Source organism: Stegostoma tigrinum, chromosome 19 (assembly GCF_030684315.1).
Source record: "Stegostoma tigrinum isolate sSteTig4 chromosome 19, sSteTig4.hap1, whole genome shotgun sequence".
NCBI lineage: Eukaryota > Metazoa > Chordata > Chondrichthyes > Orectolobiformes > Stegostomatidae > Stegostoma > Stegostoma tigrinum.
This window is the reverse complement of record NC_081372.1, coordinates 49,588,537-49,711,130: the sequence shown is the minus strand read 5'-3', so window position 1 is coordinate 49,711,130 and position 122,594 is coordinate 49,588,537. Positions and strand designations below refer to the sequence as shown.

Sequence of the window (122,594 nt, the reverse complement as noted above, 5' to 3'; positions counted from 1 at the left end):
CTCAGCAGCTAACAGACCATGTCAATCACTACATCCCTTCCCCTCTTTTGTCTGAGGAAATAGGCCTCCTTTTTTGTAGTTCCTCCTGGGGCACTTTAGCAGCCGGTCAGGTTCTGCCAACTCTAACTCTGACACAGGTGGCATGCAACATATGCAGGTCGTCTCTTGCGCCTGGAGTGTCTCAGCAGAAATTCATTCTCTGCTTCAAGTGGCAAAGGTGTTGCGGCAGCGACATCTGCCGTATACACTTCAGATTCCGAGATATCTTCAACACTTGATGGAAAAGGGAGAACTCATGGGTTCTGGAACAATTAAAAAGGCTACAGAGCTTGGCGTGTTTTGATCCAGCACCATTTCAGAGTTTACGGCTTTCTTATGGCCCTTGTGCTTGTTCAGGACCAGTGCACCTACCCAAACTTTGTATGTCAATGTACCTGACCTCATGTTAACACTGCCTCTTACCCATATAGGACCATTCCTGTGGTTCCTACACCAAACTTCATCCCCATGTTTGATGAATTAACTCTATGCATGTCCAGCCACTTTGAGGGGACTAAGAACTGTGAGCCCTGAAAGGAGCTGCATAGTTTATGTGTAACTGATTGCAGGCTCTACTCAGCCATTCACATGAATGTGGGAGAGCTACTGGCAATAATTTTTGTTCTTGTTGGCACTGCCCCACCAATGAAGCTAGCCAGCATCCAATTCTGGCTACCAGGCACAGCTTCTTACCAACATCTTCAGTTGGATGACCCTGGTGGAGTTCAGCCAGTATCTGTGGGCAGGTGGGAGTGCGTGGTGCTGGTGCTAATGTTTTCTTGAAACAATCACTCTTGCTCCCAAGAATACTAATATGGTATCCTATACTGTGACCTGGACTTTCTGGGTCCAAAAAGGTTTCAGCTCTGGTTGTGATGGCCCTTTGGTTCCTCCACATCACCACCAGCTGCTTCAGTTTTGCCAGGATCAGATCTTTCCACGTCCAAAGTCTGATATTGACAGCTGTGATTGGAAATGTGTGCGGAAAATTTAAAACCATTTTGGACTCTACGACAGGCAGTGTATCTGCTAGCAGAAGGTGGTTCAATGCATCTACATTTGCAATTTGGCCTCTTCGATGGTGTTCCAACTTGTAATTATACACACATAGTTTCGAGCCCATTGCTGGATTTGGTCTGAAGCTATGGGCAGCACTGCTTTGTCCTCTTTAAATAGACCTAGCAGGGGTTTGAGATCCATTATTAGTACAAATTTATGTCTGTAAAAGGTATTAATGGAACTTCTAGACTCCAAATATGACCACCAAACTTTCTTTTTCTGTCTGGGTGTATTTATGTTCTCCATTAGCCAAATTCCTGGATGCATATTCTGTTGGGCGTTCCTCCCCATTGGACCATTTATGAGCTGATACCACCCCAATGCTATGTGAGGAGACATCACATTGCAATACCAGATCTCGCTTGGGATCATTATGTGCCGACAACTTAGAGGATGTTGGCTTTTGAAGTAGAGAAGAGGAAGATTTAAAAAGAGACCGGAGTGACAATGTTTTCATACAAAGGGTGATTCGTATGTGGAATGAACTGGAGATAAAGTGGTAAATGCAGGTACAGTTACAAAATTGAAAAGGCATTTTGATAGGTACAAGAATAGGAAAAGTTTAGAGGGAAATGGGGCAAATGCAGATAAGTGGGACTAATTTAGTTTGGGCATCTTGGTAAGCATGGATGAGTTGGACTGAAGAGTCTGTTTCTGTGCTGTATGTCTCTTATGAATCTTTCTGAACCAATTCTGCACCATCAAGCCTTTTAGGACAATCCATGGTAACTGAACCAGCTGCTTCTCATAGGAGTCCAGAACCAAAGATGTGCACTTAAATCTATAAAGGTTCCCCAGTATAGGTTCAGTCTAGCTGAGGTCTTGCACAAACCTGAGGATTGGAGACTAGTGCAAATTTTGTTAAAGATTGGTTCTGAGATCACAGAAACTACCATGCCGGATCAACATCTATTAAAACCGGGTGATCAATTAGCCAAACTTTTTTTTTGATTTGGATGTTGCTAAGCAACTCTCTTGGATACCAACCTATGAGTTATCTTCCTCAATTTAAGTCTAACAGGATTCTTGTTGTCCTGAGTCCAAATACCAGCTGACTGGCACAGATCCTAAAAAAAGTTTAACCCTATGGCTTTCTTTTGGGGTTTTGCTGTGGGCTGACCCAGAGTGCCTCTGTTCTGGATATGTCCAGAGTAAAGCTATGCAATTGCATTCACTCAAGTGGCGATCCGCCAGCTCAATCAAACTTCCATCAGAATATTCTGCAACTCACATGCTCTGCTTGCTGCATTTTCCAATGATAAAGCCAATTGTAGTGCCTGTCTGAAATCCAGTTGAGCTTCAACTATTGGCACTTTTATACAGTTACATCATTAATCCCACATATCAAATGGTCTCTCAGTATCTCATTAAAGGGTTAAACCAAGTCAGATGCCTCTACCAGTTGTCTTAACATAGTCAAAAATCCTGATATGCAATCCCTTGGTTTTCAAATGCCAAATTGAAAAAGACCCAATAGCATCTCAGAGTCAGAGAAGGCTTGGGGTTATAATATGCCTTAACTAAATCTATTAGCTTTCGAAAGGGTTTAGTATGTGGTACCTCAGGGAAAGTTAGGAGCCTAATAACTGAAAAGGTTGTGGGTCTACAAGCTGTCAGGAGAATTACTCACTGCTTTTCATCTGCCCTAATGTCATTAGCCTGAAAAAACAAACAAATTTCTTTCAACAGAGTGGGCCCTGTCTTTGATGGCAGGATCGAACAAGGCAAGCTTCTCAAGTAACTGCATAGAACATAGAACAATACAGCACAATACAGGCCCTTCCGCCCACAATGTTGTGCTGAACTTTTACCCTAATCCTAAGGTCTACCTAACCTCCACCCCTACGTTATAGTATCATACACATGCCTATCTAATAGCCACTTAAATGCCCCTAATGAGGCCAACTCCACCACCATCTCCAGCAATGCATTTCAGGCCCCAACCACTCTCTTTATGGTGCCAGGAATGCTTACCCTCAACTCAAATCCAACTGTTGCAAGCACATTTCTTCAGAACTGTGCTTTTCTCTTGTCACCACTGGAAGAACTCCACAGAGACCGTTATCATATCACCAAGTTACCCTTTAATCACTTGTGGAGAGCTCTTGACACTGGTCTAGTTCCCTCATAACCAGCTCTGAGTGGCAATACATCTGACACTTCTATTCTTATCAGCCAGCCGGGGTCCCCAATTGGACCAGATTAATAACTATAATAAGAGAATCTGTATTCTATGAGGTCCATCTGGTTTACTTTGTCACAATCACTACAAAAACAATTAAAAATCAAAGTATTGATTTTTATTTTTGAGTGTACAGAATTGAAAAGTAATGAAGTTGTGCTAAATGTGTAAAGGGCTCTGACTGAGCACTGGAGAAAATGCAAAAAATTAGATTTACAAGGATGGCATCATTAACTCAGAGATTACAGTTATTAGAAAAGATTTGGAAATAACCTGACATGGGGATTGCAAAATTATTAATGTATTGAATGGCACAGACTTGGAGAGATTTCTATCTGTAGGAACATCCAATGTGTGGAACTATAAATACAAGATAGTTACTTTTAAATTCAATGGACAAATCAAGACAAAGCTCAACGCTCTTAAAGATTGGTCAGGATATGAAGCAGCTACAGTGGTTAATCTAATTATTTTAGATACTTTCAAAGGAAGACTAGATGAGTACATGAGACAACAGCAATAGACAAATAGGCTACGATGTTGAGACCAGATAGAAATGGGTGGAAGCACCTGTGAATTATCAACAACAATCACTCTAGTTTAGCAGTTTCTGTACTGCATAGTCTACTCAAAATAAAAATGTTTCTGATTTAACATGCTGTACACTGACCCTTCGTGTTGAATGGGGACCCCTCTAATTTAACTACGTCATTCCTCAATAACTTTCCAGAATGGAACGCAATGGGGACTAGTCAGAGTTTTGCGCAGGCGCGGTGGTGAGGGCGAAATCCGGCGCCGCGCAGAAGCACTGGCGGCCAGAGCCTGTCAGCTGCAATTTCAAGCGGGAGGCGGGCGGCGCGTGTGGGCTGTGCTCGTTGAGTCCGTTATTTTGGAGGCTGTCAAGGAACCACGCACTTACTGCCTGACAGCCAATGGCGGAATGTGGGTCTAAGGATCTGCGAGAAGATGCTCTCATCGACTTCTTGGCGAAGAAAGGCGGCCGAGTTAAAAACAAGGAGTTGGTGGAGAGGTTTAAAAAATTCATCAACGCGCCGGAGCCTCAGCTGAAAGGTGAGGGAGGGTCGTGTCCCGTAGCCCACCCTCCCCCTCTCACACTAGGTTGGCCCACGGTACCACTGTTGCCACGCTTTACAACGCCACTGGTCGACTGGGCTGTCAATCATTCGTGGAGCCCCCCCCCCTCCAAGGTTTTGGTCAACCCTGGCGAAGTGGCGAGGTTGGTGGGTGGAAACTAGTGAATTTTTGGGATGGGGAATTTTACCCTGGAAAGGCACATCAAGACAGAGGCTGGCTTGGCAGGGTTTTTTATAAACTTAGTTGGGTAATTGATCAAGAGATCTTAAGATTTATTTTAAGCTTATTGACCAAAGACACCCCTCACTGAGAAATGCATCTTGCATAAGTAACTCCAGTATAAGACATAACCCACAGTGGTACTCGGTGAGTGCCATCAACATTTTGGGATGGCTATTAGACAGTAAATGGTGAGAAACCAATCTGCTTGCCAAAAAGATTAAGATGGAGAAGTCACCAATTTAAGGCAATTGGCAAAAAAAGGATTTGGAACATGGTCAAAATTTGTTTTCTTATGTAACAGCCTGGATCTGGAATAGATTTCCTGATAAGGCTCTGGAAGGAGATTTAGTATCATATTCACTTCCTAATTAGGAATTGCGTAAGCACTGGCAGTGTAAATAAATACTGGGCTGTAGGGAACATGGTACCAAGAGCAAAGTTATTTGGAGAGAGCCAGTGTAGAGACAGTGTGGGCTGAAGGACCACCTGTACTGGAATCACAGAGTGATTACATATTTCAAATGGATAAATACACATCTGGATCATAAAGCTCAGAGGTCACTGTTTCAGCGATTAATCTGGAGATGACATGTTTGGCTGTGCTGGATAATTGGCCTTATTGCTTCCTGAGATCTAATCATCTACAGTTTTCTGGTGCTAATTGCTTACCATTTTAGATTAAAAATTATTGAGTCTGAGCCAAATTGGGTTCGGATGTGATACCATCTCAGCTAAATGGTCTTTATAGAAATTTTTAATCAACCTGTTCATACATGTTATGGCACACCTCTGGAGCAGATGGGACTTAGACCCATTATTTGGACCAAAGGTGAGGACACTACCACTTTACAGCAGGAGCACCAAAATGATCTTTCTGTACTCAAGTTAGAACTGCAAATGGTACATATTAGTTGTGGAATAGTCAAAAATAGCCTTCATTAATGTGGCTGTTTTTTTTTAAAAAACGCATAACTGTGTCTGTCTTTGTTATAGTTAGGTATTTAAATTATCACCTCTTTTCTGTGACATTAATTTGACTAGGTTTTGACGACAGTGTCTTTAACTCAATATTGTATAATTCAATGGCCTGATTTTCTATTTGAATTAAACTTTTTGTCTGAAGTGTTTGGCTTTGTTTGTATTGTGGATAGTTGTATTTAGAAAAGTAAATTCCAGTAGTGATCTGCCAGAAAAGTTTCGTGTACATCATATGATCTGTATTGCATATTGTCAGGTCAAGAATGTAAATTTTTAGAACAGCTTTCATTACATAGCTTATTTGCGGTTTGTATACTTGGCCTTGTGAATTTATAGGAAAAGTGTTGAGAGTTTGATACCTCTTGAACAATGTTGGAAGTTCTGGAGCATGTTGGTTTGAGAAGGAAATTGAAAGTCCTGAGGATCACCTGGGTTTCGGAAATGAAATAATGAGATTGTTGTGCATTGATACAAATACATGTAATACATTGCAACATTTTAAAAGTTGAATCAGAATGTTGAAGGTAGTGATGAGATGGAGAGATAAAAAAACATCATATTATTCTGACAGGTGAAAGTGTATTTATACTTGTGCATGGGTTTTGTTTTAGACTATGAAGTATGTTCTCGCCATACCTTGTGGTCTATCTGAAAATGTCTTCTCTTGTATTTGCTTAGACCTCTTTCTTGTAAAACCTCAATTTCCTATCACATCACTATTGAGTATCCAAAAGTGAAAAAGCAAATCAAAGTTGAATGAATTTAAAAACGTAGTGAATCTTAGGAACATGTCCATTCCATAGGTGAGAATTGAACGATTTGAAACAGATATTTTTCTCGGTATCTTTAATTTCCAATACCAAAAGTAAAACTATCTAAAGGTAACATTTCGATAAATGTGGTCACATTTATCCAATGAATCATTTTGTGCCTTTTAAAAACTTCATTTGAAATGTCAACTTTACAGCTATAGAAGAATGTATGCTTGGGGTTCAGTTAGAGTATTTTCTTGAGAGTAAGTGAAGATAGTTAACACGATATCGGTATGCAATATGATTGAATTTCCAATGTTCTTGTACATGATTTAAGTCTAGGGGATTTTGAACTACAGATTCCTCTGATTGACAAGGGGAATAGTCAGTTACAGTGACACATTTGACTTTATTTTGGCTTCAGATAAAATCCTTGTTTCCACAAAATATGCAAGGTTCAAGCTTCAAGGTTCAAAAATGAATTTTAAGGTATTTTCTTTGCTTATTGAAAACAGATGCTGAATTTCTAGAGTCTTACTCTGTATTAGAGATATAGCAAAGCATAACAGCTGATCCCAAATCACAGATGAATTCAATACATGGCATGAATAAACCATGCAAGATAGTGACGCCTACCCCAGGAAGTGCCAGAAAATTCCAACTGTAGAGCGATATCTAATCGGATGGGAGGGGAAGAGAGTTTGAGCATGAGGCCATTATTGGGCTAATGTTATGATTTGAAAGAAATTTTGTTCTTCAGGGTTGAGGTTTTGGCATTGTAAGGTACTCATCTCGTCTGTGATCAGAACCTTATCTGTCTTGGATTTTTGAGATTTTTTGGAAGCACAGTACAAAACTGATATCCTCTCACTGTGCTTTTTTTTCTGGGCCTATGCATCCATGTTGGCTGTAATTCCTAAGGCAATCACGAAATGGGAGCTAAAGCTGTAGAGGTGGTGTGGAATGCCTTTCCTCCCTTATGTGAGTTGTAGCCAAGATTCTAAAGGGTTGGAAAAACAGCAGATCAGTGATTTGCTTCAAATATATTTCTTCATTCGAAGAGGACACCTAATTTGTACAATTGTAGCCCAAATTTCCAGTTCAGGAAGTTTAGCTTCAGGAAGGTGGCATTGCACTTTAAGTCAAGTAAGTGGATTTAAGAATTACTGATGACAGGAAAAGGGCTTGATGGCGGTAAGGCTGCAGGCGTGTCAGGGCTGAAGCCTCAAAGGTAAGAATGCAGTGTGTATGCCAAAGAGTTAGTTGTCCGTTACTATGTCTGCATACACCGCCAAAAATTAATGCATGCACAGGCAGGTATCCCCTTTGCCAGGACCATAGTCACCCAAGTACAAACCACTTTTGTGCCCTTCAGATTGGGATTGCTATTCAGGCACCTCCTCATTCTGTAACTTCCTCTGATTCTCTCAGAGCCTGGCACTTTGTTTGGGGAGGTTGAGCCGATGCCTGGTTATGCCTCAGTACTCTCTGAACTTTGCCCATTGCACATTGTCTCTGGAGTCCTCATTTTTTTTCCAGATGCCAGGACCATCCCAATGTTCGTAACTAAGAGTTTAATACTGTTACTTGATCTCCAGCATTTATTCCTTTAAAAGCGCTGATTCTCTCAGCAACACTATAGGAAAGAGCAAAGTAAAGCTTAGTAACCTGAGGTAATATGTTGGTATCAGTCCACGTTGTCAGCATCAAGCGGCACATGTTCCACAAGTAAACAAAAAAATTAAATAATGAAAGTGAGTTGCACGATGCGTTCTTCCAATATAGAGCGAGAAAGTAGCAAGTAGTTAAAGCTGGTATTTAACTTATCAAAGGAGTCCACAAAGAGCTACCATTACTTGGCTTTATCATATAAAATAATCTTTTACGGAAAGCATTTGAGCAATAACCTTAATAAATAGGTAATGTAAAGCAAATTAACATCTCAACTTAAAGTTGTGGAGATGTACAGCACAGAAACAGACCCTTTGGTCTAATTCATCAATGCCGACCCAAGATATCCTAACCTAGAGATAATGGGAACTGCAGATGCTGGAGAATTCCAAGATAATAAAATGTGAGGCTGGATGAACACAGCAGGCCAAGCAGCATCTCAGGAGCACAAAAGCTGACGTTTCGGGCCTAGACCCTTCATCAGAGGGGTCTGATGAAGGGTCTAGGCCCGAAACGTCAGCTTTTGTGCTCCTGAGATGCTGCTTGGCCTGCTGTGTTCATCCAGCCTCACATTTTAATATCCTAATCTAGTCCCATTCGCCAGCATTTGGTCCATACCCCTCTTAAACCCTTGCTATTCATGTGCCCATCCAGATACCTATTAAATGTTGTAATTGTACTGGCCTCCACCATTCCTCTGGCAGCTCATTCCATACGTGCACCACCTTCTGCATGAAAAAGTTGCCCCTTTTAAATCTTTCCCCATTCAACTTAAACCTATGCCTTCTGGTTTTGCACTCCCCTACCCTGGGGAAAAGACCTTGGTTATTTACCCCATTCATGCCTCTCATGATTTTATAAATCTCCTATAAGGTGACACCTCAACTCTGAAGCTCCAGAGAAAATGGCCCCAGCCTTTTCAGCCTCTCCCTATAGCTCAAACTTGTCAACCCTGGTAACATCCTTGTTAATCTTTTCTGAACCGTTTCAAGTTTCACAACAGCTTTCTGTAACAGAGACCAGAATTGAATGAGGTATTCCAAAAGTGACCTTATCAATGTCCTGTACAGCTGCAACTTGACTTCCCTACTTCTATATTCAATGCACTGAGCAATAAAAGCAAGCATACTGAATGCCCCTTTGCTACTTTGTCTATCTGCCACTCTACTTTTGAGGAACTGTGAATCTGCACTGTTAGGTCTGTTTATTTGGCAATCCTCCCAGGACCTTATCATTAAGTTTATAATCTTGCTGTGATTGACTGTACCAAAAATGTTGCATGTCATGTTTATTTAGATTAAACTCCATCTGCCCCTTCTTGTCGCATCTGATCAAGGTTCCACAGTAGTCCGAGGTAACCTTTTTTGCTGTCCACAATTTTTGGATCATCTTTAAATTTACTAATCATCCTTCCTATGTTCATGTCCAAATCATTTATGTAAATGATGAAAAGCAGTAGACCGAGCACCGCTCCCTGCGGAACACCAGTGGTCATGCCTCCAGTCCGATTTTTATAAAGCCCCCTACCATTACCCTATGCCTCCTACCTTCAAGCAAAGTTTGTATCCAAATAGCTAGCGCTCCATCGATTCCATGTGATCTAACCTTGCTAACCAGTCTACAAGTGGAACTTTGTTGAATACCTTACTAAAGTCCATAGAGACAATATCCACTGATCTGCCTTCATCAATCCTCTTCTTCACTTCTTCAAAAAAAATTAAATCAGTCCTTACCTTTCCAAATAAATGTAAATCCTATCTCTCAGCTTGTCCACTGCTGATGTCAGGCTCACCAGACTCTTGCACCTTGGCTTTTCCTCACCACCTTTCTTAATTGATGGCACCATGTTAGCCACCCTCCAGTCTTCTGGCACCTCACCCATCATTATTGATGATACAGACATCTCAGCAAGGGGCTCTGCAGTCGTTTCCCACAAAGTTCTAGGTTTGGTCCGGGGGTTTATTCATCTGTATGCAGTTTAAGATGCCCAGCACCACCTCTTCTGTTAAATGGACCGTCTTTCTTTTTTCCAAGATACTTGCTATTTATTTGCCCAAGCTGTCTAGCTCCATTATCCTCTCCTCAATTAACACTGATGCAAAATACCCAAATAGTACCTCACCCATCTCCTGCGATTCCACACATAGGTGGCTGCTGGTCTTTAAGGGGCCCAATTCTCCTCCTAGTTATTCATTCATCCTTGATGTATTTGCAGAAAACCTTTTGATTCTCCTTAACCTTGTTACCAAAGCTATGTCATGTTCACTTTTTGTCCTCCTGATTTCACCCCACCTCAGTATCTTCCTTTTGTTCTTGTACTCCTTTAGGGATTCACTTGATCCCTGCTGTCTGATTATGTGTCCTTCTTTTTCTTGACCAGAACCTCAATTTCTCTGGTCACCCAGCATTCCCTACATCTTCCAGCTTTGCCCTTCACCCTAACAAGGATGTACTGTCTCTGGACTCTTGTTGTCTCATGTTTGAAGGCTTCCCATGTTCCAGCCTTCACTTCACCTGTGAATATCTGGCCCCGATCAACTTTTGAAAGTTCTTGCCTACGGCCATCGAAATTGGCCTTCCTATAGTTTGGAACTCTTTTACATCAGGTCTATTTGTCTTGTACCTCTGGATATCTATGTGTAACATCATGCAGAAATTGATTAGACTTCTTTAAGAATAGTTTCTTTAACTTCTAGAAGAAAGTAAAAGCATTAAATAAAATGTTCAATATTGAAATCTTCACAAATCGGTGGTGTTTTGTATAACTGTACAGTACGCTCCCTGTACAGCTGCACTGTGAATTACCTGTTACACCAAAAATGTTTTATGATAGTGCTTCTAAAAAAGACAGCAAGAACTCTTTATTGAAGGTGAAACTTCTATCCAGTTTGGATTGGGATGGGGGGTGTGGAGGAAGTTGGCTGGGCAGATGGTGTAGCTGAAATTGTTGATTGCTTCTCAAGCCATCTCATGTATGTGTTGAAACTGACATGAACAGTGCTGTCTGACTAGCTAATAATCTGGCATTAGTTAATGTTCGAAATCTATATTCCCAAAAGACAGTTTGTTTTATTTTGGAATACCTTTTGTTTGTGTTAATGCTTTCTGCCCCATTTGAATGCCTAAAGCAGCTCAAGACTAGGAACTGAGCCTGAGTTTTGTTCGGTACTACTACGCAAAAATAATCGCCCAGATATTCTCATGTCCAGAGAAGTTATTGGAGCAGCACAGCCTAAAGTTTTGTATTGGGACCACGCAGAATTCCCGATGCACCAGACCGTGGAAATTTGAAAGTTCCCCTTTGTCTGAAAAATCCACTTTAAAGTCAGACACTCTGGAGGGTTTTGGCTGAGTTAGATTTACAGATACCTTGGAAAAGTTGAAGGATTAAAAAAACTACTCTGACACTTGGGTAACTATTAAACTGCATCCTTCAATTCTGACCTTGCACTCCTCTTCCTCTCTGATCAGACCTGACAATTCTCAACTCAAGCTGACACCCACTCCAGGCTGGCTTAACCCACCTGGACTAGACAACCTCTCCCATCTGTCAAACCTGATACTCCTCATCTCTTGCTGAATCCTGGCCTGATATTCCTGTTCCCCCTGCAGTCCCTCTTCCAGAACCTCAACAGCCACTGACCCGTCTGACACCATCACTGCCAGTACCTTTATGCAACCCTGGTCCCAACCAACTCTTGCTTCACAGTGCCTATCTCTTGACCCACCCACCAGTTCACAATCACCTGTCTAGACTACTGGAATCCTACCGACTTGCTTTATCTCACATACCCTTTCTTAGGAACTGTTCAAACAGCAGTTGTACTGCTAGACATTTTAAATCTCAAAACACAACACCTGACTGCTGCGAAAGGGACAATTTTCTTCTCTGCTGGGTTTGTGGATTCCTGGACAGATTCATAATGGGGCCCTGTCCAAGAATCTTCGATGTAGAAATCATCTAAATAAAAGTGGTCATTTTAAATGTGATTTTTAAAAATTGAAAATCTGTTTTGTAACCATGGTTGGTGTATCTGGGTGTTGAAATGTGTGATTACTGTAGTTTACACAAACACTGGACAAAACTAAAACTCTTAATGTGGCTGATCAGTCGAGTTGCGTATTAATACACACCTGGGTCATCACATACTTCAAACATCTTCATTGTTTTGAGAACCTGATGTACATTCTCATGCTGTATGTTTTCAAATCCTTAATATTGAATCTTAGTCACATCAGGTGGCGTATGAAAATGTCCTATGATAGATTTGATGGTGTTGCTGCATGCAAAGCTTTTCAAAACATTTGTATTCAAGAAAACGTCTGTTCACTGAGGAGCTTGTTACAGACTTAGTTTTGCCCAGTGCTTTGTAAACTACATTTAAATGTGCTAATATTCCAATGCATTTTTTTGAGCAGTTGCCCATAATTTATTAACATTGAAACATCAGTTATATTAAAAGCTGATTGTATGCAACAGGGCTCCTCCTGACATCCTTAAGATTTATACTGCCAGTCTTTAATTCAGTTCAGTCCATGTAGTCCAAGAAATAGCCAAAGAGGCTGGTTGCTGCAAAGGCTATGGGCTCTGACAGCATATAGTAATGCTGAAGAATGAGCTATGCCCCTGCCTAACTGTTTCAATAGAAATACAATACTGGCATCTGAAAAAGTGCCCAAGTGTGTCTTGTGCATAAAAAGAAGGGCATGGCCAATTACGCATTGTCTGATTGTCAGGCTGATGGAAAATGTCATTGACAGTGGTATCAAGCTGTGATTGCTCAACAATAAATTTGCCCATTGACACTCTGTTAGGGTTTCACCAGGGCTATTCAGCTTGTGATCAAAAGACAAACTTGGTCCAAACACAGAAATAAGAGCTGAACTCCAGAGGGCAAGTGAGTGTAACTGCTTTGATTTCAAGGCAGTATTTTATCCATTACTGTTTCAAGAAGATCCAGCAAAACTGTAGTTGATAAGAATCAAAGGGAAAAGTCTGCTATTTGCAGTTGTGCGTATCCCGTAGGCAGATGGCTATGACTCTTAGATGTCAATCATCTTAATACCAGGACAATACTGCAGGAGCTCCTTAGGTTAGTGTCCCAGGCCAAATTTCAATAATGTTTTCTCCGTCATGGGGTCAGAAGTGGGGATGTTTTCTAATTGCATTCACCATGACTCGGATGCTGAAGCAACTGGTGTTCATATACAGCATAATCTAGTCAATATCCAGGTTTGGCTAATCAGTGACAGCAAGTAACATTGGCATTCTTTGGCACTTGTGTGATGCCAAACTCCAACAAGAGAGAATCTGACGATGACCCCCTGATGTTCAAAGGCATTCCCATTGCCAAATCCCCACTTGTCAACCTCCTGGGGTTGCCATTGACTTTGAAACTGAACTGAGCTGGATTTGTCATATAAACACTGACTTACAATAGAGGCTTGGAATTATGTAACAAGTAACCGCCACCTGTGTCCCTAATGCCTGTCCACCATCTACAAGACAGGTAGATGTCTGTATCTGTATGGAATACTCTGTGTGATGGAATACTCTTTCTCCCTTTGGATGAGTGCAGCTCCAGTGACATGTACAGCTTGACGTCACTCTGGACAAGGAAGCCCACCTGATGGTATCACATCCACAAACATTCAATCGTTTCAGCACAGGTGCAGTTACAGCTGAATGCACCATCTACAGTTTACACTGCTGTAACTCTCAAAAGAACTTTAGACTTCATCTTCCAAACCTCAGAATAGCTTGAGTGTAAACTCACCAGACAGCACCTGCCTGTGGTACTATAGCACTCCATTGCTCCCCAAGACTGTACGTCTGTTGCTCAGATTAGGAGATGCATTTTAGACATTTTAAATTTATTTTGCTATTTTAGAGGATTATTTGTGATCTCTGACCTAACTTTATCTAGCCAACATTACTTCATATTCCTTATACCTTTTCTGTTTTTTTTTGAAAGGAAAGCTATCAATCTTAGATTTATGGTTAAACATTGACCCTCTTGTGGAAGAAGGCTCCAGACTACTGCCTTTTTTGGAAAATATATTGTGTGACTTCTCTTCTGAATTGCCTGGCTCTAAATTTTTAAAGTGTTATGTTCCCTAGTCCTAGCTTCCCTATCCAGCAGAAGTAGCGCATATAGTTTCTGTCTACTAAAGGGAGCTGGAAGGAACGGTTCTGAAGGTTTGATTTCATTCAATCAAATCATCTGTTAGTTTTTGTGTAAACTCTGCTTGTACTTTAACCCTTGGAGTCTAGGCAATTATTTGAGTAAATCGATGACAAGGTCATCATATCCTTCCTGAGGTGTTGTGCCCAAAATTGCTCTTCTCGTTAATGTTCTGCATTCCATGGAATGTAACCCCAGTTTATGTAATCTGCCTTCATAGTTTAACACTCAGATTCAAATATTTATCCTTGCAAAATACTGCTGTAATTTCTCAAAGATCAACAAATCATTCTTATTGTATGGTGTCCAGAACTTCTCAAAGTACATCAGATTTGGTCTTCCCAGATTTTTTTTTGTTAAAATGTTGTTGCAGTTCTACCTTCAATTCCAAACATGAGTATAATGACCAGAAACTTTTTGGATTACTTACTGCACCTGTTCATTACGTTTTGATTGAGTTCTTGGACCCATGAAACTTCTTTTTTCAGCTTTTTCTGCTTTTAGCTTTTTATCATTTAGACAATAGTCCTGGTCCATCTTCGATAACAAGGTGTGGAGCTGGATGAACACAGCAGGCCAGGCAGCATCAGGGGAACAGGAAAGCCGATCTTTTGGTTTTGGATCCTTCAGAAATGGGGAAGGGGAGGGTGGCTCTGAAACTAATTGAGAGGGGGGAGATGGTGATAGAAGGTGGATAGTGGAGCAGATAGGTAGAGAAAAGATGGATAGGTCAAGGAGGTGGGGATGAAGCTAGTCGAGGTGAGTGTAGGTAGGGATGGGCAGGAAGGTGGGAGGGAAGATGGACAGGTCAAGGAGGCAGGGATGAGAGGGTGGACTGGTCTTGGGATGAGGTTGAGGGTGGGGAGATTTTGAAGCTAGTAAAGTCCACGTTGAGTCCATTGGGTTGCAGGGTTCCGAAGCACAATATGAAGTGCTGTTCCTCCAGTTTTCAGATGGCATAGTTGTGATACTGGAGGACCCCAGGATGGACATGTGGTCAAGGGAGTGGGAGGCAGAGTTGAAGTGGTTCCCGACTGGGAGGTGTTGCCATTTGTTGCGAACTGAGCGTAGGTGCTCCACAAAGTGGTCTCCGAGCCTCCACTTGGTCTTCCCAAGGCCACGTCGGGAACAGCGGACACAATAGACCACATCAGTGGATGTGCAGGTGAACATCTGTTTAATGTGGAAGGTTTTCTTGGGGCCTGGGATGGAGGTGAGGGGGGAGGTGTAGCACCTTCTGCGGATGCAGGGAAAGGTGCTGGGGGTGGTGGGGCTAGTGGGGAGTGTGGAGCAGACGAGGAAGTCTCAGAGCGGTCTCTCCGAAACGCAGGTAAAGGTGGGAAGGGAAATATTTCCATTCATAGTGGGGTCAGATTGCAGGTGGTGGAAGCGTATATGAGGTGCTGTTCCTCCAGTTTTCAGGTGGCATCATCGTGACACTGGAGGTTGCCCAGGATGGACCCTCATTGTCCATCTTGTTTTCAACCAAAGTAGATGTTTTTTAACATTTGCTTGCATTTAAAATGTTTCTGCCATGTATTGCACATCCATTTGTCTAAAATCACCAAGATATGTCTAGATTATTTCCACCTAAACTCCTGCCAATGCCACAAAGCTTTGGCATTGTCAGATTGAGCAAAGTTGTAATCTATTCAGTCATTTAAACCATTAATAAGTACAGTGATTAGTTGAGACCCCAATAGAAATCCCTGTGTGACATTACTAGGGTCATACTGACAATTAAGTACCGATTCATTATCTTTCTTTCTTGCCACTGAGCCCATTTCTTTACTTGGTCAATAGTTTGCACTCCATTTCATGATCTTTGCATGAATTCAGGTATCACTAGGAAGGATTTTAGCAAATGTCTTATGGAAATTCATATAATCAACATCAATAAAAATTCCACTCCCTCAGTCACCTCTTCCAAACAAAAAGCCCATCGGGTTTAACAAAGCCTTTGCTTACAAATCCATGTTGGTGCTCTCCAATCAGATGAAAATTTTCAAGGTTTCAGTCACTTTAGGCTGGTCTTAGTTTGCTTTGTTAATGTTTATAGGCAGCAGTAATGCATTGTTGGGTCTACAGTGCTGTGCAAGAACTTGTATATAATCTTTGATTAAGTGACGGTGAGATTTTTGAATGAATATGGAGAAGTTTTTTTTAAGATTAGACCTGAGAATAATTATTTATTGTTCGGTTTGTATGTAATAAGTAACAACAGAAATGTTGTCTTGTTCAGCTTATATTTATCCTTAGGAGGCCATTAACCCAGACCTGGGAGAAACTTAGATAACAACGTGTGAAGCTGGATGAACAAAGCAGGCCAAGCAGCATCTTAGGAGCACAAAAGCTGACGTTTCAGGCCTAGACCCTTCATTAGAGTGGGATGGGGAGAGGGTTCAGAAATAAATAGGGAGAGAGGGGGACGCGGACTGAAGATGGATAGAAGAGAAGATAGGTGGAGAGGAGAGTATAGATAGGGAGGGGATAGATCAGTCCAGGGAGGACGGACAGGTTAAGGAGGCGGGATGAGGTTAGTAGGTGGGAAATGGAGGTGTGGCTTGAGGTGAGAAGAGGGGATAGTTGAGCCCTAACCTGTTCTTCCTCTCACCTATCCCCGCCTCTCACCTCAAGCCGCACCTCTATTTCCCACCTACTAGCCTCATCCCGCCTCCTTAACCTGTCTGTCCTCCCTGGATTGATCTATCCCCTCCCTACCTCCCCGCCTACACGCTCCTCTCCACCAATCTTCTCTTCTATCCATCTTCAGTCCGCCTTCCCCTCTCTCCCTATTTATTTCAGAACCCTCTCCCTATCCTCCTCTCTGAAGGGTCTAGGCCCGAAACGTCAGCTTTTGTGCTCCTAAGATGCTGCTTGCCTTGCTGTGTTCATCCAGCTTCACACGTTGGTATCTCGGATTCTCCAGCATCTGCAGTTCCCATTATCTCTGGGAGAAACTTAGTCTGTTTTAAATATTAAATGACTGCGAGGGAAACTTTATCTGTGTTTCAGCCTTGCAGCTTTTAACCCAAATGCTAAATGGACTGAGTGTTTTGGGCTTTTCAAGTTATGTGGAGGGTTTTGACAGCAAATGTTACAATCCAGTAATTACAGGCAATGAAATATTAATTTTGCAAATAATGCAGGCCACATATATCTGCAATCTCTTCAGCATTTGGAACTGTCTTTGTGCCATCTAACTTAGTTTTAGAGACACAAGAAATACCTATTTTTGCATCAGAGCATCTGAAAAGTAAAGGAGGAAAATCCAGTATAGCATCTATCAAATCTGAAACTACATTTTTGAATGTTAAGTATTTCATGAGTTCTTCTGAACAGAGATCTTTTGAATGAAAGAAATAAACTTTCTGATGTATAAACTAATTTTTCCACTAGTTTGTGTTTAAATTTTGCGAAATAAACATGATCTGCAATTTTTGTTTAGGACTAAAGAGTGAAGTATTGAAATGTTCAATGATTCAAACTAAAGTAGGCATTCCTATTTGTAGCATTCCATCCAGAGATTCCATAGTACTTCGTATTTTGTGAGTTCAGTAGCCACTGCTGCAAACATAACTAAATAAATTATCAGTTGTCTATATTTTTCCAGTGACTGAGAGGGGAATATTGTCTAGAATACCAGTATAGCATTCTATCCCACCCAAATAATTTTCATTTTATTGTCTCAATGGAAATTCAGTACTTCAGTGCTAAAATGACAACCTGAACGATGTGCTGTGATCCTTTTTATTATCAAGACTCTGAGAATAGAGTGCTAGAATGAAACCCCACCATTCCATGAGTTGTCCCAGGTGTGGAATATCATCTCTCTCTAGCTTCCAATGTTTGCAGCTCATCTGCAGGGGATTTTGACTTATTTTACAGCAAGTTGGGTAGAAGTCCTGAGAGAAGAAATTTAGATGTGCAATTAGGCAAGGGTCCCAACTTTATTTGTATTGGTAGTCCATAACGAGTTAAATCTGCAATAATTTCTGGAAATTGTTTTGTCAGTTATTGCAAGGTGCACTGGTATTCTGAGATAATGAGAACTGCAGATGCTGGAGAATTCCAACCACTATTCCCAATTCCTTCGCCTCCGCCGCATCTGTTCCCAGGATGTGGAATTCCACTCCCGCACATCCCAGATGTCCGCGTTCTTCAAGGACCGCAACTCTTCACCACCCCCGCCCCAAAAGTGGTCGAGAAGCACCTTGACAGTGTCTCCCGCATTTCCCGCAACACATCCCTCACATCCCGCCCCCACAATAACCGCCCTAGGAGAATCCCCCTCATCCTCACATGCCACCCCACCAACCTCCGGATACAACACATCATCCTCCGACACTTCTGCCATCTTCAATCCCACCCCACCACCCAAGACATTTTTTTCCATCCCCACCCTTGTCTGCCTTCCGGAGAGACCACACTCTCCGGGACTCCCTTGTCCGCTCCACACTCGCCTCCAACCCCACCACACCCAGCACCTTCCCCTGCAACAGCAGGAAGTGTGACATTTGGCCCCACACCACCACCTTCACCCCCATCCCAGGCCCCAAGATGACTTTCTATGTTAAGCAGGTAGCGAGTTTTGAGAAGATTTGTAGTTCAGGTTGAGGTTCTGGATGTGAGTTTGCTCGCTGAGCTGGAAGGTTAGTTTTCAGACGTTTCATCACCATTCTAGGTAACATCATCAGTGAGCCTCCGACGAAGCGCTGGTGTTATGTCCCGCTTTCTATTTATCTGGTTAGGTTTCCTTGGGTTGGTGATGTCATTTCCTGTTTTGTTTCTCAGCGGATGGTAGATGGGCTCCAAATCAATGTGTTTGTTGGAGTTCTGGTTGGAATGCCATGCTTCTAGGAATTCTTGTGCATGTCTCTGTTTGGCTTGTCCTAGGATGGATGTGTTGTCCCAATCAAAGTGGTGTCCTTCCTCATCTTTGTGTAAGGATACGAGTGATGGTGGGTCATGTCGTTTTGTGGCTAGTTGATGTTCATGTATTCTGGTGGCTAGCTTTCTGCCTGTTTGTCCAATGTAGTCTTTGTCACAGTTCTTGCAAGGTATTTTGTAGACGACGTTTGTTTTGTTTGTTGTCTGTATAGGGTCTTTTAAGTTCATTAGTTGCTGTCTTAGTGTGTTGGTGGGTTTGTGGGCTACCCTGATGCCAAGAGGTCCGAGTAGTCTGGCAGTCATTTCGGAAATGTCTGCTGTAGGGGAGAGTGGTTATGGTTTCTGAGCCAGTTCTGTCTGTTTGGGTTTATTGCTGAGGAATCGGCGGACTATGTTCATAGGGTACCCGTTCTTTTTGAATACGCTGTATAGGTGTGAACACAGTCCGCCGATTCCTCAGCAATAAACCCAAACAAACAGACAAAACGGGCTCAGAAACCATAACCACTCTCCCCTACAGCAGACATTTCTGAAATGACTGCCAGACTACTCGGACACATTGGCATCAGGGTAGCCCACAAACCCACCAACACACTAAGACAGCAGCTAATGAACTTAAAAGACCCTATACAGACAACAAACAAAACAAACGTTGTCTACAAAATACCTTGCAAGAACTGTGACAAAGACTACATTGGACAAACAGGCAGAAAGCTAGCCACCAGAATACATGAACATCAACTAACCACAAAACGACATGACCCACCATCACTCGTATCTTTACACAAAGATGAGGAAGGACACCACTTTGGGACAACACATCCATCCTAGGACAAGCCAAACAGAGACATGCACAAGAATTCCTAGAAGCATGGCATTCCAACCAGAACTCCAACAAACACATTGATTTGGAGCCCATCTACCATCCGCTGAGAAACAAAACAGGAAATGACATCACCAACCCAAGGAAACCTAACCAGATAAATAGAAAGCGGGACATAACACCAGTGCTTCATCAGAGGCTCACTGATGATGTTACCTAGAATGGTGACGAAACATCTGAAAACTAACCTTCCAGCTCAGCGAGCAAACTCACATCCATATTAGGCAGATGTTCACCTGCACATCTGCCAATGTGGTATATTGTATCCACTGGACCCATTGTGACTACCTCTACATTGGGGGAAACCAAGCGGAGGCTTGGGGACTGCTTTGCAGAACACCTCCGCTTGGTTCGCAGTAAACAACTGCACCCCCCAGTTGCGAACCATTTTAACTCCCCCTCCCATTCCTTAGACAACATGTCCATCCTGGTCCTCCTGCGGTGCCACAATGATGCCACCCGAAGGTTGCAGGAACAGCAGCTCATATTCTGTTTGGGAACCCTGCAGCCCAATGGTATCAATGTGGACTTCACAAGCTTCAAAATCTCCCCTTCCCCCACTGCATCCCAAAACCAGCCCAGCTCGTCCCCGCCTCCTGATCGGTTCTTCCTCTCACCTATCCCCTCCTCCCACCTCAGGCCGCACCTCCATTTCCCTACTAACCTCATCACGCCTCCTTGACCTGTCCGTCTTCCCTGGACTGACCTATCTCTCCCCCCCCCCCCACCGTGCTCTCCTCTCCACCGATCATCTCTTCTATCTATCTTCGGTCCGCCTCCCCCTCTCCTCTCTCCTTATTTGTGTCAGAACCTGCTTTCTCCCCCCCGCCCCCCCCCTCCTATTTGTGTCTGAACCCTCTTTCTCCGCCCCCCCCCCCCCACCCCACCTGCCGAAACATCAGCTTTTGTGCTCCTGAGATGCCTGCTGTGTTCATCCAGCTTCGCACTGGTATTCTGCTTTGGATTTCAGCAATAATCCTGTGCAACCTGCCAACACTGCTGAGTTATTCTTCAAAACTTGTTATAGGTATTAAAGACAGTGATTTTGATTAAATGTTAAGGTTTTCTCACAAGTATGACATGAAAGACAGAACTTCACTATGTCCTATTGAAGACTTGGCTAGGTGATATACCTGTTTAACAATTCTTGAGTTTTCTTGCATGTCCTGCCATAGTGTTTTCATGTGCTGTTTGCAATATCTCCTTGTGATATCTGGGTGGTATCGCTATTTGATGAACAACCACCTCCTTCCCATCTCTGTGCAGCACAGAGGAACTACAAAGAGCAGAAGAAAATCACCTATACAGCGTATCCAAAAAGAACGGGTACCCAATGAAAACTCCACCGATTTCTCAGCAACAAACCCAAACAAACAGACAAAACGTGCCCAGAAACCATAACCACTCTCCCCTACATCAAAGACATCTTGGAAATGACTGCCAGACTACTCGGACCTCTTGGCATCAGGGCAGCCCACAAACCCACCAACGCACTAAAACAGCAGCTAACGAACTTAAAAGACCCTATACAGACAACAAACAAAACAATCGTCATCTACAAAATACCTTGCAAGAACTGTGACAAACACTACATCGGACAAACAGACAGAAAGCGAGCCACCAGAATACATGAACATCAACTAGCCACAAAACGACATGACCCACTATCACTAGTATCCTTACATACAGATGAGGAAGGACACCACTTTGATTGGGACAACACATCCATCCCAGGACAAGCCAAACAGACACGCACGAGAATTCCTAGAAGCATGGCATTCCAACCGGAACTCCATCAACAAACACGTTGATTTGGAGCCCATCTACCATCTGCTGAGAAACAAAGAACAGGAAATGACATCACCAACACAGGAAATGACATCACCAACCCAAGGAACCCTAAACACATAAATAGAAAGCAGGACATAACACCAGCGCTTCACCGGAGGCTCACTGATGATGTTACCTTGAATGGTGATGAAACGTCTGAAAACGAACCTTCCACCTCAGTGAGCAAACTTGCATCCAGTGCCTCAACTTGAGCTACAAATCTTCTCAAAACTCGCTGAAGCTATCCTTTTCAGTCCAGCCAAATCATACCTAGGAATAAGTCAGTTCTGTCAATGGGTAATTTCTAAACTCCTACTACCACAGGACCAGGCATCAAGTCACATTCCTACTGTGTTTTGTACAACTGAATGGGAATGTGCTGTCTGCTTAGTGCTTTTATTAAAACTTTGGTTTTCAGTGCACTCTCGGGAGGTAAATAATGTCCTCCTTCAGTGAAAGAGTTTGCATAGCTACTGTATCTCTTCATATTGGTTTTAATTTTTCTGTGTCATTAAAGAAAAAGTGGTTGCCTTTCCTTTTGACCAAAAGCACTTCAAATCTCTCATTTACTTTATTCACCTGCTGAACGCGCGTCAGTGTTTACCTTTGGTTTCGTAGCTGTAATTAAAATTTCAGTTTCATCCATAGTTTAAAGTGTTGGTAAAGATCTATAGTTCGGGTTGTGGGTGAGGTTCTTGGCTTGCTCGCAGAGGTGGCTTGTTTTCGTTCAGATGTTTTGCCACCATGCTAGGTGACATCATCAGTGAAGCCTCTGATGAAGCGATGATGTTCTACTCTGCTTGGAATTTTATTATCTGGTCTGTTATGATGAGTGGTGTCATTTCCTGTTTTGATCTGTATGGGTTTGGACCTCAATGGCTTATAGATAATGGTTTGATTTTCAGTGATTGTCCTGTAAACCATCTGCTTTAGTGACAAAAAAACTTCCCTTATTTTCTAGCCCTTTTTTTTCATAATTTCAAACTTCCATTTATTTCTCTCCATACAATAAAAATGATCATAATGTGTAATTTAAATAAATCAGTATGTTATGGATTATTGTTTATATTTTTCATTTTGAGAAGGTAGGGTAACAAAAAGTTTGCATGACTGTTGACTGCCCTTAATATATATATAGAGAGAGAGAGAGACACCACACAAGACTTGTAGAGTTTTGTAGGAAAGAAATCTGTGTTAGATGCTGTGATAATTAAAACTAATTACTGTGCATAAATTCTCAAGTCTATGATAAGAGGGTGCTGACAGGGAGTCGGAGGAGTATTAAGAACAGTACTTGAGATTTGTTTAGTGCCAGAACTGAATGTCATATTTCAATTTTACCTGACTAATGTACTGTGTAAATTGTGCAAATGAACTTGCAGTCTGTCCCTAATTTCAAAATCTAGCCTTCAATTTTCCCCTTTTATAATCTTGGAATATCAAAAGTGTGTACAGGTTCAAAGAATCTGTACCTTCAGATCTCTCCGTTCTTCAATTCTGATAAGATTTCTGCTGTTTGGGGGCAATTGCTTTAAAAGTATTTCCAAACGGCGTTTCTTATCAGTTCATTCCTATGGCACAAATTGTCAGATTAGGATTGGTGACATGTACAATCCAAACAAATTTATAAGACATTGATTGAGCAAAGTGATGCAATGTATCAGTTCTGCATATAATACCTAGGTTCGTATTTGTGCAATCTTAAATGCTATATTTCTAAAGTAATTGTTCTGTTTAAAGTTGGAGTCAGTGTGCACAGTACTAAAATAAATTTCACTTTTCCGCAGCTAAATATCGTGATATCTTCAAAGATATTGTCAACAAAATTGCACTGGTCAAACAGGAAGATGTAAGTATTGGTTAGGTTTCATTATTAATTAAATATCTAACCACTTTGCTCTTTCCCTCTTTCGCACACCTGAAGAGTCTGCCACTGTTTTCTAGCTAAACCCATTATTTTCTCATACACACTTTCCAAATCAATGTGTGTAAAAGCATTATTGTGAATGGTTGCAAGCTGTTGCAACTAAAAAGAAGTGCTGTTTACTAAGCATGAACTAGCATATTCTATATTTACTGTTTTTGTTTTACTGCCAGGTGTACCTACATAGTGTCAAACAATGTTCACTTCAGAATGCTTCTCAGGCTTTGAGCATACTCTGCTGATGCCTTCTGGTAGCTAATTTGACAGTATAAATGACCCACACAAACTGTTTTGATTTCACATCAGTACTAAGTTGGCTAATGTTGGCGTGACTGACCAAAGGTGTGGTAGAATCGTACATTTGTTACCACTACTTTCAATTAGCCTGTAGCTGTCCTGACTGGTCTCCCAACTTTAACTTACATCAGTAAGCTTATCCAAAATTTTGTTGCCTTCATTTTAACTTGCATTGAGGTCTGTTTGCCCATTATCACTGTACTCACTGATTTTTGTCAGAGGCTGGGCTGACGTTGCCTCAGTTTTAAGAATTCCCATACTGATTTCAAATTCCCTCGTGGTTGTGTTCATCTCTTTCTAGACACCAAAAGGGTTTCAATTGGATAGTGTTCTGGAAAAATTACAGTATCAGTTTCGTAATAAGAATAGAGAAACTACTGATTTGCAGTGTTGCATCATTATATGAGTGCAATAGGATGTGAGTTTCCAATGAGGTTTACAGTGCAACTCCAACCCATAAGCTGATCTGTGTGCACTGAAGCGAGTCCATTTCATATAAGGTTCACATATATAGCAAGCAATAGTTCCAACTCTGGAAATTTCCAACAAAGGAATAAATGCATTCAACTGGAAAAAATCACCCACCATTTAAACAGGTCACTTTTAAAAGCAATAGCCACCTATGTTGGTTAAAGATGATACCTATTGTTTATTTATACAAATGTCAAGTTGAAAATTATAGTGTCTGAGAACCCAGTTTATTTTGGGCAAGTTGACCAACACAGAGAGAACTGACTTAAGTTTTTGACTGTATTAGTATCTATGGTGGACGTGCTTGGAATAAAACAGAATCGCAGAATTATTATGGCGCAGGCGACTGTCATTTGGCCCATTATGCCTGCATTGGCCACAAAATAAATAATTTGAATTATTATTTGTGATTATTCGTATTTAGTTGTATTGTCGTCGAAGAACCAATCTGTTCTTTATAGTACTAGCAAATGTATGTTTTCAGCATTCTTGTTCTGGTATTTGTGTTGCCTTTACAAGGTGCTGTATGAATTCTTAACACTCATTGAAACTATTTAAAACAGTTTTTTTAAACGTTATACGTTACGCCAATGATTGTATCTAAGGGCAAATCACTCTGTGAAAAAGCACCCACTGCATCACCACAGCATCCACAATCAGTGGAAACTCTCCTATAATTCATCTGGAATTTTGCTGATACCCTTCTGTTTCTCAAGATTTGGTACTGGCCATTCGTCTTGGTTTTAGAACATAGAACAATACAGCGCAGAACAGGTCCTTCAGCCCTTGATGTTGTGCTGACCTGTGAACTAATCTAAGCCCCTCCCCCTACATCATCCATATAGCAACTTGTACTCAACAACTCATGGCATACAATAAATTTTTTTAAAAAGCATATAGTTTGCACAAAATGTTCCACTTCAAATTACAGTACTTGGACCCCTTAATTGAACTGTGTGCGCCTGAGGACACTTTGCCTTCCTTCTGTTTGATCATTTTATTCTGGCTCCTTTGCTTCCCTTCCCAATCTGTGACATCACTATACCTCATCACGTGGTCCCAGTCTAGTCCAGTCTCCTGTATTTCCTTTGTTTGTGTCCGTGTCCTTATCCATGTTCTTACAGTGCTTGTCTAGTCTGTAAGACTCGCCTCCTTTTTCTCTGGTCTATTCCCATTAACGTTGTGACTTCGTAAATTTCTCATCCTGACCCGAATCCTATCTGACATTTAAAATTATTTCTCCTCCATAGCTACTGTTTACCCCCACCTCTCTACCCTTTCAAAACATAAGGAGATGTTATAATCCTTCATTAACCTATCCTTCAATCTTTAGTCCTTAGGATTTACAGCTGGGTTGGAAATCTAGTTATTTTTCTCTCTGCCTGCTTTTGCTGCCAGTGCAACTACAGGGAGCATGTCACATATCAGTTACAATGTCTGTGACATTAATGTCAGAGATGACGCTGGTAGCTTCTTGCATTAAAGATTAGATTTAACTCCGCTCTTTTAAATTAAAAAGAGGAAAATAAAAAAAAATTCAATTGTACACCAGTTAGCCTAATATCAGTTAGATAAATGCTAGAGTCAATTATAAATGATGTCATTAACAGTACGCTTAGAAAGCATTAATGGGATTTGACAAATTAACATGGGTTAATGAAAGGGAAATCATGTTTAGCTAATCTTTGAACTTTTTATTTTGAAAAATTGACTAGTAGAATAGATCAGGGAGAACCAATAGATGTAGTATATTTGGATTTCAAGAAAGCTTTTGATGAGGTCCCACATGAGGCTAGTGGGCAAAAATGAAAGCATACAGGATTGGTGGTAATGTGCTGGAAAAATTAGGAATCAGTTGACAGACTGAAAATTGTGGTAATAAACTGGTCTTTTTTTCTGGGCGACAGATGGTTTATATTGGTGTACTGTAAGGATCCATGCTTAAGTCCCATTTATCCATAATTATACATAAGTGACTTGTTTGAGGGAACAAAACGCAGTATTTCCAAGTTTTGCTGATGACACAAAACTAAGTTAGAATATGAGTTGAGGGGAGGATGCAAGGAGGCTTGAGGGTAATCTAGACATTGCCTGTGAGCAAAGACGTGGCAGGTGCTGTACAACATGAATGTGCTAATGTGAAACATGAAGTTGTATGCCTTAATATGAAAAACAGAAAGGGATCGTATTATTTAAATAGTGATAAATAGGAAAATAGAATGTGCAAAGGGATCTGGGTATGCTTATACCTAAGTTAATAAACAACCAGGCAGGTGCAGCAAGTGATTAGGAAGGTGGATTGCATTCTGACCTTCGTTGCATGAGGCATGTGTTCAAAATTAGGATTGTCATACTGTGAGGCAATGATAAGATCATACTTGGAGGATTGTGTGCAGCTTTGGACCCCCTGCCTACGAGTATGATATAATTGTTGTAAAGGGAATTCATTGAAAGTTCACCAGGATGCTATCGGCGATGGCAGTACTGCCATGTGGTTTGACTGAGCCTGTATTTTCTGGAGTTTAGAAGAGTGAGCAGGATCTGATTGAAACATAAAATTCTAACTGGGCTAGACAGAATAGATACAGGGAGGATGCTGCCATGGTTGGGAATTTAGAGCCTGGGCCGCAGTCTGCAGATATGGAATAGAACTAATATGAAACATTTCTTCAGTTGGAGGATGGTAAACCTGTGGAAATTGTTACCACAGAAGACTGTGGTGGCCAAGTGACTAGCAATATTCAAGAAAGAAATTGGTAAATTTTAAATACTAAAGCCATCAAAGGATATGGGGAAAAAGTGAAAATACAGTATTGAGGTAGACGATTGGCTGTATTCATATGGAATGACAGCAGCATGGAAGGCTCAACTGGTCAAATTCCTGCTCCTAGTTTCTATCTTTTTGGATTCTACCATGATATTGAGCAATTCAAACCTATTTTAACCACTGAAAAATTAAATGAATGTTCTTTTTTTAAATGTCTCTCTGAACAGAATTTTAAATGTTTTCTAATCTATCTTGATCAGCTTAAAGTCATCGTTTAGGATTGTAGTTTTCACAGAGCTAAGCAGCGTTACAAGTCGAGTGCCAATTTTTTTCTTTCTACACGATTGTGTAAACTAATACATACACTTGCCCCATGACCAAAACCGTGTAATCCCATGAAAAGATGAAAACCAAACTGAACATGCAGAAGAATTTAGGGGAAGGAACTCATTCGTGCTCAGTCCCTGATGTTATCTACTTTGTTAATGAGGTAATATCATCACAGCCAGAAACAGTGCAGTTCTTGTTGGAAGAAAGTCAGTGAATCAATCATCATTCGGCATACAAGACAACAGCCTCTTTCTGATGTCCACTATTTACTGGGAAAACAACCATCCCCTGATACCTGGAGGTAGATCTTAGGGACAAGTAACATTGTTGGCCGAACGACCATCTCCAAAGAGAATCTCACTATCATTGTTTTAATTGCCCAAGTAATACAAAGTTATGAGCTGTGACTATGCACTGAAATGGGACAAAATCTATGAATTGTAATGTTATCTGGCATATGCAAATGTGGTAACAACAATATAGTTACATAACTGCTTCAGTTAAAAATTCCAAGGCATCCGTGAAGGGTGTGATCAAGCAAAAATGGATTTCTTGCTGTCGTCTCAGCATCCGAGGAGGGAAGCGGTGGATTTGAAAGCAGAAGCTTAAAGGAAACGGAATGGAGTGGTGGGAGAGGAAATTCAAGAGTATAATGCTTAGGCAGCTAAATCACCATTAATGGTTGATTGAAAGAAGTTGTGTGAAGTCACAAAAGACCCAGAGACAGCGGAACGGAGGGTTTGGGGGCTGGTGTTGTAGAACTGAATCAAGTTACAGAGATTAGATTAGGTTCCCTACAGTGTGGAAACAGGCCCTTTGGCCCAACCAGTCCACACTGCCCCATGGGCCATCCATCCCAGACCCAGACCCAGACCCATCCCCCTATAACCCACACACCCCTGAAAACTACGGGTAATTTAGCATGGCTAATTCACCTAGCCGGCACATTTTTGGACTGTGGGAGGAAACCGGAGCACCCGGAGGAAACCCATGTCAGATAGGGAAGGAACAAAGCCGTTAGGGATCTGTTTTATACTTAATGAAATAATCTGACAAATAGGCAGAAAATTACTAGAGGTGAAAAAGGAAACTGCAGGACTGAACAGAAATGTTGAATGCACAGCTCATAACTCAAATTGAATGACGGAAGTTTGTTTGTAATGCAACAGAGTTCTGTAAGAAACCACAAAATTCAATATAACATGTTTTTCATAAAACCTCCAACTTCAAATGCAAGAAAGAATGATCACTGTTTGAGACTGATGAAGATTCCAGGCCTATTATTAGCGGAAAGAGCATCTCTTGTGCCCCTGATTTTTAACAGGCTGCTATTAATAACTGCTTGATTTCTCCAGTATGCTATAGTGAATTAATTATGTTTATGTATTGCAGTGCTTGGATTCATATTGATGTTTTGATTGAGCAATAATGACATTGCATTACTCATTCAGGAAATTTTCAGTGTTTTGTTCTCATGTTTCAAAAGTTTTAAAGCACTGGTACCTGAAACAAAGAAAATTATATAAATGCAAGGCAGTGAATCTGCCAGGACCCAGCTAAAAATTTGTCTCTCTCTTCCACACATTATGTCTTTGTTGTTTTTCTCTGTCACTTTAAACCCTGAATCCCATTTTCAAAATGCAAGAAGTTTTATGTTTTATTCATCACTCTCTCTTCCAGAATGGTATACACGTGATGTGCAAAGCGAGAAAGACACAGGTGATCGTTTGTCTAGAATTGCTTTTGCAGTATAATTTGTAAACCGGAATACTTACACCTATGTTTCTTGTGGGTCATATGGTATATATGATGCGAATAAATATAGATTTAACTTGTGACATCCTTTAATTTATTGTAGATATTTTAACACAATTAGATTTTTTTCTTGCTAAAGATATAGAAAATGTCAATAATGCATTTTTACAAATTAACTTATTTTCTAAAAAAAATCTAGGGCGAAAAATATGTTGTTCTTAAAAAGAAATATCAACGTCTTGTACGGGAAAGAGATGGATACCACAAAGAAGAAAACATTACAATGAGTACTCCTGCAGAAGAGTTTGTTGAGCAGTTACGGAAAGAAGAACTATCCCCACATTCTGAGGAAGAAAAACAGCAGAACTCTAACTCTGATGCTCCAAAAAGCAAGAAGACCTTTACAATGGAAACCCTACTGAAAATAGATATTAGTGAACCTACAAGCAGCAAGATTTCTGCAGGGAGCTCTACAGAAGAAAAAGTGAACATGTGTGAGTGGCTTGTACAAGAATTACCTCCACCAGCAGCTGACACTAAGATCAAGGTGCCTTCAGAGCTAGCAAGGCAGAGCCAGGTAGCTTTTTACTCTATTCCTTGAAGTTTCTTCTGTTCTTTCAGATCCTTTGCTTCTGAAAACATTGATCCCGAGTTGAGATTTGATGCCATAAACATAGACGTCCTTGGGTCTTGCACTCTGCCTATTTATCGAGCGTAAGTCTGAGCACCGGCAGGCTCAGTCTGCTAAATTTGATCATGTTTTCTTTCAATATCTACATATGTGCACATCCAGTCAAAGTCACTGGATGCCATCCAGGAATGAAAAACCTATGTTAGTTTCTTATGATAGATACAGAATTGCTGGGAACTGCTAAAATACTCCTGTAGATGAGCCTTCAATGAGCTAATTCAACAAAGACCAAGATTCTGGTATGGTCCTGGTTGATGTGGCTCTGTTACTGTCATGCTATAGATATAGCATAACTTCAAATAGCACTTTTTATGGATTCAATGGTCCAGCAGACTTAAACTCCATTGTAAAGAATCAAGTTTTAAAGTAGTTTTATGAAGGGCGATTTGTAAAATTGGAGGTCTAGTTATTTCTTTTCAAAAGTATTGATTGGAATTCCAAACTAAGACATTTAAAACCTCCACTAGTTCTCTTTCAATTCATGAAATATTTTCAAAACACTCAGCTAACATGGATGTTAGCTGACATCTGATTTCATTGATGGTTTTTACAATTGATCAGTAAGAGAGTCATATTGCATGTTCTGTGACTCCTGATGAGATGCCTAAATGGTCATTGACTGGATAGTGTTAAGCTTTTGAATAATTGAGGTGATGAAATTGCACGATACAATGCTTGACATATGAGTGCTGAGCATGTTCATATTGCATCAGAGATAATGGGAACTGCATATGCTGGAGAATCCAAGATTACAAAGTGTGAAGCTGGATGAACACAGCAGGCCAAGCAGCATCTCGGGAGCACAAAAGCCGACATTTCGGGCCTAGACCCTTCATCCTCATATTGCAGTTTGCCTGCTGTTTTAACAGGGGGCTAACTTTTTTTTGTTAAATTATAATTTTAAGTCCTATGTTACATTCTGTTCCTGAACTTTAAAGGCTGATATTATCCAGTTTGTTTGTATTGAAACCTTTTAATGTGGGTATCGTGGAAAGAAAAGCAATGAGAAAGCGGAAGCACAGGGTATATTTTAGACCATGGAGCGCCACATATAAATATAAAATGTGGTCAGTTGAAAGCTACTGTTTTTCCTCCATGTTTTGTCAGGATTACAATAAAGATCCACAAAACCAAGATTCACTTCTTTGTGAATAAATGCCTACAATATAGGGCTTGAGGGTATTACTTATTAGTGGTTCTTTTTGTTTGAAATCTGATCAGTCTCAGATACGTCAAATTTCCTGTACCCCAAATTTGAACAATACAAATTGTTGTTTCTTTGAAGTAAATCATGCCAGATATTTAGAGAACAGAATATGTTTTGTTCATATTAGGAACATTTTTTTGTTTTTTTTTGCATGACTGCAGGGGTTTCAACTCTTGAACCTAGGGATGTCTAATTTGTTAACTATTCTTGTGTGAAGTTGTAGTTTTAATCTTAATCCTAAATTTTGTATTTTACTGCTTTTACTCTACAACACTCTGCCCTACCCTTGCATTTTTATTTGGGCATTGCTGGATTAGTCGTTCTATGTCGCTAATTGTGCTGCTGCAGGATTACTTCAGATTCCCCTTTCTCTAGACTGGGAAAGCTGAAGTTTATCTATTTTTTTCTTCTGTTTGACTATATTAACTTCCTTTTTTCTGCTGTTTGGCATTCATTGGTTTGTATTTGCTTTTGCATTTGGATTGAAACATGTCTAGCATCAAGCTTGGTAAGATCTTCCGCTTTATTTCATCCTAATTTCACGGAATGTGGATTGTTTGTTTACTCTTTTTTCCTTCCTACTTTTATGGTATTTCTTTTAATTTGCTATTGTTTGACTCCTACTATATTACCAGGATCAGTGCTGTTTCCTCAGCTCTTGGTAACCAATTTTAATAACTTCTGTCACGGGACAGAATCCCATGCCCAATTTTGCAGATCCCATAGAGCTACATGGGACGTCATGCTTTGAGGAGCTCTTGGGACTGTAAAAGAATGTTGAGCGGGCATTTAGACAGATAATGGAATGTTCAGAAGTGAGGTCATTCATTCTGGTAGGAAGAATGAAAGGCCATACCTTTTTTTTTAAAATGGTGAGAAACTTTTTGACATCATGAAGGTTCAAAAAAGTTTGGATGCTCAAACTTAACATGCAGATATAGCCAGCAATTAGGAAAGGACGTAGTGTGTTGACCTTTATTGTAAATGGACTTGGACTGAGTAGAAGAGTCACACTTGCAGTACTGCGCGTAGTGTTGGTCGTCTTATCTGAGGCAAGATCTGCTTACCTTGCAGATTCACGAGATTGATTATTGCAATGCGAGGGCTGACTTTTGATGAAATGATGGGTAGACTGTTCGTTTTTTTTCAGAATAGTAATCTCATTGACACTTAAGATCTTGAGGGGGTTTGACAGGTTAGATATTGAAAGACTGTTTATTTCATCTCTGAGGTGTATTGTCATATGTCTGAACAAGTTGGTTTAAAATATATAGAACGCAAGCACTTTTTCCTTTTTATTGCCCTCTTTCTCTAGTGATAATTTTGTCATTGCTGACCTGCTTTCTTTTATTAACAACTCCAGGGTCTTTAGTATAAAACAAAGGAATTGATTTGAATGACTTATGCTACTCGATCTGTTATATTTGCCACTAATCAATCATAACAACAGTATTGAATGAAGTTCCCAGACTATATTTGACATACCACCTGATGTTGGTCTGCTCATTGCTTCCTTTGTGAGCAAAGATGCCTTACGATAGAATTGTAGAATCCCTACACTATGAAAGCAGGCCTGTGATAGGGTTAGGGTTAGACCCATCAAATCCGTGCTGACCCTCCAAAGGATATTCCACCTAGAACCACCTGCCTAGGCTATTCCTGAAAACCTGCATGTACCATGACTAACCCACCTAGTCTGCATATTCCTGGCCACTATGGACAATTTAGCATGGCTAATCCACCTAACCTGCGCATCTTTGGACTGTGGGAGGAGACCAGAGCACGTGGTGGAAACCCGTGCAGACATGGGAAGAGATAATGGGAACTGCTGATGCTGGAGAATCCAAGATAACAAAGTGTGTAGCTGGATTAACACAGCAGGCCAAGCAGCATCTCAGGAGCACAAATATTCCCTGAGGTTGGTCCGGAGGGAGGAGGGTCTAGGCCCGAAATGTCAGCTTTTGTGCTCCTGAGATGCTGCTTGGCCTGCTGTGTTCATCCAGCTACATGCAGATTTGACAAAGACAGTTGCCGGAGGGTGTGCATCATGTCCCAGATTCTGTTACTGATCTGTGTCAAGTATTTAAAGTGTTTCGTTTTGGCCTCAAATTCATACGAATTTATTCATTTGAATAGCCCCTTTATGTATGCCACCACTAGGCCAGAGCAAGATTGGATTCCTTCAGATAAACTATGGATTTCCTAATGCATGACAGTTACCACTTGGTGAGGTGATAGTGCTAGTATATCCTGTGAAGTAGGGGAAAAAGTAGTGTTTAAAAATACATAAACATTGTTTTAATGTCTACAGAGGATTTTCCTTCGGTATACTTGCACTGATCATTGACCCTTTTTTCTTTAAATTGCAGGAAAGACCCAGTATTTGCTTCAGTGAAGCATTCGGAGGAAAACAGGGCAAAAGGCTTGATACCGCATCTGAAAGTGTTACAGAATGTCCAGTGCAGATTGAAGTAAAGGTGGAAGAGCCCCAAACAGATGGATTTGATGCTGTGTTCAAGGTAGTCTTGCAAAACTATCTTTCCAACCATTGGGATTGAAAACTCAAAAGACAACCTGAGACAACGAAAAATTGGTACTGAAACTTAGAAACAACTTTTGAAATTTATGAAATTGTTGATCATAGTCTCATTAGGTCATGGTGGGGCCTTTCAGTCAGCACGTTGTATTAATGTCGGCTGTCTATATAGCAATTCTCCACTTTGTCTGTAGTTTCCCCCTACAAAAGAACCCCTATTTATCATCAATGTGCAATCCCTTTACACATCCATCTTCAATCAGGATGGCCTCATGACTGTCCACTTTTTCCTGGAAAAAAAAAATGCTCGAACCACCCCATCCACCATCACCCTTCACCTGGCCAAACTCATCCTCGTTTTGAGCAACAACTCCTTTTAACTTCTCCAGTTTATTTGAGGTCAAAGGGGTATCCATGGGGTACCTGCATGGGCCCCAATTATGCCTGTCTCTTTGTGGGTGTGTGGAACATTTCTTGTTCCAGTCCTCCTCTAGCCCCCAACCACAGTGCTTTCTCTGGTACATCAATGACTTCGTTGGTGCCGCTTTTCACTGTCATCTGGAATAGGAAAATTTCATCAGTTTCACTTCCAATTTTCACCCTGCTCTTGCCTTCAAGTGATTGGTTTCTGACTCCTCCCTTCCCTTCCTCGACATTTCCATTTCTGGGGTGGACTGGCCACCAATATTGACCACAATTCCACCAACACCTGCAGTTATCTTGACTGTACATCCTCACACATAATAAAATGTGAGGCTGGATGAACACAGCAGGCCAAGCAGCATCTCGGGAGCACAAAAGCTGACGTTTCGGGCCTAGATCTGATGAAGGGTCTAGGCCCGAAACGTCAGCTTTTGTGCTCCTGAGATGCTGCTTGGCCTGCTGTGTTCATCCAGCCTCACACATTTTATTATCTTGGATTCTCCAGCATCTGCAGTTCCCATTATCTCTGTACATTGTCACACCCTGCTTCCTGTAAAGACTGTCTTCCATCCTCCTACTTCCTCTGTCTCCAGCGCATCTGTTTTGGTGATCCAACTTTGACAACGAGGCCTCCGAAATGTCTATCTCACCCTTGTGAGCCACAGAAGGGTTATCGGCTGTCTCCGACCCACTACCCACACCTCAGCCCTCGTGCGCTCTCTTTTCTCTCTCACAACAGCAATAGGCTCCCCTTATCCTTACCTACCATCCCACGCAACACTCACATCGAAAGGCTTCATATCCATGTTAGCCTCCATATCCATGTCCAGCAGACTGCCACCATCAGACATGCGTTCCTCCCCACCCCGCCATGCCACAGGAACGATTCCTTTAAGGAAACCTGGGTTCACTCCTCAGATCCCAGCATCTAACCATAACCCCACAGCATCTCACCTGCAGTCAAAGAAGGTGTAACACCTTTTCTGAGGAAGGGCCTCGACCCGAAACATCAGACTTTCCTGCTTGTCTGATGCTGCTTGGCTTGCCGTATCCAGCTTCATACTGTGTAACACCTGCCCACTTACTACTTCCCTCCTCACTGTCCAAGGTCTCGGTGAAGCAGTGATTTACCTGAAATCCACCCAATCATCTAGTCTACTGCACTGGCTGCTCACAATGTGGTCTCCTCTACATTGGTATGATGAAGCCTAGACTCGGTGATTACTTCACAGACCACCTATGTTATGTCTCCAGAAATGACACTGAGCTTCCACTTGCCTGTCATTTCAACACACCTCCATGTTATCCGGCCAGCATCTGTGTTGGCTTGCTACGCTGCTCCAGCAAGCTGGAAGGACAGCACTTCATTTTCAGCTTGGGAACCCTGCAATCTTGTGGGTAAATATAGAACATGTTAAGGATTGGGCTACCACCTCCCATGCCCTTACCCCAACCTCCCCACACAAAGCCTTGTTGTCACATGAGCTGCTACTACAAACAACTGTTAGCAGTCCGTGTTAGCTGTTCATTTTCCTGTGCTGGCCTTTACCCATTGCATTGTTTCTCTCTCTTCGCATTCTCTTCTCCCCCTCATGCTCCCCCCTCTGCCAACCTTGTTCTATCTCCTGTCAGTTGTGAAGAAAGGTCACTGGGCCTGAAATGTTAACTCTGCTTCCACTCCACAGATGCTGCCAGATCTGAGTTTTTTCCAACAGTTTCTCATTTTGTACTATCAGATAGTGGGGGTAAAGAAAGAGATGCACAGGATACATCAGAAATTTTGTGAACATCGAAATTTTGCGAAAATGATGACCTTAAAGTAATTATTATCAAAAGGATAATTATTTCAAAAGGTGTTAGTATTTTTACCAACTGATCCTCCAGACTTTCAAGAGGTGGCTGCAGAGATTGAATAACTTACTTTGAGAACTTCTTACTTTCTACAGCATCCCTGTTTTTTTGGATAATTGTGTGTGTGTGTGTGTGTGTGTGTGTGTGTGTGTGTGTGTGTGGTAGACACATGAGGGCAGTCATGTTGTGATACTGATGTGACGTTGAGTCCTAAAATATCCCCGGGGGGTGACCTTGTTGGAGCACTGTAGTAGGCTTGAGACAGAATATTGGTAAGGCAACATGACAGTGTGTTGTGAAGTGGCAGGTAACTGGAAGCTCTGTCACCATGTACAGAAAGAACATTGGTGTTCCACAAAGTGATCACCAACTCTGTTTCATCTCCCCTGTGCAGAAAAAACTGCACAATGAGGTGGATATACAGTAGACTAGATTGAATGAAGCGGAGGTAAATTGCTGTTTCACCTGAAACGTGCGTCAGGGGCGTTGGATAAGGAGAAGATAAACAGATTGTTGCACCATCTGGGATTGCATGGAGCAGAGGAGAAGTGGTTTGGGCTGTCCCTGAGGGAATGGTCCATGCGAAATGCTGATGGGAGGGGAATGTGTAGCTGGTGTTGGCATCCCACTGGAGGTGGCAGAAAGGGCACCTTATGACTTTTTGGATGTGGAGTCTGGTGGGTTGGAAAGTGAGGACCAGCGTTCCATTGTTCACTTTAGCCATGGCTTAATTTTTGGCTAACCTCAATTCTTCCACCCACTAACCTTGCCCCATACCCATGCCCTCCCATCCTTTAATCCCTTGAGAATGCAATTAATCTGTCTCTTCTCACCTTTAACTATACACACCAATGGAGGATTCACAATTCTCTGGGGTTGATTACTGAACATGTTATGAACCTTTGGTGCAAAGAAATTAATCCTAAATGATCAGCCTCTTGTCCTAGGATTGTTTTCCCAGGTTCTGGATCCCTCAGCTAGGAGAAATAACCTGTCTGTCTACTTTGTAAAGCTTCTCTATAATCTTGAATGTTTCAATGAGGCCTTTTTTTATCCTCCAATATAGATTCAATTTACTCAGACTCTCAACATTGGTTCCCTGGATTAGAATGTTCTTCAATCTTGTGAATCTTCAGTATACCGCCTCCAATGCTAGATTGTCTTTCCTTAAATATGGAAACTGAAACCTCTTAGTACTGCAGGTTAGATCTCACCAAAGCCTTGTCAAATTTTGGCAAGACTTCCTTATTCTTGTAATCCAGTTCCTTTTGTAGTAAAGGACAATACGCCATTTCCTCCCTAATTGCTTGCTTTACCTGCATGTTGACTTAGTGATCCTTGGACAAGCACACTTGCTTCTCTCTTTCAAAAATTTAAAACTCCATGCTGCTTTCAAAGGAAGAGATTCTACTTGTCTATTTTTGTATAACCTTGTGCTTCCGTACAATGCACTCTCGCTTCCACCTTCTTGCCCATTCACTTAACCTGTCTATATCACTTTTTGTCCCCTTCAAAACTACATTCCTGCCTAATCAGCAAGTGGGATGTTGAATAGTTAATCAGCTGGATGCAAGCTGGTGCCTCCTCATGGTTCACTTCCTGTATGGACTGTGGTTATTCATGGAGGCCTGTGTCCTTGCTATGCACTTGGCTGATGTGGAGTGGTGTCCCTCAGGTTAAATAGTCATAAGTATCTCTAACAGAGGTGCCTGTTGTCCCACACGGGCCATAGGCTAATCGTCTTCTTGAATAAACTTAAATGATTTTTGGTGTTTTCCTCTCTGAGAAATTCCTACAAATTGTAAATATCCTCACTGATCCTTACTACCCAAGATTAATCAGCACTTCCAATATGAATATTCCTATCTGTAAATCAGTCTTCTGTTCTACTAATATGTGACCCAAATGAGTCAATATTTTGTAAATTAACATTTTGTGTGGCACCTCGTCAAATGCCTTTTGCCAATTACCTGTAATTTCTTATTTGTCTTCATTTTCCTTTTTTAATAATAATTATATTTGCAGGTTCCTTTTTTAAATTCACTCATGGGATGTGGGTATCTCTGTCTTATGGCATCACTTATTGATCAGAGGGCAGTTAAAAGTCAGCAATGTTGTTCTGGGTCGGGCATCAAATATAGGCCAGACCAGGTAAGGATGACCTGAGATCATTCCATATCGGACATGAATGAATCAGCTGGGTTTTTCTGACCGTTAATAACGGTTTCATAGTTGTCATTAGACTGTTAACTGCCAGATTAAGAAACATTCCTCTGCTAGGAGTGTTCTAAAATTTAGGGTGTATGACAAGACCACAGGATATTCACTACCTGTATCTTTTGGAACTCCAACATGTTTGCCAGGGTCCAAAGAATTTGTCAAATTTTAGTCCCATAAGTCTCTCCAATACTTTTCCTCACATGGTAACAATGACCTTTCGGCTTATGAGAAGGATCATTCCTAAACTTTTGAAAACAACCAATTTGTTTAAGCAGTAGGTAGAAGAAATAATTCTGAGTATGATGAGTTTAAATAGCAAGTCAGAAGCAAATTGATATATTTGATATTTCCAACATATTTTTATGATTATAAATTACATACTCTCTTTTTAACATGTCTTTTGGGGTGGAGAGATGAGTAGTGAAAAATGTGTTGCTGGGTTTCAGACAGTATTATGGACAAAGAAATGTTCTGTTGATTCTGTTTCTCTAATATCCCCACTAATTTTGTTTCTGCAGCTGTTGCATGATAGAAAACAGGTGCTGCCTTGCAAAGTTGCAAACAGTGTCCAGAATACAAAGATCTCACTGCGGAATAGGTTCAATTTGAAGTGTCTAACAAGCGTGACTTTATAATAATTAGACTAAGTTTATGACATGCACATTAGAATATAAATGTTTTGAGAAGATGCTGGAAAAATAGTCTATATTTTTCCAAAAAAAGAAAAGTAGATTTTTGAGAGGCACTAAAGCAATCTGTCTGAATTGACAGATTGTATGGTAATGCTGTTTCTTCTTTTTTTGGTTAGGATCAGTGCATCCAGATTTGAAATGCTGGAACATGGAAAAATACTTCAATTTAGAATAGAATCTGTAATAGTCAAACATTAAATTAAATTGTGTAAAATTGCAGTGAATTAGGAGGAATGATAATTGCTTCAGGATTTAGCATTTTGGCAGAGGTTTGTTTATGTAGCCCGGAATAATTTCAGATCTGACCGCCATTTCTATCAAAGCCAAGTTCAGCTTGACTTTGGGTCAAAATTATAACACTGAGGCAAAGTAAATTCTAACTGATAAAACTGACATGGAAATTGCCATTTATTACAACATAGTTTCAAAGCTAATTGTTCTCAGATTGTTTTACCTTTTGTTTCACCGTTGTGAACACTACTGTATGGAATAGCTTAGCTATCTCCACAGTCAGCGAGGCTAATAGGCCACCTAATTTTATTTATTAATATTAATTGTTCATTCTTCACCATAGAAGCCTTGCAATCTCTACCATCTGGTCATTTTTGAAATTAGTCTAGGCTCCTTCAGCTTTATGAAAATGCTGCAAGGAAGAAAGCCTTAGATTTTATAATTGTACTTATTGCTCAACAGTTTCAAGGTAGATAATGTTGTGGTTATGACCCATTGTAGTACCTATATGCATTTGCCATTATCATTGTTTGCTGTCTACAGTAGCTATTGTGCACTCCGTACTTTTCAAAGTATGCTCAATGTAACAGTCATCTATCAATGCCACTATCAAACAGCCTGGTAGTAAATGATATTCACATCTTTTTAGTATAATGTACCTCAAGTTGTGTATACAAATTGTCTAATTCTGTCTCTGTCTCTCTTCCCGCTCCCACCACCCCCCCCCCACCCCACCCCTTGCCATACCCCCAGCCATTAATTAATCTAATGTTATACAGAACAGTCCACCACTTATTATTATAAAGATGAAACTTGGGTTTAACTTTTTTTTTAGGTACTTCAGTTTTCCTTTTCTTTTATCCCCTCCTCTCCTGAAAGCAACTTTTGACCTAGTTCCTTGTGCACCATTTCCTCATCAGGGCATAACAAATTTTTAATTGGATAATGCAGATATGGATAGCATGGCTAATGAACTTTATCTATTCACGTTTGACGTTCTCGCATCCTTGAGACCACTAGCTAGTTTTTTTCCTCTCCAGATAGTTACCGATCAATGGCCTAACTGATCTGACTCCAGAACAGCTAACAGACCATATATTGCCAAATTTTCTTTTATCTTTCTGTATCTTGGGCTGAGTTGTGCTGCTTTGAAGCCTGGATTTTTTTTTAAAGCAGTTCCATTTGAATGGACGGCACAAAGTATGCTCTACGGAAATGTAATGATATTAGTGCCTTGTTGTATCCTAAACACAAATTTTGAGTGTCTTCAAGCTCCAGCACGGTTGAGGGATTTAGATGATGGCACAAGTTGTAAAAGTGAACTCAAGAATTTGTTGACCAAAGTTGAAGAAATTGCTGATGGTGGAAATCTGAAATCCTTAAATTTACTGAGATGGAGGAGGATTTAGGAGATTTAGAAATACAAAGAGCAAAAGTACACCAATGAAGTGGAATTTGTTTGCTGCATTCCCATCATATTTCATAAATTAATGTGTATTGAAGGCTATTACTAGTGAAGTGCCACAATATGTGCTGGAGTCTGTTATTGACCATCTATACTTGTGACTTCAGTGAAGAGAAAGAGCTTTTAAGTTTGCTGATGAGACATGGAAGTGTGGATGCAGGCTGTGAGGAGCCCACAAACAGACAAGTAAAGTGAATGCATAACAAGATGGCTTGTGGTTCATGTGGGGAGTGTGTGGTTACTCACTTTTTTCATAAAAATAGAAATGAGTATTTTTAGAAAAGTGTAAACTTGTATATGCTGATGCTCAAAGTTTGGAGAGTGGGTGGCTTAAAAGAATACAGCATGAAGGCCCAGCAAAAGGTTAAGAAAGTAAATGACATTAGCCCTTTTTGCGTGTGAATTGGATTACAAGAAGAAAGAAGTTTCACTACAATTACAAAGGACTTTGGTAAAATCACCCCTAAAATATTGTGTGCAATTTTGGTCTCCGTATTTAAGGAAGAGTAGACTTGCATTTGAGGCTGCCTTGCAAAGTTTTGCTGGATTGATTCCCAGGATGAAATGGTTGCCCTACGTGGAGAGGTTTAGTAAATTCATTCTATAATTCTCTGGTATTTAGCACGATGAGCAGTGGTCTAATTGAAACATTGAAGATCATAAACTGGTTTGACAGAATCAGCAGACGTTGCTTCCCCTAGCTGAAGAATCTAGAACACAGAGACAATTTCAGGAGAAGGACCTGATAATTTCATACCGTCGCGAGGAAAGATTTCTTCACTCAAGAAGTGTGTGTCTTCAGAAATTTCCGCACCTGGGTATACCGTCATTGAGTATATTTATTGCTGACATGCAGACATGTTTGGTCTGTTGGCGAATCGAGCGACGGAGGAAACAAACAGGAGAATGGAGATGAAGCTCAAGATCAGCCATGATTGTATTGAGTAGGGAAGAAAGCTCTATGACAGATGATTTTCTCCTATTTGTTATGTTCTTGAAATCAGATAATATTGTAAACAATAGGCCAGTCATCATCATTTTGGAGGGAGCAGATGAGCCGGGAGAACTCTGGAATAGTCAAAAGGAAACAAATACAGCAGGTGCAGATCAGAAGTAAAAATAGAAAATGCTGTAAAAGGTCAGGATCATGCATGGTCCTCAATCCAAAATGTTGTTTTTTTTTCTGCACCTTTTACAGAAATTTCCCAATTGGCTGATTTATTTTCACCCTTTTTTTCCTTTTAGTTGAGTCAGGAACTATAACAAGTGAGAATTATTCCTTGATGGAGTTTTCAGCAACTGTTAGGTTTGGATTGTATTAAAGAATGAATTGAACAATTCTTGTCTTCAAAAGAATACGTGATCAAATAACATCAGTCTTCCCAATGTACTGGACAAAATTGGTGGAACATTCAAGACTGAGTGTTGGACAAGGTGTCTGACAACAAAATCAAGGTTTTGAGATAGTGACATAAAGTTGGGAATTTTTGACATACAGTACCCAACAACATTATAGCTGGATGATATCTTGCAGGGAGCTGGGAAAGAGACATGACTAGTCTGCAACATGGATGCACGATGTCATACTGCAGTAGTTTTCTATTATTTTTGGTCACTTCCCAAGTGCTAACCTATTCCTCATCCATACTATTGTTATGTTAATGATAACTTATTCATCCCACACTGTCAGCATCACCCCTGAATAAAGGCTGTGATCAGTAGATAATGTTCTTGGAAAACTGGAACATGCTGCACTTCACAAACTTTTCTTGCTTTGATTAAGACTCATCTGATGTTCACTACCACCTCTATTCATGCATTTTCTCTTTATTGTAAATATGTTTAATTTCTCTCTTTGAAGTGCCAGGAGAAAGTTAAACCTAAACTTCTCGGGTGTTGCCAGAGGGAGAGTTTTAGATTCCTGGGGCATTGGTACCAATTGTGGGGGAGGTGGGACCTGTACAAATTGGACAGGTTACACTTGGGCAGGACTGGAACAATGTCCTAGTCGGAGTGTTCGTGAGAGCAGTTTGGGGGGTGGGGCATTTAAACAAATATAACCAGGGATGTGGAAACCCATGTAGGGAGTCAGAAAGAGGGAGCAAGGACAAAAACACAAAATTGAAAAGGGAATTTTAAAAAATTATAGGCAGAGAAACCAAGGACAAAATTCAAACGGAACTATTGAGAAAAATAAGAGCGAGACAAATGAAGTTAAAAAGACTAGCTTAAAAGCATTGTACCTTCTTAATATGCAGAACAGTAGAATGGATGAACTAATTGTGCAGATAGATTTAAATGGGTGAAATACAAATGGGATTGCAGAGACCTGGCCATGGGGTGAGCAGGGATGGGAAGTGAATGTCCAAGGGTATTCAGTAGTTTAGGAAGGACCAGCTAAAAGGCATTTCTGGTTAAAGAGGAAATTCTCAATAGTGAGAAAGGATATCAGCTCTGACAGTATGGAGTCTACATTAGTAGAATTGAGAAATAGCAAGAGGCAAAAAACATTAGTGGCTGTCATATATAGAGCACCTGTGCTGATGTTGGGAATGACATTAAATGGGAAATTAGAGATACATGTGATAAAGGAATAACAGTGACGGTGTGTGATTTTAATCTGCACATAGATTGGGAAAATCAAATTAGCCACAATGCCTGAGAGAAACAATTCATGGAATGTACATGGTATCGTTTTCTTGACCAATATATGGAGGAACCAACTAGAGAGCAGCCCATTTTAGACTGTGTACTGTGTAATGAGTAGGGAATCATTGCCAGTCTAACTATCCAAGACTGCTCAGGGATGTCCAGCCATAACATGATAGAATTTTTTTTTATTAATGAGGAGAATGAGGTAGTTGATTTGGAGACTAGAGTGCTGAATCTTAATAAATCAAACTGTGAAGATATGAGTTGTAAGTTAGCCTTGATAAATTGGGGAGAGTTAAAGGGAAGACAGTGGATAGACATTGGCAAACAATCAAGGAACACATGGGGAACTGAAACAATTATTTACTCCTGCCTGGCACAAAAGCAAAATATGTAAGAGGGCTAATCCATGGCTCACAAAAGGAAATTAAAGATAGTATCCGATCCATGGAAGAAGCACAAAGATTGGCCAAGAACAATAATATGTCTGAGGATTGGGAGGAGTTTTTAATTCAGCAAAGAAGGACCAAAGGATTGATTAAGAAGGGGAAAATAGAGTACAAAAGTAAGCTTACAGAGAATATATTTTAATGATTTGGATGAGGGAATATAACATCTCCAAGTTTGCAGATGGTACCAAGTTGGGTGGGAGGGCGAACTGTGTCGAGAATGCAGAGATCCTTCAGTATTATCTGGACGGGTTGGGTAATAGGCAGATGCAGAATAAATGGGATAAATGTGAAGTTATTTACTTTGGATGGAAAAACAAGAAGGCAGATTACTATCTGAATGGCAGACAATAGGGAGAGGGAAGTGTGCAGCCGTCGCTGAAGGTGACATGCAGGTGCAGCAGGTGGTAAGGGAGGCAAATGGTATGTTGGCCTTCGTTTCGAGTTTCCAAAAAGTTTCAAGTACGAGCAAAGATGTATTGTCGCAATTACACAGCGCCTTGTGAGACTGCACCTAGAATGTTGTGAATAAAAGATGCTGGAAGCTCAGCAGGTCTGGCAGCATTTTAAGAAAAAAAATCAGAGTTAACTTCCCACTCCTTGTTGTCAGCCATTCAGGTAGTAATCTGCCTTCTTGTTTTTCCTTCCAAAGTGAATTTAAGCCAGTTGGGAAATTTCTGTAGAAGGTGCGGGGGGGAAAGAAAACAAACAACATTTTGCATTGAGGACCATGCATGATCCTGACCTTTTACAGCATTTTCTATTTTTACTTCTGATCTGCACCTGCTGTATTTGTTTCCTTTTGACTATTCCAAAGTTCTCCCGGCTCGTCTGCTCCCTCCAAAATGATGATGACTGGCCTGTTGTTTACAATATTATCTGATTTCAAGAACATAACAAATAGGAGAAAATCATCTGTCATAGAGCTTTCTTCCCTACTCAATACAATCATGGCTGATCTTGAGCTTCATCTCCATTCTCCTGTTTGTTTCCTCCGTCGCTCGATTCGCCAACAGACCAAACATGTCTGCATGTCAGCAATAAATATACTCAATGACGGTATACCCAGGTGCGGAAATTTCCGAAGACACTCACTTCTTGAGTGAAGAAATCTTTCCTCATGACGGTATGAAATTATCAGGTCCTTCTCCTGAAATTGTCTCTATGTTCTAGATTCTTCAGCTAGGGGAAGCAACGTCTGCTGATTCTGTTAAACCAGTTTATGATCTTCAATGTTTCAATTAGACCACTGCCCATCGTGCTAAATACCAGAGAATTATAGAATGAATTTACTAAACCTCTCCACGTAGGGCAACCTTTTCATCCTGGGAATCAATCCAGCAAAACTTTGCAAGGCAGCCTCAAATGCAAGTCTACTCTTCCTTAAATACGGAGACCAAAATTGCACAGATTCCAGCAATTTCTGATTTTGTTCTGGATTTACAGCATCCGTAGTACTTTTGGTTTTTATGCAGAATATTGTGTGCAGTTTTGGTCTCCTGTTTCTGAGGAAAGGTGCTGTAACTCTTGGGAGTGCAGCGACGGCTTACCACGCTGATTCTGGGGATGATGGGACTGACGTATGAGGAGTGATTGACTAAGCTAGGATTGTTTTTGATGGAGTTCCGATGAATGAGGGGGGAATCTCATAGGCACTTAAAATTCAAACAGGACTAGACTGGTTAGATGCAGGGAAGATATCCCCAGTGGCAGGTGTGTCCAGAACCAGGGCGTTTAGTCTGAGGATTCTAGATAGACCATTTAGGATGGATAGAAGGAGACATTCCTTCAGTAAAGAGTGGTGAGCCTGTGGAATTCATTACCATAAGAAATAGTTGATGCCAAAAATTGATTGTATTCAAGAGGCAGCTAGAAATAGCAGTTGGGGTGAATGGGATCAAAGGTTATGGGGAGAAAACAGAATTAGGCCGTTGAGTTGGGCAATCAGCCATGATCGTGATGGATGGCAGACCAGGCCCAAAGGGCTGAATGGCGGCCTCCTACTTCTATCTTCCATGTTTCTATGTGTGTTTATCCTTCCCCACCCATCTGTTCTTTCTTTCTTTTAAATGGTATTTCCATTCTGACAGATTATACCTGAAACAATAACATTTTCCCTCTTGTGAAGGAGAAAACAGTTAACGTTTCAGGATCAGTGACCCTTCCTCAGAATTGATGGCTGGGAAAACGTCAGTTTATCTGCAGAAAATAGGGAGGTGGGTGGGATAGGGAGTAAACGATAGGATAGAGCCCACAGAGAGAGAGACAGTTGGACAGACAAAGAAGTTGCTAACAATCAGTCTGGGAGGGTGGATAGTTGTTAAAGGGGACTGTTAGTGTCTAAAAACAGGGAGTGTGTAATGGCAGGCTAGGCCCGAAATGTCAGCTTTCCTGCTGCTGTGATGCTGCTTGACCTGCTGCGTTCGTCCAGCTCTACACCTTGTTACCTTAGGTGGTAACAAAGCCTGGTGTGGAGGGTGGTGGGCTGGGACATGGGGAAACTATCCTATTGTTTACTCCCTACCCCACCCACCTCCCTATTTTCTGCATATAAACTGATGTTTTCCCAGCCACCATCAGGTCTGAGGAAGGGTCACCAGACTCGAAACATTAACTCTGTTTTCTCCTTCACAGATGCTGCCAGACATGCTGAGCTTTTCCAGCAACTTTGTCTTTGTTCCTGATTTACAGCGTCCGCAGTGCTTCTGGTTTTTTTCCTCTCGTGCTGACTAACCTGCTGAGAATTTCCAGCATAATGAAATGTGAGGCTGGATGAACACAGCAGGCCCAGCAGCATCTCAGGATCACAAAAGCTGACGTTTCGGGCCTAGTCTAGGCCCGAAACGTCAGCTTTTGTGCTCCTGAGATGCTGCTGGGCCTGCTGTGTTCATCCAGCCTCACATTTCATTATCTCAGATTCTCCAGCATCTGCAGTTCCTATTATCACTAAGAATTTCCAGCAGTTTGTTTTCTAGGCATTGTGGTGTTCACTGCCCATGGCGTCTGTTAATCTGTTGAGATGAAAGGAATATGTACAGTGGCACTTAGCAAGAAGTCGTCTAAAAACTTGCGTCTCACGGGAAGAAATTCCAGTGAGACTTTTATTAGGAATTTCAGCACTGAAATCTTTATCACTACTATTTGAAATTGGTGTTTGGGTATCTGTGTTTCCCTGTCTTGGCATGTTTAAATGAATTGCTAATCCTGTGTGCAAAGTTGTTTCATTTGTCCACCGAATACTTGAAGAGTTAATAGAGGAGGTCTGCCAAATATGACCATTGAGTCTTCAGTGCGTGGATGATTGCCTCTTAGTGCAGCAGTAAGTTTCCCAGTGGGCACATTAAAGTAGCTACTGATTATTACTGTATGTGTACTTTGGCTATGACGGTAACAAATGGATCTAGCACTTGTATTAATCGTGCTATTTTACTGGTATTAAAGTATAGCACTGCAAATACCTTGGTGAAATTGCTGTCATTTGTCAACTCAGAAATAAAATCACAAGATAGAGGAAGAGATTTATTTTGCAACTAAATAAAAAGTGCCAGAGAAGTAATGGATAATGACAGCTATGATACCTATTTTACTTTTGCATGTGAGAAAGAGCTATAACTTGCGAATAAAAGTTGATCTGCATTACATACGATGAATAGTAAACACAGCATGAGGACTGTCTCAAATGATGAGAGTGTTCTCAGTCGGGTTCCGTCTGGTGGCAATGATTAATTGCACAGAATTGGGAATACCTACAACTACAACTTGCATCTTTTTAGTTCCACTAATGCAGGAAAAAAATCTCCCATGGCTTGACACTAACAGATCAGATAGGGTAAAACCTTGGTTTAATTTAATCTATGTTCTGGCTTTGTTTTTTAAATTTCTCGTTTTTCCACAAAATTGTTTTTGACAAATTTTCCTTATTTCTTATCAATATTGCATGCTGTGTCAAGGCGAAATTTTAACTAGGTTGAGAATATCCTGCACCTTCGTGATATTTTGGTAATACTACCACTTTTCCAAATGCAGAATGTACCATGGAAAGCTTGCATGAAAGGATTATCTTTTAGTAGGAATTTGAATCTGAAACAAAGGTCATCCTTGATCATATTGCTTTCAGGCTTCTTGTTAAATAAGGGGTGCAAGGTATACCGCTGCAACAATATTAAAACAACATAAGTATTAATTAACAAATTATTGTTGACCTTGCTTCACAGAAAAAACTCTAAAGTTCCCATTATTTTTCATTTGTTTGAGCCAGTGATTTTAATTTTCACATTGATATGTTTTTTGAAAGTATTAGCTGCCAGTTAATCATAGAATTTAAATTCAATTTTTTTTTCCAGTGGTTAAGTAAAAGAAAAGGATCTGAATTGCTAGCATCCAGTAAACTCCAACACTGGGGAGGGGAAAAAGAAGCAGAGAAGGGGATGGATGAGTTCAAACCGATTTAGTTTCTTTGTCTTTGTGTCCTGTGTGACACATCTCACTGAAATGCATAAAATTCTGACAGGGTTGGACAGAGTGGGTGTAGGAATGATGACTGTTCTCCCTTGCGCAATGGGTAGGTTCTAGAACAAGGAATTAGGGATTCAAGATACAGGATAGACTATTTGAAACTGAGATGAGCAATTTCTTCAATCGTTGGGTGGTGAAGTTGCGGAATCCTCTACCACAAGACTCTGGAGGCCAAGTCATTGAATACATTTTCCAATTTTAAAAAAAACTCGAATTCTAGACACCGAAAGGCATCAATGAGTGTGGAGAGTGCACAGATGTATGGTGTTGAAATAGTGACCAGCCATGGTCCTGTTGAATGACAAGGCAGACTCTTGGCCCAATGACTTACTCCTCTCATTTTCTGCTTCCTAAAAAATGGAAGATTCGAGAATTTTGATGCTCGAAGGTACCTAGGTGTTCATGTTCATGAATCACTAAAAGCTAGCGTGCTGGTGCAATAATCAATAAGGAAGGCAAATGGTATTGTTGGCTTTCATTGTAAAGAAATAATTGTCTTTCTGCAATTCTATCTAGCCTTTCTGAGACCTTGAATATTATGTGCAAGTTTGGTCTCATTAACTAAGGAGTTATAAATTTATCACAAAGGAAATGCAACAGCATTTCACCAGACTAGATTATAGAATCCCTACAGTGTGGAAACTGGCCCTTCGGCCCAATAAGTCCACACCGACCCTTGGAGTGTCCCACCCAGACCCATTCCCCCATAACCCACCCTGAACACTCTGGGTAATTTAGCATGGCCAGCCTACCTGGCCTGCACGTCTTTGGATTCCCATCTTTCGATTGTAGGAGGAAGTCAGAAGATCCGGAGGAAACCCACGCAGACAGGGCGAGAATGTGCAAACTCCACACAGTCACCTGAGGGTTGAATTGAACCTGGGTCACTGGTGCCGTGAGGCAGTAGTGCTAACCACAAAGCCACTGTGCCACGCACTAATCCTTGGAATTGTTTTAAGAGATTGAAGCTCTGGAGAATCCCACTTCCTCAAAGAGTGAGTGGTGATTTTATTGAAACTTCCTGTAGAGCATGGTGGTGTGGATGTCTAGAATGTTTCCCTGGACTAATTCTAGAATGAGGAGAAATAGTAAGAGAATCAAGGGTCAGCCATAACAGACTGAAATAATTGCCTTCAGACAACAGAGGTTCTTTAGAATTCCCTAACCCAATGATTCTGAATCTCGGTGGTTATGCATGTTCAAATCAGAAGTCAATACATTTCCAGAGGTTATTGAATTTAGAAGACAGCACAGGAAAGTAGTGTTATGATAGGTGATCACCTATGATCTAAACAAAAGGGGAATGGACTTGATGGGCTGAATGACCTCCTCTTATATTCCTAGGCCCTGTTCAGCTGTTTGATATAATCATGGCTGACTTTCCTACTGAATTCCACTTCCCTGCCCTTACCCTGTACCCTCTGATTTCTTCACAGACCAAAAATCTATTCATCCCAGTTTGCAATATATTTAAAAATAGAACATCCACAATCCTCTCTGGTAGGAAATTGAAAAGATTCACAACCTTAGTGGAAGGAAATTTCTCCGCGTATGACCTCAGTCCTCTGATAGACTGACCCCTTATTCTGAAACTGTGCCTCAAGTTCTAGATTCCTCAGCCAACTGATATATCCTCTGTCTTTGCAGTTAAATTCCATCAGAATGCAGGGACCAGTCTGTCAATCTGACTGAATCATGACCAATGTGCTTAAATGTGTGATCTTGCCAAAACCACCTTCAATTGGAGCAAGTCTTCCATATTCGTGTACTCCATTTCATTACTGTACTGACATCCTAATTGTTGTACTTGTATGCTAACTTCCTGTATTCATTGTATGAGTACACCTAAGTTTCTAAGTAATAATTAGAGTTGGTCCATGAAGAAGAGCGAGACAATTGGTTATTTGTAATTTAGGGGGCATAAGTATGGGGCAAGCTAATGAGGCAGACTTTCCATGAACTACCAGAACAGATTCAGGAAGTAAACCCACTCCATTGTCTTGATTCTGTAGCTATTTAGTCAACTGGTCTAACCAATACCCACCAATCTTGTCCCCTGAAGTCTGTCTGAACTTCAAGTTTCATATTGTAAAATTAGTGGTATATACTTAATGGATCAATTGACTTTGATAACTGCTGTTTTTATGTGTTGTATCTCTTTCAGGATGACTCTGTGCAAAATGGATTTGAAGATGGCACTGGAAGTATGGGTTCACCATCTGTTGCTGTAAGTACAAATGCTCTTTGAAAAAAAAATATTCTTAGAGCTTTTGTTTAATTGCATATTTTCTGTGTACCACAAACATGCTTTATAATCCAAACCCTGTAATGTAAAATGTTTGTTATTTTCTAGAATTATATTTTCCACAATAGGTAAAGTTGTTCATTTTATATTGGTAGGACTGAATATGTTGTTTGAATAGCTCAAGAATTTTTCTGCAAATGGCTGGTGGAACAGCAAAGGTACTGAAGTATGGTAGAGGCGATTATACTTTTTGTTTATGTTTTGAGAACTTTTGGTTAGAGTTAGAAACTTGGGTCACTGCATGTATACACTGCAACAATAAATGATGCTGTGGGGCTGCAAATAAATGGGAACTGCTCATTTTTTGCCTGAGAGACTTTTAACAGTTGAAAAGAACTAAAGTTGTTGCTTAAATTATGAAATGTAAATGGAATTGCTGTATAGATAAATGCATCTTCTCATTGTACGCCACTGGCACAGTAATCTGTTGGGGAGTTGAGTCAATAAGTATTTCCCCCACATTGTTGTCCAATCCTTGCTTAACCAAAGGATAAGGTATTGGGACAGAATTTGCAGCAAGACATTGAACAATCTCAGCATCTGTCAAGAAAAAAGTCAGAGTTAACGTTTCTGGTCTAGTGATCCTTCTTCAGAACTGATGGTAGCTGGGAAAACATTGGTTTATGTGCAGAAAATAGGGAGAGGGATGGGTTAGAGAGTCAGCCATAGGAAAGAGCCCAGAGAGAGAGAGAGAGAGAGAGAGAGAGAGAGAACAACAACTGGATAGACAAAGGAGTTGATAATGATCTGCCTTGGAGGGTGAATGGTTATTAATGAGGACTGTTAATAACCAACAATAGGCAGTGTGTAATGGCAGGCCATGTGATGACAAGGCTGAGTGTGTGGGGTGGGGTCATGGGAGAGTGTAGGCTCTGAAATTATTGAACTCTATTGAATCCAGAGGGCTGTAGGGTCCCCAGGCAGAAAATGAGTGTTGTTCTTCCAGCTTGCGTTTAGCTTTGCTGGAACACTGCAGCAAGCCAGAGACTGAGTTGTTGGCCAAGGAATAGGGTGGTGTGTTAACAGGTAGCTCGGGGTCTTATTTGCGAGCAGAACATAGATGCTCTGCAAAGATGTCACCCAGTCTATGCTTCGTTTCCCAATGTAGAGACCACATTGTGAGTAGTGACTGCAGTAGACAAGATGGTGGGAAATGGATAGTTGGGAGGGAGGAGATAAATGGGCAAGCATGGCACCTTGTGATTGCAGGGAAAGATGCCGTGCGGCTGTGAGGGATATTGGGAATGAAGGAGGAGTGGACCCAGGGTGTCCTGGAGGGACCGGTTCCTGTGGAAGGCAGACAAGAGAGGGAAGGGAGATAGGTGTCTGGAGGTGGCAGAAATGGTGGCTGATGATCTTCTGGATGTGGGTGCTGGTGGGATTGTGGGTAGGCACAAGGGGAACCTTATCTCTGCTTTGGGAGGCTAGAGAAAGGGTGAGGGCGGAAGTGCGGGATGTGGGTTGGCACCCCGTTGAGGGCCCTGTCAACAACAGTGCTGGGAAACCCTCAGTTGACAAAGAAGGTGGATATTTCAGAGGCTCCCATGTTGAAATTGGCCTCATCTGAATATATGCGATGGAGTATGAGGAACTGAGAGAATGGGATGGAGCCTTTACAGGAAGTGGGGTGTGAGGATGTACAGCCCAAGTAGCTGTGGGAGTCAGTGGGTTTATACTGGATATTAGTGGACAGCCTATCCCCAGAAATGAAAGCGGAGATGTCGAGGAAGGGAGGAGTCAGAGATCGACTAGGTAAAAGTGCAGACTGAGTGGAAATTGGTTTCACTTTCAATGAACTTTTCCAATCCTGAACGAGAGAGGGAAGCAGCATGGATGGTATCATCGATATATCAGAGAAAGAGTTGTGGGTGGGGCCTGGAACAGGACTGGAACAAGGAATGTTGCATGTATCCCACAAAAAGACAGGCATAACTGTGGCCCATGTGGGTACCCATGGCCACCCCTCTTAACTGAAGAAAATGAGAGGAGCCAAAAGAGAAGTTGTTGAGGGTGAGGACGAGTTTGGCCAAGCAGAGGAGGGTGGGTAGTGGGCAATGATGGTTCAGGTCTTCGCTTCTTCCTGGAGTAGACAGCCCTGCGACCTGAGTAGAGGGATTGCACATCCATGGTGAAGAGGAGGTGGCTGGAACCTGCAGACTGTAACTTCTGAAAGCACCATAAAGCATCACAGAAAGCATGAATGTACGTGAGCAGGGATTGGTCTAGGAGGGGGGAGAGAGAGAGAGGACAGGGGAGAGAGAGAGGGTGAAGGTAGGGGTTCTGAGAGGCAGGAATAGGCTGAAACAATGGGCCTGCCCAGACATCATGCTCCAGGGAGCTGGCACTTGGCCTCTGCAATGTTGAGGTCAGTACTTCGGACTACAACAGCATCACCCATATCAGCAGGCTTAATTACAAAGTCAGGGTTAGAGCTGAGTGTACAGAGTGCAGTCAGTTCAGAGGAAGAAAGGCTGGATTCGGTGAGGGGGGGCAGAGAAATTGAGGCGATCAATATCATGTTGACAGTTCTCGATGAACAGATCGTGTGTAGGTAAAAGGCCAGAGGGAGGGTCCGAGTGGAAGGAGAATGTTGGGCCTGGGTGAAGGGTTCTATGGGACTGGGAGACTATCTTGCCTGAAGAAATGGGCAAGGAGGTAAAAATGACGGAAGAAGAGTTTGATCTCATGTTGTGCCTGAAATTGGTTAAGGTGGGTACGCAGAGGAGTAAAGCTGAGGCGTTTGCTGAGTACAGCCCGTTCAGCATTGGAGAGCGCAAGGTTAGAAGAGAAGATGAATACCCAACAGGAGGTGGAGTTGGGAGAGGGGGTAGAGTCAAATAGTATGGGAGGAGAGGAAGGTTCCGGAGAGCCATGGGTATCTCTGAGTTGTTGCATCTTGTGGGCCATGATGCCTGAAAGGAAAAGAAAAAGTTTGTTGTTGGCATGATGAATGAGCCGGAGGATGAAGTGGAACTGCGGAGTGGTGCAACCCTTTTAGTGCAAGCCTGCCATTACACTTTACCTGTTGTTAGTCACCTAACAGTCCCCATTAACAATCATTGACCATCCTAGCCAGATCACCATCAACTCCTTTGTCTATCCAACTGCTGTCCCCTCTTTCGGGCTGTATCCTATCATTTGCTTCCTATCCCATCCCCCTTCCTATTTTCTGCACATAAACCGACGTTTTTGCAGCTATCATCAGTTCAGGTGAAGGATTACTGGACGTGAAACGCAAACTCTGATTTTTTTTTTATCTTGACAGATGCTGCCAGATCTGCTGAGCTTTTCCAGCAACATCATCTGTTTTTGTTCCTGATTTACAGCATCCGCAGTTCTTTCAGTTACTATTGAACAATCTCTGTTGCAATTTGTCCGTAAAGTCGAAAATTCAAGTCACAAGCATCACCACAGGAGATAGTGGATATTTGGATCCTGCATGACCTCTGGCAACTAGCAAGTCTTTGACCAGAGAGATTTAAGGATGGAGTAAGGAAGGCAAAATCAAACTGAGAAGAGCAATGAATTCTAGGAAATTGATTTAGTGGCAGTCAGGTACAGCAAGAGACGTAAAGAAAGGGTTTGAAGATACGATTAAGAGGCAGGAGAAGAAAAGAAAATAAAGGAAAACCAAGTACAACATGATATTTTTCAAGCATTCTCACTATCCCAAAAAAAGTCCAAATTCAAGAATCTGCACTTAAAATAATTTGATTTTCAGTGCCACAGAGGTTTCCTTGTAATTGTTGCTTCTGGTGCTGCCAAAAGATGCTTGAGCTAATTGTATAGAGTCTGATATACAACGTGGAAACAGACCCTTCGGTCCAACTCGTCCATGCCAACCACATTATTCTAATTTCATCTAGTTCCATTTGCCAGCATATCCCTCTAAGCCCTTCCTATTCATCTATCTACCTAGATGCCTTTTAAATGTTACAATTATATCAGCCTTCACCACATGTAATTATTTGACCTAAATATCTTTTGACAGGTTTATTTTGCATTTAATACTAAAATATAGTGATATTATGACATTGCATACTTTTAATGGTGAAGCCAATAACAGGGTGCCATTTTCACCATGCTGTTTGTTTGAGGTGCTCTGATCTACAATGAATGTTGTATTTTTGCAATTTGTCATGCACTTGTTTCTTACCCTGAAGCGCTTGTACTTTTTGCCAATACATATCTATGTATACCAGTACCTTAACTGCTATTTTGATAGCAATCTCTGGCCAAGTTGATTCTGGTGAATGTAGTTGGCAACTTGTGTCATTGGATTTATTTCTATTTTGTTAGCCTACAAGTTGGCAAGATCATCTATCAAATACCAATACACTTCTAATCACATTGAACTACCCTGTTTCAGTATGAAACATGTTTGTAATGGTTATTAACACAGCCACTGTTTGGACTAAAATCAGAACTATTTCTGCTTTTGCAATGAACAAAATCACAATGCAATATAATGTCTACTAAAAGACAAAAGCAATATTCAGATCAATTTAGAACCTCAGAAATGGTATCAATGTGGATTTCACCAGCTTCAAAATCTCCCCTCCCCCAACTACATCCCAAAACCAGCCCAGCTCATCCCTGCCTCCTAACCTTTTCTTCCTCTCTCACCTATCCCCTCCACCCACCTCAAGCTGCACCTCCACCTCCTACCTACTAACCTCATCCTGCCCCCTTGACCTGTCCATCATCCCCAGATTGACCTATCCCCTCCCTACCTCCCCACCCATACTCTCCTCTCCACCTATATTATCCTCTATCAATCTTTGGTCCGCCTCCCCCTCTCTCCGTAATTATTTAAGAATCCTCTCCCCATCCCCGCTCCCCCCCCCCCTCCCCGATGAAGGGTCCAGGCCCGAAACATCAGCGTTTGTGCTGCTATGATGCTGCTTGGCCTGCTGTGTTCATCCAGCCCCACACTTGGTTATCTCCGGATTCCCCAGCAGCTGCAGTTCCCATTATCTCATGTCCTACACTCTAGTTTGTTTTTTCCTATTTTTGCTCTTAACGCTGATATAAACCTAACATGCAGAAGTAGCAAATTAAAGGCAACAGAAGTTCAAACGTCAAAAGAACTATGGATGCTGTATATCAGGAACAAAACAGAAGTTGCTGGAAAAGCTAAGCAAGTCTGGCAACATCAGTGGAGGAAACAAAGTCAGTTAACGTTTCAGGTCTGATGACCCTATCCAGTCACCGTACCTGAAACATTAACTCTGATTTTTTTTTTCTCCATCGATGCTCCGAGACTTACTGAGCTTTTCCAGCTACTTCCGTTTTTGTTCCTGAAGTTCAAGGGTCCTTTGGCTTGGTAGCTGTGTTAATTGTGTTGTGCCCTTAAAGATCTTAAAACTTCTCAGAAGAATGCTGTAGTCCAGTTTTTTTTTGCAGAGGTAAGGCTATCTGTCTAAAACCATTCAATTTAAATACAATTACTGCATGTAATTTGGATGACATCTCTCTTAGAATTCAATAATTCATGAGGTCTTGATTTTTTTTTCAAAGGTAATTAGAACCATAAAAATATTCAGCCTGCTGGGCAAATGCTGGGCCTTTGCTACAACAGTACAAAATTAATCACACTGCTCAATTCTCTGTCTCCGTAATTCAGCATCATTATTCTGATATCTACTTATTCTGTTAAAATATGCAGTGGTCTATGCCTCTGTTTGGCATTTTGCAATCTATCTAAAGGCCTTAAAGATGGTGTAGGGATAATTTTAACCCAAAGCTATGTAGCATCTAAGCCAAAGTGGGTGGTTTCGACTCAGATGGTACATAAAAATGTTAACTTCAAGCAAATGACGTTTTGATCTCGCCACCTTTTTCCATTTTAACGGAAACGGAACTGTCAGTAGGGTAGGAGAAAACAATGACCTGTCCTGGAGTAAATCGACACAGCGTTCTCGGAAAACAGCATTTGTAACTTCACCTTAAATTCATGACTCATGATTCTATGAATACGCTCTTCATTTAGTCTTAAATGGGAGGTGTCTAATTTTTTTAAAGTCTGCCTTACAAAAGGAAACTTCCTTTCAGCATCTACATTTTTATGAGAATCCCTTTCGTGCGGAAAGAAATTATTTTGGCCCATTGAGTCTGCGTTGACCCTCAGAGGGCCTCAGTCAATCTCCCCATAACCCTTAATTTACTATGCTAATCCACCTAATCTACAATCCCTGGACATGATAGCAATTTAATGTGGCTAATCCACCTAACCTGTACATTTTAGGATTGCTGAAGGAAACCAGACCACTTGGAGCAAACCCACACAGATATGGGGAGAATGTGTTTAACTCCACACCCAAGGCTGGAATTGAACTCAAGTCACTGGCACTGTGAGGTAGCAGTGCTAACTACTGTGCCACCCACTGTTTTGTTATGCCTTATTGGGATGGCTTGATTTACAGTGTACTATGTATTAACAAAAGCTAAAGATATGATAAAAATATTTAAAATTCCCCAAGATATGTGTTTTATATCCAAAAAGAAAGCATAGACTGGATTTCTGTACTTGAAAAGAATTACTATCTATTGCAAATAAGTGGATTTAGCTACAGTTATGTAAACAATTATGAACCATTGATGTGTAACACTATTAGTTAAAGTTCTAACCATTTACAAAACTTCCCCCTATATATGTATACAGACAGAAGCAGGCAGATAAAAACCATTGGTGTTTTGGGAAGACAGGTTAATGGTCCCTGTCAAGAGGATTCTTGGGAGTTAATTCTTTTGGCTTGTTAGGACTTGCTGGTGTTGGTCTTCTTTCCTCAGATATTTTCCCTTGCCTGCAGGAGGCATGGAATGACTGATTCCCATATATAAGATGTCTGACTATTTTTTTATTAAAAGCCACAGCTTACAGGGGCAGGGAAAGCTGGCTTTCAGGCTTGAGCTATTTATTTTTAGCGCAGAGGGAAGAACAGCACGTTCAGTTCCAGAGGTTGAATGGCTTTTGCGTGAACATGCTCACCCACAAGCTGCCTGGAACCATCAAATAGTTGTTGAAAGGTAGAAGGCCTTTGGTCTGTAGAATGGTGATGAATATTCAATGTCATTCAGCTACTTGTTGCTAGCAACATCTCCCTTCGTACAAAGCCACTGATTCCAGCTGATCTGCAACACTTCTGTCTGAGCGAAATGCCCGTTCAGCATTTCCTCGTAGGATAATGTTTAATAACGGGTATCAGTTAAGTGAGACTTCTCTGAACTGCTACTAATGTAACAGTGTCCTTCCTCAAATAAGGAGACCAAAACTGCACACATTTAAGCTGTACTCTTTTTGTCTTGTTGCCCTCCTTTAAAATTTGTCTACGTCTTTACTCTATGCTTGCTCCAACGCAACAGATCAATGTAAAAATCTTATGAATATGTCTGGAAACATTATTCCACATCCTTTGTAAGAATTCTGAGCACAGTATTTTAGGATTTAAGGTAGTGTGTGCAGGTATGAAAAGAAAATATGAAGTAGAAGCAAAAACCAAAAGAACTGCAGATGTTGCAAATCAGGAACTAAAACAAAGTTGCTGGAAAAGCTCAGCAGGTCTGGCAGCATCTGCGAAGGAGAAAACAGAGCTAACGTTTCTGGTCTGGTGACCCTTCCTCGGAACTCTCTCCTACACTCAACCTGAACAAGTAAAATGTGACTTGCTTCTGGAGTTAAAATGTTACGTGGCACAAAATCAAATCTGTGTTCTTCCGTGTTTGCTTTTCTCCATTTCCCTTTCTTTTCAAAAATTATCTAGCACTTGCTGTTATCGCTTTGAAAAACATGAAGTATAAGAATTTGTTACATCTGAAGGTTTAAACTGACTCTTGATCCTTCATGTATAATTCATTACTTGTTGGACGTAGAACATACAACATTACAGCACAGTACAGGCCCTTCGGCCCTCGATGTTGTGCCGACCTGTCATGCCGATCTGAAGCCCATCTAACCTACACTATTCCATGTACGTCCATATGCTTATCCAGTGACGACTTAAATTTACCTGAAGTTGGCGAATCTACTATTGTTGCAGGCAAAGCGCTCCATTCCCTTACTACTCTCTGAGTAAAGAAACCACCTCTGATATCTGTCCTATATCTTTCACCCCTCAATTTAAAGCTATGCCCCCTTGTGCTCGCTGTCACCATCCTAGGAAAAAGGCTGTCCCTATCCACCCTATCGAACCCTCTGATTATTTTATGTTTCAATTAAGTCACCTCTCAACCTTCTTCTCTCCAATGAAAACAGCCTCAAGTCCCTCAGCCTTTCCTTGTAAGACCTTCCCTCCATGCCAGGCAACATCCTCGTAAATCTCCTCTGCACCCTTTCCAAAGCTTCCACATCCTTCTTATTATGCGGTCACCAGAACTGTACGCAATACTCCCAAGTGCGACCGCACCAGAGTTTTGTACAGCTGCAGCATAACCTCTTGGTTCTGGAACTCGATCCCATTATTAATAAAAGCTAAAACACTGTATGCCTTCTTTACAGCCCTGTCAACCTGGGTGGCAACTTTCAAGGATCTGCGTACATGGATATCGAGATCTCTCTGCTCATCTACACTACCAAGAATCTTACCATTAGCCCTGTACTTTGCCTTCCGGTTACTCCTACCAAAGTGCATCACCTCACACTTGTCTGCATTAAACTCCATTTTCCACCTCTCAGCCCAGCTCTGCAACTTATCTATGCCTCTCTGCAACCTACAGCATCCTTTGTCACTGTCCACAACTCCACCAACCTTAGTGTTGTCTGCAAATTTACTAACCCATCCTTCTACGCCCTCATCCAGGTCATTTATAAAAATGACAAACAGCAGTGGACCCAACACCGACCCTTGCGGTACACCACTAGTAACTGGATTCCAGGATGAACATTTCCCATCAACTACCGCCCTCTCTTCTTTCAGCAAGCCAATTTCCGATCCAAACTGCTATATCTCCTACAATTCCATTCCTCCGCATTTTGTACAATAGCCTACTGTGGGGAACCTTATTGAATGCCTTGGTGAAATCCATATACACCACATCAACCGGTTTACACTCATCTACCTGTTTGGTCACCTTCTCAAAGAACTCAATAAGGTTTGTGAGGCACAACCTTCCCTTCACAAAACCGTGCTGACTATCCCTAATCAAATTATTATTTTCTAGATGATTATAAATCCTATCCCTTCTAACCTTTTCTAACACTTTACCAACAACTGAGGTAAGGCTCACTGGTCTATAATTACCAGGGTTGTCTCTACTCCCCTTATGGAACAGGGGAACCACGTGCTATCCTCCAGTCGTCTGGCACTATTCTGCAGACAATGACGAGTTAAAGATCGATGCCAAAGGCTCGGCAATCTCCTCCCTGGCTTCCCAGAGGATCCTAGGATAAATCCCATCTGGCCCGGGGGGCTTATCTATCTTCACCCTCTGTAGGATTTCTAATACCTCTTCCTTGTGAACCTCCATTCCACCTAGTCTAGTAGCCTGTATCTCAGTATTCTCCTCGACAACATTGTCTTTTTCTAGAGTGAATACTGTTGAAAAATATTCATTTAGTGCTTCCCCTATCTCCTCTGACTCAAAACACAACTTACCACTACTATCCTTGATTGGCCCTAATATTTCTTTTGTCATTCTTTTGTTCCTTAAATACCTATAGAAAGCCTTAGGTTTACCCTGATCCTATCCGCCAACAACTTCTCATGTCTCCTCCTGGCTCTTCTGAGCTCTCTCTTTAGGTCTTTCCTGGCTACCTCGTAGCCCTCAAGCGCCCTAACTGAGCCTTCACATCTCATCCTAACATAAGCCGCCTTCTTCCCCTTGACCAGAGATTCTACCTCCTTCGTAAACCACGGCGCCTGCGCTCTACAGCTTCCTCCCTGCCTGACAGGAACATACGTATCTAGGACACACAGGAGCTTTTCCTTGAATAAGCTCCACATTTCTAATGTGCCCATCCCCTGCAGTTTCCAAATATATATGTATGAACCTATATGTACATTTTGTTTTGTTACTGTAAGGGACCATGCATTTTATTTTGGACTATAAACTGGAAAATAGTTTTAACTGTAGCAGTTTCAATTCTAACAGTAGTGTTTTATTTTCAGCAAGAAAATAGTGGGTCTTTTTTTTTGGTGTACAGTTTCGCTAAATAACTTTTCAGAGCAGTGAAGTAGGCACTTTGAGTCAGAGTGGCACCAGGCCTCTGAAAGAAAAACTGCCTAACTACAGCCAACAGCATTGGTCTAGGTAGAATTTTTTATAAATCTGCGCATGGAGTGCACTCGGAAGACACAAAAAATCCTGCAATTAAGAATCTCTCACTTCTCTGAATGAAGAGACAAGAAAGCTTAGAAACGAATGAAAGAATTCTAACATTTTAAAAAAAAATTCAGTCCACGTGATCGATGAAATAGAAGATTGACATCACTCAGTAATGGAAAAGCAATGTTGTCTGCAAAAGTCAAAAGAACTGAAATAATTCTCTATCCTTGTGGCCTGCATATTGATCTACAGAAGTTGTTTCCTGTCTATGTTTTACTCTTTAATATTTGTGTCAAATGTTTTGTTTTATTTGTGAATGAATGCATGTGATTTTGTGGTTTTAAAGCAATGTAGATTAGCTTGCATAGTTGTAAATTAATCCATTTTTGTTGTCATTTTTTAAAAATTAGGTTTTATTAATAATTATTACCTTATATTTTGCCAATCATGACAAAACCTGGTGTGAATTACTTTTTGGCTTGAGTAACAGCCAGTCAGGCAAATTGATCATCTTGGTGATTTTAATTGAGTAGGTAAACAGTTGACAACTTGTGGAATAGTAGGACTTGATTTTTGGTGTATTATTGTCATCCATGACAATATTACTTGATCTTCACCCTAGGAGGATTATTCTTAATGTAAATACACAAAGTACAATATTGCCTGGGCTATTGCACTCCTGAATAAATACGACACTTCAAGTAATGGATGCGACATTGTGGACATCTGAGAGCACTTAGGAGGGAATGATTGAGGAGATTTAAAGGCATCATTTGTGGAAATGTAGTAGACATCTCAAATTGTTTACAAGAGGGAACAAAAATGTCAGCTAGACTGTACTATTGAAGTTTAAAGAGATATGTAGTGTCACATTGAATTTTCAAATCATTGACATGCTGCCTTGCTTGCTTGAATTAAAGCAAGGTATTGTGTATGCTTTTAACTTATTAAAGGTCATTGATTTTGGAGTATATTTCCAACAGTAAACACAATGCCAATTTTGAGCTGTTGCAGTTGTTGAAAGATCATTTATCATGAAAGCAGAAGCACAGTTTAATAGTCTGCCAAGATCTGTTTTTATTAGCCTTGGGTCACTCTTTACTGAATGGGATGCAGTGAATAAGTAGTGGTGTAATCCCTTGATACTAAGTGAATTTTATTCAGGGAATGTGTAAAGCCGCTTTATGGATGTGCATAGTGTATTATTCCAACAAGTAATTACACTAAAGTGGTGACATTAAAGCAATTGTGATTGCAGAAAATGATCAGCAAATTAGATCCTATTACTGGGCACATCAAAAACTATCCTTAATACTTTAACTCTGTCAGTAATAATGCTATGCAATCATCCATCAGACAGACATAGGCTAAATCTGACTGGGATGCTGCCAAAGAATTTTATGCATATACTTGTTTTGATCTTTTCAGTTACTATGTTTAGCGTTTTATTACTTTACGTTTTTATAATAATATGAAATATTAAAATAACTGATTTATGCCAGCTTGTATAACTGTTTACAAGATCTGAATAAAATTTGGGGCAGGCAAGTTTTTAGCAATATCCTCTTCCTGGTGCTGACTTTTCCTGACAAGATATTGTTGTAGCACAATTTGGTCAGATTTGGAGTAGAACCAATTCACCGCGGTTGCAAGATAATTAATAATGATGCTATAATATTAAAAATTCAGTTTTCTACTGTTATTTTCCTTCTAAAATGCATTCTAATCGTTCATTGTTGTAGCAGTGCAGTTTGTAAATGTTGAGTATTGCCTGCATTATTGTGCATGTTAATGCTGCAGCTTCCCTCCCTGACTGTTCCACTCTTTCCCCCCTCTTGCAAGGTGGGCTGCATGTAGAGGGTTCAAGGAATTGCCAGAAGAGGGAATGGCAGGAGTGGCAATGGAAGGGTTCAGGTAGGGAGGCTGAAGTAGTGAGGACTAGTGAGACGGTTTTTCGACCAGTTTGGTGTAACGTCCAGTTTCAAATAGCATGCTGTCATTTAAGCATGCTAAACAGCAATCAGAAATGCCATTTAAAATACACTATAAATATTGCCTGGTTTCAATGAAATTGTCTGAACTGCCAATCTGTAATTAGAAACTAGAGTATTAATTTTGCTTCCATGTTACAATCGGAAGTCTTTATCAAGTTAATGCTATTTGAGTGATGTCTGTGCTTTGAAAGTGAGGAAAATATCAAGCTTTAATTTGATTTTTTATCATTGAGTGAAATATAACATTCCTTTCTAATTCACTGCTTCTGTTATCCCATTTCAATATGTAATAACAGCCTCAATATTTGTCTGCAATCCCAATTATTCAAGTTCATGGTGATATGATAGGGTCTTCAGTGCTAAATTTTTAATGATATTGGCTAGCAGAGTAATTGAACTGAAAAGAACGACTGAAAATTAATAACCAAGATGGATTTAGTTCCAGAATCTGACCACTGAGTGTCACTGTGGAGCAGGCTAATTTTGTTTGCTAGGGAAAGAGATAACAAGATGTAGAGCTGGATAAACACAGCAGGCCGAGCAGGAAGGCTGACGTTTTGGGCCTGGACCCTCCTTCAGAAGGGTTCGTTCTTTGCTGTTTGTTGAGTCTATGTTGGTATAGGATTTGGGGGTTAGGGTTGTGCAAATAATTGTCTTTAGATGCAAGGTCAGAAATCATAATGCCACCAGTTCAACAGGTTTATTTGAAAACACAAGCTTTCAAAGCCTCTGCAGTAACCAAGTGTGGAGCTGGATGAACACAGCAGGCCAAGCAGTATCTCAGGAGCACAAAAGCTGACGTTTCGGGCCTAGACCCTTCTTCAGAGAGGGGGATGAAGATCTGATGAAGGGTCTAGGCCCGAAACGTCAGCTTTTGTGCTCCTGAGTTGCTGCTTGGCCTGCTGTGTTCATCCAGCTCCACACTTTGTTATCTTGGATTCTCCAGCGTCTGCAATACCCTCAAAGCCTCTCTCCTCTTTTGAGGTGTTAGTGAGAGAGGGTGTATCAGAACAGAATTATGAGGAAAAGATGAAAGGGTCACACCACTGATCAGGATGTATTAAACAAACCTGAGATACTGTTAAATCTTTAACTGATTGATATGTATGCACAAATCTTTGGATTCCTTTCAAGTCACTGCCCTGAGATACTAAAGGTTTTATCATTGTAAAGAAGAGGTGACATTTTAGATCAGACAATGCATGTTAGGTGTGAGGGATAATGGGAACTGCAGATGCTGGAGAATCCGAGGTAACGATGTGTAGAGCTGGATGAACACAGCAGGCCAAGCAGCATCTTAGGAGCTTTCTGATGAAGGGTCTAGGCCGAAACATCAGCTTTTGTGCTCCGAAGACGCTGCTTGCCTGCTGTGTTCGTCCAGCTCCACATTTGGTTACCTTCGGTGTGAGGCCTTGTTTAGAATCTGTTGTTTTGGCATGGAATCAGGCTGGTTTTATCACTCCTAACATGCATTGTCTGACCTAAAATATCATCTCTACTTTATCCTGATAAAACCTTTTAGTTCTCTCAAGACAATGACTTGAAAGGAATTTAGGGATTTACATGTGCATTATCAATCAATTAAAGATTTAATAGCATCTCAGGTTTGTTTAATACATCCTGATCAGTGGTGTGACCCTTTGATCGTTTCCTTAGAATTCTGTGTCCAATACTTACTCTCTCATTTAACACCTGAAGGAGGAGCGAGGCTTCGAAAGCTTGTGTTTTCAAATAAACCTGTTGGACTGTTACCTGGTGTTGTGATTTTTGACCTTGTCCAGCCCAGTCCAACACCGGAACCTCCACGTCATCTCTAAATGCACAGATATCTTTTAAAATGTAAACTTACATTACAGACAGGCTGTACTTTTATGACAAGTTTTTTCCAATTAACTGCTGCATTGCAAACTACCTACTCCTATGCTTGTTGTTTGCAGACCTGCCGATTTTCCCTTCTCCCACCACCTCCTTGCTACCATCTTGTAGCTCTCTTTAATCATTCCAACCTTTAAAGATTTACTTCTCCATCATCTTAACACTGCTTTATTTCTGACCAGATCATTAAATCAGGCACAGTATTTAAAGTCCTGGAGATGAATTTTCTCAGGACTTATTAGGACAAGTATGATTTACATTAACTGAAAAATACATGATACATTTATGAATCCTTTGAAGGATAAGGGGCATTAGTCATTTAATTTTGAAAAGTGAAATAACCAGACACAATACAATGTGTAGAAATAACAAGGTGTGGAGCTGAACGAACACAGCAGGCCAAGCAACATCTTAGAAGCAGGAAAGCTGACGTTTCGGAGCATCTGCAGTTCCTATTATCTCTGCCAATACAATGTGTAGCCTGAATTTGGTAAGAGAATGGTTGGTTAGGGCTAATTGTTTTAAATTGCATCAAGCTTTGTAATTAGCATTTAGTTTAACATTAACTTGTAGTTTTGTTTAGTTCTGGTGGTTAGTAAGCTGCCTTCCAGGTGTAGGTGCACAGTAAGCTAATTATGTGGCTTATATGGGCTGATTGCCCCAATAACTGAGCGAGATGAGGATGCTTAGAATTTCAGAGAGTATATCTTCTAGTGGTTTTCTTGTACACAGTTAATAGCATAAAGTTCAGCTCAACTGAATACTGCTGAACGTAGTACTTAGCTCATGAAATTTGGTGAGATATGGGAATTCTGTTACATGAGAGAAGAGAAGCAACTAACAGATAAAGAAGCATTCTAAGAAAAGGGCAGGACACAATGAGACCTGAGAATTGAAGTCCAGAGAAATGAATTGGGTAAGCAGACATGATTAATTGATGAGTTTTAATATTTTTTCTCAAAACTAGAACAGCAGTTTAAATTAGGACCATTAAATTGTCAATACTGTTTATAACTAGAAATAATCATTTGAATAAAGACTTTTCAAGTAAATAAACTAAGAATCGTCTGTGTTATGTCGAGAGAGATTAATGTGTACGCTACAGGATTTGTTTTAAGTGCGTGGATTTACAGCCATTATGTAGATGACTTGTTTTTCCTGAGCTAACACATCTACAGAATGTATGTCTGTCTTCAACCTCTCTGGGTCAAGAGTCATTGAGCTGGAGTGCGAGTTCAAGAGACTCCTGTATGTGAGGGAGGGGAAGGAGTCTCACTGAAAGGAAAACACAGGTTCAGGAGAAGGGAGAATGAAACAGCTAAGCAACCAATAATGCGGATTGGGAAAGAGGTCCTGAGGTGTCTGATCCCATCTGTTGTGTACAATGTAGTTTATGATCTCAAAGAAATTAAGTGCCTAAATGCACATGCAGCAAGGTGTGAGAATATCGAAATGAGCAAAGTTTAAAGGGGCCATTAATGACAAGGAAATTATAGAATAGCAAGTCATAAGAAGTGGAAAATACAAAGTTATTAGTAATATTTATTAAAAATTGTTTAAATGCCCATAAGAAAATAGGAGCTGGAGGCAATTGTGTTGAGAGGAGCTAGTCATAATAGGGATTACTGAGACATGGCTACAGCAAAACCAGGACTAGGTATATTTAAAATAGATAACATTAACAGGTAGTTAGAGTAACTGCTAATTTGGGATAACATTATTGGCAGTGGAAAAAGGAAATGGCTATCAGCCAGACAAAAATGGAACCCATATGAGCAGAAATATAGGATAATGAAAGATCCAGAAAGCTAACAAATTTTGCCTAGGTATTGGGAACGGAGATGCGTATTTAAATATGCAGAGAAATTAAGGGAATGAACAAAACCAAAGGATAACTCAGGTGGATTTCAGCACTACATTTCAGATGTAATTGGACAGCAGACTTGGGTAAATGGAATAATAAATGGAGTTCCTTGAATGTGTGTAGGGTGCCTTATGTAACTCAGTGTGTAACAAACCCAAGAAGAGAAGAGTCAATACTGAATCTAATAATAGGGACTAAACTAAACCTGATGACTTGAAGTAAAAGTAGGGGAACATGTAGACAATAGTGTCAATAATGTGCTTTAAGATGATGGAAGGGCGTAAGTATGAAACAAAGTTCAAGTGAAAAAAATCTGTTCTGAGGGTTGAGAGTAGAACTTGGGAAAATAAGATGGCCGACTATATTGACAGGCAGTGATGTAGAACAGGAGAAACAGAAAATGATATTCAACATAGAGTGGGAAAAAAATATATCTTCTGACATATAGAGAACAATTTACAGTAAGTACAGTTGGATTCCATGGATGAATAAAGACAAGGCAACAGTTGAGGATGGGAATAGAAATGTATATTATGCCTATAGTACACAGGAATGCCTGATAAGAATAGGAAATGGGGAGAGATCAGGAGAGAAGTAATAAAAGGTATTGCAAGCCATAGAGTGGCTATGAAATTAACTTACCAAGGAAGAAAACAATGATTAAAATATTTTACAGGCACATTTTATAAAAAGCAAGGTTGTGAGGAAATAGGACTACGAAGGGACAGTGTAATATCATAGGTAAAGATAATAGTAAAAATGTGAATTATTATCATCTTTGCTGTTTACCAGGGAGATAGAACAAGTGGACATGACATTAAATAATGAATTTAGTGGATTTAAAACAAAAGTAACAAATGGAATGCACTGAATAAGCTAAAAGAAACATAAAGGTAAGGACAGCAAAAACAAATTCGTGGAAAAGCTTAGCAAGTCTGGCAGAATCTGCAAAATTAGATTTAACGTTGTGGGTCCAGTCACCCTTCCTCAGAACTGATGATGGTAGTTAGGGAAAAAAAGGTGTTTTTTAGGCAGAAGATAGTGTGCAGGTTGGGGTAAGGAGTAAATTATTGTTGGGGATAAAGCTCAAAGTGAGAGAAGACTAGTTGGACAGACAAAGGAGTGGATAATGATCAGTCTAGGAAAATGAATAGCTATTATTGGGACAGTTAGACGCTAACACGGGTTGCGTATAGCTCGAAGGTAAGGGCTATGATCCAGATGGATTGTATCCTCATGCTTTATGGGTTATGAGGGAAGAATTAACCAAGACATTACTACTTGTATTTAGTCATTTGCCAGGATGGCGTTCTACCAGAGGGCTGATGTTAGATTATCTAATTCCTAATTTTTGGGGGCAATGAAAAGAGTGTTGCAGAGGACGGAAATAGTCATGATAATATAGACAAGACGGCTTTAACAGTTAATGGGAGCAGAACAAGTGGAATCTTTACTGTAGGACGGATGGAAGAACATACAGCTATGAGAATTATGGTAGTGAATAGTCAGCATTGATTTCAAATGGGGAAAATCTTGCTTGACCAACCTTTCTTCAACATTTCCAAGAGGTAATAGAGTAGGTAATGGGAATGAAGCAGATTTTAACTTGTATCTGTGATAATGGGAACTGCAGATGCTGAGAATCCAAGATAATAAAATTTGAGGCTGGATGAACACAGCAGGCCCAGCAGCATCTCAGGAGCACAAAAGCTGACGTTTCGGGCCTAGACCCATCATCAGAGAGGGGGATGGGGTGACAGTTCTGGAATAAATAGGGAGAGAGGTGGAGGCGGACCGAAGATGGAGAGAAAAGAAGATAGGTGGAGAGAGTATAGGTGGGGAGGTAGGGAGGGGATAGGTCAGTCCAGGGAAGACGGACAGGTCAAGGAGGTGGGATGAGGTTAGTAGGTAGGAGATGGAGGTGTGGCTTGGGGTGGGAGGAAGGGATGGGTGAGAGGAAGAACAGGTTAGGGAGGCAGAGACAGGTTGGACTGGTTTTGGGATGCAGTGGGTGGAGGGGAAGAGCTGGGCTGGTTGTGTGATGCAGTGGGGGGAGGGGACGAACTGGGCTGGTTTTGGGATGCGGTGGGGGAAGGGGAGATTTTGAAGCTGGTGAAGTCCACATTGACACCATTAGGCTGCAGGGTTCCCAAGCGGAATATGAGTTGCTGTTCCTGCAACCTTCGGGTGGCATCATTGTGGCACTGCAGGAGGCCCATGATGGACATGTCATCCAGAACCCTCACCCCATCCCCATCTCTGATGAAGGGTCTAGGCCCGAAACGTCAGCTTTTGTGCTCCTGAGATGCTGCTTGGCCTGCTGTGTTCATCCAGCCTCACATTTTATTATCTCGGATTTTATCTTGTCTGGATTTTGAAAAGGCTTTCAAAGGTGCCCTTTAATTTAGGAGCTAAGAGATTAAGTGTGAGAGAAACAAAGGATTTCTTTTTGATTGGCTGAAGGTGGGAAATGGTCTTCCATGAGGGTCAATGCTGGGACCCCCTGCATTGACAATTTAAATCATCAGTCATACAGCATGGAAGTAGATACCTCGAACCAACTTGTGCACACAGACCGTGTTTCCAAATCAAATTAGTCCCACCTGCCTGCGTTTGGCCTATATCCCTCCAAAACTTTCCTATTCATGTACTTATTCAAATATCTTTTAAATGTTGTAACTGTATCTGCATCCACCACTTCCTCTGAAAGTTCATTCCACACGCTAACCAGTGTCTGATTTTTTTTTAAAAGGTTGCCCCTCATGTCTTTTTTTTATTTTTTATCCTCTCACCTTAAATTTATGCACCCTAGTTTTGTACTCTTTTTCCCCCACCTTATGGGAAAAGGCCTTTGCTATTCACCTTGTTAAATGCCCCTCATGATTTTATAAACTGCAGTAAGGTTATCCCTCCTCCTCCTATGCTCCAGTGGAGAAAAATCACAATGTATAATTTTGCAGATGTGACAGAATTGGGGTTAATAAATTCAGAGAAACACTTCAACAAAAAGCAGGAGGAGATAAATAAACTTTCAGTAAGGGGAAATAATTGAGAAATGAAATTTAATATATAATTAAGTTTGTATGTTTTGGTGGGCAGAATAGGGAGGTCACATGCTCCTAGGAAAATGCAAGTCTGTGGAATAGAGGAACACTGGGATCTCAGCCAACATTGAACCTTGGTTAGACCAAGTGTAACCTGAACTGTATGCAGTATCCTTAACCTGTTATCAACAAGTATGCTGAGGTTTTGGAAGAGGGTACAGAGAGAAGATTTACAAGTAAGGTGTAAGAAATACAGGGATATACGTTATCATGAAAGGATTGACAGTCTAATTTTCTTCTCTTTTGAACAAAGAAGGTTGAGATATTTAAAATTGTGAAAGTTTTAAATGGAGCGGATACACAGAGAACATTTCCCTTTGTGGAGAAGAGCATAACTAGAGGCTATCAAAATAAGATAGGTACCAGGAAGGCCATTGGAATATTCAGAGGAAACATGTTTACCCAATGTGCGGTAAGAATGCTAAACTTGCTACTTCAGGGAGTGGTTGAAATATAAAGTGTACGTAGGTGCATTTAAGAGGAAGCTGGAAAATACTGGGTTGGAGGGGGAGCGGTGGTGGCTATTGGAAACAGAAGGAAATAGCTGGTGCCAGTAGTAGATATGGATAGATGAAAAGTGTTCAGAGGAAGCCTGAGTAGAACATTAACCACTTTCTGATGAAGGGTCTAGGCCCGAAACGTCAGCTTTCCTGCTACTCTGATGCTGCTTGGCCTGCTGTGTTCATCCAGCACCATACTTTGTTATCTCGGATTCTTCAGCATCTGCAGTTCCCATTATCTCTAACACTTGCGTGGACTGGTTTAAGGGAAGCACCTATTGTAAACAGGCTGACTGTCTTGGAAACTGCGGAGACAGACGACACTGCCAGTCCGAGAGGTGGACAGGTCTGCAAGTCAAAAATTGCTGTAGAGGCAGAGCTGAGAAGTCAGACATCACGGAGAGCTGTGGTAATAGGGGACTCCATTGTGAGAGGGACTGACAGGTTTCTGTGGCAACAGGCGAGATTTGAGGATGGTGTGTTGCCTTCCTGGTGCCAGGATCCAGGACGTCACTGATAGAGTGCAGAGAATCCTTGAGGGTGAAGGTGAAGACCCAGAGGTGGTGGTGCATGTCGGCACGAATGACGTCGGGAAGAAAAGGAGGAGCATTCTACAGCGGGACTTCAGAGAACTCGGAAGAAGGCTGAAAAGTGGGACTTCCATGGTGGTTATCTCTGGTTTGCTTCCAGTTCCTCGGGCTGGAGAGGGCAGGAACAGAGAGATAATGGACCTGAACGTGTGGCTGAGGGACTGGTGTCGGAGGCAAGGATTGAAATTCTTGGATCGCTGGGGTATGTTTTGGAGTAAGAATAAATTGTACAGGAAGGATGGTTTGCACCTTAATAATCGGGGGACCAGCCTTCTGGCAGGCAGGGTTGCCACTGCAACACAGGTGTGTTTAAACTAAGTAATGGGGGGCAGGGGCCAAACTGGAAATTTAAGAATGAAGTTAAAAGGAAAGTGAGAATAAGAGAGGTTAAGAAGGACAGCAGAAAACTCAAGAAGGGATTGTACAGTATGGGCAAGTGAAATAGGGATTGATAGGAAGGGTGAGGGGAGAAACAAATTAAAAATATTATATATGAATGCACGAAGCAAAAGAAATAAGGTGGATGAGCTTGAGGCTCAGTTGGAAGTTGGCAAGTATGATGTGGGGATAACTGAGACATGGGTTCAAGTGGACTGGGCCTGGGAAGTGAATATTCAAGGCTATAATGTGCTATCGAAAGGACAGACTGGTGGGCAGAGGGGGTGGGGTAGCCCTGTTGGTGAGGAATGATATTTGGTCCCTTGCGAGGGGGGACATAGAGTGAGGAGATGTAGAGTCAGTATGGATAGTGCTGAGAAATTCGAAGGGTAGAAAGACCCTAATGGGAGTTATCTACAGGCCCCCAAACAGTAGTCAGGAGGTAGGGTGCAGGTTCAATCAAGAGTTGAAATTGGCCTGTCACAAAGGTATCACTACAGTTGTTTTGGGAGATTTGGGGCTGCCCTGATGCCAAGGGGTCCGAGTAGTCTGGCAGACTCGGACCCCTTGGCATCAGGGTAGCCCACAAACCCACCAACACACTAAAACAGCAGCTAATGAACTTAAAAGACCCTATACAGACAACAAATAAAACGAACGTCATCTACAAAATACCTTGCAAGAACTATGACAAACACTACATTGGACAAACAGGCAGAAAGCTAGCCACCAGGATACATGAACATCAACTAGCCACAAAACGACATGACCCACTATCACTCGTATCCTTCCATACAGATAAGGAAGGACACCACTTTGATTGGGACAACACATCCATCCTAGGACAAGCCAAGCAGAGACATGCACGAGAATTCCTAGAAGCATGGCATTCCAACCGGAATTCCATCAACAAACACATTGATTTGGAGCCAATCTACCATCCCCTGAGAAAAAGAACAGGAAATGATATCACCAACCCAAGGAAACCTAACCAGATAAATAGAAAGCAGGACATAACACCAGCGCTTCGTCGGAGGCTCGCTGATGATGTTACCTAGAATGGTGACGAAACGTCTGAAAACTAACCTTCCACCTCAGCGAGCAAACTCACATCCAGAACCTCAACCTGAGCTACAAATTTTCTCAAAACTCGCTTCAGGATGTATCTATGAAGATGGATAAGGGAGAGCCAGTGGATGTGGTGTACCTGGACTTTCAGAAAGCCTTTGATAAAGCCCCGCATAGGAGATTGGTGAACAAATTAGGGCACATGGTATTGGGGGCAAAATAGTGAGTTGGATTGAAAATTGGCTGGCTGACAGGAAGCAAAGAGTAGCGATAAACGGGTCCCTTTCAGAATGGCGGGCAGTGACCAATGGGGTACCACAAGGCTCAGTGCTGGGACTGCAGCTGTTTACGATATAATTAATGATATAGACGAAGGCATTAGAAGTAATATTAGCAAATTTGCTGATGACACAAAGTTGGGTGGCAGTGTGAAATGTGAGGAGGATGTTACTAGAATACAGGGTGACTTGGACAGGCTAGGTGAATGGACGAATGCATGGCAGATGCAGTTTAATGTGGATAAATGTGTGGTTATACACTTTGGTGGCAAGAACAGGGAGGCAGATTACTATCTCAATGGAGTCAAGTTAGGTAAAGGGGAAGCACAACGAGATCTAGGTGTTCTTGTACATCAGTCAATGAAAGCAAGCATGCAGGTACAGCAGGTAGTGAAGAAAGCTAATAGCATGCTGGCCTTCATCACAAGAGGAATTGAGTATAGGAGCAAAGAGGTCCTTCTGCAGCTGTACAGGGCCGTGGTGAGACCGCACCTGGAGTATTGTGTGCAGTTTTGGGCTCCCAATTTGAGGAAGGACATTCTTGCTATTGAGGGAGTGCAGCGTAGGTTCACAAGGTCAATTCCTGGAATGGCGGGACTATCATATGTTGAAAGATTGGAGCGACTGGGTTTGTATACACTTGAGTTTAGAAGGATGAGAGGGTATCTGATTGAGACGTATAAGATTAAGAGATTAGACACTCTGGAGGCAGGAAGCATGTTTTCGCTGATGGGTGAGTCCAGGACCAGAGGACACAGTTTAAAAATAAGGAGTAGGCCATTTAGAACAGAGTTGAGGAAAAACTTCTTCACCCAGAGAGTGGTGGATATATGGAATGCTCTGCCCAGAAGGCAGTGGAGCCCAACTCTCTGGATGCTTTCAGGAAAGAGATAGATAGAGATCTTAAAGATAGTGGAATCAAGGGTTATGGGGATAAGGCAGGAACAGGATACTGATTGTGGATGATCAGCCATGATCATATTGAATGGTAGTACTGGCTCGAAGGGCCGAATGGCCTACTCCAGCACCTATTGTCTATTGTAAATGGCCTGTTTTGTGTTTTATTTCATATGTACTTTTTATATAAATAAAATGTAGGGTGTAGTTATTGAACACCACATTAAGAATATAATCACTAAACTTGTATTGGGCAAATAATTCTCATTTTTCAATAATATATTATGACCAACTTCCTTTCTTCCCTGACTTATTTTAATCATAGAAATTGCACCTGGATTTGAGCTGCATTTTCCGATCATTGAGTCCTCTACAGGAATTCCATTTACTCAGGAAAATTAATTGCTGTACAATGGAGTATCTGTCCTTTTTCTATTGTGTATCCTTTAATTTCAGATCATATCTTCTAATGTAATTTAAATTAGCTATTACAAAGGTTGCCCTCTGACGTGGTGTAAAGCCAGAGGCTGAGGAAATGTATTTATATTGGCTTCCAGCCAAACTTTAAATTGTGTGTATTTACACTAGTTTTATTCCATTATTGCTTTTTAAAGTAATTTCAGATCACTGTGTTACTGCCAAAGCAAAGGTATACATTTCTAGTATTGTGATTAATTACGTAGCCTGTACACAAATGTGCAGTTATTGTCTTGTTTACTATTATTTGAGTATCCAACCATAACTGCAGTAATCAATTTTTACACTATTAAACTTCTGTTTATCAGTCATCCATGTTCTGGCTTACCTTTCTATTTCAGAAGATTGCTTGATGTGAACTGTCAAGCACAGCTGCTCATCCCACGTGAGCAAGCAGCTTTGGCATTGGTAATTTCTTGCCAGAAGGTACATGTTGAGAGAACAGGGGTGACTATATTGGACATGCAAGAATTGGAGTCCAGTATGTCATTTTACTGACTAGAATTTGTACATTATTTTATGTCTCAAACTAACACCAGTCATGGTTAATTCAAACAATAGTCGTATTATGTTGGTAAATTAGGACTGCAAGTTGCTTTCAAAAAGCTAATATATTGATGGTTTTGCCAATGTTTCAGTTGTTACATTTGACTTCATTTATGACTTCATTAAATGGCCGTTTAAAAGTTTCTGAAAATACCATTTCGTTCTCATTCTTGTAGTCTCAGTTTACCCCTCACCCTCCCTTCCCAGTAATGCATCACTTTATTTTCCCAAATCTTACAGCTGGCTGTATTACCTATCAATTTTCCCTATTATACATTTTTTTCTGTTTTAGTTCTGATGGGCTAGAATTGAAAAGTAAAATAATTAATGAATTTGTAATAAAAACTGTCTCTGTGAACCAGGTTGCATTCTGATTACTTTCAGTGAGTGATGTAATTGCAGTGTAACTGTCTCATCCATGAGACCCTCCATTTGCTCCTTTGCTGCACTCCCATAAAAATGTTTACCACTCCGCTTCTTGGAGCTCTTCGATCATACTTTAGTCCTAACCTGGTATGAAAATGCCCTAGCTAAAGTTACAAGTGCCAGTGAGTGTTTTTATAACTGAATTGCATGACCTCTGCATCCACCACTTCCTCTGACAGTTTGTTCCACATATGAACCACTCTCTGCTTTTTTTAAAAAAAATGCTGAGCCTTGGGTCCCTTTTAAATCTTTCTCCTCTCACCTTCAATATATGTCTTCTAGTTTTGAATTCCCCAACCCTAGGGGAAAAGACCCTTGCTATTCACTTTCTGTATGCCTCTCATAATTTTGTAAACCTCTATAAGGCCACCCCTCAGTCTCTTGCACGCCAGTGAAAAATGCCCGAGCCAGTCTTCCTAACTCAAACCTCTCATTTGCAGCAACACCCTGGTAGTATTTTTCTGAACTCTTTCCGAATGAATTGAATCCTTCCTATAGAAGGTTGATCAGAATGGTATTGTACAAGCTTAACATGATGTCCCAATTCCTGTACTCAAAGGTCAGAACAATGAAGGCAAGCATGCTAAACGCTTCCTTAACCACACTGTGTCTATTTGTGATGCAAATAGTGGAGAATTATGTACCTCAATCCCTAGGTCTTTCTCTTCATTTTACCAAAATGCAATACCTCCTATTTATGCAAATTAAACTCCATCTGCCACTCCCCAGTGCATTGACCCAATTTATCACAATCCCCTTGTTACCTTCACCACCTTTACTGTCCACTCTACCATCAATTTTGGTGTCATCCGCAAACTTACTGACCATGTTTCCTAAATTCTCAAGTAAGTTGTTAAAAAAACAATTCCTGGTTTTTGTCGCTACTGACCACATTTGCAAGTTAGTTCTAAGCTTAAGTTAAGTCAGCTATGTACACATGTAATTTTGCCAACCCTGTCACCAAGAGATAATGATAAGGAGCTGGAGGAACACAGCAGGCCAGATAACGTCAGAGGGGGAGGAAAGTTGATGTTTCGGGTTGGGACCCTTCTTCTGAAGAACAACCCTGACCCAAAATGTCAACTTACCTGCTTCTCTGCTGCCTGGCCTGCTGTATTAATCCTGTCACCAAGTTGTGCATTTTCATGTTATTTCCTGATTGTAAATCATGCATTTCAAATCTTGCTTTCACATCTGTCTGCACTCCATCCTAGCTCTATTTGGGCACAAATATGGGAGGATATCAGAAGTGGATGTTTCAGGGTAGTATATTTTGTAAATATGTTTTGTCAAATTTTTCATCCAATTTGTACCTGAGAAATTGGGGAGAATGGAAAGCTTTTTTCAAATTCAATGTCAGCCAGTATATCCAGATTTAATAAATCATTCATCCTTCAGTTTTGTAGAACAAGTTGCTTTTTTGCCAAATTCAGGAAAAGTACATGCCAACTATATTCAACTAACATTTTCTTCCTCTTATGAACTAGCTGTCATTTAGGATGCTCTGTTTGGAGACGAACGGTTATATTCTGTCTGATTGTTCACTGAAAACTGGACTGAGTCTGTCCACGCTAATTTGATCTGATGTCCTTTGTGTTGATGCAGAGAGAAGAGACTTCATCCTTTTTATTGTGGTTAGATTAATGTTCAAAGTCATACACTGAAGGAACAGTGTACAGACCTTAACTACAAGATACTTGCCTTATTGATAACTTATTTCCATTGTTAAACCATGCTGTTCCTAATGTCATGCTTGTTTTGTAATGGGGTATATGTAGCCTTTATTGTGGTATAACTTTCTGCAAATGTAGTTGTTGCATGTAAGGAAATGATTAATCCTTCCAAACTCTCAAAGTTTGTTTTAATATTCATGTAGTTTCACATTTGGAAATGAAACCAGGAATAAATTTATTTTTATTATTTTGCGAAACCATAAGCCTTCGTAATTTTATGAAGCTTAGTTCTTGATTTGTCAGTTCTGAATTTGCTTATGAGAGCCACTGTCAGCAAGTAAAACTGGTTTAGCGTTATTAGAATTAGAATTTGATTTCACTCACCTCCTGTCCTAATTCTAATTTTGCCCCTTTTGTAAAGGAGGCTGTGTTTCTAATAATAGTTTCCATTCAATCCAGTATCAGCGTTGAGCACACTTTGATATAACACCCTTATTTTGTACTTTGTAATTTCTCATGGGCTCAAAATCACCACCTGTCCTACAGTATTGGAAATGAATTTGGAGTCACTTTGTACGTTTAACCACTGTCATAGGGAAATGGTGCAGACCTCTTGGCATGGAGGATTTTCAGCTGGCAGATGGGGCATATTAAATTTTGGGATTAATTCTCAAACTGGCTTTGACATCTTGACACCTATTTTAAAATGTTGATATTGGTGATAATTGAGAATTGGTATCAGTTGAATTTGCCATAACATGTATCAGGTGTGGACTTGAGGGGAAATGTTGCCTGATCTCTACTCAGAGAATCTAGCTTGCATTTTCAGTTTGGTAAATCCTAGCTGGAAGAAGCTTCCCCAGGGAGGGGGTTAAAAAAAACAGGAAATTCATTGAAGTATTTGATATAATGGAAATGACTTTGAAAGTGGTGTTACTAAACTCAGTTGTTAGAGCAGGAATGAACTTAGCATTTTCTGCAGCCTTGTAAAATTAATGTCCAGGATTGTTAGATTCAGACTTTTGTTTGAAACCGTATTACTTTTCCAATCTTGCTTGAATCTAAGATGGTAACAGGTTTTTATTCAAGGCTATATTAATTATCATAACTCATTTTCCTGGCATATTCGTTTATTATAATGATGACTGACAACAAATCTGTGCAGCAAGTGGGATCATTATCAAGTGACAAATGCCCTTCAAATAGTCTGTTCTCACTGTTTTGTTTCTTGCAGTTGGATCCTTTGGAAAAGGAGTGGCTGAAGTGTGCTGCCAGTGGGCAATTAACTGCTTTGTGTGACCTCCTCAGGCAGGATCCATCTTTGGCAACAAAAAAGGTAAATAGAAAGTAATTGCCACATATATATAAAAAAAAACAAAAAGACAACAACTTAAACTTTTCATGAGTTGGAATTTGGTGTCAGCAACAAAGGATTGGCCCTCACCACTGACCTTAAAGAAGTTTACCTATGAAGATCAAATGATACTTAGAGTGTAAATTAAGCTAGTATGCCAAGATTGACAGGCTAGTAAATTAAATGAAAGTTTGTGCTGCCCAGGAAATCTTGAGCCATCAAAAGACTGTAGAAAAACAGTTTAAGGGCATGAAGGGGTAATAATGAGGTGAGCTGACCTTGAAGAGAAACTCATCCTGTTCTTGCCACCTCACCGCACTCACTATGTTCTGGGGAAAAATGATCATCTCAGCCTGCCACTATTTAAGCAGGTTATCCCCAGTTTCCCCAGTCTGGTTGGTCTCTGGCCCCCCAAACCCCTGCCCTTACTGATCTCCCTGAATTCTCTCTCCCCAAACACCCATTCCCTTATGAGGTTTCCCCCTGATGCTGGATCACCAAAGGGGTAGGTCTCAACTGATGGACTTTTGGATTGAGAAGCTGCCTGTTCCTAATGGGCCAAATGATTCTGTCACCGTCAAAGCCTGTAATAAAAAAAAGGTTTATTTAACCTATTTTTATAACCAATCTGTTCAGAGATATTATTACACATATCTGGAATAGGTGGGACTTGAACCCAGACCTCCCAGTCCAGGGATAGGGACACTACCACCACAAGAGGGCCCGAAAGCTTGCGATAGGCATAAAGACCCAACCGTAGTAATTCTGTCAACTCTCAACTAACTCGATCGTGTCAATCAACTTGTTGTTTAAACAATGGAAGTGGCTTATCACTGCCACCTACCAAATTCGCAAGCATATGCTTTTAAACAAAACAGATAAAATTCCATCCTAAGAAACTGTGGCCTGTCTGAAGTAAGTCTGCAAATGTTGAGACAACAGTGGTTTCCCTTTTTTTATGCATATGTGCACCTATTGTTCTGAGACGAACAACTGACTAGTTGAGTAAGAAGTTTGGGCATCCTAGTCCTATGAGAAGATCGGTGTCAGACAAACACTGGGATCCAGCTTCACTCTGCATCCTTGACTAGGAGGTTGTCAATTTTTGGCCATGAAATAAGAATGACAAAATGAAGAGTGCCAAAAGGCTACAGTTCCCTTGGAACTGGACCTTAACCTTCAGAAACAAATGTAAAATGAAGCAAAAGCATTTTTGATTTAATCTGTGACTTAGTTGTTAGTTGATCTGCCACTATCATGCTCTATTGAATTTGGAGCATTGTATGAAGGTGAAATGCTGCGTTTCAAAATAAAACAAAATGCTATCGTCATTGGATCTTTCAGTCGTGCTTCTTGATTAGCTGATCAAAGTGGTATTGATGCTAATTAAGGCATTAAGTTTTCCTTACAGTTAAAGAAGATATACTTACCTTTTAGAGATGGGGTAAACCTTTAAATTCCAAATCAATGCCTAATTCACCAGGAATGTGTAAATTCAGCATCCATTAGTTACATTTAAGTAGTGTGTTTTATTTTAGTAGTGTTTGTTCTGGGAGCTACCTTATTGCTCTACACGCCATTACTTATTACTTTACTAGTAAAGAAACATCTGTGTTAAAATATCTATTTTCTCTCGCTTTATAAACCACCTGATGAAAATCTAAAGGACTTCACATCTGTAAGTGACTATGTTTATACTTCTACGTTTAATTTGGAGTTTTGAATTCATCATCTAAAATCTATAGTACTTAAATATGTTTATATGCTTGTATCCAATCTCTTACACAATGAGTAAATTTAAGTAACAACTGAAGAAATGTCTGTGAGTGAGATAATTGAATAGCACCACCAAAATGATATTGTAACTGTGTAGTTAAAATACAAAGGTAAGAATTAACTAACTTAATATGTACTTTGTCACTTGAACAAGCGACCCAAGTTCCTTAATGTATCTTTACAAGGAGTTTAAGAAAGATACTAAATGCCCTTGATCTGTCTCTAGACACTGTCACTATGTTAATTTTATGTAGGGTTTCACTTTTTCTCTCCAAAGGCAGTGGACATTCCCACACCACAGATTCCCATGTTGTAATTCTGGAATACTGAATAAAGTTTATAGGTATTTAGAAGCTAAATATTACAAGTTTAAGCAACCATGTCTGGATGTAAATTGTAGAGCATCCTACTTGCGATCTGATTTCAATTCGTTTTGCTGATATTTCAAAGTTGGAAATAATATTTTGAGATGCTTAACATGAGGATTTTTGCTTTATTTGATTTTTTTTTTCTGGATTCATAGAAGCTGAATAGATTATCTGATGAAAAATGTTCTGACTTTGTGTAATTTTATATTGGCCAAGATGTCAAAAGAATAGAGAGAACTTGTATGAATATCTAAGTTTTAAATTCTTGACTAAATATATCTTTGTTTTTCTCTGTGCACTGTTTATGTGAAATGAATCATCTTGGCTGATTACTATAACTTCAAAACAATCTCTCTGATGTTAGGGGGTAAGTACCTACGCAAACAGATCCTGTAGCCTGTATATCTCTGAATTTTGTTTAGGTTTCATTTGTCCCACACTGGTATAGATTGCAACTTGTGAAATTTCTCTTCAGAAGCCAGTTGAATGCATTTGAATTAGAAGGTTTTGCATTTTATCCGTCCTAACACCGTGGAAGCTTTTGCACGTTTTAACAAAAACGTCCAAAATGCTTACACAATCATTTAAAGCTAGCTTTGTACTAAATAGTAATTCACTTCTATTTGCCCCGATAGTGAATCTTTAACGTATCAGCTAACATAATTTATTGCTAGTTTATATCAATCAGCAAGTTAAATTGAGTGATCTGCAGGCTGCACAAGACATTTAACTTAACACAAGCTTGGGGAGGATGACAGAGAAATGCGGACAGTGAGCATTCACAGGGTTTAAAAAATAAATCAAATTTACAAGAAGAACTGGAGGAAAAGGGGGGAAAATCAAGCCAAAGTTACCAAATATTTTAAATGTTTATGTTTTAATGTTTATATAGACACCATAAAATTTGTTTGACTCTTCATTATTTTGTGATCACTTAATGTGCTGCATTAAATTCTTCTGATTTACTTTTTGATTGCATCACTCACTAATCTTTGATATTAACGTGATCATATTAACCTTCCATAAACCAGTGCATCTTATAAGCAACAGGTAAGGGGGATTGAAGGTAACTAGATATTGATATGGATGAATGGGTTGCTGGATGTATGTCAAGTTGAATTTTACTGTATTGCTTTAGAAAAATATTACAGACCTTTGTAAGAGCTACTTGACTCTGTCTTCTCTGGGACAGAACATTTGAATTGAGTTAAGGAGGGGCCAAATCTGTCACGATTCTCAGCCCTCACTGTTCAGTGACTTCTGTTGTAAAATCAGCAGAATTTAGGATTGGGTTTATCATCAGAATCTCACTGTCCAATCTTGCGAGAGAAGAGTACAGCAAGGCTGTCACTTTTGAATGAACTTTTTAAATGGTTTGTAAACTTTATAAATTTTAAAATAAAAACTTTTTTTTTCTTTGAGATTACTTGAAATACCTCTGGAAAACTCTGCTTTAACCTTTTGGTTTTGGAATATTGTAAAGTGTTTAGGACAGTGCACTTTAGGAAGAATAGAAAAGGTGCAGAAAAAGTAATTCAGAGGTTTGGGGTGGCAGTTTGGATAGAATGGACAAGCTAGCATTGTTCACCTTTAGAAGGGAATGTCAAGAGGAGATTGCTTAGTTTCATGAGGAACCTAGACAGAAAAGATAGTGAAACTGTTCCTATTGGCAACAAGTTCAAGAGCCAAAGGACACCACATTGAGGTGATTGGCAAAAGAATCAGCTTGAGACAAAAATGTTTACACAGGAAACAGTTATGATTTGGAATGAACTACCTGAGAGTGGTGTTGGAGACGGATGAAATTGCAGTTTTTGGAATGGAATTGTATAGATACATGAGGCTTTCAGGATAGGATGGTGAAGTATGATTTGCTAAATTACTGTTGTAAAGTGCTGGTGTGGACAAGATGGGCTGACGGGCTTCTTTCTATTGTATAACAATTCTAATTCCATAAGACTACTTTGAACCCAACAAGGAATTCGCGTGGACTTGAAATTATTTTTTAAAACACATGGAACATACATCCATATTAAAGACTGATATCTCAGAATAGATCAATATTGATATTGAAAGTTTTTGTTATTTTTGCATTCTTTGGACCAACTCAGATTATTTATGATTTTTATGTTGGTGAACATTAAGCAGTTCATCATGGAATGTGAACAGTGAGCACCAAGTTGATGAATCACACTAAAAAGTGCAGTATCAAATTCTGGAAATTTGAAACTAAAACAAAATTGCCAAAATAAAGAAAGTTTGATCAGCTGTTGAAGGAGAACTTCCAGGTAAATTATATTGAAGAATCACACTTGACTCGAAATAATTTGCCTAACATTTTCTTGCAGCTGTATGCTGAAGCTGTTTTCAAAGCCACCGTTTTGTAGTGAGATGTTTAGACTTCCATTTAATGCCGATGTAATAGTACCATGTAAATGATTATTTTAAGCTGTTTGTCTTTAATGTTTTGTTGCTTTCAATAGGATCAATTAAGTCAAGTGTTGCAGTTAATCATGGATTGCTTTAAAAGTTGCCACTTAATGTCTTCCTTCCTTTTTATTATGCAAGAATGAGAAGTTCCAAGTGAAAAAAATGAAGTAGTGCCAGTGCGAACCTGATTTTTGATCCAGCCTGTGCCCTTAGAGACCATCAAATTCTAGCCGAGCACCTGGGTTCAAGCTCAGTTCCAGGCACTCGCTCTCTCCAGCCATGGCTCCTCTCCAGCCTCTGGAACCACTAATTACTTCTCTGGAGCATTGGCCAGACTTTCCTGGGCATGTGTTGATCTCCTGAATTCTTCAGACTTCTTCCAACTCTTGCATCAATTTTTGTGTTTTAATTTAATTTTTTTTCAAGCTTAAGGCACAAATTGGCAGAGAGAGTTGACTCAGTCAATAGAGCTTGAAGCAAATGAGAAAGCTAGTGAGGAGAGCCCTTTCACTGGAAAGGGAGAAATAGAGCAACAAAACAAAAACAAGTGGATCAAGAAGATGGGAAAGAAAATAAATATATAAACCAAAACTAGAAAGAGAATGAGAGAGGTTTAAAAAAAAGTGAGGAAAAGCGTAGGAGCCAGCAAGGAGCACACAAACGGGGATTAATTGGGAGAGCCTGGAGATGAAAGAGAAGAGAGGTGTGGTCTTCCAGTGTGCAAAACTGGGCAATGAGTCTTGGTCTGGAATGAATTACAGATCTGAGGTCACTTTCCAAAACGTTCTACCAAAATCAAACATGTACAGCACTTCGAATATGCTACCAAATCTAAAATTCTTCCTTTCTTTTTGTAGTCACTATTACAAATACACAGTGGGTCTACTTAAGAATTGTTTCAAATGAAATTTTGGTACAGGTAACAGTTCAGCTCCAGTGAAATATAAGAGCTATTCGTCACAAAATAAAGACATTTTCCCTTGCACATAATGTAACGCACAGCACCATCCCAGTATCTGTGGTTGCATAGTTCTTGTTGAAAGGGGAGAGATTATTTGAGTGCCATATTTTTTCCAACAAAAACTGACTCAATTAATCTGCAAATAATCCACAAAAAAGGGTCGATATTAATATGAGAACTTCAGGTTGCGTGCAGTTATTTGAAAAGTGTCTGTGTTGTGGTCTTTGCTGTTTTTTGCAAAGTGAATCTGGAGTTGAAACAACAGTTGTAAATCTCATTAGTTTCTATAATTTGCCATGAGGTAGAACGGTTGAACATTTAGTTCTGTTGGCATTGAATTTCCTGAAATCCTTATGACAAGATGGACATAACTTTTGTATTTGCATAATGAAGTTAATTGTTTATTTGGGGAATATTAACTACCACTTAAGTAAGAACTCTTGTGGTGCAGTGCTCATGTTCCTATCTCTGAGGCAGTCCGGGTTTAAATCCCAACTATTCCAGAAGTGTAATAATGTCACTTAACTTTAGAAAATATCTCCAAACAAAGTAACCCCCAAAAAACACATGATGGGCTCAGTTCCTGCCAGTGTCAGTGTGTCTTTTCAGGAGCACCATCAGACTCTCAGTCAAATTGTTTGGTGAGTTAATCATGGTCAATTCAGTTATGGGGATAGGATAGGGGGCTGAGTCTGGAGGGCATGTTGCTGCTGGGTTAGTAATTTGCAAGCATGTAGGCTCAAGGGCTATTTTGTTTTTTTTTAAACCAGCAGAATGTTGATTGTAAATTTGTAGGAGAGGGGGAACAATATCTGAGGAAAGAGAGCTGCAAATACCGTTGGCTAACATTGGAATCAGAGATGTAAATTGAGTGGTCAGCATTTTATTGGGAATGGAGCCAGTGGAGGGGCAACATAGTTTTCATGGCTAGGATGAACTTTGAAATCAAAAGGAAATTTTGAGAAGAAACTAGAGAAAGATGTACGTTCATGGCTAGGTAATGGATGAACCTTGAACTATGGGAGAAAAAGGAAGCAGCAGAGATGGTTGCAAGGATCATCTTGTTCTTAGTGAATAATATTCTTTTTGCATTTGTTGGTTTTGAGGGTGGAGCAGACAGTAGAGTGATTGAATTCTGCAGTAGAGATCAGATAATAATATAAAAAGTTTCAATTCTGTTAATGTTGATCAGAGGTTACACGTGAGGGACTCCTGTTTAACAAAAAGTTTAATTTTTGCATCCAAAATTTGTCAGTGAATATGAAACCTTTTTCAAAAAAGAACATTCGCAATAAATAGGAAATCTATAACTTTTATTGCTGTCCAGTGTGCTTTTTTAAATAAAAACAAATTCGAGACGTTAAAATTATGCCCTCAAAATGAGAAAAGAATGAAATGTATGAAGAGGATCTATGCCAAAAGACACGGACATAGCAAAAGATATACAGAAAAGAATGCAAATTTCATCATGTGGAGCAAAGGTTACAAAATGAAAAACAAACTTTTAAGGGAAACAAAATGGTGAGAAAGAAAAAATGATGTATTCTAAGCCAGCAAGAGAGTAGGAGAGTAACTGGAGGATAATACTGGAAACTAGATTTTTTTAAAAAATGTTCAATTACATCAAGACAAATTTGTTTAATTGCGTTGTCTACTATATTGCTAAAAATGAACTTGTATTGTAGGGAGGAGTCTACTTTTCTAATATTATTCCATATAAACATTAAATCAATCATTTTTGTAAGTTTGGATTGGGAGCACAGATACTTGCCTGTTGGGGATACATTATCAGGAGCTCAGACAATACCTGAATTCCCAACTCCTGGCAGGCAAGGCTATGTTCCAAGATTGCTAACTGGTAAAATTACCCCTTCCTTGTGTGCTGCTATTTTTGATCTTTCAATTGATTGTTCTCTGCTTGCAATTATATTTTGAAAATTTAACTTAATAATTTGGTACGTTTTAGGCAATGCCGAGCCTTTCTCTGTATTTTAAATATGAATACTTCAACATTTGCTGTCTTTGTTTATTACTTACTTTTGTTTTCTCTTCTATCAATGGCAATTTGCTTTTCATCAACAAATTGTGAATCATCTCTTCAACATTGGAAATTATGACACTTCAAAATAGTTTGTAAGTACTTTTCTGTATCATATTAAGAAAAATGATTAAAGAGATGAGATAATTGGAAAAAGTCTGACTCTGTCCTTTTCGGCTCTTAGCAGTCTTTACAAACCAGTGAAGCTACTCTGTAGCAATTCAGTTCTGTCAACCTAGCATTCAGCTGCAGTTTAAACCCCTACAATGTAATCTTCCTTCAAATGTGCCGTTAAACTTTCCCCAGTGCATCCTTTCTGTTGCTCAGTGACCTCTAGGTGTGGTAGGAATATTATAATTGACAGTCTAAATAATCCTCTATTTTTCATTCTTCCTATATGTTCGCCTTAGCCCTTTTGATATATATACAACTACGTTGTGCGACAAAACTGATAAGTCTCCTATTTCTCCTAGATCCTTCAAGAATCTTTTGATTATTCCTTGTACTTGACAATGGCAAAATCAGAAATGTTTCGTACTTAACTGTCAGTATTAAATCTATTTATTTGGCTTATTGTGAAACTAATTTAAATGTTTCAGCAAATCATTAATTGTATCTACTGTCTGTCAAGTAAAGCCAGCAGTAATTCAACAATAGCATAAGAAACTAAAAGACAAAATAATTTAGAGTATCCAGGTTATCCAAGCACTTGGTAACCTTTCAAGTTGTGCCACAAGCAAAGTTTGGAAACTCAAGACAGATTCTGTGTTGTGGTGTGGAGGCAAATTTGGAGGTCTGTGTTGAATGGATCTGGGTCAGATATATTTTGCAGTTAATACTGTAGTGATTTACAGGCTCTGTATTGAATTTTGAAGTCATGGGACCAAGGGAATTGTAATATAAATGTACTTAGGACTAATTCAGGCAGAATTCCTGAATTTGTTCTTTCAAAGTCGTGGGAAAGCAGTAAATAGTTGAGTCTCTCAAACAGCTTTACCTGTCTGTTAGCGATGGCTATTTGCATAATTTCAGCAGAATTGTCAATTATGGAAAGAATTCTTCGTTTGCTAGAAAAGAGAACTGCCGGGGGTTTAGAAACTTTTTTTTTTCATTCCTGCCTATTCTTGACCTTAAATTGTAATTGTTTCTCAAAAGTTGGGTGGTTTATTATGCAAGTTCTGTGCTTACAAACTGAATGCTGTCCATGCATAAAGAGAGTGCCAGAACACAATTTTCCTCTAGCTCAAGCAACTGGCAAATGTCTTCCAGGAGTTAATTAGACTCTTATTCCTTTTTGAGTTAAAATATCTATTTGCTTTCACCTTGATCAAAGCCACGCTCAGCTATACGCTGTGGAAGTGATGACAAGGCAAGTCAATTGAACTCCCAAATCAGAAATCAAATCTAAGCAAAGTTTGATTATGGAATTTTTGAGAAATGTTTTGCACGAGGATCATGCTCCAAATAATATCGGAGGGAAGATTCTATAGCACTTTGATTTTAAAAACCTAGCTTTGTTCAAGCCAGCTGGTGACATAACAGAACCCATTTTTAGAGCTCTGGGTTTGCAATGATCAATAGCTTTTTGTTACCTGATGTAGGGAGTTGTGGTGAATGGTAAGAATATTTGAGTCCCCGTCTTCCCAATCCACACTCGATTGTTAAGAGCTGCCTGCTGACCTCATCCCCTCCAAAGGTCACTGTTTCATTCTGAATGCAGTTATTTGATATGTTCAGTTGGTGCTTCATTATGTTGAATTATTTTGACACAATTAATTGCTTTTAGCGCACAGTGGCTACTTATGTGAGCAAACTCAACAGGCATTCTGTGTCAGCAATTAGATATTTTCTGATTGAGAGTGCAGTGTTGGCCAAGATCCTGGGAAAACACCCTATTTTTGGTAAAGCAATCAAATCGAAACTTTGTTTAGTCTCCAATGGAGTACTGAAGTCGAGTTTTTATGCATTTAAGTTTGATTTGGGGTTTGAATCTGCTGATCCAAGTGTGCAATCGATGCAACATTTATGTAATTAAATTGCATTTATTGCAATTAAAGTTTAAAGCCATTTGTTGTAGATTGGTGGCCTTTTGGTTGCTTACTTTGCCAAAAGACAGAACACACAATGCAAGGCTCAGTGGTAGGATAGCTGAACATAGGGCATGGTAGAAACATGTAAAGTCTTGTTAATGAATCATTTATTTATTGTCATATGTATTCAATGTAAAAATACAGTGAAAAGTGTGTACCTTCGCCATACATGTATGGCACCATTCACATTAACTTAGAATAAGATAAGAAAAAAATGTGTCCAACTTTCCTTTCCACTGTCGCAGTCCCACTTGGGACTTTCCAGTCCTCGCTATGCTGCTGCCAGAGTCCCACTCTGGTTTTCCAACCCATGCCGTATCACCGTTACTGTCCCCCTCTGGCTAGCCTCCCTGCCTTGCTTTCACTTGTTGCCTCACCGGCCAACTCTTAGCAGCCCACTTTTGATCTGTTGCTCTAGCCCACGCTTGATTCACCGTTGCTAAAGAACGCACCCAGCACAAAACGCTCCTGTCACATGGTTCCCAGCCGCGAACTGGCTGCTTCGCAACTCCTTAGGTAGGTAGTTAGAAAGGGTAGGGGTGTGTTGGAGTGAGAGAAAATAAAGTGGGAAGGAGGGAGAAAAAGGACAGACAAAGTGGGGGAAAATCTGGCGAGCAGAGTGGAACTCTGAATGGAACGACTTACCCTACTATCATCTTGCCAGTTAACTGCCCAGCATTAGACTTGTGTAGACTGTAGTAGCAAAATCTTTCTTAATTCAAGTATTATATTCTTCAAGTGAACCACTACTTTTGTGATGTTTTTGGGAGTTTGAATCATTCAACATTGTCTTTATTTAAAAAATCTGTTTTTCTGAACGTGTTGTGGTGGTGCACCATTCCTCCTAGAAAACAGAGTCGAAGTAACCCCTTGAGTTTATTGTCATTTATTTGAGGTGATGACACAAACTCCGTATGCCTGCCTTTGCCCAATGCACCTTTGCTCTATATAGTTAGCAAAGTCCTTTCTTTTGGAAATGACTTTTTTTTAAATTCGTTTATTAGAAGTATAGGTATTACTGGCAAGGCTGACAGTTACTGATGCCCTAATTCACCTGGAGAAGGTGAGTTCTCTTGAACTACCGTAGTCCTTCAGGAGTAGGGACACTAACATTGCCTTAGGAAGGAAGTACCAGGATTTTTGACACAGGAGAGCCAAGGACCGATGACCTACTTCTGACTTGTAGGGGATCTTGCCCAAGTTAGTGTGTTCATTCATTTGCTGCCCTTATCCTTCTAAGTGGCTGTGGCCATAGGCTGTTGAAAGAGCTTTGGTGAGGTACTGCAGTTCATTTTGTAGATGGTACACACAGGTTGCACTGTGATTTGCCTGTGAATGTTGACAGTGGTCACTGTGGTGCCAGTCACGAGGGCTGCTTTGTCCTAGATGCTGTCAAGTTTCTTAGGTTATGTTGGAGCTACAATCAGCTGGGCAAGTGAACATTATTCTATCACCTGATGTGTGCCTCGTAAATGATGGATAGACCCTGGGGAGACAGGAGGATTTTTATTCCTGCAGAAATTCCTAACCTTTTTCTTCTGTTGTAACTGCAGTATTTGTACGGCTGGTATAGTTCTGCTTTTCATCCATGATCACCCTCAGGGTGGTATTATTAGGCAAATAGCAATGGTATTGCCGTTGAAAGACAAGGTGTGATGGTTAGCTACTGTTTTGATGGAGATAGTTACTTTCTGGCTCTTGTCACATGAATATTAATTGTTATTTATTAGTCCAAGCCTGAATGTTGTCCAGGTCTTGCTGCATATGAACACTAACTGCTCAGTATCTGAGGAGTATGAATGATTTTGAATAATAATTCCCCCCTATTGGTCTTGTAATGGAGAGAAGATTGTAAATTAAGCAGCTAAAGGTGGTTGGGCCCAGGACACTACTATGGGGAGCTCCTGCAGTGGTGTCATGGGGCTGAGTTCATGTACTTCCAACAATCTCGGCCATCTAACTTTTGTATTGGACATGACTCCATCCAGTGGAGGCTGTTCCACTTGATTCCAGTTTACTCTAGTTTTGATGGTGTGTTTGGATGTGAATGTTTTTTTTTTAATTCATTCTTGGGACATGTACATTGCTGAAGGCTAGCATTGATTGCCTGTCCCTGGTTTCCCTTGAGAAGTTGGTGGTGAGATGCCTTTGTGAACTGCTGCAGTCCACATGCTGAAGGCCGATCCACAATTCCCTCAGGGGGGAATTCCAGGATTTTGAACCAGCAACTGTGAAGGATGGTGATTTAATTCCAAGTCAGGATGGTGCGCAACTTGGATTGTAACTTTAAGCTGGTGATGTTCCTGTGTATGTGATGCCCTTGTTCTGATCAATAGTAACTCCCAGGATTATAGTGCAGGGTTCAGTAGCGGTAACACCATTGAATGTCAAGTGGCTGTGGTTAGATTGTCTGTCTGTCTGTCTGTCATTTGGAGAAGGTCATTGCCTGACATTTGTGTGGCGTAAATGTTTTTTGCCACTTGTCAGCCCAAGCTTGGATATTATCCATACTTTGCTATATTTTTGAATATGTATTGTTTCAGTACCTGAGGTATTGCGAATGTTGCTGAACATTGTGCAGTCATTGGCAAACATCCCAACTTCTGACCTTTATGATGAGGGAAGATCATTGATGAAGCAACTGAATATGTTTGGCCTAGGCCGCTACCCTGAGAAACTCCTGCAGAGATGCTCTAGAGCTGAGCTGACTGACCTCCAACAGTGGTAACCATCTTCCATGTGCCAGGTGTGTGTCCAGTCAACAGAGAATTTGCCTCCAGTACCCATTATTTATAATTTTGCTAGGGCTTCTTGATGCCTTGATACCCTTCTAATGGTTTCACACCCTCCTGAGTTCTCTCTCCAAAGTTCTTTTCAACTTTCTCTTCTGGTACTTCTTGACTATTGGCCTCATGCCAGTATTTAGCAAGGAAAGCACATCTCTGGAGTTCCTCTCTTGTCTGTCTTTGAGACAAGGCTGTAATGAAGTAAGGAATTGAATGGCCCTAGTGAAAACCAAACTGGATGTAGGAGACAGATTATTATTTTGCAGGTCCAACTTGAGAGCACTGTCAGCAACCCTCCCATTGCTTTGATAGGGAGTAGACCAGTAGAACAAAATTAGCTTGCTTTTTGGGCGTAGGACAAACCGGAGACATTTTCCATGGGAATGTTCGTGTTGTAGCGGCATTGGAATGGTTTTACTGGGGGTCTAGTTAGTTTTGGGACACGTGCCTTCACGTTATTACCCCCTTGTCGTCAGGACTTGGCCTTTGCAGTGGCTACTGACTTTAAACAGTTTCTTGACATTGTGGAGTGAATCACATTGGGTGAAGACTGACATCCATGATGCTGGTAACTCGATGCAATAACAGAGAAGAATTATTTAATCAGCCTCATTGGCTGAAGATGGAAACAAGTGTTTCAGCCATGTCCTTGCATTAATGTTTTTAAACTCCTCCATCATTGAGGATGAGGATAGTTCCAGAGCTGCTGCCTCCTAGTAGTCATTAAATTGTTAACTACTATCTATTACTGGATGTGGCAGGACTGCAGAGCTTTGATCTGATCTGTTGGTTGTAGACTTGCTAAGACGCACACTGATTCCTGGTTCACTGGTAATGTTTGAATGAGAAGATGTGCCATACCGTGGCGTGCCATGCCATGCGACACTATGAAGTTACAGATTATTTTTTGAGTATAGTTCTGATGCTGATGGCACAGAACACTTCATGGATGCTCAGTTTCAAATTACAAGATCTGTTTAAATCCTATTGCATTCAACAGATCAGTGGTGCCTCACACATGATGGGAAGGTAGGTTCACTGTGAAGATGAGATTCCATCTCCACAAGGACAGTGGAGTTCAGTCCTACCAATACTGCCACGGATAGATGCATCTTTGACTGGTAGACTGGTGAGGGTGTTGTGTTCTCCTCCTGAATGTCACACAGGGAAGAGTACAGTAGTGGTATACAAGAATGATACCAGGGATGAGAAACTTCAGTTGCAAAAATAGATTGGAGAAGTTGAGACTGTTCCTTGAAAAGCAGAAGGTAACTAAATGTTAATGGTAGCTGCCTTCTTAGGCCCTCTACAGCACTCAGGATTCAGCATAGTGTTCATGCTCTGAATTTATTCAATACAATCCTCTGTTTTCAGTCTCCCCCACCCTGCTCCCCTCTACCACAGCTATCATCTTGTTTTGGTTGTGCTCTGGGTGGCACTGACCTATTTTCTCTTATAGCAACCATTGACACCTATTTAATTTCCCAATCTCTTCACCCCATTTAATTGCCCTTTCTGTTTAGTTCTGGGCAGTCTCATCATCTTTTCGACTTGCCCTTCCTCCCCTTTTTTAATAGCGTAAGAATCAAAAAAAAATTGCTGGAAAAGCTCAGGTCTGGTAGCATCTATGAAGAGAAATCAGAGTTTCTGTTTTGGATCATGTGACCCTTCCTCAACTGCAAAAGAGTCACCTCTTTCTAAGTCACTTCAGTTCTGAAGACGAGACTCTCAACTTGAAACGTTAGCACTATTCCTCTGTCCACAAATGCAATCAGACCAGTATAATTTCTCCAGTATTTTCTATTTTTCTATTTTTTGTTTTTTTTTTAAGCAGCCGTAATGCTCATTTGGAAAGCTAGTGTGCGCATTTAGGATTGAACAACCTCCTCTTGTTATATATTGGTCCTGTAATTGTTAGTTTCCGCACGAGCTGCAAACCCAGTCCAGCAACTAAGTAATTTTCAACATGGTCAGCTTGATCATAGTGGTAATCCTGAATCTCTCTTAGTGATGAACACTGACATTCCCAAAACTAAAATATTTTGTGCACTTGCCACTCTGTGCTTCCTCCAAGTGGTACTCAACATGGAGGGGTACTAATTCATCCGCTGAAGGCAGCCAATAGCTGGTAATCAGAAGTTTTCTTGTCCTTGCTTGACCTGATGTCTTGAGACTTCGTGGGACCCTTACTTAATGTTGAGGACACCCAGAACGGCTCCATCCTCGCAGTCAGCTGTTGTATCAATATCTCTGGTTCATGTCCTGCCGTTGGGACGTGACACCCCCAGTGATGGTGGTATCAGCGACATTGTACATTTTGATTCCATACGTATGACTATGTCAGTCTGTTACTTGAGGAATCGTAGTATGGCTTTCCCAATTTTGGCACAAACTCGCAGTTGCTAGTGAGAAAGACTTTGGCGGGTCAGCATAGCTGTGTCTGCTGCTATTTCTAGTGTCTTGACTGATATTGGTGGTTGCCCAGTTTCATTCCTTATTTGCATCTAATATCAATGCCGTTGCTCCCTGACTTTAGTCATGAAAGATCTCTTCCATGCTCTCATTTTTGCTAAATTCCCTGGCCATAGCCTCACCAATTAGTAGTAGTAGTTTCTGTTTGTCTATCCACCAGTTGTTCTAATACCTTGTAAACTTGTGAAGACATGACCCACTATCACTAGTATCCTTACATACAGATGAGGAAGGACACCACTTTGATTAGGACAGCACATCCATCCCAGGACAAGCCAAACAGAGACATGCATGAGAATTCCTAGAAGCATGGCATTCCAACCGGAACTCCATCAACAAACACATTGATTTGGAGCCCATCTACCATCCTCTGAGAAAAAGAACAGGAAATGACATCACCAATGCAGGAAATGACATCGGCAACCCAAGGAAACCTAAACACATAAATAGAAAGCGGGACATAACACCAGCGCTTCACCGGAGGCTCACTGATGTTACCTAGAACCATGATGAAATGTCTGAAAACTAACCTTCCAGCTCAGCAAGCAGACTCACATCCAGAACCTCAACCTGAACTACAAATCTTCTCAACTCGCTACCTTGTAAACTGCAATCCACTGCTAAATCTTTAGAATTCTTGGAGCTACAACTCTCACAGTTCACACTTTACCTTCTACCTTGATATTCTCTTAAAACTGAATGATGACAGAAAATTTTACAAGACCTTGATGGAAAAGTTTTATTTTATAAGCCTTGGTTTCAGAATTCTGTTCATGAAAATTCTTGTAAAGTTAGGATTTGTATACTTCTCCAGCTTGAGAATGTTTGTTTTTTTTTAATTCCTCATTCAGCAATGCACCAAAGGATTAATTCTATAATCTGATCTAAATAGTGGAAGCCTGGTTTGCAGGCTACAAAGGTTGGAGATGGGACTTGCAGAGTTGTTCCATTTGCTAGCCCCTTGTGTAGTGCTGCTTGAAGGCACAATATCCCTCTAAGTGTGGGACTGCAACTTATTGCAATATAAATTTAATTTATAATTTTAAGTTTCCATTGGTGTCACAAAGTGGATGAAGAGTGGTCTGGGCACCTTGTTTTCTAGCTTCTCCCCACTGCAGCCTCCCCTCTCCTGTTCATCACTCCCTATCCCCACACCAAATGTGGACTTACCTTGCTGCAGACTGTGGCAAATGTAATGTTAAAAACTAGCCCCTAGCCACAGAATATTTCAAGTGTGAAAGAGAAAACCTCAAAGAAATCAATCAAGAGAATGCCGCTTTTAGAGCTGATGGCTTTTATTTATGTACGTGTATAATATGTGCATACCATAAAAAGTCTGTAGGTAAATAAACCCATACATTAGTCATAAAAACACCAGTCTTTGCCACACACATCAGAGCTTCTGCACCTCTGTACAAACTGTCACAAATTACCATCCAAAACTAGGCATGTATTGTCTGAATTGAATGTTTAGATTGCCAGGAGACAATCAGAAAAGCTGCTCAATTATAATGAAGTGGTAATAATACTGTCTCATGAAAATAAATTGACTTCTCGTGGAAGTTTCTTCTCCCAGGTGTCTAATGAGCCCATTGCAATTACTCTACTCTGGTTTTCTTTCTTTCACTAAAATCATTTTTAACATAAATATTAAGCTTCAGTTGTGACATTCCCACTGAGTGGGATTTTGGTGAGAGCATAACTAGGGCCCTGTTCAGCACAGCCGATGGGTCGCAGCAAACATCATCAATCATCGGCCTTGACAGGCACTTACACCTTGGCTTCATTTGAGGCACGCTTAGTTTGTTGTTTCGTAATTAGCTTGGCCAAATGGGCAGGAAATGTCGTACATACACTCCTCATGCAGCTGGCAAATTCGGGGAATTTTCCACAATGAAACAGACGGTGTACTACAAACACAGGGGCTCCAGGGAAAAGATACACTGATCAGGTAGTAAGAGGCTGACGTTTTTTTGGATCATCAAAGACAGATCCATGTTAAAATCATGTCATTTCAACATGGCACTTAAACTGTAGGTTTATTTTAAGGTAAACTAAAAATATAAAACCTAATACGTATATATTTAGCTTCAGCTATTTGCATTTTTGAAGAATGGTCATTTCAAATTTTGTAGAATTGCATTAAACAGATTTTGGTGGCTAATTTGCCGCAAAGTTATATTTTATTAGTCAGAAAATACAATTCCTATCTGACAAGTGCCTGTAATTCCTGTCTTCATCTGCTATCACGCAAACAATTAAAATATAGAACGTAGAACAGTACAGCTTAGTACAGGCCTTTCAGCTCACAAAGTTGTGCTGACCTATATTCGTACCCTAAGATCAAACTACCCTGCATACCCTACATGATACTATCATCCACGAGTCTATGCAAAAGTTGCTTAAATGTCTCTAATGTATCTGACTCAAATACCCCTGTCGGCAGTGCAATCCATGTGCCCACCACTCTGTGTAAAGAACCTACCTCTGACATCTCCCCGATACCTTCCTCCAATCACCTTGTAATTATTTTATGTCCATAAGACATAGGAGTGGAAGTAAGGCCATTCGGCCCATCAAGTCCACTCCGCCATTTAAATCATGGCTGATGGGCATTTCAACACCACTTCCCTGCACTCTCCTCGTAGCCCTTGATTCCTTTTGAGATCAGGAATTTATCGATCTCTGCCTTGAAGGCATCCAACGTCCCGGCCTCCACTGCAATCTGCGGCAATGAATTCCACAAGCCCACCACACTCTGGCTGAAGAAATGTCATCTCATTTCAGTTTTAAGTTTACCCCCTCTAATTTTAAGGCTGTGCCCACGGGTCCTAGTCACCCCACCTAACAGAAACAACTTCCCAGCGTCCACCCTTTCTAAGCTATACATTATCTTGTAAGTTTCTATTAGATCTCCCCTCAACCTTCTAAACTCTAATGAGTACAATCCCAGGATCCTTAGCCGTTCATCATACATTAAACCTACCATTCCAGGGATCATCCGTGTGAATCTCCGCTGGACATGCTCCAGGGCTAGTATGTCCTTCCTGAGGTGTGGGGCCCAAAATTGGACCCCTTGTAATAGACATTTCCACGCTGGGAAAAAGTCTCTGACTGTCCACTCTATCTATGGCTCTCATCATCTTGTAAACCTCTATCAAAGTCACCTCTCATCCTTTTTTGCATCAATGAGAAAAGCCTGGTAAGTCTCTTCTGCATCCTCTCTAAAGCTTCCACATCCTTCCTATAATGAGGCAACCCAGAACTGAACACAATATGCCAAGTGTGGTCTAACCAGGATTTGAAGAGCTGCAGCATAACCTTGCAGCTCTTAAACTCAATTTCCCTGCCAATGAAAGTCAACACACCCTATGCCTTTCGAGGGATCTGTGAGCGTGGACCCCAAAGTCCCTCTGTTCCTCCACACTGCCAACAATCCTGCCATTAACCCTGAGTATTTGTCGTGTCTTTTTGTAGTCATTTGGTATTCATGTACTCTTGTTGTTAGTTTCCTTCCTGTTTGTCCGACGTAGTGTTTCTCGCAGTCCCTGCAGGGGGTTTTGTACAATTCATTGGCCCTGTCCGTGGTGGGGAGCAACCGGCACTTACCCATCTCAATCCACATGGAAAAGGAGAATCACGACTTCGACTGGGACAACACCATGATCATTGGGCAGGCTAGGCAGAGACAAGCATGAGAATTCCTGGATGCATGGCACTACATGAAGCATGCTATTGATAAACACACTGAACTCAACCCTATATACATTCCACTATGAAGGAAAACTGCAAGTGAAGCATTCCATCTCAACAGACCCCCGAGTTTAAAAACCAGGCAGAAAAACACCCCAACGCTTTCTCGGAGGCTCCACTGAGGATGTTACCAAGCATGGTGGCGCGACATCTGTGAAATAACAAACCAGCTTGGCGAGAAAACGAACCTCAACTAGAGGTAGCATTCTAATGAATCACAGCCTTTTTGCAAATATCTTTTCCTCTTTTATTTTTGTATTGTCAATTTTATTCCTTCTCTGTTGATACTTAACAGTCTTTTTGGAGTAGAGTTCCATGGGGATCCATAGGGTAGCATCCAAACCACTGGTACAGTAAGCAAAACCAGTTCACAATACTCTCACCAGACTCCCTGTATCGGTAGATTTAAGCCACCTGTGACTTGAATTTTTTGGCTGAAAATTGCAGATAGCTTCTTCCTGAAGCTGTCAAACACCTGTGCTTGAATGTACTCAACTTTAACTTTTTCAGGGTTTTGTCCAAATGCTTCTTTGTTAAGACTAACACTAATTCTTCACTCTGAGGTTACCTAGTTCAAGATAGATGTTCCCTTCTCGTCAAAACAAGTGTGTACTGCCATCCTCCTGCAAGAATTTCAAAAGACTGCTCCACTTAATGTAAAACAGCGAATCAAACTCCTGACCTAAGTGAGGTGTTCCCCTTAAGCCTAAAAAAATCAAGTTCCAGAAATGACCAAACAACATTGAGGCACCATTACACTACTTTGCTGGGTCACACAACAGTCACAAATAAACAAAATGTCCATTTAAGTGGTGCACAAATCCCATTCACTGTAAAAGCAGGCCTTAAAATAGGTTTAAAATAAGTCACCATGGCTGCAAGTTGATTATTAACTTCAGACCTACACAAAATCTATTGCTTATTGGCTGAAACAGAAACCCAAACCTTATCTATATTGATATTATTTGATCCATAATTTCTGCAGTTTACATTATATTATACTCTGCATTTTCATGACCTCAGGAAATCCCAAAATACTTCACAGCTGATGAGGACCTTACAAATTGTAGTCACTGTTGTAATTTAGAAAGCACAGTGCTTAATTTGCGTTCTTCATGGTCCCACAAACAGCATTGTCACAATGACTTGGTAATGAAATTACTTTATGAAAATAAATTAATAAAATTACTTTTAATAGCATTAATTGTCTGTTGGCAATGATGCTGAGCAATTATTTTTTAAATGCTATTGAATCTTTTATATCTCTGAGGGCAAGTCAACACTGGACTGATGGCACTTCCAACACTGTAGCACTGTACTCAGTACTTCACAAATATGTCTACCTGGTGTTTTGGTATAGACTAGAAACTACAGCCTTCTGAGTGAGGAAAAAATGCTACAACTAAATTGAGGCTGGCAATGTTTCTTTTTAAAAAGTCTTCAAATCTACTTCAGACATCAAAAATAGAAATCCAGTAAGCTTTCAATGCCTTGAAATAGTTGAAAATAAATGTGGATGGAAATTTTTCTTTTGCTATGCTGGGCCATGGAGGCTAAAGTGTTTTGACATGATCAACTTTGCATTTGGCATATTTGTATTTCTTCATAAATCACAACCAGTAGCAGCAAATACAATCTGATAAACGTGCTAAAAGTGTAAGAAGGTCAGAAAATGCATATTATGGGTTCTGTGTTTTCCGCTTTCTATCAGCGAAACAGTGGAAAACGTTTGAACACAGTTGAGTGATCCCATTCAGCTGCCAGCATTTCACTTCAGTGTACTTTTTCCTGGACCTTCATAAGGGCTGAGTGTACAATGGAAGGAACGTATTCGTCATCTTCACCCTTTCTTCCAGCTCAAAATAATAATTTTATTGCTCTGTTGAGTAGCAGCAAAATTAGTTCTGCATCCCCCAGAATTATTCCAACACTTTCTGATGAGGAAAAAATGATTACTTACAGTGAATTAACACTTTAGCCTTGTTAATGCATTTTGATTCTTTTTTGGCGAACTTCTTAGACTCCCTGAGAACACCACCTCATGGGCAACAGGTGTTGGCCTTGCCAGCAATGCTCATATTTCAGTCAAATTTAGTTCAGGAACAGCAGTAAAACCTTAGTCCACTTTTTTTCTCTCAATTGCTTTCAAGATCTTTTGTAATGACAATAAACATTCTCTCAGAAAACTAATCAAACCTCTTTGTGGCTGTGGGGTTAAAGTCGGTAGGATGGAGTCCAGATAATGCAACTGTGGAATTGTTGACATATCATATCTGAGGAACATAGCCTATGCTACTTGACAGCATTACAAAGAACGAAAATTACAGTACAGGAACAGACCCTTCAGCCCTCCAAGCCTGTGCCGATCCAGATCTTCTATCTAAACCTGTCGCCTATTTTCCAAGGATCTGTATCCCTCTGCTCCCTGCCCATTCATGTTTCTGTCTAGGTACATTTTAAATGATGCTATTGTGCCCGCGTCTACTACCTCTGCTGGCACAGTGTTCCAGGCACCCACCATCCTTTGCATAAAGAACTTTCCACGCATATCTCCCTTAAACTTCTCCCCTGTCACCTTGAAATTGTGACCCCTAGTCAGTGAGTCCCCCACTCTTGTGGGGTTGGGGGTGGGGTGGAGTGGAGAAAGCTTCATGCTATCTGCCCTGTCTATGCCTGTCATGATTTTGTAGACCTCAATCAGGCTCCCCCCTCAACCTCCATCTTTCTAACGTAAATAATCCTAATCTACTCAACCCCTCTTCACAGCTAGCGCCCTGCATACCAGGTAACATCCTGGTGAGCCTCCTCTGCACCCTCTCCAAAGCATCCACATCCTTTTGGTAATGTGGCGACCAGAACTGTATGCAGTATCCCAAATGTGGTTGAACCAAAGTCCCGTACAACTGTAACACGACCTGCCAACTCTTGCACTCAATACCCCGACCAATGAATGAAACCATGCCGTATGCCGCCTTGACAACTCTATCCACCTGTGTTGCCACATTCAGGGTACAATGGACCTGAACATATTGTTGATAGTTGATGGGATGTGCTCAATGAACAACGAAACTTACAACGCAGGAACAGGCCCTTCCGCCCTCCAAGCCTGCACCGACATGCTGCCCATCCCAACCAAAACTTCCTACCCTTCCAGAAACCGTATCCCTCGATTCCCATTGTATTCATGTATTTGTCAAGACGCCTTTTAAAGTCACGATCGTATCTGCTTCCACTACCTCCCCTGCCAGTGAGTTCCAGGTACTCGCCACGTTCTGTATTTTAAAAAAAACTTGCCTCATACATCACCTTTAAACCTTGACCCTCGTGCTTTAAACCAATGTCCCCTAATAACTGACTGTTCCACCCTGGGAAAAAAGCTTCTGACTGTCCACTCTGTCCACACCCTTCATAATCTTGCGGACCTCTCTCAGGTTGCCCCTCAACCCCTATCATTCCAGTGAGAATAACCTAATGTTTCTCCAACCTCTCCACATAGCTAATGCCTTCCATACCAGGAAACATCCTGGTAAATCTTTTCTGTAAATGCTCCAAAGCCACCACATCCTTCTGTTGGTGAGGCGAACAGAATTGAACGCAATATTACAAACGCGGCCTAACTAAGGTTCTATAAATCTACAACATTACCTGCCAATTTTTAAATTCAATGCCCTGATCGATGAAAGCAAGCCACCATACATCTTGTTTACTACTTTCTCCACTTGTGTTGCAATTTCAGTGACCTGTGTACCTGTACACCCAGATCCCTCGGCCTATCTGTACTCTTAATGAGGAATCAGTACTGGGATCTGCTATTTACTGTTTATTTTCCATCTGGATTAGACCTTGTGAAATGCATTACCTCATGTTTTTCCGGGTTAAACTCCATTGGCCATCTCTCTGTCCACGTCACTAACCGATCTATATCCAGCTGTATCTTCTGAAAGTCCTCATCGCTGTCCGCAGTTCCACCAACCTTTGTGTCATCTGCAAACTTACTAATCAAACCAGCTACATTTTCGTCCGAATCATTTTTATATTACAAGTAACAAAGGCCCCAACACTGATCCCTGAGGAGTCATAGCCATTCTGAAACACACCCTTCCACTGCCACCCTCTATACTCTCTTGAGCCAGTTTTTTTTTAATCTATCTTGCAAGTTCACCTCTGACCCATGCAACTTTACCTTCTGTATCAGCCTGCCATAAGGGACCTTGTCAAAGGCATTACTGAAGTCCCTGTAGACAACATCCACTGCCCTTCCTTAATTGATCAACTTTGTTACTTCCTCAAAAAACTCAACCAAGTTAGTGAGACATGACCTCCCCTTCACAAAACCATGCTGCACCTCGCTAATAAGTCCACTTATTTCCAAGTGAGAGTAAATCCTGTCTCGAAGAATCCTGTCCAATAATTTCCCTACCACTGAAGTAAGGTTCGCTGGCCTGTAATTAGCTGGATTATCCCTGTCACCCTCCTTAAAGGAACAACTTTGGCTATTCTCCAATCCTTTGGGACCTCCCCTATAACCTGTCAGGATACAAAGATTTCTGTCAAGGCCCCAGCAATTTCCTCCCTTACCTCTCTCAGTATTCTGGGGTAGATACCATCAGGCTATGGGAACTTGTCTACTTTAATGTTTTTCAAGACCCCCAATACCCTCCTCCCTTTTGATCTCAACATGACTCAAACTATCTACACGCCCTTCTCTGGACTCCTCATCACCAAGTCCTTCTCTGTGGTGAATAAACAGTAAATGGCAAAGTATTCATTAAATGCCTTGCCCAATTATTCTGGCTCCACACATGAAATCCCTTCCCTGTCCTTGAGTGAGCCAACCCTCTCCCTGGCCTCCCTCTTGTTCTTCATCTATGTATAAAAAGTCTTGGGATTTTTCTTAATCCTGTCGTCCGATAACTTTTTTCATGACCCCTTTTAAGCCTCTTGATGCCCCTTACTTAAGTTTCTGTTGACTCTCCTTGTATTCCACCCTTGCTCCGTGTGTTCCTATCCTTGACAAATGCTTCCTTTATTTTTTTGACTAGGCTCACAATATCTCTTGTTATCTAAGCTTCCCTAAACTTCCCATACTTATCCTTTGTCCTGACAGGAGTGTGTAGGTCCTGAGTTTCTATCAGCTTACACTTGAAAGCTTGCCACATACCAGATGTTGATTTGCTTTCCAGCATCTGCCCCCAATCTACATTCCTTAGTTCCTGCCTAATACTGTTGTAATTAGTCTTCCCTAATTTAGCATCTTCATCTGACAAGTACACTGATCTTTATCCATCTGTGACCACTATTCCCGAGTTGCTCCCCTACTGAGACGTTGACCACCTGGCCAGGCTCATTGCCCAATACTAGGTCCAGTACAGCCGCTTTCCTAGTTGGACTATCTTCATACTATTTCAAGACACGCTTCTGAATACTCTTTACAAACTCTGCCCCAACTGAGCCCCAAACACTAAGTGAGTCCCAGTCAACATGTGGGACGTTAAAGACAACCATGACAACAACGCCGCTACTTTTTATATCTTTCCAAAATTTGCCAATATATCTGTTCTTATATCTCCCACTAGCTGTTGGGTGGCCTAGAGTAAACCCCAAATGTTGTTATTGCGCCCTTCCTGTTCCTGAGCTCTACCCGTATTGTCTCGCGGTGTGAGCCATCTGAGGTGATCGTCGCTGCCTAGGCCAGCATCAGTTAACCAGCCATAAAGGGCAATTAGAATCAACCTCATTGCTACAGGTCTAGAGTCACATTTAGGCTAGGCCTGGTAAGTTCAGCAGTTTTCTTACCCAAAGGATGTTGCTGAACCAGATGGTTTTTTCCCAACAATTGACAATAGCTTCGTTGACTTCATTAGACTTCTCATTCCAGATTTTTGTTGAATTCAAATTCCGCTATTTGCCATGGTGAGATCCAAACCTGGTCCCCAGAACATCGCGTGGTGACAATACCACTAGGCCATCGGCTCTTTTTATTGAGATGTATGTATCTGATTTTTTGTAATTGCGTTATCAATGTACAGCAAAATAGAATCCAACTACTTTCATTTCTAAAAGGTTACATTTACTGATATTATGGTTTTGAGTGAAGTGAAGTGCAATGCCCCTATTTATGTGTTTATTTTTAGTTGCCGGGAAATGTCTTTTTTTTGCTTTTTACTAGAAACGTTAGGTATTAGAAAAACTGCAAGCTTTGAATTCCCATAACATGCACTAATAAGCGATTCATCGTGTAGATATGTCTATATGTAATAGAATAAATAAGTAATTTTATCTTAGCACCATTGATAAGCTAGCAGATGTTTTAAGTTCTTTATCAGCTAAAATATTTAATTTGTATGGTGAATAATTCTAATTTCTTTTGCAGACTGCTTTACATTGGGCAGCAAAGCATGGCAAAGAAAACATGGCGCGCATGTTAATAAATGCGGGTGTAGACATCAATCTCAGAGCAGTGAGTTGCTTTTTTTTAAATTATTCAGCAGTAAAAATAGAATAAAGGCTTTTGGCTTGAAAGCTCACAGGCAGAAATATAGACTATTCCTTTCTGCATATTTAAAACCTATCAACCTCCTTGGACACTGGTCTGTTGCCTTTGACTTGATTAACTGTGCCATCTTCTTGTAACATCACTCCACTGTTGTCTGTCCGGTGCAACTGTTCCATGCAAATTCCATTCTGGCTATGCTTAGGTATCAAATGCAGTGGTATCCCTTTCTGCCGCTGCACTTTGACCTCTGGACTTCCTGAGAGACTTATCCATGGCCCACATCCCCACGTTGCCTGTTGGCAACATCACTCAAAAGTGCAGCCTAGGTGTTCACATGTACGCTGATGGTACCTCCTCTACTTCACTACCACCCACTTTAATTCCTTCACTGCTAGTAATTTATCAGGTGATCAATCTGAAATCCAGTACTGGCTGAGCAGATACTGATAGACCAGTGTGAAGAGTGAAACCATTCTTCTTGGTTCCCCTTTCAAGCTGTGTGCCCTACTACTAACTCCTACCTCTCTCCCTGGCAAATCTGACATTGAGCAGCTTGGTTGTAAGCTTCCTTAACATAGTTTGCCTTCACCCTATCTCAACTCATCTGCTACTGAAACACCCACTCAGCCTTTGTTACTGCTTGACTTGTCCTTTCCAATGCATTTCTGGTTGGTCTCCCATATTCTACCATCTATGAACTCCTAAAATTTACTTTCCATGTCTTAATTTGCAGTAAACGGTGTTCATCCAACACCCCTGTATTTGCTGACCTAAACTAACTCATGATTAAGTGTCACATAATTTTTACCCTCCATGACTTCATCCCTCCCTACCTCTGTGATCTCCTCTAGTTCTTGAAGATATCTGCAGGCTTCTAATTCTGACCTCTTACACATTTCCAATTTTAGTTGCTTCATCTTGCGTGGCTTTGCCAGGACCCTAAGATCTGGATTTCCCTCCTTACGCTTCTCACCTCTCTCTTTTATGTCACACCTTAAATGTAACTTGCCAATTAGGCTTTTGTTCATCTGACATATCTCCAATGTGGCTTGATGTCAGTTTTGTTTTGGATTGCTTCTATGAAACCTCTTCGGAAAATTATTGCATGAAGGGGGCAATGTTACTAAATTGCTGTTGAACCATTGGGGGACATAGACTTCTAAATTGTGATTTCTGCAAATGTGATTTGGCATGTTCACAACTGTATAATATTAAATGCTTTAAACTGATCAGCTAGGACTCCTTTTTTCTCAAAATAAAATGGCAAATATTCTTCATTTGGACACTAGATGTTAAAGCTTCAGAAATTGGCATTCTAGGCAGCAATATCTATGGTAGCCAATGAATTGCCCCCAAGACAAACTTTCGTGCCCTTCATAATACAACCCCCGCTAAAGTTTCAGATTTTGAGGGACCGCTGCAATCTTTGTAACATCTTGCTAATTTAGGCTCTAGATATTATCAACACCGAAACAGGGGATTTGGAACAATTAAATTCAAGCCCCATACAATCAAGAAATCATGCATGTATGTATTGTAATCCTGTTATTGCATCACTATTTTAGCACACTTCAGCAAAACTCAACTTCTACCTGTCATATGAATGGCTAAACATTTCAATTTGCCTGAAATCAGCAGAGCTTTTAAAACAGTAATTTGATAGAAATAAGCTTTGTACACCTCATTTAAATGCATTATTACCTAAATTATGTTAATACCTAAAAATGCTTCATAAGTTAGAGGCACCTTTTTGTCATCAACTTATGTGGTAATGACAAATGATTAAGTATTTACTTGATATGTAAACTTCTATGTTACGAGCATGGGTGGCAAATGTAGTTGATAAGTCACAATTCAATTTTTTGTAATGAGTTGTATCCCACGTTTTATAATATAAAGCTACCGATGTATTTGCTTTGTAAACGTAAAATTACATGCATCATATAATTCAAATCACAAACCTACTTGAATCCTATTTCAATAAAATAATACTTCAAGTCTGTATCACAAAATGACAGCATTATTTACATTATCTGTAATTACACACTTCTGTGTATGATTAAAATGATTTGCACATGTGCTGCAGCACAAACAAGTTAAATTGGAAAAGTCACGTAAGTTGTGAAATACACACTTAAGCATATGAATCAAGTACTTGCAGAAGTGTGGGGGCAGGTAATGACAATGTATAAAATGGATAGACATAACGAAGAAAACCAAGTAAAGTGAACAAATATGCAAAACTTCTTGCCAAATAAGAGAGAGCTATTGGAAAGGTAGACTGTTAAAGAGTCTTACACAGATCTCCAGGGTACTAGACAACAGGGAACATACGAAATGGCAGGCAGAATTTGGCTGATGGCAGTGAGGCAGGTGGGGAAAGCGTGTTATGTGACAGATTAGAATTAGACTTAAAAATGTCATGATAAACTTCCAAGAAAATTAATCTTCAAACATGGAAAATCCCCCTAATTTGAAACTAGTTCTGTAGTGAATACATACCACTCTGCTGGACCATTGGCACAAAATGAAAGGAAATTTCCAAGTCTAGTTTCAAGTGAAAATTAACGCAGGAAAAATATGGGAATTTTCAATTAATAGGTAGCAAACCACAGTGTACCACATGATACTGGTGGTTAGTATCACTGCTTGTAATTGTATTTCGGACTTGCCCGTTCTTGTGTGGAAAATTTTCAGAGACAATGGTCCTGATTTTGTGGTAATAATGTCAAAATTCTGTTCACCATCCTTGAAAGGTAGTTAAGGTTCTTCAATTTAAAAAAAAATAAAATCAATATTAAGGTCAATATTAAAGTTAAAAAGTGTGATTTAAAGTGTGTTTATTAATCTTTATTTTAAAATTAGCTATTTTGCAATTTGGCTTTGACTAGTGCCATGTCGGTTTGGACCGTGTCTGAATGAAGTGCTTGCTCTGGGTCACTGCAGGTATCGACCTGTGCATGATCCGCTCGTCTGCGACTCCACACTCTGGGGTTGGGGGTAGAGGGAAAGAGAGGGAAAATAAGGGGAGAACTGGTGAAGGACTTGGTGAGCAGAGGAGCATCAACTAGAGCGTTCTACTCTCTCGTCATCTTGGTTTAGAATGGGGATTTCAAACTTCAGCGATTTAAATCTCAATTACTAGTGATGAAGCAATTAAATCTGGTACATTGAAGAAGCTAGATCAATGGTGTGCAGATATGCCTGAGATTTGTAGTGTTGGAGGAGATTACATAGATTTGGAAGAGTAATGCCATGGAGAAATTTTGATAAGGATGAGAATATTCAATATTCCTTGACCTGGAAGCAGGGTTAGTGAACAATGGTGGATAGGTTTGATGCAAGTAAAGACATAAGCAGAAGGTTTTTGGATGACTCCCAAGTTTTGGCAGGGCTGAATGAGGGAAAACAACCAGTAGAGCATTGGAATAGTCAAAGTCAGAGGTAACAAAGGCATAGGTGAGGGTTTTGAGAGTAGAACTGAAGTGGAGGATGATCAAGCAATGCTACTGGGATAAAAACTTCTTAGTGACGATGACAGTATCTGGATGGGAGCTCAATAATGCCAAATTTGTGAATGCTGTTCCAAACAATTTTTGGGGGTTGAAGGGCAATATTGGCTAGTGGCTTGGGAATTGCATTTGTAGCAGAGAGCAAAGGCAGCTTGGGTCTTCTCAATATTTAAATGGAGAAAGTTTTGGTTCACTGAATATTAGATGTGAAGCAAGGAATCTGATGGTATGACAACGGTAGAGGAATTCAGTCAAGTAATGGGGATTTACGGTGAGTGTTACCAAAACTATTACTGTGTTTCTGTGTGATATTGGTGGGAAGAGTGTTGACGTGAAACAGTGCTGGAGTCATGCTAAATTCTCTGGAGGCACCAAAGGTAACAGTGTGGAAGCAGAAAAAGAAACCATTGTAGTGATACTCTGGCTGTAATATAACAGATGGAAATTATACAAGGCATGTACAGCTCATCATAGAGTAGTATGGACAGGAATGGTACAGTCAGTAGAGTTCAAGACTATAGATGTGATGAGAAGGACAAAGAAGGGCGGTTTCCAAGACATTTTATTGTGAGCTTTAAAAGAAACAAGAAGGGATTGATCTGATGTGCGCTGACTACAGGGGCTTGCATAAAGTAAGACGAGAAGGGCATCTGACAAAATGAATGCTTAGATGATCAAATTGAGAAAGTGATTAATCATCTGAGGACTAATTGTTCACCCACACCAGAGTGTCTTCAGTCCCTCACTGCTCTTTATTGTCCGACTACTGCTTCTGCCACTGTTTGAACCACTTCATGCCCCTTTTGAATAAGAAATTCAAATACTGAAATATTTTCAGTTTCAAATGACATATTGAAGGAGGTTAGTTAATTAGTTGAACCCTTGCCACCTTCATGGTGGCAATCTCAACTGAGACAGATGGAGCAGTGATATGGAATAATGCTTGAATGTGTCATAACAATCTCTTATCTATGATATCTAGTATATTTTTGTTATTTCAGTATGCTATATAAAGTTGTAGTTGAAATGCAATTAAAAGGAATTCATTTTTTCTTCCATTGCTTCCTGCCAACTCACGGATAAACATAGCATGTAAGTTAAATTTTATTTTCAATGTTTTGAGTTTTTTCTGTTATGAAGAAAAGTTTAATTATGATCTGCAAATGTTAATGATTTTATCAAGTACAGTGGATTTATATATAATTAACAATGCTTTGCAGAATATTTTGTGGATTGTTTTTCTGGCAAATTTCTTGCCAGTTTTCTCCTCTCCCCATCTTGAAATATCAAATTCGTGTCACGTATGGCTTTATTGACATGCTCACCCTCCGGCACCTCACTACTGGCAGTCATTCAGAAGGTTATGTGGCAGAAGGGATATCCAAGCCTAGCTTGGTTCCAGCTCCACCTGCAGTTATGCATGAAAACATAAGCAGGAGGAACAGGTTCATGGGCCGTATGGCATACTCCTGCTCAAATAGTAAGATTACAACTGATTTGAGCTCGGCCTCCATTCTGCTTTCCTGTCAGTTTACCCATAGCCTTTGATTCACCTATACTTCAAAAATCTGTCCATTTGTAGACTCTTTGTATCACAATCTATCCCAGCCTTGAATATGTTGGCTTACTCGTTTTCCACTGTTGTGAGAGAATAGAAGTCCACAGGCTCACTACCCATTGAGGGGGGGAAAGAAACTTATCTACACTCTAAGAACAGCTGCGGTTCAAGAAGACGGATCATCACTATCTTCTCAAAGACAATAAGCAGTAAATGTTGACACAGGCAGTAACTCTCACATCTCACATTCGGAAACTGACAAAAATAGTCTGAATTTTATTAATATTATACAGAATACTGTATAATCTCCTCACAGCTCTAGTAAGACTCCCCTACGTTTATTTCCCACCTTTCCTTGTAACAAGGGGCAATGTTCTGCCTTCTTCCTATATTGCTTACTGTACCTGCATTCTATCATTTTGTGATTAGTACACAAAGGCAGCTTTATCTCTATACAACAGTGCTGTATAGTTTCTCTCTATTTTTAAAAAAAGTGTGTTGATTTTCTGTTCTCCTCCACCAATATAGATGACCTCATTTTTTATCTCATTATATTCAATCTGCTAGTTTTTGTTTTCTGTCACTTAACCTGTCTGTCTTTGCAGACTCTTGTACCATCTGCTTTTGTACCTATTTTTGTATCGTCGGATTTGGCTTCAAATTACTTGTTCCCTTCGTTCAAACGATTATGATTGATTGATATGATTATGAATAGTTGAGGCTGCTCACTTGTTACACTGTCAAGCTGAAAATGTCCCATTTATCCCAGCTCTCTATTCGCTAGCTAATTTTTCTATCCATATTATCTTGTGCAATACTTTTCATGTGGCATTTTATCAAGTGCATTTTGGAAATTGAAATGTGCTAAATCTGCTGGTTCTCCTTCATCAACCTCCACTTGTTACGTCTTCAAATAAATTTTGCGAATCTGCCCAACACAATTTTCCTTTCATAAAACCATGTTGACCTTGTTTGTAATTTGATTTTCTAAATGTCCTGCTGCTACTACCTTAATTAAGGATACTGGCATTTTCTCTGACAAATATTAGGAATGGGCAGTGATTAAGTGTGGGTGATGGTAGGAACTGCAGATGCTGGACAATCTGAGATAATGAGGTGTGCAGCTGGCTGAACACAGAAGGGTCTGGGCCTAAAACGTCAGCTTTCCTGCTCCTCTGATGCTGCTTGGCCTGCTGTGTTCATCCAGCTCTGCACCTTGTCATCTCAGTGATTAAGTGTGGTTTGTTTTTGATCCTCCCAAATCAAGGTCACTGAAACACCCCTATAGCAGCTTCTCTAATGCTCAAGGTGTTCAGTCAATAAAATCAAAGGCAGCCAATACCATGATTTAGAGTTTTTCTAGTACTAGTGGAAACCCTGAATGTTGGTCATTTACAGTAATTACTCATATATTTGCCATGTTGTGGAGATGCTGGTGTTGAACTTGGACAGAATCAGAAGTCTCCTGACACCAGGTTATAGTTCGACAGGTTTATTGAAAATCCAAAGCTTTCAGAGCTCTGTTTCACTTGGCGAAGGAGCAGCGCTCAGAAAGCTTGTGATTTTAAATAAACTTGTTGGATGATATCCTGGAGTCATGTGACTTCTGACTTTGTTCACTCATTAGCCAAAGTACAAATTTAAAATATTTTTTGTAAATGCAACAATGTACCTTTTGAACCTTTGGTCATTTGATCCCAATCTCACATGATTATACCCATTTTGTCAGTCTTGGCTGAGAAAGATTGTACTGCCCGTTGCGCTCTGAAGGACTGGTTGGTTACTCAGCCATAAAGTAACATTGACAATGCTATGAGGCAGCCACCTTTCCACCATATCTTACTTTTTGACCTAAGAGAAGGTATTTCCTAATTACAAAGGAAAGCTAACTCAATGGCATAGTGGTTGTCACAGCTGCCTCATAGTGCCAGAGACACAGGTTCACTTCCAGCCTTGGATGACTATCTGTGTAGAATTTGTCCATTATTCCCTATGTCTGTGTGGGTTACCTCTGATCTTCTCCCGCAGTCTGAAGATGTGGGTAGGTGGATTAGCCATGGGAAATTGTCCCTGGGGTGTGTGTGTGTGTGTGTGTGTGTGTGTGTGTGTGTGTGTGGCCTAAGTATGGCCATGGCAAATGCAGGGTTATGGGGATAGGGCAGTGGATGCTAGTTGGGATGGTGCAGGCTGGATGATCTGAACAGCCTCTTCTTGCACTGTAGAGATTCTGATTCTGTCTCTAAATGTTGAAAAGTTGTCAAAACTTTGCATTCAGGAAAACAAGTGAAATATAAGCAGAAATGTCGTAGTTTTCCAAAATGAAAAATTGATGATCATAATACATTCACTGCAGACTTATTTAAAGATAATCCACTCCATGTCATTGGGCAGATATATGTTGTATGGAGGGAATAGTAGTGATAAACATTAGTTGAACAATGCATGCTAGATAAACTTGTGCTTTTGAACCATATAATGTTACAGCCTAGAAATGCGCCTTTAACCCAAGATGTCTGTGTCTGTACTTTGATCCATCTTATCTAACCTGCTCTCTGCCCATGTTTTAATATTCTTCCTCTTCAAGTAACATGCTTTCCTTTTTCAAAGAATTACTGGATTCTGTTTCAACTATGTTTTGTACTATTGTTCCAAAGTGCAATCGCACTCAACATTTTTCTCTCTTCTGTTTAATATAAATTAGTGCCCAGTTATTACCACTTCACCACTCAAGGAGTCTGACTGAAATATCTTTACAATTTTTAGTTCACTCACATTATCTCTCAACACCTTGATTTTGTTCTGACTTGGGCATTGGAAATTGACTAAGAAGTGAATATATAAGCATTTTTAATATGGGGAAATTTATTGAGATGGTGAAAAACAGTCTGTAGAAAAATGTGAAGTGTTGAAAATTAAACTCTTGAAAAAACACTTCGATTAAACTTGTTTTCTTTTTCATTCCTGCTTTTCGTGATTGTCCTGCTGTCTGCTTCTGTTACAGGGAGTGAGTATTGCATTTATTTTTCTTCTGTGATTTTTCATTAAGCTATGGCATTGATTTGTTTTTCAGAATCAGTGTACAATTACACTTTCTTTTTCTAATCATACTTGTATCGTGAACTGAAATATAGTTGCAAGTTTGCTGCAATGTTGGAGCATACTTTTTTCAAACCTTTGTAGTTCTTTGTGAATGTTAAGCCAGATCAACGTATGGTGGTATAGTTTTCACAGAAAAAGCTTTGAACTTTTTTTCCTTTTACAGTGACAGAAAAATAAGAGGCAGTATCCAGTCTTTTGATGTTGATGCATTTTAATTTGTTCATTACTGCATACAAATGAAACAAAGTATTACCACACCTTATCATAAAGCTGATGCCCCATCACCTATACAGCCTGCACTGCAGTAACATAATTTTAGCCTACCTCACATGTAACAACAGAGGTAGTACTTTGAAACAAGAAAGCAATTGCTTGGGAGGATAGCACTGGGCTTTTAAAGTAATGTAACTAAATAAACATGTTCATACACTGTATTGAATTATTCTTGTTTCATTTAATTTGTTGAAATGTTCTGCAAGTATACTAGATGATTTTATAAAGCTCCCAACAGTTATTCAAACTGCCTATCGTATTGTCTCATGAGATCTCCTTTTAAGAAATTAGGTTTTTGTTTTCCATAATATTTGTTCTTTTGTAATTAGCCATATTTTGAAGTAACCATGATGGCTTCAGTTCATGTGGTTGCCATGCTGACATTTTTTCTTTACTATGTCAACTGATTTAATGGACATATCTGTCATATGCTTAAATTGAATAACAAGTTTTCCATTTGTTCCAATAAAACATGTTTGTGTTATTTAGCTAACGGAGTACTAGTAAAAATGCTTTATGAGGATTTTTTTTAAAAATTAATTTCCAGGGTTACACACCTCTGCATATAGCAGCTCTCCATTCACATGTCAATATTATGGACCTTCTAATTCACAACTATGGTAAGATCCCTGCTGAATTATGACTATTGTAGTAACATTTTGTTTTTTCTAAATTCATTCCTGAAAGATGTGTAAAAATGTACATATACGTAAAGTATCTCTTTTAATCTAGAATTCTGTTAGTCTAAAACCCTGAAACATGGATAATATGTAGCATACTGTAGATGATACAAAAATTATTATCTTAGAAAATTTATAAAATAGTTTATATTATTGGGACAACTTTTAGTTCCCTCTATCATGCAAGACCACTTTCTTAATCTATAAATTTCCCAGAAGGGCCTGAGCGATAATTCAGTCATTAGAATCATATTTCCATAGTAAAAACTGCATCATATTTGAATATCTGACATTGCTGAAACATTTTTTTTGTTTTACATCTATAAAGAGCCACAGAACTTGAGTATTACTGAAAAAGATACATTGTTGAAGCTTGTCATCTTGGAGTCATCAGGACAATTTGCAAGAATAAAGGGAAAATTAGCATTTGTACTGCAAGAGATGATTGTGCTAAATGGTTGACAACTGGACAATGCTGCTGAAACAGGGTGCATCAAAGCCATCTTGCACAATAAGGGATACCTTAATCAAATCATTTTCTTTGTATGCACAGCTTAAACTCATGAAAGATCCTGAGGTGATCATATTTTATTAATGTTCCTGTCTACCTAGGATTAGCCTGGAAAGATAACTTATGTCAAAACTTTAAGTAATAGGTGAAGCTAGCTGCTCCTATGCCTTAACAACATGAGTGATGTTCACCATTAACAGGATGCTGTCATCAAGCCAAAACGACATTGTATTTATCTCACAAACCAGTAATGTGGTATATGAGTTTCAGTGCTCGTGTGATACCAGGCATATAAACCATACGTCCCAAAGACTGGCAGAACACATTCAAACAGAATGTCCCTTTTGGCGGTTGCAGCAAACAAGGTATTGGCTGTATCCCAACCAGCATGATCTTGCAGAACTCTCAACAGTGTATTCAATACTAAATGTGATTCTGTAACTAGTCAGCATTTGCTGGATAACCCAGTGTGTATGAAGAATCAGGGTAATCAAGTTGTTGGAAAAATCAGCGGGTCTGGCAGCGTCTGTGAAGGAGAAAACAAGAGTTAACGTTTCGGGTCCGGTGACCCTTCCTCATTTCTGAATTGCATCCGCAGTTCTTTTGGTTTTTGATCAATTTAGGATTGTCAGTCAGGCTCAGTTGATTTCTTGCTTGAGATCCGTACCCTGAGTTTTGGTTATCCTCCTACAGTGTTGTGCCAGTTTAGCCAGTATTCACTTGAGGGTTTCAATATCAAGGATTGATGGGATGTTTGTGGGAGGCACTAAATAGTTGATAGGTGATTTATACATGTCAGATTTCAGTTTGCACATGGGATCCATGGAAGCCCTGAATTCAATTTTAACTGTTTCAATCATCTACCGGACTGAGATCAGTTATCTTGTATTCAGTTAGGAATTCTATTGACAATGGTATTGACTTTAGGATTGAACTTAACCAACTTTCTTTAAGGAGTGTAACTGTTGGAAATGATTATTGTCAATGTAACCTCCCTCAAATGAGAAGTGAAAGCCTTCAGGAGAGGAGTAGGGAAAATTAGGACACATCAGGTCGATTCTTTGACTATCCTACTTCCATTCTTAAAGTTTGCTGTTCCAGTTCTGAGTTTAAGCCCCTTGTCTCAATACAGTTTTCCATTCAAGTAGCAAAACGCTGATCCTTGGCCTGCTATTAAATTTGTGGTATGAATTTTACTGATGCTGTCTTTTCCATTCTTTTAAATAATGACCTGCATGATCCAGCTTCCCCAAGCATAATCCCATTTGGCTTGTTAACAAAGATTTCTCCCTGTTCCCCCTCCACCTCCATAGATAAGGACCAGAAATTGCAACTACTGTGCCTGAAATGGATGTGAAGTTAGGCTGCAAGTTCAAAATGTACTACACCTAAGTTACTATACTGACTTGTTTGTTTGTTTGTTTGTTTTTATAACTTCTTTTTCTTTCCTACATCAAAACAGCATGCTTTTTTAGTGATCTAAATGTAGGCTGCATAATCAGTTATGTCTTCAAATGACACAAAATTGGTGGTGTAATAAATAATGAGGTGGAGAGCCTTACATTGCAGAATGATATAGACTGCTCGTCAGGTGAACTGAGCATTGGCAAATGGAATTTATCCTGAAAATTGAGAGGTAATGTGTTTTGGGATTGAATGGTCTGTATCTAGAAAGTTCAGAGGATCTGAATGACCTTGGTGCGCTTGCCTAGAGATCCTTGAAGGCAGCAGGACAGGTAGATAATATGGTTAAGAAGGCATGTTGGATACTTACCTTTATTAGTTAAAGCACTGAATAAAAGAGCAGGGAGATTATGATGTAGCTGCATGTAATGTTAGCTGGGCTACATTTGGCATACTGTGCAGAGTTCTCGTCACCACATTTAAAGGATGTGATCCCACGAGAGAGGGAGCTGAAGAGATTTACCAGGGTGAAGCCAGGGCTGGAGAAGATCAACCACGAAGGGATGCTGGGATTGTTTTCCTTGGAGCAGAGAAGGCTGAGGGGGATCTGTTTGAGGTGTACAAAGTTTTGAGAGGCAGAAGACAGGGTAGATGAGATGAAACATTTCTCCTTTAGTAAAGGGGTCAGTAACCAGAGGGCACAGTCTTAAGGTAAGGAGCTGGTTTAGAGGTGATTTGAGGGGAAAAGTATCCACCCAGAGCTGTTTGGGTATCAGAACTTGCTGCCTACAAGAATGGGAAAGTTGGGAACTCTAAGATATTTTAGAGCTAATTTTATTAACCCTTGAAATGCCATAGCATACTTAGCTATAGGCCAAGTGCTGGAAGATGGGTTCAGAATAGATGAAAATTTGAAGTGGCTGGCATAAACATTAAGGGAACTAAGGATATCTTCTGTGCTGTAAGAGCTCCTGACTGTGGAACAAAAGCTCTAAAGCTATATTTTCTTAAGCACACTGTAGTTAATTTGCATGTGTTTGATTCCTTTGCATTTTTAAAGTCCTTAACATCAGTAAACTAGGGACTCATGATTTTCCCAATTTATTACATTGATTTCTTCTTTTATCCAGTTTGCTCATGTAATTCTCAGGAAATTTGACCTATTATTCATTAACAGGACTGGTGTGCAAAACTGTAAATTTTAGTATAAATTTTAAGTGATGTGCATGACGTTCCAGACCTGTACATCATTCCAAGGCCAAATTCAATACAAAGTTTCCAGAAATAGTGAAAAAGGATATATTTATTCTGCATTCATGTCATGTATGTTTTCAGTATACTGCACTTTGTTTGTCGTTGCTTTCATTGCCTGTCACAGTACTTATGTTTCAACATTTTGGCAGAATTTATTGCATTCATTTTTGAAGTAGTGGTTTTCATATTATATACATAAACCATTTAAAATCTTCTGCATTCCATGAGTGAACTAATTTTGTGATTTATTGAGTTGCTGTTTTATTTGTTCCGTATTGTATTTACATTATTAAAACATTACTACGCACCTTGGTATCTATTGAAATATCCTGATATTTATAGAAAAATGTTTAATTTTTTTCACTTTTCCTTTCCACCAATTTTACCTCCTTTTATTGATCTCCTTCCCTTTGTTACTTGTTCTTTTGCACATCTGTCCTCCTCAAGCTAAGGAATGATCCTCCTGGTGTCTCTACTTTGAACCCAGAGACAGCTTCAGAGACTCCTAGGTCAGGTATGGATTGAGCCCTTCAGAAGGCAGGGTATTCCTTCTAAATACCATGATCTTTAGAAGAGCACATTCCCCATCCCCCTCCACCAAAACACATACTGAGCCAATGTGACTCATGTTTAATGTATCTTATTACATTTTAAATTTGAAGCCATTTTGTATTCTTCTCTCTTGTCTGCTGACAACTAAAATAAAGAATGTTATGTGTGTGAAAGCACCTCAGATCAAGACCTGAGACTTGTATGCTTGAGAGATAATGGGAACTGCAGATGCTGGAGATTCCAAGATAATAAAATGTGAGGCTGGATGAACACAGCAGGCCAAGCAGCATCTCAGGAGCACAAAAGCTGACGTTTCGGGCCTAGACCCTTCATCAGAGAGGGGGATGGGGGGAGGGAACTGGAATAAATAGGGAGAGAGGGGGAGGCGGACCGAAGATGGAGAGTAAAGAAGATAGGTGGAGAGGGTGTAGGTGGGGAGGTAGGGAGGGGATAGGTCAGTCCAGGGAAGACGGACAGGTCAAGGAGGTGGGATGAGGTTAGTAGGTAGCTGGGGGTGCGGCTTGGGGTGGGAGGAAGGGATGGGTGAGAGGAAGAACGTGTTCGGGAGGCAGAGACAGGTTGGACTGGTTTTGGGATGCAGTGGGTGGGGGGGAAGAGCTGGGCTGGTTGTGTGGTGCAGTGGGGGGAGGGGATGAACTGGGCTGGTTGAGGGATGCAGTGGGGGAAGGGGAGATTTTGAAACTGGTGAAGTCCACATTGATACCATATGGCTGCAGGGTTCCCAGGCGGAATATGAGTTGCTGTTCCTGCAACCTTCGGGTGGCATCATTGTGGCAGTGCAGGAGGCCCATGATGGACATGTCATCAAGAGAATGGGAGGGGGAGTGGAAATGGTTTGCGACTGGGAGGTGCAGTTGTTTGTTGCGAACTGAGCGGAGGTGTTCTTGACCGCTTTGCAGAACACCTCCGCTCAGTTCGCAACAAACAACTGCACCTCCCAGTCGCAAACCATTTCCACTCCCCCTCCCATTCTCTTGATGACATGTCCATCATGGGCCTCCTGCACTGCCACAATGATGCCACCCGAAGGTTGCAGGAACAGCAACTCATATTCCGCCTGGGAACCCTGCAGCCATATGGTATCAATGTGGACTTCACCAGTTTCAAAATCTCCCCTTCCCCCACTGCATCCCTCAACCAGCCCAGTTCATCCCCTCCCCCCACTGCACCACACAACCAGCCCAGCTCTTCCCCCCCACCCACTGCATCCCAAAACCAGTCCAACCTGTCTCTGCCTCCCGAACCGGTTCTTCCTCTCACCCATCCCTTCCTCCCACCCCAAGCCGCACCCCCAGCTACCTACTAACCTCATCCCACCTCCTTGACCTGTCCGTCTTCCCTGGACTGACCTATCCCCTCCCTACCTCCCCACCTACACCCTCTCCACCTATCTTCTTTACTCTCCATCTTCGGTCCGCCTCCCCCTCTCTCCCTATTTATTCCAGTTCCCTCCCCCCATCCCCCTCTCTGATGAAGGGTCTAGGCCCGAAACGTCAGCTTTTGTGCTCCTGAGATGCTGCTTGGCCTGCTGTGTTCATCCAGCCTCACATTTTATTAACTTGTATGCTTTAGACAGGCGTGAAAAGGCATCAAGATGGATTCACCAATCTATTTTCTACTTTTGAATTTGAAGACAATTAGTGCAATATCATGTCAGATGTGGATTCTGACCCATTTAGCACTGTTATTACAGTCACTATAATAAACTAGATGTGAATCTCCTATCCCTGTTGGGTTATAATACTGTATAAACTTTTAAATAAGTAATGAAATGGTTTCAAATTATTTGCCGTAGTCACTAAATAGTGTTCCTCAAATTTTATTTAGATTTAGCAGTTCCTAGCTTCATTATTACATGAATGTTTTGTATGTGTATGTGTATGTATATGTATAGTGTTATCCACAACATTAAGACCAAAGGTATAGTAAACTTTGTGTTATCTAGCACATAGCAGGATTGGGTGCTGCTAGTAATCAGATATGATTGTTAGGCAGAGGTTGTTAATTTAGCTATTTGGGACTCTAGAATCTGCCAGTGTTCAAAGCACATTTGTAGTCCCATGACTAAATATTCTAGGCAAAAACATTGGCATAGTTAGTCTGTCATAGTGATAATGCAGAGCTTCAGAAGAATGTAATCGAGATCAAGGTCAAAACAACATTTTCAGTGTTAAGCTTTGCTGGTTTGAGTAACACTTTTACATAGTAAGTGCAGCATATGCAGTGAATTTGGGTGGAAGTGACCACGCATTTATTGCAGAAGGAATACTGTATTTTGCTAATCTGTTGCCAAGTTACAGTCATTTTGGTGAACCCGCATACATCAATCGCAGTGCATTTGTATTTGGGGTGGGAGTGAAATGATTGCAGTCTATGTTGGAGCATTCACTTTGTCAGGTGCTGGATAACCCAAATTTTACAGATATTGAAAAATACAGATATTTACCCACTAAGCAGTGTTTCTTTTGCAGTAGTTATTATAAGTAACCATGTTAAACACTGGCTATTTTTGATTTTTAAACAGGTGCAAAAACGAATGTGAGAGACTATAGTGGACGGTTTGCATCTCACTATCTGAAGGACAATGATGGCTCTGCTGATTGCTCAAATGTCTCTTCACGTAAGTATTTCTTATATCACCAGTGTTGTTGATAGCTGAATCTTAAAATGTGCTTACAGGTTATCTGATTCACCTTCACAATATGCTCTTATTTCTTTAAAAGAAGCCAATATGATTTTGCATTCAATACCATTGTAAGGCATAGTGTAAAGACACTAGACTGTATTCAGATAACCAAACGAGGCATTTGAACTGTTGTACAATGGATTTTGGAATGGTCAGTCCAGTTCCACTAGTTCCTTTTTAAATTTCCAAAATGAAATAACTTCTGTGTTATTCAAAAAGAAAAATTTTTAGTTGCTGGCTCCATTCAACAATTTGCAGTCGGATTGTGCAAATAAGTAATTTATTATATTTGCAAATTATTTTGATAACTGCATTTGTGATTTATGATAAATAAGCCACCATGAAGTGCCACTGTAACTCTCTCATACCACAGATTAATGTGCAGTAATTGAGAGTTTACAATGCTTACAGTAAGTCTAATGTACTTATATTAAAGCCTTCAGTCTTTTTCCCCAGTGACTGAGCTGAATAAAGCATTGAATAGCTGAACTGTGCATTCGTAAAGAATTATTATTTAGTTGAGGCAAATAGCATGCATACAAAATTACCTTAAATGCAAGCTTTGGAAGGAAAGGAGAGGAGAAAATTGGACTTTGATGTGCATGCAGTTTCTATAGTTTACAATACAGACATCATTATGGGCTTATATCTTATGTTTAAAAATACACTCTTGTAATTATGAACGATTGGCTGTGTGTGTTGTTATTTTAGTTGTTGTGTATGTTAGAAGTGTAGTTAAAATCCTTTAAAAGCCAAAGACATTACACCTGAATTCAAACTTTTCTTCATTTGGTATGATAACACATTCCCACGGAAGTTCTTGCGCAGTGCTTGGAAGTGGGAACCCTGATCACTGTTCCCTTTCCCATCCCAAGGCAACTGTGGCCGATAGTAGCACGGGTTTAATGCTGCTTCATTGAAACTAGCTAGCTGTATGGATCAAACATGGAACAAAATACTGCTATTCAACCCACAGCTTGGTATACAATCCAAAGATTGCAAAAAGAGAAACAAAACAAATACTGGCTACCATAGGAATACAGGTGGGTTTGGGCTCTGTCTTGGAGACACAGATATTCTCGAACAGATATTATGAGCCCGAAATGTACCACTCCAAATGGAGGCTGTTGTTTCATGAACTTTGACATGATCGATTCAGTGCAGCTTGTTTATTCATGACATGGAATCTACTTAAAAAAAGGCATTGCATTATTATTAAAATCAGCTTCAGTTAAATAAAAGCCAGACAGACCGACTGGACAAAATAACTTGTTTCTGCTGTGTATTCTATCTAAAATAGATTTGAATGGAACCATACCTTAACTTTAAAGGTTGGATAATGTATATTTGTTCTACTGGCCATCTTGAAATTGCTTTACAGAATGAGGAATATTGTTAATTATGATTGCAATGGCAGGTGGAGTTTAATTTTGATAAACATGAGGGGCTCCATTTTGGTATCACAAACCTGGACAGGACTTGAATAATTAAATGGTAGGGTCCCTGGCCAGTGTTGCCAAACAGAGACTTAACGGTGCAGGTGCATAGTTCCTTAAATGGGGTGCTGCAGGTAGACAGGGTGGTGAAGGAAGAGTTTAGCATGTTTGCCTTCATTGGTCAGAACATTGTGTATAGGACTTGGGACATCAACTTGCTATTGTAGAGGATATTGGTGAGGCCACTTTTAGAATACTGCGTGCAATTTTGGTTACCCTTCTATACAAAGGATGCCGTTAAATTTGAGGGGGGTACAAAAAAGATTTGCAAAGATGTTGCTGAGACTGGACAGTTTGAGCTATTGGGCGTGGGGTGGGGGCTGATGTTGGTGCTGAATAGGCTGAGACTTTTTTTCCTTGGAGTGTCGGAGGCTGAGGGGTGACTTTATAGAGGTTTATAAAATCATGAGGGGGCATAGATAAGGTGAATAGCCAAGGTCATTTTCCTAGGGTGGAGGAGGCCAAAGCTAGAGGGCATAGGCTTAAAGTGAGAAGGGAAATATTTAACAACAACCCAAAGGGTAACTTCTTCGCACAGAATGTGATGCGTGTGAGGAATGAGCTGCTAGAGTAAGTCGTGGAGACAGGTATAGTTACATTTGAAAGGCATCTGGATGGGTACATGAATAGGCTGGGTTTAGATGGATGTGGACCAAATGCTGGCAACTGAGACTAGGTGAGATTGAGATGTCTAGTTGGCACGGATGGGTTGGACCAAAGTGTCTGTTTCCATACTGTATGACTGTTTCTCAACACCCAGTAGCACTTGAGCTAATGATGGTGTTTAAGACCAATGCCAGGCACCTGAAATTTCAGCCAACACTGGGAGTGCCACGCTGTCAAAGATGCTACCTTTAAGATAAGACACTAAACCAAAGGACTTCCAAGAGAGAGAGAGCATTTTGGGCAATAATTATCCCGAACTAGCATCACACAACTAAACAAATAACCTGGTCATTATCACACTACGGCTAGATCTGCAGATATTAGCTATTTGATTTTAGGTGTTCAGTGATTGCGTTTTGTAGCCTGTAAAATGCTTTGGTTCATCATAAAAGTCTCGAAAGATGCTATATCAATGCAAGTCGTTCCTTTCTTTTAACATGGCTAGTTAACATGAGCAAATTGATCAACTAATCTCCTGCCCATTCTCGTGTTTTATTTGTAGTATTATTTTGCAAAAATTGGGGGTTACATTATTAAAGCAAGCTAAAGAAATAAACATTTACAATCCCTATCATCATTATAACTCACTGTGGTGCAGCACACGTGCATTCTAGTGGAATGATGATGCGTAGCTGTCAGTAAAGAATGTGTTGATAACACTTGTTTGTAATGCTTCAGAAATTTTATTTTGACAGATGTAAGTGTATTTTGCTATCAAGAATCTGCATTTGTAAGTTATTCTACAGAGCTTGATTTGTGACTAAATTGTTTTCCTCTTGTGTTTTTGTTTGAATTCAAAAGCACTGAGTGCAATGCCTCAGTTTAGTATTTCATAGATTCAGAATAAACTATGATGCAAATTTATTCCAATGCTTTATGAAATACAATGAAATATTTGTTTAGACAACTTAATCATGTGTTCGTGCAAACTTGGTCTGACTTTATAACTCAAAGTAGATTGTGTTTTCTAAGTTTGAATAGTTTATAACTTTACCACTAATTGGGGCACTTCAGCTCCCCAACAAACTCAACCTTGTTCTCCATCTTCAAGAAGGAGTTTTGCACCGGTTAATTCAAGCATGAGCATCCAAAGTATCTGAGACTTCAGATTGCAGAAAGATGTTGCACCCTTTGTTGCCATTTGAGTTAATTTGACTGCTTTACACAGCAAACTAGTCTCATAAATAAGTGTAATAACTTTGAGTAACTGAGGAAAGCATAGAGTTATATTTTTAGACATTCTAGAATTGGTTCAGCATTGACACAAATGAACTATTTAACATTCAGTCTAAAATGCTAACAGCAAAACTTAATAACCATAAATCCTGTCAATTCTTGAACTCCAAGTAGATCAGCTGGCAAATCCCAGTCTCCTGGAGGTGATATTTTTAGAAGCTTGCATCTCTCGTAGCACAACCTTGAGCAAACAGTCATTTAAATAACAGAGATGCTGTATTGTTACGAGTCAATATAATTGTAACACAACACTAAAGCCATAATTTTAATAACAAAAATAGCTAGTTATGTTTTCACTTCCTTGGTTTCTAATCATTCAAACTTGTCCAGTCAATTCAGTACCATCTTTAGGCTGTTTAATTCATTAACTGTCTCTTTAATTTAAAAGCTGCCTTTTACCCTATTTTTCTTTGGCCTAATGAGTTTCATTGTCTCTTTCTAAGAAAGAGGCTCCGTTAAAAGATTTTGAACAGTAAGGAGCTAAATCATAAATTATAACAATCTCTGGATTACTATCGCAGTCACAGGCAAACTGGCATAGAGCAAATAAAGTCAAGGAATTAATTGTGAGGCATTGTAGAGTGGTCATGGTTTTTTTACATGGACGTTTTGTCTCTCAGAT

The 122,594-nt window shown here is 40.3% G+C and overlaps 1 protein-coding gene across 3 annotated transcripts; it reads left to right on the top strand.

Moving 5' to 3' along the window:
- The first annotated feature begins 4,073 nt into the window (after positions 1 to 4,073).
- LOC125461302 (ankyrin repeat domain-containing protein SOWAHA) lies at positions 4,074 to 81,210 on the top strand. Of its 3 annotated transcripts, XM_059652834.1 has the most exons (8): positions 4,074 to 4,351; positions 23,574 to 23,635; positions 29,256 to 29,294; positions 29,530 to 29,907; positions 33,598 to 33,747; positions 50,427 to 50,489; positions 73,704 to 73,795; positions 77,735 to 77,831. In XM_059652834.1, exons 1-8 carry the CDS (start codon positions 4,213 to 4,215, stop codon positions 77,760 to 77,762), a joined length of 951 nt encoding a protein of 316 aa, XP_059508817.1. In that variant the 5' UTR covers positions 4,074 to 4,212; the 3' UTR covers positions 77,763 to 77,831. The 3 variants fall into 3 exon arrangements, with proteins under 3 accessions (XP_059508817.1, XP_059508818.1, XP_059508819.1); XM_059652835.1 differs by lacking the exon at positions 73,704 to 73,795 and having other exon boundaries at positions 77,735 to 81,210; XM_059652836.1 differs by lacking the exon at positions 29,256 to 29,294.
- Positions 81,211 to 122,594: the final 41,384 nt, after the last annotated feature.

Coding starts and splice junctions, on each gene's coding strand:
- LOC125461302 (XM_059652834.1), top strand. CDS start 4,213: ATGGCGGAATGTGGGTCTAAGGATCTGCGAGAAGATGCTCTCATCGAC. Junction 29,908..33,597: donor AGCTAGCAAGGCAGAGCCAG/GTAGCTTTTTAC, acceptor TTTAAATTGCAG/GAAAGACCCAGTATTTGCTT. Junction 73,796..77,734: donor ATTAATTGCTGTACAATGGA/GTATCTGTCCTT, acceptor TGTTTCTTGCAG/TTGGATCCTTTGGAAAAGGA.